Source organism: Rattus norvegicus, chromosome 11 (genome assembly GCF_036323735.1).
Source record: "Rattus norvegicus strain BN/NHsdMcwi chromosome 11, GRCr8, whole genome shotgun sequence".
Classification (NCBI taxonomy): Eukaryota; Metazoa; Chordata; class Mammalia; order Rodentia; family Muridae; genus Rattus; species Rattus norvegicus.
The window spans coordinates 12,647,228-12,791,406 of NC_086029.1; positions in this window are offsets into that span (position 1 = coordinate 12,647,228).

The following is a 144,179-nucleotide window of genomic DNA, read 5'->3' on the forward strand; positions in this document are numbered from 1 at the left end:
AATGGAATCAAAATTTCTAGGCGAATTCAGTGAGTTCCCAATGGGACATGCTTGTATGAGTTTGCTCTTGACTATCGAGCAACATTTTAAGGAACGGAATCCAAGTAACATGGTGAATTGAGTAGGTTCCCAGTAGGATTCGTATGTAATAAGCTTGTTATTCAAGATAGAGCAACGTTTTAACGAACTGAAACACTGTTTCTTTGTGAATTCAGTTAGTTCCTAGTAGCCTGCTCTTGTAATATGTGTACTTTTAAAGATTTATAAAAATTTGGGGAGCCGAATCTGAGTAACATGGTGAATTCGGTTAGTTCCCAATAGGCCGCAGTAGTAATAAGTGGACTGTTCGGGATATAGAAAAATTTTCACGAATGGAATCAAAATTTCTAGGCGAATTCAGTGAGTTCCCAATGGGACATGCTTGTATGAGTTTGCTTTTCAATACCGAGCAACATTTTAAGGAACGGAATCCAAATAACATGGTGAATTGAGTAGGTTCCCAATAGGATTCGCATGTAATAAGCTTGTTATTCAAGATAGAGCAACGTTTTAACGAACTGAAACACTGTTTCTTTGTGAATTCAGTTTGTTCCTAGTAGCCTGCTCTTGTAATATGTGTACTTCTAAAGATTTATAAAAATTTGGTGAGCCGAATCTGAGTAACAGGGTGAATTCGGTGAGTTCCCAATAGGCCGCAGTAGTAATAAGTGGACTGTTCGGGATATAGAAAAATTTTCACGAATGGCATCAAAATTTCTAGGCGAATTCAGTGAGTTCCCAATGGGACATGCTTGTATGAGTTTGCTTTTCAATATCGAGCAACATTTTAAGGAACGGAATCCAAATAACATGGTGAATTGAGTAGGTTCCCAATAGGATTCGCATGTAATAAGCTTGTTATTCAAGATAGAGCAACGTTTTAACGAACTGAAACACTGTTTCTTTGTGAATTCAGTTAGTTCCTAGTAGCCTGCTCTTGTAATATGTGTACTTTTAAAGATTTATAAAAATTTGGTGAGCCGAATCTGAGTAACATGGTGAATTCGGTTAGTTCCCAATAGGCCGCAGTCGTTATAAGTGGACTGTTCGCGATATAGAAAAATTTTCACGAATGGAATCAAAATTTCTAGGCGAATTCAGTGAGTTCCCAATGGGACATGCTTGTATGAGTTTGCTTTTCAATATCGAGCAACATTTTAAGGAACGGAATCCAAGTATCATGGTGAATTGAGTAGGTTCAAAATAGGATTCGCATGTAATAAGCTTGTTATTCAAGATAGAGCAACGTTTTAACGAACTGAAACACTGTTTCTTTGTGAATTCAGTTTGTTCCTAGTAGCCTGCTCTTGTAATATGTGTACTTCTAAAGATTTATAAAAATTTGGTGAGCCGAATCTGAGTAACATGGTGAATTCTTTTAGTTCCCAATAGGCCGCAGTAGTAATAAGTGGACTGTTCGGGATATAGAAAAATTTTCACGAATGGAATCAAAATTTCTAGTCGAATTCAGTGAGTTCCCATGGGACATGCTTGTATGAGTTTGCTTTTCAATATCGAGCAACATTTTAATGAAGGGAATCCAAGTATCATGGTGAATTGAGTAGGTTCCCAATAGGATTCGCATGTAATAAGCTTGTTATTCAAGATAGAGCAACGTTTTAACGAACTGAAACACTGTTTCTTTGTGAATTCAGTTAGTTCCTAGTAGTCTGCTCTTGTAATATGTGTACTTTTAAAGATTTATAAAAATTTGGTGAGCCGAATCTGAGTAACATGGTGAATTCGGTTTGTTCCCAATAGGCCGCAGTAGTAATAAGTGGACTGTTCGGGATATAGAAAAATTTTCACGAATGGAATCAAAATTTCTAGGCGAATTCAGTTAGTTCCCAATGGGACATGCTTGTATGAGTTTGCTTTTCAATATCGAGCAACATTTTAAGGAACGGAATCCAAATAACATGGTGAATTGAGTAGGTTCCCAATAGGATTCGCATGTAATAAGCTTGTTATTCAAGATAGAGCAACGTTTTAACGAACTGAAACACTGTTTCTTTGTGAATTCAGTTAGTTCCTAGTAGCCTGCTCTTGTAATATGTGTACTTTTAAAGATTTATAAAAATTTGGTGAGCCGAATCTGAGTAACATGGTGAATTCGGTTAGTTCCCAATAGGCCGCAGTAGTTATAAGTGGACTGTTCGCGATATAGAAAAATTTTCACGAATGGAATCAAAATTTCTAGGCGAATTCAGTGAGTTCCCAATGGGACATGCTTGTATGAGTTTGATTTTCAATATCGAGCAACATTTTAAGGAACGGAATCCAAGTATCATGGTGAATTGAGTAGGTTCAAAATAGGATTCGCATGTAATAAGCTTGTTATTCAAGATAGAGCAACGTTTTAACGAACTGAAACACTGTTTCTTTGTGAATTCAGTTTGTTGCTAGTAGCCTGCTCTTGTAATATGTGTACTTCTAAAGATTTATAAAAATTTGGTGAGCCGAATCTGAGTAACATGGTGAATTCGGTTAGTTCCCAATAGGCCGCAGTAGTAATAAGTGGACTGTTCGGGATATAGAAAAATTTTCACGAATGGAATCAAAATTTCTAGTCGAATTCAGTGAGTTCCCAATGGGACATGCTTGTATGAGTTTGCTCTTCACTATCGAGCAACATTTTAAGGAACGGAATCCAAGTAACATGGTGAATTGAGTAGGTTTCCAGTAGGATTCGCATGTAGTAAGCTTGTTATTCAAGATAGAGCAACGTTTTAACGAACTGAAACACTGTTTCTTTGTGAATTCAGTTAGTTCCTAGTAGCCTGCTCTTGTAATATGTGTACTTTTAAAGATTTATAAAAATTTGGTGAGCCGAATCTGAGTAACAGGGTGAATTCGGTTAGTTCCCAATAGGCCGCAGTAGTAATAAGTGGACTGTTCGGGATATAGAAAAATTTTCAAGAATGGAATCAAAATTTCTAGGCGAATTCAGTGAGTTCCCAATGGGACATGCTTGTATGAGTTTGCTCTTCACTATCGAGCAACATTTTAAGGAACGGAATCCAAGTAACATGGTGAATTGAGTAGTTTCCCAGTAGGATTCGCATGTAATAAGCTTGTTATTCAAGATAGAGCAACGATTTAACGAACTGAAACACTGTTTCATTGTGAATTCAGTTAGTTCCTAGTAGCCTGCTCTTGTAATATGTGTACTTTTAAAGATTTATAAAAATTTGGTGAGCCGAATCTTAGTAACATGGTGAATTCGGTTAGTTCCCAATAGGCCGCAGTAGTAATAAGTGGACTGTTCGGGATATAGAAAAATTTTCACGAATGGAATCAAAATTTCTAGGCGAATTCAGTGAGTTCCCAATGGGACATGCTTGTATGAGTTTGCTTTTCAATATCGAGCAACATTTTCAGGAACAGAATCCAAGTATCATGGTGAATTGAGTAGGTGCAAAATAGGATTCGCATGTAATAAGCTTGTTATTCAAGATAGAGCAACGTTTTAACGAACTGAAACACTGTTTCTTTGTGAATTCAGTTAGTTCCTAGTAGCCTGCTCTTGTAATATGTGTACTATTAAAGATTTATAAAAATTTGGTGAGCCGAATCTGAGTAACATGGTGAATTCGGTTAGTTCCCAATAGGCCGCAGTAGTAATAAGTGGACTGTTCGGGATATAGAAAAATTTTCACGAATGGAATCAAAATTTCTAGGCGAATTCAGTGAGTTCCCAATGGGACATGCTTGTATGAGTTTGCTCTTGACTATCGAGCAACATTTTAAGGAACGGAATCCAAGTAACATGGTGAATTGAGTAGGTTCCCAGTAGGATTCGTATGTAATAAGCTTGTTATTCAAGATAGAGCAACGTTTTAACGAACTGAAACACTGTTTCTTTGTGAATTCAGTTAGTTCCTAGTAGCCTGCTCTTGTAATATGTGTACTTTTAAAGATTTATAAAAATTTGGTGAGCCGAATCTGAGTAACATGGTGAATTCGGTTAGTTCCCAATAGGCCGCAGTAGTAATAAGTGGACTGTTCGGGATATAGAAAAATTTTCACGAATGGAATCAAAATTTCTAGGCGAATTCAGTGAGTTCCCAATGGGACATGCTTGTATGAGTTTGCTTTTCAATACCGACCAACATTTTAAGGAACGGAATCCAAATAACATGGTGAATTGAGTAGGTTCCCAATAGGATTCGCATGTAATAAGCTTGTTATTCAAGATAGAGCAACGTTTTAACGAACTGAAACACTGTTTCTTTGTGAATTCAGTTTGTTCCTAGTAGCCTGCTCTTCTAATATGTGTACTTCTAAAGATTTATAAAAATTTGGTGAGCCGAATCTGAGTAACATGGTGAATTCGGTTAGTTCCCAATAGGCCGCATGAGTAATAAGTGGACTGTTCGGGATATAGAAAAATTTTCAAGAATGGAATCAAAATTTCTAGGCGAATTCAGTGAGTTCCCAATGGGACATGCTTGTATGAGTTTGCTCTTCACTATCGAGCAACATTTTAAGGAACGGAATCCAAGTAACATGGTGAATTGAGTAGTTTCCCAGTAGGATTCGCATGTAATAAGCTTGTTATTCAAGATAGAGCAACGATTTAACGAACTGAAACACTGTTTCTTTGTGAATTCAGTTAGTTCCTAGTAGCCTGCTCTTGTAATATGTGTACTTTTAAAGATTTATAAAAATTTGGTGAGCCGAATCTTAGTAACATGGTGAATTCGGTTAGTTCCCAATAGGCCGCAGTAGTAATAAGTGGACTGTTCGGGATATAGAAAAATTTTCACGAATGGAATCAAAATTTCTAGGCGAATTCAGTGAGTTCCCAATGGGACATGCTTGTATGAGTTTGCTCTTGACTATCGAGCAACATTTTAAGGAACGGAATCCAAGTAACATGGTGAATTGAGTAGGTTCCCAGTAGGATTCGTATGTAATAAGCTTGTTATTCAAGATAGAGCAACGTTTTAACGAACTGAAACACTGTTTCTTTGTGAATTCAGTTAGTTCCTAGTAGCCTGCTCTTGTAATATGTGTACTTTTAAAGATTTATAAAAATTTGGGGAGCCGAATCTGAGTAACATGGTGAATTCGGTTAGTTCCCAATAGGCCGCAGTAGTAATGAGTGGACTGTTCGGGATATAGAAAAATTTTCACGAATGGAATCAAAATTTCTAGGCGAATTCAGTGAGTTCCCAATGGGACATGCTTGTATGAGTTTGCTTTTCAATACCGAGCAACATTTTAAGGAACGGAATCCAAATAACATGGTGAATTGAGTAGGTTCCCAATAGGATTCGCATGTAATAAGCTTGTTATTCAAGATAGAGCAACGTTTTAACGAACTGAAACACTGTTTCTTTGTGAATTCAGTTTGTTCCTAGTAGCCTGCTCTTGTAATATGTGTACTTCTAAAGATTTATAAAAATTTGGTGAGCCGAATCTGAGTAACATGGTGAATTCGGTTAGTTCCCAATAGGCCGCAGTAGTAATAAGTGGACTGTTCGGGATATAGAAAAATTTTCACGAATGGAATCAAAATTTCTAGGCGAATTCAGTAGGTTCCCAATGGGACATGCTTGTATGAGTTTGCTCTTGACTATCGAGCAACATTTTAAGGAACGGAATCCAAGTAACATGGTGAATTGAGTAGGTTCCCAGTAGGATTCGTATGTAATAAGCTTGTTATTCAAGATAGAGCAACGTTTTAACGAACTGAAACACTGTTTCTTTGTGAATTCAGTTAGTTCCTAGTAGCCTGCTCTTGTAATATGTGTACTTTTAAAGATTTATAAAAATTTGGTGAGCCGAATCTGAGTAACATGGTGAATTCGGTTAGTTCCCAATAGGCCGCAGTAGTAATAAGTGGACTGTTCGGGATATAGAAAAATTTTCACGAATGGAATCAAAATTTCTAGGCGAATTCAGTGAGTTCCCAATGGGACATGCTTGTATGAGTTTGCTTTTCAATACCGAGCAACATTTTAAGGAACGGAATCCAAATAACATGGTGAATTGAGTAGGTTCCCAATAGGATTCGCATGTAATAAGCTTGTTATTCAAGATAGAGCAACGTTTTAACGAACTGAAACACTGTTTCTTTGTGAATTCAGTTTGTTCCTAGTAGCCTGCTCTTCTAATTTGTGTACTTCTAAAGATTTATAAAAATTTGGTGAGCCGAATCCTAGTAACAGGGTGAATTCGGTTAGTTCCCAATAGGCCGCAGTAGTAATAAGTGGACTGTTCGGGATATAGAAAAATTTTCAAGAATGGAATCAAAATTTCTAGGCGAATTCAGTGAGTTCCCAATGGGACATGCTTGTATGAGTTTGCTCTTCACTATCGAGCAACATTTTAAGGAACGGAATCCAAGTAACATGGTGAATTGAGTAGTTTCCCAGTAGGATTCGCATGTAATAAGCTTGTTATTCAAGATAGAGCAACGATTTAACGAACTGAAACACTGTTTCTTTGTGAATTCAGTTTGTTCCTAGTAGCCTGCTCTTGTAATATGTGTACTTTTAAAGATTTATAAAAATTTGGTGAGCCGAATCTGAGTAACATGGTGAATTCGGTTAGTTCCCAATAGGCCGCAGTAGTAATAAGTGGACTGTTCGGGATATAGAAAAATTTTCACGAATGGAATCAAAATTTCTAGGCGAATTCAGTGAGTTCCCAATGGGACATGCTTGTATGAGTTTGCTCTTGACTATCGAGCAACATTTTAAGGAACGGAATCCAAGTAACATGGTGAATTGAGTAGGTTCCCAGTAGGATTCGTATGTAATAAGCTTGTTATTCAAGATAGAGCAACGTTTTAACGAACTGAAACACTGTTTCTTTGTGAATTCAGTTAGTTCCTAGTAGCCTGCTCTTGTAATATGTGTACTTTTAAAGATTTATAAAAATTTGGTGAGCCGAATCTGAGTAACATGGTGAATTCGGTTAGTTCCCAATAGGCCGCAGTAGTAATAAGTGGACTGTTCGGGATATAGAAAAATTTTCACGAATGGAATCAAAATTTCTAGGCGAATTCAGTGAGTTCCCAATGGGACATGCTTGTATGAGTTTGCTTTTCAATATCGAGCAACATTTTAAGGAACGGAATCCAAATAACATGGTGAATTGAGTAGGTTCCCAATAGGATTCGCATGTAATAAGCTTGTTATTCAAGATAGAGCAACGTTTTAACGAACTGAAACACTGTTTCTTTGTGAATTCAGTTTGTTCCTAGTAGCCTGCTCTTGTAATATGTGTACTTCTAAAGATTTATAAAAATTTGGTGAGCCGGATCTGAGTAACATGGTGAATTCGGTTAGTTCCCAATAGGCCGCAGTAGTAATAAGTGGACTGTTCGGGATATAGAAAAATTTTCACGAATGGAATCAAAATTTCTAGGCGAATTCAGTGAGTTCCCAATGGGACATGCTTGTATGAGTTTGCTTTTCAATACCGACCAACATTTTAAGGAACGGAATCCAAGTAACATGGTGAATTGAGTAGGTTCCCAGTAGGATTCGTATGTAATAAGCTTGTTATTCAAGATAGAGCAACGTTTTAACGAACTGAAACACTGTTTCTTTGTGAATTCAGTTAGTTCCTAGTAGCCTGCTCTTGTAATATGTGTAGTTTTAAAGATTTATAAAAATTTGGTGAGCCGAATCTGAGTAACATGGTGAATTCGGTTAGTTCCCAATAGGCCGCAGTAGTAATAAGTGGACTGTTCGGGATATAGAAAAATTTTCACGAATGGAATCAAAATTTCTAGGCGAACTCAGTGAGTTCCCAATGGGACATGCTTGTATGAGTTTGCTTTTCAATATCGAGCAACATTTTAAGGAACGGATCCAAATAACATGGTGAATTGAGTAGGTTCCCAATAGGATTCGCATGTAATAAGCTTGTTATTCAAGATAGAGCAACGTTTTAACGAACTGAAACACTGTTTCTTTGTGAATTCAGTTTATTCCTAGTAGCCTGCTCTTGTAATATGTGTACTTCTAAAGATTTATAAAAATTTGGTGAGCCGAATCTGAGTAACATGGTGAACTCGTTAAGTTCCCAATAGGCCGCAGTAGTAATAAGTGGACTGTTCGGGATATAGAAAAATTTTCACGAATGGAATCAAAATTTCTAGGCGAATTCAGTGAGTTCCCAATGAGACATGCTTGTATGAGTTTGCTCTTCACTATCGAGCAACATTTTAAGGAACGGAATCCAAGTAACATGGTGAATTGAGTAGTTTCCCAGTAGGATTCGCATGTAATAAGCTTGTTATTCAAGATAGAGCAACGATTTAACGAACTGAAACACTGTTTCTTTGTGAATTCAGTTAGTTCCTAGTAGCCTGCTCTTGTAATATGTGTACTTTTAAAGATTTATAAAAATTTGGTGAGCCGAATCTTAGTAACATGGTGAATTCGGTTAGTTCCCAATAGGCCGCAGTAGTAATAAGTGGACTGATCGGGATATAGAAAAATTTTCACGAATGGAATCAAAATTTCTAGGCGAATTCAGTGAGTTCCCAATGGGACATGCTTGTATGAGTTTGCTCTTGACTATCGAGCAACATTTTAAGGAACGGAATCCAAGTAACATGGTGAATTGAGTAGGTTCCCAGTAGGATTCGTATGTAATAAGCTTGTTATTCAAGATAGAGCAACGTTTTAACGAACTGAAACACTGTTTCTTTGTGAATTCAGTTAGTTCCTAGTAGCCTGCTTTTGTAATATGTGTACTTTTAAAGATTTATAAAAATTTGGTGAGCCGAATCTGAGTAACATGGTGAATTCGGTTAGTTCCCAATAGGCCGCAGTAGTAATAAGTGGACTGTTCGGGATATAGAAAAATTTTCACGAATGGAATCAAAATTTCTAGGCGAATTCAGTGAGTTCCCAATGGGACATGCTTGTATGAGTTTGCTTTTCAATATCGAGCAACATTTTAAGGAACGGAATCCAAATAACATGGTGAATTGAGTAGGTACCCAATAGGATTCGCATGTAATAAGCTTGTTATTCAAGATAGAGCAACGTTTTAACGAACTGAAACACTGTTTCTTTGTGAATTCAGTTTGTTCCTAGTAGCCTGCTCTTGTAATATGTGTACTTTTAAAGATTTATAAAAATTTGGTGAGCCGAATCTGAGTAACAGGGTGAAGTCGGTTTGTTCCCAATAGGCCGCAGTAGTAATAAGTGGACTGTTCGGTATATAGAAAAATTTTCACGAATGGAATCAAAATTTCTAGGCGAATTCAGTGAGTTCCCAATGGGACATGCTTGTATGAGTTTGCTCTTCACTATCGAGCAACATTTTAAGGAACGGAATCCAAGTAACATGGTGAATTGAGTAGTTTCCCAGTAGGATTCACATGTAATAAGCTTGTTATTCAAGATAGAGCAACGATTTAACGAACTGAAACACTGTTTCTTTGTGAATTCAGTTAGTTCCTAGTAGCCTGCTCTTGTAATATGTGTACTTTTAAAGATTAATAAAAATTTGGTGAGCCGAATCTTAGTAACATGGTGAATTCGGTTAGTTCCCAATAGGCCGCAGTAGTAATAAGTGGACTGATCGGGATATAGAAAAATTTTCACGAATGGAATCAAAATTTCTAGGCGAATTCAGTGAGTTCCCAATGGGACATGCTTGTATGAGTTTGCTCTTGACTATCGAGCAACATTTTAAGGAACGGAATCCAAGTAACATGGTGAATTGAGTAGGTTCCCAGTAGGATTCGTATGTAATAAGCTTGTTATTCAAGATAGAGCAACGTTTTAACGAACTGAAACACTGTTTCTTTGTGAATTCAGTTAGTTCCTAGTAGCCTGCTCTTGTAATATGTGTACTTTTAAAGATTTATAAAAATTTGGTGAGCCGAATCTGAGTAACATGGTGAATTCGGTTAGTTCCCAATAGGCCGCAGTAGTAATAAGTGGACTGTTCGGGATATAGAAAAATTTTGACGAATGGAATCAAAATTTCTAGGCGAATTCAGTGAGTTCCCAATGGGACATGCTTGTATGAGTTTGCTTTTCAATATCGAGCAACATTTTAAGGAAGGGAATCCAAGTATCCTGGTGAATTGAGTAGGTTCCCAATAGGATTCGCATGTAATAACCTGGTTATTCAAGATAGAGCAACGTTTTAACGAACTGAAACACTGTTTCTTTGTGAATTCAGTTAGTTCCTAGTAGCCTGCTCTTGTAATATGTGTACTTTTAAAGATTTATAAAAATTTGGTGAGCCGAATCTGAGTAACATGGTGAATTCGGTTTGTTCCCAATAGGCCGCAGTAGTAATAAGTGGACTGTTCGGGATATAGAAAAATTTTCACGAATGGAATCAAAATTTCTAGGCTAATTCAGTGAGTTCCCAATGGGACATGCTTGTATGAGTTTGCTCTTCACTATCGAGCAACATTTTAAGGAACGGAATCCAAGTAACATGGTGAATTGAGTAGTTTCCCAGTACGATTCGCATGTAATAAGCTTGTTATTCAAGATAGAGCAACGATTTAACGAACTGAAACACTGTTTCTTTGTGAATTCAGTTAGTTCCTAGTAGCCTGCTCTTGTAATATGTGTACTTTTAAAGATTCATAAAAATTTGGTGAGCCGAATCTAAGTAACATGGTGAATTCGGTTAGTTCCCAATAGGCCGCAGTAGTAATAAGTGGACTGTTCGGGATATAGAAAAATTTTCACGAATGGAATCAAAATTTCTAGGCGAATTCAGTGAGTTCCCAATGGGACATGCTTGTATGAGTTTGCTTTTCAATATCGAGCAACATTTTAAGGAAGGGAATCCAAGTATCATGGTGAATTGAGTAGGTTCCCAATAGGATTCGCATGTAATAAGCTGGTTATTCAAGATAGAGCAACATTTTAACGAACTGAAACACTGTTTCTTTGTGAATTCAGTTAGTTCCTAGTAGCCTGCTCTTGTAATATGTGTACTTTTAAAGATTTATAAAAATTTGGTGAGCCGAATCTGAGTAACATGGTGAATTCGGTTTGTTCCCAATAGGCCGCAGTAGTAATAAGTGGACTGTTCGGGATATAGAAAAATTTTCACGAATGGAATCAAAATTTCTAGGCGAATTCAGTGAGTTCCCAATGGGACATGCTTGTATGAGTATGCTTTTCAATATCGAGCAACATTTTAAGGAACGGAATCCAAATAACATGGTGAATTGAGTAGGTTCCCAATAGGATTCGCATGTAATAAGCTTGTTATTCAAGATAGAGCAACGTTTTAACGAACTGAAACACTGTTTCTTTGTGAATTCAGTTAGTTCCTAGTAGCCTGCTCTTGTAATATGTGTACTTTTAAAGATTTATAAAAATTTGGTGAGCCGAATCTGAGTAACATGGTGAATTCGGTTAGTTCCCAATAGGCCGCAGTAGTTATAAGTGGACTGTTCGCGATATAGAAAAATTTTCACGAATGGAATCAAAATTTCTAGGCGAATTCAGTGAGTTCCCAATGGGACATGCTTGTATGAGTTTGCTTTTCAATATCGAGCAACATTTTAAGGAACGGAATCCAAGTATCATGGTGAATTGAGTAGGTTCAAAATAGGATTCGCATGTAATAAGCTTGTTATTCAAGATAGAGCAACGTTTTAACGAACTGAAACACTGTTTCTTTGTGAATTCAGTTTGTTCCTAGTAGCCTGCTCTTGTAATATGTGTACTTCTAAAGATTTATAAAAATTTGGTGAGCCGAATCTGAGTAACATGGTGAATTCGGTTAGTTCCCAATAGGCCGCAGTAGTAATAAGTGGACTGTTCGGGATATAGAAAAATTTTCACGAATGGAATCAAAATTTCTAGGCGAATTCAGTGAGTTCCCAATGGGACATGCTTGTATGAGTTTGCTTTTCAATATCGAGCAACATTTTAATGAAGGGAATCCAAGTATCATGGTGAATTGAGTAGGTTCCCAATAGGATTCGCATGTAATAAGCTTGTTATTCAAGATAGAGCAACGTTTTAACGAACCGAAACACTGTTTCTTTGTGAATTCAGTTAGTTCCTAGTAGTCTGCTCTTGTAATATGTGTACTTTTAAAGATTTATAAAAATTTGGTGAGCCGAATCTGAGTAACATGGCGAATTCGGTTTGTTCCCAATAGGCCGCAGTAGTAATAAGTGGACTGTTCGGGATATAGAAAAATTTTCACGAATGGAATCAAAATTTCTAGGCGAATTCAGTTAGTTCCCAATGGGACATGCTTGTATGAGTTTGCTTTTCAATATCGAGCAACATTTTAAGGAACGGAATCCAAATAACATGGTGAATTGAGTAGGTTCCCAATAGGATTCGCATGTAATAAGCTTGTTATTCAAGATAGAGCAACGTTTTAACGAACTGAAACACTGTTTCTTTGTGAATTCAGTTAGTTCCTAGTAGCCTGCTCTTGTAATATGTGTACTTTTAAAGATTTATAAAAATTTGGTGAGCCGAATCTGAGTAACATGGTGAATTCGGTTAGCTCCCAATAGGCCGCAGTAGTTATAAGTGGACTGTTCGCGATATAGAAAAATTTTCACGAATGGAATCAAAATTTCTAGGCGAATTCAGTGAGTTCCCAATGGGACATGCTTGTATGAGTTTGCTCTTCACTATCGAGTAACATTTAAGGAACGGAATCCAAGTATCATGGTGAATTGAGTAGTTTCCCAGTAGGATTCGCATGTAATAAGCTTGTTATTCAAGATAGAGCAACGATTTAACGAACTGAAACACTGTTTCTTTGTGAATTCAGTTAGTTCCTAGTAGCCTGCTCTTGTAATATGTGTACTTTTAATGATTTATAAAAATTTGGTGAGCCGAATCTTAGTAACATGGTGAATTCGGTTAGTTCCCAATAGGCCGCAGTAGTAATAAGTGGACTGTTTGGGATATAGAAAAATTTTCACGAATGGAATCAAAATTTCTAGGCGAATTCAGTGAGTTCCCAATAGGACATGCTTGTATGAGTTTGCTTTTCAATATCGAGCAACATTTTAAGGAAGGGAATCCAAGTATCATGGTGAATTGAGTAGGTTCCCAATAGGATTCGTATGTAATAAGCTGGTTATTCAAGATAGAGCAACGTTTTAACGAACTGAAACACTGTTTCTTTGTGAATTCAGTTAGTTCCTAGTAGCCTGCTCTTGTAATATGTGTACTTTTAAAGATTTATAAAAATTTGGTGAGCCGAATCTGAGTAACATGGTGAATTCGGTTTGTTCCCGATAGGCCGCAGTAGTAATAAGTGGACTGTTCGGGATATAGAAAAATTTTCACGAATGGAATCAAAATTTCTAGGCGAATTCAGTGAGTTCCCAATGGGACATGCTTGTATGAGTTTGCTTTTCAATATCGAGCAACATTTTAAGGAACGGAATCCAAATAACATGGTGAATTGAGTAGGTTCCCAATAGGATTCGCATGTAATAAGCTTGTTATTCAAGATAGAGCAACGTTTTAACGAACTGAAACACTGTTTCTTTGTGAATTCAGTTAGTTCCTAGTAGCCTGCTCTTGTAATATGTGTACTTTTAAAGATTTATAAAAATTTGGTGAGCCGAATCTGAGTAACATGGTGAATTCGGTTAGTTCCCAATAGGCCGCAGTCGTTATAAGTGGACTGTTCGCGATATAGAAAAATTTTCACGAATGGAATCAAAATTTCTAGGCGAATTCAGTGAGTTCCCAATGGGACATGCTTGTATGAGTTTGCTTTTCAATATCGAGCAACATTTTAAGGAACGGAATCCAAGTATCATGGTGAATAGAGTAGGTTCAAAATAGGATTCGCATGTAATAAGCTTGTTATTCAAGATAGAGCAACGTTTTAACGAACTGAAACACTGTTTCTTTGTGAATTCAGTTTGTTCCTAGTAGCCTGTTCTTGTAATATGTGTACTTTTAAAGATTTATAAAAATTTGGTGAGCCGAATCTGAGTAACATGGTGAATTCGGTTAGTTCCCAATAGGCCGCAGTAGTAATAAGTGGACTGATCGGGATATAGAAAAATTTTCACGAATGGAATCAAAATTTCTAGGCGAATTCAGTGAGTTCCCAATGGGACATGCTTGTATGAGTTTGCTCTTGACTATCGAGCAACATTTTAAGGAACGGAATCCAAGTAACATGGTGAATTGAGTAGGTTCCCAGTAGGATTCGTATGTAATAAGCTTGTTATTCAAGATAGAGCAACGTTTTAACGAACTGAAACACTGTTTCTTTGTGAATTCAGTTAGTTCCTAGTAGCCTGCTCTTGTAATATGTGTACTTTTAAAGATTTATAAAAATTTGGTGAGCCGAATCTGAGTAACATGGTGAATTCGGTTAGTTCCCAATAGGCCGCAGTAGTAATAAGTGGACTGTTCGGGATATAGAAAAATTTTCACGAATGGAATCAAAATTTCTAGGCGAATTCAGTGAGTTCCCAATGGGACATGCTTGTTTGAGTTTGCTTTTCAATATCGAGCAACATTTTAAGGAACGGAATCCAAATAACATGGTGAATTGAGTAGGTTCAAAATAGGATTCGCATGTAATAAGCTTGTTATTCAAGATAGAGCAACGTTTTAACGAACTGAAACACTGTTTCTTTGTGAATTCAGTTTGTTCCTAGTAGCCTGCTCTTGTAATATGTGTACTTCTAAGGATTTATAAAAATTTGGTGAGCCGAATCTGAGTAACAGGGTGAATTCGGTTAGTTCCCAATAGGCCGCAGTAGTAATAAGTGGACTGTTCGGGATATAGAAAAATTTTCACGAATGGAATCAAAATTTCTAGGCGAATTCAGTGAGTTCCCAATGGGACATGCTTGTATGAGTTTGCTCTTCACTATCGAGCAACATTTTAAGGAACGGAATCCAAGTAACATGGTGAATTGAGTAGTTTCCCAGTACGATTCGCATGTAATAAGCTTGTTATTCAAGATAGAGCAACGATTTAACGAACTGAAACACTGTTTCTTTGTGAATTCAGTTAGTTCCTAGTAGCCTGCTCTTGTAATATGTGTACTTTTAAAGATTTATAAAAATTTGGTGAGCCGAATCTTAGTAACATGGTGAATTCGGTTAGTTCCCAATAGGCCGCAGTAGTAATAAGTGGACTGTTCGGGATATAGAAAAATTTTCACGAATGGAATCAAAATTTCTAGGCGAATTCAGTGAGTTCCCAATGGGACATGCTTGTATGAGTTTGCTTTTCAATATCGAGCAACATTTTAAGGAAGGGAATCCAAGTATCATGGTGAATTGAGTAGGTTCCCAATAGGATTCGCATGTAATAAGCTGGTTATTCAAGATAGAGCAACGTTTTAACGAACTGAAACACTGTTTCTTTGTGAATTCAGTTAGTTCCTAGTAGCCTGCTCTTGTAATATGTGTACTTTTAAAGATTTATAAAAATTTGGTGAGCCGATCTGAGTAACATGGTGAATTCGGTTTGTTCCCAATAGGCCGCAGTAGTAATAAGTGGACTGTTCGGGATATAGAAAAATTTTCACGAATGGAATCAAAATTTCTAGGCGAATTCAGTGAGTTCCCAATGGGACATGCTTGTATGAGTTTGCTTTTCAATATCGAGCAACATTTTAAGGAACGGAATCCAAATAACATGGTGAATTGAGTAGGTTCCCAATAGGATTCGCATGTAATAAGCTTGTTATTCAAGATAGAGCAACGTTTTAACGAACTGAAACTCTGTTTCTTTGTGAATTCAGTTAGTTCCTAGTAGCCTGCTCTTGTAATATGTGTACTTTTAAAGATTTATAAAAATTTGGTGAGCCGAATCTGAGTAACATGGTGAATTCGGTAGTTCCCAATAGGCCGCAGTAGTTATAAGTGGACTGTTCGCGATATAGAAAAATTTTCACGAATGGAATCAAAATTTCTAGGCGAATTCAGTGAGTTCCCAATGGGACATGCTTGTATGAGTTTGCTTTTCAATATCGAGCAACATTTTAAGGAACGGAATCCAAGTATCATGGTGAATTGAGTAGGTTCAAAATAGGATTCGCATGTAATAAGCATGTTATTCAAGATAGAGCAACGTTTTAACGAACTGAAACACTGTTTCTTTGTGAATTCAGTTTGTTCCTAGTAGCCTGCTCTTGTAATATGTGTACTTCTAAAGATTTATAAAAATTTGGTGAGCCGAATCTGAGTAACATGGTGAATTCGGTTAGTTCCCAATAGGCCGCAGTAGTAATAAGTGGACTGTTCGGGATATAGAAAAATTTTCACGAATGGAATCAAAATTTCTAGGCGAATTCAGTGAGTTCCCAATGGGACATGCTTGTATGAGTTTGCTTTTCAATATCGAGCAACATTTTAAGGAAGGGAATCCAAGTATCATGGTGAATTGAGTAGGTTCCCAATAGGATTCGCATGTAATAAGCTGGTTACTCAAGATAGAGCAACGTTTTAACGAACTGAAACACTGTTTCTTTGTGAATTCAGTTAGTTCCTAGTAGTCTGCTCTTGTAATATGTGTACTTTTAAAGATTTATAAAAATTTGGTGAGCCGAATCTGAGTAACATGGTGAATTCGGTTTGTTCCCAATAGGCCGCAGTAGTAATAAGTGGACTGTTCGGGATATAGAAAAATTTTCACGAATGGAATCAAAATTTCTAGGCGAATTCAGTTAGTTCCCAATGGGACATGCTTGTATGAGTTTGCTTTTCAATATCGAGCAACATTTTAAGGAACGGAATCCAAATAACATGGTGAATTGAGTAGGTTCCCAATAGGATTCGCATGTAATAAGCTTGTTATTCAAGATAGAGCAACGTTTTAACGAACTGAAACACTGTTTCTTTGTGAATTCAGTTAGTTCCTAGTAGCCTGCTCTTGTAATATGTGTACTTTTAAAGATTTATAAAAATTTGGTGAGCCGAATCTGAGTAACATGGTGAATTCGGTTTGTTCCCAATAGGCCGCAGTAGTTATAAGTGGACTGTTCGCGATATAGAAAAATTTTCACGAATGGAATCAAAATTTCTAGGCGAATTCAGTGAGTTCCCAATGGGACATGCTTGTATGAATTTGCTCTTCACTATCGAGTAACATTTTAAGGAACGGAATCCAAGTAACATGGTGAATTGAGTAGTTTCCCAGTAGGATTCGCATGTAATAAGCTTGTTATTCAAGATAGAGCAACGATTTAACGAACTGAAACACTGTTTCTTTGTGAATTCAGTTAGTTCCTAGTAGCCTGCTCTTGTAATATGTGTACTTTTAATGATTTATAAAAATTTGGTGAGCCGAATCTGAGTAACATGGTGAATTCGGTTAGTTCCCAATAGGCCGCAGTAGTAATAAGTGGACTGTTTGGGATATAGAAAAATTTTCACGAATGGAATCAAAATTTCTAGGCGAATTCAGTGAGTTCCCAATAGGACATGCTTGTATGAGTTTGCTTTTCAATATCGAGCAACATTTTAAGGAAGGGAATCCAAGTATCATGGTGAATTGAGTAGGTTCCCAATAGGATTCGCATGTAATAAGCTGGTTATTCAAGATAGAGCAACGTTTTAACGAACTGAAACACTGTTTCTTTGTGAATTCAGTTAGTTCCTAGTAGCCTGCTCTTGTAATATGTGTACTTTTAAAGATTTATAAAAATTTGGTGAGCCGAATCTGAGTAACATGGTGAATTCGGTTTGTTCCCGATAGGCCGCAGTAGTAATAAGTGGACTGTTCGGGATATAGAAAAATTTTCACGAATGGAATCAAAATTTCTAGGCGAATTCAGTGAGTTCCCAATGGGACATGCTTGTATGAGTTTGCTCTTGACTATCGAGCAACATTTTAAGGAACGGAATCCAAGTAACATGGTGAATTGAGTAGGTTCCCAGTAGGATTCGTATGTAATAAGCTTGTTATTCAAGATAGAGCAACGTTTTAACGAACTGAAACACTGTTTCTTTGTGAATTCAGTTAGTTCCTAGTAGCCTGCTCTTGTAATATGTGTACTTTTAAAGATTTATAAAAATTTGGTGAGCCGAATCTGAGTAACATGGTGAATTCGGTTAGTTCCCAATAGGCCGCAGTAGTAATAAGTGGACTGTTCGGGATATAGAAAAATTTTCACGAATGGAATCAAAATTTCTAGGCGAATTCAGTGAGTTCCCAATGGGACATGCTTGTATGAGTTTGCTTTTCAATATCGAGCAACATTTTAAGGAACGGAATCCAAATAACATGGTGAATTGAGTAGGTTCCCAATAGGATTCGCATGTAATAAGCTTGTTATTCAAGATAGAGCAACGTTTTAACGAACTGAAACACTGTTTCTTTGTGAATTCAGTTTGTTCCTAGTAGCCTGCTCTTGTAATATGTGTACTTCTAAAGATTTATAAAAATTTGGTGAGCCGAATCTGAGTAACATGGTGAATTCGGTTAGTTCCCAATAGGCCGCAGTAGTAATAAGTGGACTGTTCGGGATATAGAAAAATTTTCAAGAATGGAATCAAAATTTCTAGGCGAATTCAGTGAGTTCCCAATGGGACATGCTTGTATGAGTTTGCTCTTCACTATCGAGCAACATTTTAAGGAACGGAATCCAAGTAACATGGTGAATTGAGTAGTTTCCCAGTAGGATTCGCATGTAATAAGCTTGTTATTCAAGATAGAGCAACGATTTAACGAACTGAAACACTGTTTCTTTGTGAATTCAGTTTGTTCCTAGTAGCCTGCTCTTGTAATATGTGTACTTCTAAAGATTTATAAAAATTTGGTGAGCCGAATCTGAGTAACATGGTGAATTCGGTTAGTTCCCAATAGGCCGCAGTAGTAATAAGTGGACTGTTCGGGATATAGAAAAATTTTCACGAATGGAATCAAAATTTCTAGGCGAATTCAGTGAGTTCCCAATGGGACATGCTTGTATGAGTTTGCTTTTCAATATCGAGCAACATTTTAAGGAACGGAATCCAAATAACATGGTGAATTGAGTAGGTTCCCAATAGGATTCGCATGTAATAAGCTTGTTATTCAAGATAGAGCAACGTTTTAACGAACTGAAACACTGTTTCTTTGTGAATTCAGTTTGTTCCTAGTAGCCTGCTCTTGTAATATGTGTACTTCTAAAGATTTATAAAAATTTGGTGAGCCGAATCTGAGTAACATGGTGAATTCGGTTAGTTCCCAATAGGCCGCAGTAGTAATAAGTGGACTGTTCGGGATATAGAAAAATTTTCAAGAATGGAATCAAAATTTCTAGGCGAATTCAGTGAGTTCCCAATGGGACATGCTTGTATGAGTTTGCTCTTCACTATCGAGCAACATTTTAAGGAACGGAATCCAAGTAACATGGTGAATTGAGTAGTTTCCCAGTAGGATTCGCATGTAATAAGCTTGTTATTCAAGATAGAGCAACGATTTAACGAACTGAAACACTGTTTCTTTGTGAATTCAGTTTGTTCCTAGTAGCCTGCTCTTGTAATATGTGTACTTCTAAAGATTTATAAAAATTTGGTGAGCCGAATCTGAGTAACATGGTGAATTCGGTTAGTTCCCAATAGGCCGCAGTAGTAATAAGTGGACTGTTCGGGATATAGAAAAATTTTCACGAATGGAATCAAAATTTCTAGGCGAATTCAGTGAGTTCCCAATGGGAAATGCTTGTATGAGTTTGCTTTTCAATATCGAGCAACATTTTAATGAAGGGAATCCAAGTATCATGGTGAATTGAGTAGGTTCCCAATAGGATTCGCATGTAATAAGCTTGTTATTCAAGATAGAGCAACGTTTTAACGAACTGAAACACTGTTTCTTTGTGAATTCAGTTAGTTCCTAGTAGTCTGCTCTTGTAATATGTGTACTTTTAAAGATTTATAAAAATTTGTTGAGCCGAATCTGAGTAACATTGTGAATTCGGTTTGTTCCCATTAGGCCGCAGTAGTAATAAGTGGACTGTTCGGGATATAGAAAAATTTTCACGAATGGAATCAAAATTTCTAGGCGAATTCAGTTAGTTCCCAATGGGACATGCTTGTATGAGTTTGCTTTTCAATATCGAGCAACATTTTAAGGAACGGAATCCAAATAACATGGTGAATTGAGTAAGTTCCCAATAGGATTCGCATGTAATAAGCTTGTTATTCAAGATAGAGCAACGTTTTAACGAACTGAAACACTGTTTCTTTGTGAATTCAGTTAGTTCCTAGTAGCCTGCTCTTGTAATATGTGTACTTTTAAAGATTTATAAAAATTTGGTGAGCCGAATCTGAGTAACATGGTGAATTCGGTTAGTTCCCAATAGGCCGCAGTAGTTATAAGTGGACTGTTCGCGATATAGAAAAATTTTCACGAATGGAATCAAAATTTCTAGGCGAATTCAGTGAGTTCCCAATAGGACATGCTTGTATGAGTTTGCTTTTCAATATCGAGCAACATTTTCAGGAACGGAATCCAAGTATCATGGTGAATTGAGTAGGTTCAAAATAGGATTCGCATGTAATAAGCTTGTTATTCAAGATAGAGCAACGTTTTAACGAACTGAAACATTGTTTCTTTGTGAATTCAGTTTGTTCCTAGTAGCCTGCTCTTATAATATGTGTACTTGTAAAGATTTATAAAAATTTGGTGAGCCGAATCTTAGTAACATGGTGAATTCGGTTAGTTCCCAATAGGCCGCAGTAGTAATAAGTGGACTGTTCGGGATGTAGAAAAATTTTCACGAATGGAATCAAAATTTCTAGGCGAATTCAGTGAGTTCCCAATGGGACATGCTTGTATGAGTTTGCTTTTCAATATCGAGCAACATTTTAATGAAGGGAATCCAAGTATCATGGTGAATTGAGTAGGTTCCCAATAGGATTCGCATGTAATAAGCTTGTTATTCAAGATAGAGCAACGTTTTAACGAACTGAAACACTGTTTCTTTGTGAATTCAGTTAGTTCCTAGTAGTCTGCTCTTGTAATATGTGTACTTTTAAAGATTTATAAAAATTTGGTGAGCCGAATCTGAGTAACATGGTGAATTCGGTTAGTTCCCAATAGGCCCCAGTAGTAATATGTGGACTGTTCGGGATATAGAAAAATTTTCACGAATGGAGTCAAAATTTCTAGGCGAATTCAGTGAGTTCCCAATGGGACATGCTTGTATGAGTTTGCTTTTCAATATCGAGCAACATTTTAAGGAACGGAATCCAAATAACATGGTGAATTGAGTAGGTTCCCTATAGGATTTGCATGTAATAAGCTTGTTATTCAAGATAGAGCAACGTTTTAACGAACTGAAACACTGTTTCTTTGTGAATTCAGTTTGTTCCTAGTAGCCTGATCTTGTAATATGTGTACTTCTAAAGATTTATAAAAATTTGGTGAGCCGAATCTGAGTAACAGGGTGAATTCGGTTAGTTCCCAATAGGCCGCAGTAGTAATAAGTGGACTGTTCGGGATATAGAAAAATTTTCACGAATGGAATCAAAATTTCTAGGCGAATTCAGTGAGTTCCCAATGGGACATGCTTGTATGAGTTTTCTCTTCACTATCGAGCAACATTTTAAGGAACGGAATCCAAGTAACATGGTGAATTGAGTAGTTTCCCAGTAGGATTCGCATGTAATAAGCTTGTTATTCAAGATAGAGCAACGATTTAACGAACTGAAACACTGTTTCTTTGTGAATTCAGTTAGTTCCTAGTAGCCTGCTCTTGTAATATGTGTAGTTTTAAAGATTTATAAAAATTTGGTGAGCCGAATCTTAGTAACATGGAAAATTCGGTTAGTTCCCAATAGGCCGCAGTAGTAATAAGTGGACTGTTCGGGATATAGAAAAATTTTCACGAATGGAATCAAAATTTCTAGGCGAATTCAGTGAGTTCCCAATGGGACATGCTTGTATGAGTTTGCTTTTCAATATCTAGCAACATTTTAAGGAAAGAAATCCAAGTATCATGGTGAATTGAGTAGGTTCCCAATAGGATTCGCATGTAATAAGCAGGTTATTCAAGATAGAGCAACGTTTTAACGAACTGAAACACTGTTTCTTTGTGAATTCAGTTAGTTCCTAGTAGCCTGCTCTTGTAATATGTGTACTTTTAAAGATTTATAAAAATTTGGTGAGCCGAATCTGAGTAACATGGTGAATTCGGTTTGTTCCCAATAGGCCGCAGTAGTAATAAGTGGACTGTTCGGGATATAGAAAAATTTTCACGAATGGAATCAAAATTTCTAGGCGAATTCAGTGAGTTCCCAATGGGACATGCTTGTATGAGTTTGCTTTTCAATATCGAGCAACATATTAAGGAACGGAATCCAAATAACATGGTGAATTGAGTAGGTTCCCAATAGGATTCGCATGTAATAAGCTTGTTATTCAAGATAGAGCAACGTTTTAACGAACTGAAACACTGTTTCTTTGTGAATTCAGTTAGTTCCTAGTAGCCTGCTCTTGTAATATGTGTACTTTTAAAGATTTATAAAAATTTGGTGAGCCGAATCTGAGTAACATGGTGAATTCGGTTAGTTCCCAATAGGCCGCAGTCGTTATAAGTGGACTGTTCGCGATATAGAAAAATTTTCACGAATGGAATCAAAATTTCTAGGCGAATTCAGTGAGTTCCCAATGGGACATGCTTGTATGAGTTTGCTTTTCAATATCGAGCAACATTTTAAGGAACGGAATCCAAGTATCATGGTGAATTGAGTAGGTTCAAAATAGGATTCGCATGTAATAAGCTTGTTATTCAAGATAGAGCAACGTTTTAACGAACTGAAACACTGTTTCTTTGTGAATTCAGTTAGTTCCTAGTAGCCTGCTCTTGTAATATGTGTACTTCTAAAGATTTATAAAAATTTGGTGAGCCGAATCTGAGTAACATGGTGAATTCGGTTAGTTCCCAATAGGCCGCAGTAGTAATAAGTGGACTGTTCGGGATATAGAAAAATTTTCACGAATGGAATCAAAATTTCTAGGCGAATTCAGTGAGTTCCCAATGGGACATGCTTGTATGAGTTTGCTTTTCAATATCGAGCAACATTTTAATGAAGGGAATCCAAGTATCATGGTGAATTGAGTAGGTTCCCAATAGGATTCGCATGTAATAAGCTTGTTATTCAAGATAGAGCAACGTTTTAACGAACTGAAACACTGTTTCTTTGTGAATTCAGTTAGTTCCTAGTAGTCTGCTCTTGTAATATGTGTACTTTTAAAGATTTATAAAAATTTGGTGAGCCGAATCTGAGTAACATGGTGAATTCGGTTTGTTCCCAATAGGCCGCAGTAGTAATAAGTGGACTGTTCGGGATATAGAAAAATTTTCACGAATGGAATCAAAATTTCTAGGCGAATTCAGTTAGTTCCCAATGGGACATGCTTGTATGAGTTTGCTTTTCAATATCGAGCAACATTTTAAGGAACGGAATCCAAATAACATGGTGAATTGAGTAGGTTCCCAATAGGATTCGCATGTAATAAGCTTGTTATTCAAGATAGAGCAACGTTTTAACGAACTGAAACACTGTTTCTTTGTGAATTCAGTTAGTTCCTAGTAGCCTGCTCTTGTAATATGTGTACTTTTAAAGATTTATAAAAATTTGGTGAGCCGAATCTGAGTAACATGGTGAATTCGGTTAGTTCCCAATAGGCCGCAGTAGTTATAAGTGGACTGTTCGCGATATAGAAAAATTTTCACGAATGGAATCAAAATTTCTAGGCGAATTCAGTGAGTTCCCAATGGGACATGCTTGTATGAGTTTGCTTTTCAATATCGAGCAACATTTTAAGGAACGGAATCCAAGTATCATGGTGAATTGAGTAGGTTCAAAATAGGATTCGCATGTAATAAGCTTGTTATTCAAGATAGAGCAACGTTTTAACGAACTGAAACACTGTTTCTTTGTGAATTCAGTTTGTTGCTAGTAGCCTGCTCTTGTAATATGTGTACTTCTAAAGATTTATAAAAATTTGGTGAGCCGAATCTGAGTAACATGGTGAATTCGGTTAGTTCCCAATAGGCCGCAGTAGTAATAAGTGGACTGTTCGGGATATAGAAAAATTTTCACGAATGGAATCAAAATTTCTAGGCGAATTCAGTGAGTTCCCAATGGGACATGCTTCTATGAGTTTGCTCTTCACTATCGAGCAACATTTTAATGAAGGGAATCCAAGTAACATGGTGAATTGAGTAGGTTCCCAATAGGATTCGCATGTAATAAGCTTGTTATTCAAGATAGAGCAACGTTTTAACGAACTGAAACACTGTTTCTTTGTGAATTCAGTTAGTTCCTAGTAGTCTGCTCTTGTAATATGTGTACTTTTAAAGATTTATAAAAATTTGGTGAGCCGAATCTGAGTAACATGGTGAATTCGGTTAGTTCCCAATAGGCCGCAGTAGTAATATGTGGACTGTTCGGATATAGAAAAATTTTCACGAATGGAATCAAAATTTCTAGGCGAATTCAGTGAGTTCCCAATGGGACATGCTTGTATGAGTTTGCTTTTCAATATCGAGCAACATTTTAAGGAACGGAATCCAAATAACATGGTGAATTGAGTAGGTTCCCTATAGGATTCGCATGTAATAAGCTTGTTATTCAAGATAGAGCAACGTTTTAACGAACTGAAACACTGTTTCTTTGTGAATTCAGTTTGTTCCTAGTAGCCTGCTCTTGTAATATGTGTACTTCTAAAGATTTATAAAAATTTGGTGAGCCGAATCTGAGTAACAGGGTGAATTCGGTTAGTTCCCAATAGGCCGCAGTAGTAATAAGTGGACTGTTCGGGATATAGAAAAATTTTCACGAATGGAATCAAAATTTCTAGGCGAATTCAGTGAGTTCCCAATGGGACATGCTTGTATGAGTTTGCTCTTGACTATCGAGCAACATTTTAAGGAACGGAATCCAAGTAACATGGTGAATTGAGTAGGTTCCCAGTAGGATTCGTATGTAATAAGCTTGTTATTCAAGATAGAGCAACGTTTTAACGAACTGAAACACTGTTTCTTTGTGAATTCAGTTAGTTCCTAGTAGCCTGCTCTTGTAATATGTGTACTTTTAAAGATTTATAAAAATTTGGTGAGCCGAATCTGAGTAACATGGTGAATTCGGTTAGTTCCCAATAGGCCGCAGTAGTAATAAGTGGACTGTTCGGGATATAGAAAAATTTTCACGAATGGAATCAAAATTTCTAGGCGAATTCAGTGAGTTCCCAATGGGACATGCTTGTATGAGTTTGCTTTTCAATATCGAGCAACATTTTAAGGAACGGAATCCAAATAACATGGTGAATTGAGTAGGTTCCCAGTAGGATTCGCATGTAATAAGCTTGTTATTCAAGATAGAGCAACGTTTTAACGAACTGAAACACTGTTTCTTTGTGAATTCAGTTTGTTCCTAGTAGCCTGCTCTTGTAATATGTGTACTTCTAAAGATTTATAAAAATTTGGTGAGCCGAATCTGAGTAACATGGTGAATTCGGTTAGTTCCCAATAGGCCGCAGTAGTAATAAGTGGACTGTTCGGGATATAGAAAAATTTTCACGAATGGAATCAAAATTTCTAGGCGAATTCAGTGAGTTCCCAATGGGACATGCTTGTATGAGTTTGCTCTTGACTATCGAGCAACATTTTAAGGAACGGAATCCAAGTAACATGGTGAATTGAGTAGGTTCCCAGTAGGATTCGTATGTAATAAGCTTGTTATTCAAGATAGAGCAACGTTTTAACGAACTGAAACACTGTTTCTTTGTGAATTCAGTTAGTTCCTAGTAGCCTGCTCTTGTAATATGTGTACTTTTAAAGATTTATAAAAATTTGGTGAGCCGAATCTGAGTAACATGGTGAATTCGGTTAGTTCCCAATAGGCCGCAGTAGTAATAAGTGGACTGTTCGGGAATAGAAAAATTTTCACGAATGGAATCAAAATTTCTAGGCGAATTCAGTGAGTTCCCAATGGGACATGCTTGTATGAGTTTGCTTTTCAATATCGAGCAACATTTTAAGGAACGGAATCCAAATAACGTGGTGAATTGAGTAGGTACCCAATAGGATTCGCATGTAATAAGCTTGTTATTCAAGATAGAGCAACGTTTTAACGAACTGAAACACTGTTTCTTTGTGAATTCAGTTTGTTCCTAGTAGCCTGCTCTTGTAATATGTGTACTTCTAAAGATTTATAAAAATTTGGTGAGCCGAATCTGAGTAACATGGTGAATTCGGTTAGTTCCCAATAGGCCGCAGTAGTAATAAGTGGACTGTTCGGGATATAGAAAAATTTTCACGAATGGAATCAAAATTTCTAGGCGAATTCAGTGAGTTCCCAATGGGACATGCTTGTATGAGTTTGCTCTTCACTATCGAGCAACATTTTAAGGAACGGAATCCAAGTAACATGGTGAATTGAGTAGGTTCCCAGTAGGATTCGTATGTAATAAGCTTGTTATTCAAGATAGAGCAACGTTTTAACGAACTGAAACACTGTTTCTTTGTGAATTCAGTTAGTTCCTAGTAGCCTGCTCTTGTAATATGTGTACTTTTAAAGATTTATAAAAATTTGGTGAGCCGAATCTGAGTAACATGGTGAATTCGGTTAGTTCCCAATAGGCCGCAGTAGTAATAAGTGGACTGTTCGGGAATAGAAAAATTTTCACGAATGGAATCAAAATTTCTAGGCGAATTCAGTGAGTTCCCAATGGGACATGCTTGTATGAGTTTGCTTTTCAATATCGAGCAACATTTTAAGGAACGGAATCCAAATAACATGGTGAATTGAGTAGGTACCCAATAGGATTCGCATGTAATAAGCTTGTTATTCAAGATAGAGCAACGTTTTAACGAACTGAAACACTGTTTCTTTGTGAATTCAGTTTGTTCCTAGTAGCCTGCTCTTGTAATATGTGTACTTTTAAAGATTTATAAAAATTTGTTGAGCCGAATCTGAGTAACAGGGTGAATTCGGTTTGTTCCCAATAGGCCGCAGAAGTAATAAGTGGACTGTTCGGTATATAGAAAAATTTTCACGAATGGAATCAAAATTTCTAGGCGAATTCAGTGAGTTCCCAATGGGACATGCTTGTATGAGTTTGCTCTTCACTATCGAGCAACATTTTAAGGAACGGAATCCAAGTAACATGGTGAATTGAGTAGTTTCCCAGTAGGATTCGTATGTAATAAGCTTGTTATTCAAGATAGAGCAACGTTTTAACGAACTGAAACACTGTTTCTTTGTGAATTCAGTTAGTTCCTAGTAGCCTGCTCTTGTAATATGTGTACTTTTAAAGATTTATAAAAATTTCGTGAGCCGAATCTTAGTAACATGGTGAATTCGGTTAGTTCCCAATAGGCCGCAGTAGTAATAAGTGGACTGTTCGGGATATAGAAAAATTTTCACGAATGGAATCAAAATTTCTAGGCGAATTCAGTGAGTTCCCAATGGGACATGCTTGTATGAGTTTGCTCTTGACTATCGAGCAACATTTTAAGGAACGGAATCCAAGTAACATGGTGAATTGAGTAGGTTCCCAGTAGGATTCGTATGTAATAAGCTTGTTATTCAAGATAGAGCAACGTTTTAACGAACTGAAACACTGTTTCTTTGTGAATTCAGTTAGTTCCTAGTAGCCTGCTCTTGTAATATGTGTACTTTTAAAGATTTATAAAAATTTGGTGAGCCGAATCTGAGTAACATGGTGAATTCGGTTAGTTCCCAATAGGCCGCAGTAGTAATAAGTGGACTGTTCGGGATATAGAAAAATTTTCACGAATGGAATCAAAATTTCTAGGCGAATTCAGTGAGTTCCCAATGGGACATGCTTGTATGAGTTTGCTTTTCAATATCGAGCAACATTTTAAGGAACGGAATCCAAATAACATGGTGAATTGAGTAGGTTCCCAGTAGGATTCGCATGTAATAAGCTTGTTATTCAAGATAGAGCAACGTTTTAACGAACTGAAACACTGTTTCTTTGTGAATTCAGTTTGTTCCTAGTAGCCTGCTCTTGTAATATGTGTACTTCTAAAGATTTATAAAAATTTGGTGAGCCGAATCTGAGTAACATGGTGAATTCGGTTAGTTCCCAATAGGCCGCAGTAGTAATAAGTGGACTGTTCGGGATATAGAAAAATTTTCACGAATGGAATCAAAATTTCTAGGCGAATTCAGTGAGTTCCCAATGGGACATGCTTGTATGAGTTTGCTCTTGACTATCGAGCAACATTTTAAGGAACGGAATCCAAGTAACATGGTGAATTGAGTAGGTTCCCAGTAGGATTCGTATGTAATAAGCTTGTTATTCAAGATAGAGCAACGTTTTAACGAACTGAAACACTGTTTCTTTGTGAATTCAGTTAGTTCCTAGTAGCCTGCTCTTGTAATATGTGTACTTTTAAAGATTTATAAAAATTTGGTGAGCCGAATCTGAGTAACATGGTGAATTCGGTTAGTTCCCAATAGGCCGCAGTAGTAATAAGTGGACTGTTCGGGAATAGAAAAATTTTCACGAATGGAATCAAAATTTCTAGGCGAATTCAGTGAGTTCCCAATGGGACATGCTTGTATGAGTTTGCTTTTCAATATCGAGCAACATTTTAAGGAACGGAATCCAAATAACGTGGTGAATTGAGTAGGTACCCAATAGGATTCGCATGTAATAAGCTTGTTATTCAAGATAGAGCAACGTTTTAACGAACTGAAACACTGTTTCTTTGTGAATTCAGTTTGTTCCTAGTAGCCTGCTCTTGTAATATGTGTACTTCTAAAGATTTATAAAAATTTGTTGAGCCGAATCTGAGTAACATGGTGAATTCGGTTAGTTCCCAATAGGCCGCAGTAGTAATAAGTGGACTGTTCGGGATATAGAAAAATTTTCACGAATGGAATCAAAATTGCTAGGCGAATTCAGTGAGTTCCCAATGGGACATGCTTGTATGAGTTTGCTCTTGACTATCGAGCAACATTTTAAGGAACGGAATCCAAGTAACATGGTGAATTGAGTAGGTTCCCAGTAGGATTCGTATGTAATAAGCTTGTTATTCAAGATAGAGCAACGTTTTAACGAACTGAAACACTGTTTCTTTGTGAATTCAGTTAGTTCCTAGTAGCCTGCTCTTGTAATATGTGTACTTTTAAAGATTTATAAAAATTTGGTGAGCCGAATCTGAGTAACATGGTGAATTCGGTTAGTTCCCAATAGGCCGCAGTAGTAATAAGTGGACTGTTCGGGATATAGAAAAATTTTCACGAATGGAATCAAAATTTCTAGGCGAATTCAGTGAGTTCCCAATGGGACATGCTTGTATGAGTTTGCTTTTCAATACCGAGCAACATTTTAAGGCACGGAATCCAAATAACATGGTGAATTGAGTAGGTTCCCAATAGGATTCGCATGTAATAAGCTTGTTATTCAAGATAGAGCAACGTTTTAACGAACTGAAACACTGTTTCTTTGTGAATTCAGTTTGTTCCTAGTAGCCTGCTCTTCTAATATGTGTACTTCTAAAGATTTATAAAAATTTGGTGAGCCGAATCTGAGTAACAGGGTGAATTCGGTTAGTTCCCAATAGGCCGCAGTAGTAATAAGTGGACTGTTCGGGATATAGAAAAATTTTCAAGAATGGAATCAAAATTTCTAGGCGAATTCAGTGAGTTCCCAATGGGACATGCTTGTATGAGTTTGCTCTTCACTATCGAGCAACATTTTAAGGAACGGAATCCAAGTAACATGGTGAATTGAGTAGTTTCCCAGTAGGATTCGCATGTAATAAGCTTGTTATTCAAGATAGAGCAACGATTTAACGAAATGAAACACTGTTTCTTTGTGAATTCAGTTAGTTCCTAGTAGCCTGCTCTTGTAATATGTGTACTTTTAAAGATTTATAAAAATTTGGTGAGCCGAATCTTAGTAACATGGTGAATTCGGTTAGTTCCCAATAGGCCGCAGTAGTAATAAGTGGACTGTTCGGGATATAGAAAAATTTTCACGAATGGAATCAAAATTTCTAGGCGAATTCAGTGAGTTCCCAATGGGACATGCTTGTATGAGTTTGCTCTTGACTATCGAGCAACATTTTAAGGAACGGAATCCAAGTAACATGTTGAATTGGGTAGGTTCCCAGTAGGATTCGTATGTAATAAGCTTGTTATTCAAGATAGAGCAACGTTTTAACGAACTGAAACACTGTTTCTTTGTGAATTCAGTTAGTTCCTAGTAGCCTGCTCTTGTAATATGTGTACTTTTGAAGATTTATAAAAATTTGGGGAGCCGAATCTGAGTAACATGGTGAATTCGGTTAGTTCCCAATAGGCCGCAGTAGTAATAAGTGGACTGTTCGGGATATAGAAAAATTTTCACGAATGGAATCAAAATTTCTAGGCGAATTCAGTGAGTTCCCAATGGGACATGCTTGTATGAGTTTGCTTTTCAATATCGAGCAACATTTTAAGGAACGGAATCCAAATAACATGGTGAATTGAGTAGGTTCCCAATAGGATTCGCATGTAATAAGCTTGTTATTCAAGATAGAGCAACGTTTTAACGAACTGAAACACTGTTTCTTTGTGAATTCAGTTTGTTCCTAGTAGCCTGCTCTTGTAATATGTGTACTTCTAAAGATTTATAAAAATTTGGTGAGCCGAATCTGAGTAACATGGTGAATTCGGTTAGTTCCCAATAGGCCGCAGTAGTAATAAGTGGACTGTTCGGGATATAGAAAAATTTTCACGAATGGAATCAAAATTTCTAGGCGAATTCAGTGAGTTCCCAATGGGACATGCTTGTATGAGTTTGCTTTTCAATACCGAGCAACATTTTAAGGAACGGAATCCAAGTAACATGGTGAATTGAGTAGGTTCCCAGTAGGATTCGTATGTAATAAGCTTGTTATTCAAGATAGAGCAACGTTTTAACGAACTGAAACACTGTTTCTTTGTGAATTCAGTTAGTTCCTAGTAGCCTGCTCTTGTAATATGTGTACTTTTAAAGATTTATAAAAATTTGGTGAGCCGAATCTTAGTAACATGGTGAATTCGGTTAGTTCCCAATAGGCCGCAGTAGTAATAAGTGGACTGTTCGGGATATAGAAAAATTTTCACGAATGGAATCAAAATTTCTAGGCGAATTCAGTGAGTTCCCAATGGGACATGCTTGTATGAGTTTGCTCTTGACTATCGAGCAACATTTTAAGGAACGGAATCCAAGTAACATGGTGAATTGAGTAGGTTCCCAGTAGGATTCGTATGTAATAAGCTTGTTATTCAAGATAGAGCAACGTTTTAACGAACTGAAACACTGTTTCTTTGTGAATTCAGTTAGTTCCTAGTAGCCTGCTCTTGTAATATGTGTACTTTTAAAGATTTATAAAAATTTGGTGAGCCGAATCTGAGTAACATGGTGAATTCGGTTAGTTCCCAATAGGCCGCAGTAGTAATAAGTGGACTGTTCGGGATATAGAAAAATTTTCACGAATGGAATCAAAATTTCTAGGCGAATTCAGTGAGTTCCCAATGGGACATGCTTGTATGAGTTTGCTTTTCAATATCGAGCAACATTTTAAGGAACGGAATCCAAATAACATGGTGAATTGAGTAGGTTCCCAGTAGGATTCGCATGTAATAAGCTTGTTATTCAAGATAGAGCAACGTTTTAACGAACTGAAACACTGTTTCTTTGTGAATTCAGTTTGTTCCTAGTAGCCTGCTCTTGTAATATGTGTACTTCTAAAGATTTATAAAAATTTGGTGAGCCGAATCTGAGTAACATGGTGAATTCGGTTAGTTCCCAATAGGCCGCAGTAGTAATAAGTGGACTGTTCGGGATATAGAAAAATTTTCACGAATGGAATCAAAATTTCTAGGCGAATTCAGTGAGTTCCCAATGGGACATGCTTGTATGAGTCTGCTTTTCAATATAGAGCAACATTTTGTGGAACGGAATCTAAGTATCATGGTGAATTCAGTAGGTTCCCAATAGGATTCGCATGTAATAAGCTTGTTATTCAAGATAGAGCAACGTTTTAACGAACTGAAACACTGTTTCTCTGTGAATTCAGTTAGTTCCTAGTAGCCTGCTCTTGTAATATGTGTACTTTTAAAGATTTATAAAAATTTGGTGAGCCGAATCTGAGTAACATGGTGAATTCGTTTAGTTCCCAATAGGCCGCAGTAGTAATAAGTGGACTGTTCGGGATATAGAAAAATTTTCACGAATGGAATCAAAATTTCTAGGCGAACTCAGTGAGTTCCCAATGGGACATGCTTGTATGAGTTTGCTTTTCAATATCGAGCAACATTTTAAGGAACGGAATCCAAATAACGTGGTGAATTGAGTAGGTACCCAATAGGATTCGCATGTAATAAGCTTGTTATTCAAGATAGAGCAACGTTTTAACGAACTGAAACACTGTTTCTTTGTGAATTCAGTTTGTTCCTAGTAGCCTGCTCTTTTAATATGTGTACTTCTAAAGATTTATAAAAATTTGGTGAGCCGAATCTGAGTAACATGGTGAATTCGGTTAGTTCCCAATAGGCCGCAGTAGTAATAAGTGGACTGTTCGGGATATAGAAAAATTTTCACGAATGGAATCAATATTTCTAGGCGAATTCAGTGAGTTCCCAATGGGACATGCTTGTATGAGTTTGCTTTTCAATATCGAGCAACATTTTAAGGAACGGAATCCAAATAACATGGTGAATTGAGTAGGTTCCCAATAGGATTCGCATGTAATAAGCTTGTTATTCAAGATAGAGCAACGTTTTAACGAACTGAAACACTGTTTCTTTGTGAATTCAGTTAGTTCCTAGTAGCCTGCTCTTGTAATATGTGTACTTTTAAAGATTTATAAAAATTTGGTGAGCCGAATCTTAGTAACATGGTGAATTCGGTTAGTTCCCAATAGGCCGCAGTAGTAATAAGTGGACTGTTCGGGATATAGAAAAATTTTCACGAATGGAATCAAAATTTCTAGGCGAATTCAGTGAGTTCCCAATGGGACATGCTTGTATGAGTTTGCTCTTGACTATCGAGCAACATTTTAAGGAACGGAATCAAAGTAACATGGTGAATTGAGTAGGTTCCCAGTAGGATTCGTATGTAATAAGCTTGTTATTCAAGATAGAGCAACGTTTTAACGAACTGAAACACTGTTTCTTTGTGAATTCAGTTAGTTCCTAGTAGCCTGCTCTTGTAATATGTGTACTTTTAAAGATTTATAAAAATTTGGTGAGCCGAATCTGAGTAACATGGTGAATTCGGTTAGTTCCCAATAGGCCGCAGTAGTAATAAGTGGACTGTTCGGGATATAGAAAAATTTTCACGAATGGAATCAAAATTTCTAGGCGAATTCAGTGAGTTCCCAATGGGACAGGCTTGTATGAGTTTGCTTTTCAATATCGAGCAACATTTTAAGGAACGGAATCCAAATAACATGGTGAATTGAGTAGGTTCCCAGTAGGATTCGCATGTAATAAGCTTGTTATTCAAGATAGAGCAACGTTTTAACGAACTGAAACACTGTTTCTTTGTGAATTCAGTTTGTTCCTAGTAGCCTGCTCTTGTAATATGTGTACTTCTAAAGATTTATAAAAATTTGGTGAGCCGAATCTGAGTAACATGGTGAATTCGGTTAGTTCCCAATAGGCCGCAGTAGTAATAAGTGGACTGTTCGGGATATAGAAAAATTTTCACGAATGGAATCAAAATTTCTAGGCGAATTCAGTGAGTTCCCAATGGGACATGCTTGTATGAGTCTGCTTTTCAATATAGAGCAACATTTTGTGGAACGGAATCTAAGTATCATGGTGAATTCAGTAGGTTCCCAATAGGATTCGCATGTAATAAGCTTGTTATTCAAGATAGAGCAACGTTTTAACGAACTGAAACACTGTTTCTCTGTGAATTCAGTTAGTTCCTAGTAGCCTGCTCTTGTAATATGTGTACTTTTAAAGATTTATAAAAATTTGGTGAGCCGAATCTGAGTAACATGGTGAATTCGTTTAGTTCCCAATAGGCCGCAGTAGTAATAAGTGGACTGTTCGGGATATAGAAAAATTTTCACGAATGGAATCAAAATTTCTAGGCGAACTCAGTGAGTTCCCAATGGGACATGCTTGTATGAGTTTGCTTTTCAATATCGAGCAACATTTTAAGGAACGGAATCCAAATAACGTGGTGAATTGAGTAGGTACCCAATAGGATTCGCATGTAATAAGCTTGTTATTCAAGATAGAGCAACGTTTTAACGAACTGAAACACTGTTTCTTTGTGAATTCAGTTTGTTCCTAGTAGCCTGCTCTTTTAATATGTGTACTTCTAAAGATTTATAAAAATTTGGTGAGCCGAATCTGAGTAACATGGTGAATTCGGTTAGTTCCCAATAGGCCGCAGTAGTAATAAGTGGACTGTTCGGGATATAGAAAAATTTTCACGAATGGAATCAATATTTCTAGGCGAATTCAGTGAGTTCCCAATGGGACATGCTTGTATGAGTTTGCTCTTCACTATCGAGCAACATTTTAAGGAACGGAATCCAAGTAACATGGTGAATTGAGTAGGTTCCCAGTAGGATTCGTATGTAATAAGCTTGTTATTCAAGATGAGCAACGTTTTAACGAACTGAAACACTGTTTCTTTGTGAATTCAGTTAGTTCCTAGTAGCCTGCTCTTGTAATATGTGTACTTTTAAAGATTTATAAAAATTTGGTGAGCCGAATCTGAGTAACATGGTGAATTCGGTTAGTTCCCAATAGGCCGCAGTAGTAATAAGTGGACTGTTCGGGAATAGAAAAATTTTCACGAATGGAATCAAAATTTCTAGGCGAATTCAGTGAGTTCCCAATGGGACATGCTTGTATGAGTTTGCTTTTCAATATCGAGCAACATTTTAAGGAACGGAATCCAAATAACATGGTGAATTGAGTAGGTACCCAATAGGATTCGCATGTAATAAGCTTGTTATTCAAGATAGAGCAACGTTTTAACGAACTGAAACACTGTTTCTTTGTGAATTCAGTTTGTTCCTAGTAGCCTGCTCTTGTAATATGTGTACTTTTAAAGATTTATAAAAATTTGGTGAGCCGAATCTGAGTAACAGGGTGAATTCGGTTTGTTCCCAATAGGCCGCAGTAGTAATAAGTGGACTGTTCGGTATATAAAAAAATTTTCACGAATGGAATCAAAATTTCTAGGCGAATTCAGTGAGTTCCCAATGGGACATGCTTGTATGAGTTTGCTCTTCACTATCGAGCAACATTTCAAGGAACGGAATCCAAGTAACATGGTGAATTGATTAGTTTCCCAGTAGGATTCGCATGTAATAAGCTTGTTATTCAAGATAGAGCAACGATTTAACGAACTGAAACACTGTTTCTTTGTGAATTCAGTTAGTTCCTAGTAGCCTGCTCTTGTAATATGTGTACTTTTAAAGATTTATAAAAATTTGGTGAGCCGAATCTTAGTAACATGGTGAATTCGGTTAGTTCCCAATAGGCCGCAGTAGTAATAAGTGGACTGATCGGGATATAGAAAAATTTTCACGAATGGAATCAAAATTTCTAGGCGAATTCAGTGAGTTTCCAATGGGACATGCTTGTATGAGTTTGCTCTTGACTATCGAGCAACATTTTAAGGAACGGAATCCAAGTAACATGGTGAATTGAGTAGGTTCCCAGTAGGATTCGTATGTAATAAGCTTGTTATTCAAGATAGAGCAACGTTTTAACGAACTGAAACACTGTTTCTTTGTGAATTCAGTTAGTTCCTAGTAGCCTGCTCTTGTAATATGTGTACTTTTAAAGATTTATAAAAATTTGGTGAGCCGAATCTGAGTAACATGGTGAATTCGGTTAGTTCCCAATAGGCCGCAGTAGTAATAAGTGGACTGTTCGGGATATAGAAAAATTTTCACGAATGGAATCAAAATTTCTAGGCGAATTCAGTGAGTTCCCAATGGGACATGCTTGTATGAGTCTGCTTTTCAATATAGAGCAACATTTTGTGGAACGGAATCTAAGTATCATGGTGAATTCAGTAGGTTCCCAATAGGATTCGCATGTAATAAGCTTGTTATTCAAGATAGAGCAACGTTTTAACGAACTGAAACACTGTTTCTCTGTGAATTCAGTTAGTTCCTAGTAGCCTGCTCTTGTAATATGTGTACTTTTAAAGATTTATAAAAATTTGGTGAGCCGAATCTGAGTAACATGGTGAATTCGTTTAGTTCCCAATAGGCCGCAGTAGTAATAAGTGGACTGTTCGGGATATAGAAAAATTTTCACGAATGGAATCAAAATTTCTAGGCGAACTCAGTGAGTTCCCAATGGGACATGCTTGTATGAGTTTGCTTTTCAATATCGAGCAACATTTTAAGGAACGGAATCCAAATAACGTGGTGAATTGAGTAGGTACCCAATAGGATTCGCATGTAATAAGCTTGTTATTCAAGATAGAGCAACGTTTTAACGAACTGAAACACTGTTTCTTTGTGAATTCAGTTTGTTCCTAGTAGCCTGCTCTTTTAATATGTGTACTTCTAAAGATTTATAAAAATTTGGTGAGCCGAATCTGAGTAACATGGTGAATTCGGTTAGTTCCCAATAGGCCGCAGTAGTAATAAGTGGACTGTTCGGGATATAGAAAAATTTTCACGAATGGAATCAAAATTTCTAGGCGAATTCAGTGAGTTCCCAATGGGACATGCTTGTATGAGTTTGCTCTTCACTATCGAGCAACATTTTAAGGAACGGAATCCAAGTAACATGGTGAATTGAGTAGGTTCCCAGTAGGATTCGTATGTAATAAGCTTGTTATTCAAGATGAGCAACGTTTTAACGAACTGAAACACTGTTTCTTTGTGAATTCAGTTAGTTCCTAGTAGCCTGCTCTTGTAATATGTGTACTTTTAAAGATTTATAAAAATTTGGTGAGCCGAATCTGAGTAACATGGTGAATTCGGTTAGTTCCCAATAGGCCGCAGTAGTAATAAGTGGACTGTTCGGGAATAGAAAAATTTTCACGAATGGAATCAAAATTTCTAGGCGAATTCAGTGAGTTCCCAGTGGGACATGCTTGTATGAGTTTGCTTTTCAATATCGAGCAACATTTTAAGGAACGGAATCCAAATAACATGGTGAATTGAGTAGGTACCCAATAGGATTCGCATGTAATAAGCTTGTTATTCAAGATAGAGCAACGTTTTAACGAACTGAAACACTGTTTCTTTGTGAATTCAGTTTGTTCCTAGTAGCCTGCTCTTGTAATATGTGTACTTTTAAAGATTTATAAAAATTTGGTGAGCCGAATCTGAGTAACAGGGTGAATTCGGTTTGTTCCCAATAGGCCGCAGTAGTAATAAGTGGACTGTTCGGTATATAAAAAAATTTTCACGAATGGAATCAAAATTTCTAGGCGAATTCAGTGAGTTCCCAATGGGACATGCTTGTATGAGTTTGCTCTTCACTATCGAGCAACATTTTAAGGAACGGAATCCAAGTAACATGGTGAATTGAGTAGTTTCCCAGTAGGATTCGCATGTAATAAGCTTGTTATTCAAGATAGAGCAACGATTTAACGAACTGAAACACTGTTTCTTTGTGAATTCAGTTAGTTCCTAGTAGCCTGCTCTTGTAATATGTGTACTTTTAAAGATTTATAAAAATTTGGTGAGCCGAATCTTAGTAACATGGTGAATTCGGTTAGTTCCCAATAGGCCGCAGTAGTAATAAGTGGACTGATCGGGATATAGAAAAATTTTCACGAATGGAATCAAAATTTCTAGGCGAATTCAGTGAGTTCCCAATGGGACATGCTTGTATGAGTTTGCTTTTCAATATCGAGCAACATTTTAAGGAACGGAATCCAAGTAACATGGTGAATTGAGTAGGTTCCCAGTAGGATTCGTATGTTTTAAGCTTGTTATTCAAGATAGAGCAACGTTTTAACGAACTGAAACACTGTTTCTTTGTGAATTCAGTTTGTTCCTAGTAGCCTGCTCTTGTAATATGTGTACTTCTAAGGATTTATAAAAATTTGGTGAGCCGAATCTGAGTAACAGGGTGAATTCGGTTAGTTCCCAATAGGCCGCAGTAGTAATAAGTGGACTGTTCGGGATATAGAAAAATTTTCACGAATGGAATCAAAATTTCTAGGCGAATTCAGTGAGTTCCCAATGGGACATGCTTGTATGAGTTTGCTTTTCAATATCGAGCAACATTTTAAGGAACGGAATCCAAATAACATGGTGAATTGAGTAGGTTCCCAATAGGATTCGCATGTAATAAGCTTGTTATTCAAGATAGAGCAACGTTTTAACGAACTGAAACACTGTTTCTTTGTGAATTCAGTTAGTTCCTAGTAGCCTGCTCTTGTAATATGTGTACTTTTGAAGATTTATAAAAATTTGGGGAGCCGAATCTGAGTAACATGGTGAATTCGGTTAGTTCCCAATAGGCCGCAGTAGTAATAAGTGGACTGTTCGGGATATAGAAAAATTTTCACGAATGGAATCAAAATTTCTAGGCGAATTCAGTGAGTTCCCAATGGGACATGCTTGTATGAGTTTGCTTTTCAATATCGAGCAACATTTTAAGGAACGGAATCCAAATAACATGGTGAATTGAGTAGGTTCCCAATAGGATTCGCATGTAATAAGCTTGTTATTCAAGATAGAGCAACGTTTTAACGAACTGAAACACTGTTTCTTTGTGAATTCAGTTTGTTCCTAGTAGCCTGCTCTTGTAATATGTGTACTTCTAAAGATTTATAAAAATTTGGTGAGCCGAATCTGAGTAACATGGTGAATTCGGTTAGTTCCCAATAGGCCGCAGTAGTAATAAGTGGACTGTTCGGGATATAGAAAAATTTTCACGAATGGAATCAAAATTTCTAGGCGAATTCAGTGAGTTCCCAATGGGACATGCTTGTATGAGTTTGCTTTTCAATACCGAGCAACATTTTAAGGAACGGAATCCAAGTAACATGGTGAATTGAGTAGGTTCCCAGTAGGATTCGTATGTAATAAGCTTGTTATTCAAGATAGAGCAACGTTTTAACGAACTGAAACACTGTTTCTTTGTGAATTCAGTTAGTTCCTAGTAGCCTGCTCTTGTAATATGTGTACTTTTAAAGATTTATAAAAATTTGGTGAGCCGAATCTTAGTAACATGGTGAATTCGGTTAGTTCCCAATAGGCCGCAGTAGTAATAAGTGGACTGTTCGGGATATAGAAAAATTTTCACGAATGGAATCAAAATTTCTAGGCGAATTCAGTGAGTTCCCAATGGGACATGCTTGTATGAGTTTGCTCTTGACTATCGAGCAACATTTTAAGGAACGGAATCCAAGTAACATGGTGAATTGAGTAGGTTCCCAGTAGGATTCGTATGTAATAAGCTTGTTATTCAAGATAGAGCAACGTTTTAACGAACTGAAACACTGTTTCTTTGTGAATTCAGTTAGTTCCTAGTAGCCTGCTCTTGTAATATGTGTACTTTTAAAGATTTATAAAAATTTGGTGAGCCGAATCTGAGTAACATGGTGAATTCGGTTAGTTCCCAATAGGCCGCAGTAGTAATAAGTGGACTGTTCGGGATATAGAAAAATTTTCACGAATGGAATCAAAATTTCTAGGCGAATTCAGTGAGTTCCCAATGGGACATGCTTGTATGAGTTTGCTTTTCAATATCGAGCAACATTTTAAGGAACGGAATCCAAATAACATGGTGAATTGAGTAGGTTCCTAGTAGGATTCGCATGTAATAAGCTTGTTATTCAAGATAGAGCAACGTTTTAACGAACTGAAACACTGTTTCTTTGTGAATTCAGTTTGTTCCTAGTAGCCTGCTCTTGTAATATGTGTACTTCTAAAGATTTATAAAAATTTGGTGAGCCGAATCTGAGTAACATGGTGAATTCGGTTAGTTCCCAATAGGCCGCAGTAGTAATAAGTGGACTGTTCGGGATATAGAAAAATTTTCACGAATGGAATCAAAATTTCTAGGCGAATTCAGTGAGTTCCCAATGGGACATGCTTGTATGAGTCTGCTTTTCAATATAGAGCAACATTTTGTGGAACGGAATCTAAGTATCATGGTGAATTCAGTAGGTTCCCAATAGGATTCGCATGTAATAAGCTTGTTATTCAAGATAGAGCAACGTTTTAACGAACTGAAACACTGTTTCTCTGTGAATTCAGTTAGTTCCTAGTAGCCTGCTCTTGTAATATGTGTACTTTTAAAGATTTATAAAAATTTGGTGAGCCGAATCTGAGTAACATGGTGAATTCGTTTAGTTCCCAATAGGCCGCAGTAGTAATAAGTGGACTGTTCGGGATATAGAAAAATTTTCACGAATGGAATCAAAATTTCTAGGCGAACTCAGTGAGTTCCCAATGGGACATGCTTGTATGAGTTTGCTTTTCAATATCGAGCAACATTTTAAGGAACGGAATCCAAATAACGTGGTGAATTGAGTAGGTACCCAATAGGATTCGCATGTAATAAGCTTGTTATTCAAGATAGAGCAACGTTTTAACGAACTGAAACACTGTTTCTTTGTGAATTCAGTTTGTTCCTAGTAGCCTGCTCTTTTAATATGTGTACTTCTAAAGATTTATAAAAATTTGGTGAGCCGAATCTGAGTAACATGGTGAATTCGGTTAGTTCCCAATAGGCCGCAGTAGTAATAAGTGGACTGTTCGGGATATAGAAAAATTTTCACGAATGGAATCAATATTTCTAGGCGAATTCAGTGAGTTCCCAATGGGACATGCTTGTATGAGTTTGCTCTTCACTATCGAGCAACATTTTAAGGAACGGAATCCAAGTAACATGGTGAATTGAGTAGGTTCCCAGTAGGATTCGTATGTAATAAGCTTGTTATTCAAGATGAGCAACGTTTTAACGAACTGAAACACTGTTTCTTTGTGAATTCAGTTAGTTCCTAGTAGCCTGCTCTTGTAATATGTGTACTTTTAAAGATTTATAAAAATTTGGTGAGCCGAATCTGAGTAACATGGTGAATTCGGTTAGTTCCCAATAGGCCGCAGTAGTAATAAGTGGACTGTTCGGGAATAGAAAAATTTTCACGAATGGAATCAAAATTTCTAGGCGAATTCAGTGAGTTCCCAATGGGACATGCTTGTATGAGTTTGCTTTTCAATATCGAGCAACATTTTAAGGAACGGAATCCAAATAACATGGTGAATTGAGTAGGTACCCAATAGGATTCGCATGTAATAAGCTTGTTATTCAAGATAGAGCAACGTTTTAACGAACTGAAACACTGTTTCTTTGTGAATTCAGTTTGTTCCTAGTAGCCTGCTCTTGTAATATGTGTACTTTTAAAGATTTATAAAAATTTGGTGAGCCGAATCTGAGTAACAGGGTGAATTCGGTTTGTTCCCAATAGGCCGCAGTAGTAATAAGTGGACTGTTCGGTATATAAAAAAATTTTCACGAATGGAATCAAAATTTCTAGGCGAATTCAGTGAGTTCCCAATGGGACATGCTTGTATGAGTTTGCTCTTCACTATCGAGCAACATTTTAAGGAACGGAATCCAAGTAACATGGTGAATTGATTAGTTTCCCAGTAGGATTCGCATGTAATAAGCTTGTTATTCAAGATAGAGCAACGATTTAACGAACTGAAACACTGTTTCTTTGTGAATTCAGTTAGTTCCTAGTAGCCTGCTCTTGTAATATGTGTACTTTTAAAGATTTATAAAAATTTGGTGAGCCGAATCTTAGTAACATGGTGAATTCGGTTAGTTCCCAATAGGCCGCAGTAGTAATAAGTGGACTGATCGGGATATAGAAAAATTTTCACGAATGGAATCAAAATTTCTAGGCGAATTCAGTGAGTTCCCAATGGGACATGCTTGTATGAGTTTGCTCTTGACTATCGAGCAACATTTTAAGGAACGGAATCCAAGTAACATGGTGAATTGAGTAGGTTCCCAGTAGGATTCGTATGTAATAAGCTTGTTATTCAAGATAGAGCAACGTTTTAACGAACTGAAACACTGTTTCTTTGTGAATTCAGTTAGTTCCTAGTAGCCTGCTCTTGTAATATGTGTACTTTTAAAGATTTATAAAAATTTGGTGAGCCGAATCTGAGTAACATGGTGAATTCGGTTAGTTCCCAATAGGCCGCAGTAGTAATAAGTGGACTGTTCGGGATATAGAAAAATTTTCACGAATGGAATCAAAATTTCTAGGCGAATTCAGTGAGTTCCCAATGGGACATGCTTGTATGAGTCTGCTTTTCAATATAGAGCAACATTTTGTGGAACGGAATCTAAGTATCATGGTGAATTCAGTAGGTTCCCAATAGGATTCGCATGTAATAAGCTTGTTATTCAAGATAGAGCAACGTTTTAACGAACTGAAACACTGTTTCTCTGTGAATTCAGTTAGTTCCTAGTAGCCTGCTCTTGTAATATGTGTACTTTTAAAGATTTATAAAAATTTGGTGAGCCGAATCTGAGTAACATGGTGAATTCGTTTAGTTCCCAATAGGCCGCAGTAGTAATAAGTGGACTGTTCGGGATATAGAAAAATTTTCACGAATGGAATCAAAATTTCTAGGCGAACTCAGTGAGTTCCCAATGGGACATGCTTGTATGAGTTTGCTTTTCAATATCGAGCAACATTTTAAGGAACGGAATCCAAATAACGTGGTGAATTGAGTAGGTACCCAATAGGATTCGCATGTAATAAGCTTGTTATTCAAGATAGAGCAACGTTTTAACGAACTGAAACACTGTTTCTTTGTGAATTCAGTTTGTTCCTAGTAGCCTGCTCTTTTAATATGTGTACTTCTAAAGATTTATAAAAATTTGGTGAGCCGAATCTGAGTAACATGGTGAATTCGGTTAGTTCCCAATAGGCCGCAGTAGTAATAAGTGGACTGTTCGGGATATAGAAAAATTTTCACGAATGGAATCAATATTTCTAGGCGAATTCAGTGAGTTCCCAATGGGACATGCTTGTATGAGTTTGCTCTTCACTATCGAGCAACATTTTAAGGAACGGAATCCAAGTAACATGGTGAATTGAGTAGGTTCCCAGTAGGATTCGTATGTAATAAGCTTGTTATTCAAGATGAGCAACGTTTTAACGAACTGAAACACTGTTTCTTTGTGAATTCAGTTAGTTCCTAGTAGCCTGCTCTTGTAATATGTGTACTTTTAAAGATTTATAAAAATTTGGTGAGCCGAATCTGAGTAACATGGTGAATTCGGTTAGTTCCCAATAGGCCGCAGTAGTAATAAGTGGACTGTTCGGGAATAGAAAAATTTTCACGAATGGAATCAAAATTTCTAGGCGAATTCAGTGAGTTCCCAATGGGACATGCTTGTATGAGTTTGCTTTTCAATATCGAGCAACATTTTAAGGAACGGAATCCAAATAACATGGTGAATTGAGTAGGTACCCAATAGGATTCGCATGTAATAAGCTTGTTATTCAAGATAGAGCAACGTTTTAACGAACTGAAACACTGTTTCTTTGTGAATTCAGTTTGTTCCTAGTAGCCTGCTCTTGTAATATGTGTACTTTTAAAGATTTATAAAAATTTGGTGAGCCGAATCTGAGTAACAGGGTGAATTCGGTTTGTTCCCAATAGGCCGCAGTAGTAATAAGTGGACTGTTCGGTATATAAAAAAATTTTCACGAATGGAATCAAAATTTCTAGGCGAATTCAGTGAGTTCCCAATGGGACATGCTTGTATGAGTTTGCTCTTCACTATCGAGCAACATTTTAAGGAACGGAATCCAAGTAACATGGTGAATTGAGTAGTTTCCCAGTAGGATTCGCATGTAATAAGCTTGTTATTCAAGATAGAGCAACGATTTAACGAACTGAAACACTGTTTCTTTGTGAATTCAGTTAGTTCCTAGTAGCCTGCTCTTGTAATATGTGTACTTTTAAAGATTTATAAAAATTTGGTGAGCCGAATCTTAGTAACATGGTGAATTCGGTTAGTTCCCAATAGGCCGCAGTAGTAATAAGTGGACTGATCGGGATATAGAAAAATTTTCACGAATGGAATCAAAATTTCTAGGCGAATTCAGTGAGTTCCCAATGGGACATGCTTGTATGAGTTTGCTCTTGACTATCGAGCAACATTTTAAGGAACGGAATCCAAGTAACATGGTGAATTGAGTAGGTTCCCAGTAGGATTCGTATGTTTTAAGCTTGTTATTCAAGATAGAGCAACGTTTTAACGAACTGAAACACTGTTTCTTTGTGAATTCAGTTTGTTCCTAGTAGCCTGCTCTTGTAATATGTGTACTTCTAAGGATTTATAAAAATTTGGTGAGCCGAATCTGAGTAACAGGGTGAATTCGGTTAGTTCCCAATAGGCCGCAGTAGTAATAAGTGGACTGTTCGGGATATAGAAAAATTTTCACGAATGGAATCAAAATTTCTAGGCGAATTCAGTGAGTTCCCAATGGGACATGCTTGTATGAGTTTGCTTTTCAATATCGAGCAACATTTTAAGGAACGGAATCCAAATAACATGGTGAATTGAGTAGGTTCCCAATAGGATTCGCATGTAATAAGCTTGTTATTCAAGATAGAGCAACGTTTTAACGAACTGAAACACTGTTTCTTTGTAAATTCAGTTAGTTCCTAGTAGCCTGCTCTTGTAATATGTGTACTTTTAAAGATTTATAAAAATTTGGTGAGCCGAATCTGAGTAACATGGTGAATTCGGTTAGTTCCCAGTAGGCCGCAGTAGTTATAAGTGGACTGTTCGGGATATAGAAAAATTTTCACGAATGGAATCAAAATTTCTAGGCGAATTCAGTGAGTTCCCAATGGGACATGCTTGTATGAGTTTGCTTTTCAATATCGAGCAACATTTTAAGGAACGGAATCCAAATAACATGGTGAATTGAGTAGGTTCCCAATAGGATTCGCATGTAATAAGCTTGTTATTCAAGATAGAGCAACGTTTTAACGAACTGAAACACTGTTTCTTTGTGAATTCAGTTTGTTCCTAGTAGCCTGCTCTTGTAATATGTGTACTTCTAAAGATTTATAAAAATTTGGTGAGCCGAATCTGAGTAACATGGTGAATTCGGTTAGTTCCCAATAGGCCGCAGTAGTAATAAGTGGACTGTTCGGGATATAGAAAAATTTTCACGAATGGAATCAAAATTTCTAGGCGAATTCAGTGAGTTCCCAATGGGACATGCTTGTATGAGTTTGCTTTTCAATACCGAGCAACATTTTAAGGAACGGAATCCAAGTAACATGGTGAATTGAGTAGGTTCCCAGTAGGATTCGTATGTAATAAGCTTGTTATTCAAGATAGAGCAACGTTTTAACGAACTGAAACACTGTTTCTTTGTGAATTCAGTTAGTTCCTAGTAGCCTGCTCTTGTAATATGTGTACTTTTAAAGATTTATAAAAATTTGGTGAGCCGAATCTTAGTAACATGGTGAATTCGGTTAGTTCCCAATAGGCCGCAGTAGTAATAAGTGGACTGTTCGGGATATAGAAAAATTTTCACGAATGGAATCAAAATTTCTAGGCGAATTCAGTGAGTTCCCAATGGGACATGCTTGTATGAGTTTGCTCTTGACTATCGAGCAACATTTTAAGGAACGGAATCCAAGTAACATGGTGAATTGAGTAGGTTCCCAGTAGGATTCGTATGTAATAAGCTTGTTATTCAAGATAGAGCAACGTTTTAACGAACTGAAACACTGTTTCTTTGTGAATTCAGTTAGTTCCTAGTAGCCTGCTCTTGTAATATGTGTACTTTTAAAGATTTATAAAAATTTGGTGAGCCGAATCTGAGTAACATGGTGAATTCGGTTAGTTCCCAATAGGCCGCAGTAGTAATAAGTGGACTGTTCGGGATATAGAAAAATTTTCACGAATGGAATCAAAATTTCTAGGCGAATTCAGTGAGTTCCCAATGGGACATGCTTGTATGAGTTTGCTTTTCAATATCGAGCAACATTTTAAGGAACGGAATCCAAATAACATGGTGAATTGAGTAGGTTCCCAGTAGGATTCGCATGTAATAAGCTTGTTATTCAAGATAGAGCAACGTTTTAACGAACTGAAACACTGTTTCTTTGTGAATTCAGTTAGTTCCTAGTAGCCTGCTCTTGTAATATGTGTACTTTTAAAGATTTATAAAAATTTGGTGAGCCGAATCTTAGTAACATGGTGAATTCGGTTAGTTCCCAATAGGCCGCAGTAGTAATAAGTGGACTGTTCGGGATATAGAAAAATTTTCACGAATGGAATCAAAATTTCTAGGCGAATTCAGTGAGTTCCCAATGGGACATGCTTGTATGAGTCTGCTTTTCAATATAGAGCAACATTTTGTGGAACGGAATCTAAGTATCATGGTGAATTCAGTAGGTTCCCAATAGGATTCGCATGTAATAAGCTTGTTATTCAAGATAGAGCAACGTTTTAACGAACTGAAACACTGTTTCTCTGTGAATTCAGTTAGTTCCTAGTAGCCTGCTCTTGTAATATGTGTACTTTTAAAGATTTATAAAAATTTGGTGAGCCGAATCTGAGTAACATGGTGAATTCGTTTAGTTCCCAATAGGCCGCAGTAGTAATAAGTGGACTGTTCGGGATATAGAAAAATTTTCACGAATGGAATCAAAATTTCTAGGCGAACTCAGTGAGTTCCCAATGGGACATGCTTGTATGAGTTTGCTTTTCAATATCGAGCAACATTTTAAGGAACGGAATCCAAATAACGTGGTGAATTGAGTAGGTACCCAATAGGATTCGCATGTAATAAGCTTGTTATTCAAGATAGAGCAACGTTTTAACGAACTGAAACACTGTTTCTTTGTGAATTCAGTTTGTTCCTAGTAGCCTGCTCTTTTAATATGTGTACTTCTAAAGATTTATAAAAATTTGGTGAGCCGAATCTGAGTAACATGGTGAATTCGGTTAGTTCCCAATAGGCCGCAGTAGTAATAAGTGGACTGTTCGGGATATAGAAAAATTTTCACGAATGGAATCAATATTTCTAGGCGAATTCAGTGAGTTCCCAATGGGACATGCTTGTATGAGTTTGCTCTTCACTATCGAGCAACATTTTAAGGAACGGAATCCAAGTAACATGGTGAATTGAGTAGGTTCCCAGTAGGATTCGTATGTAATAAGCTTGTTATTCAAGATGAGCAACGTTTTAACGAACTGAAACACTGTTTCTTTGTGAATTCAGTTAGTTCCTAGTAGCCTGCTCTTGTAATATGTGTACTTTTAAAGATTTATAAAAATTTGGTGAGCCGAATCTGAGTAACATGGTGAATTCGGTTAGTTCCCAATAGGCCGCAGTAGTAATAAGTGGACTGTTCGGGAATAGAAAAATTTTCACGAATGGAATCAAAATTTCTAGGCGAATTCAGTGAGTTCCCAATGGGACATGCTTGTATGAGTTTGCTTTTCAATATCGAGCAACATTTTAAGGAACGGAATCCAAATAACATGGTGAATTGAGTAGGTACCCAATAGGATTCGCATGTAATAAGCTTGTTATTCAAGATAGAGCAACGTTTTAACGAACTGAAACACTGTTTCTTTGTGAATTCAGTTTGTTCCTAGTAGCCTGCTCTTGTAATATGTGTACTTTTAAAGATTTATAAAAATTTGGTGAGCCGAATCTGAGTAACAGGGTGAATTCGGTTTGTTCCCAATAGGCCGCAGTAGTAATAAGTGGACTGTTCGGTATATAAAAAAATTTTCACGAATGGAATCAAAATTTCTAGGCGAATTCAGTGAGTTCCCAATGGGACATGCTTGTATGAGTTTGCTCTTCACTATCGAGCAACATTTTAAGGAACGGAATCCAAGTAACATGGTGAATTGATTAGTTTCCCAGTAGGATTCGCATGTAATAAGCTTGTTATTCAAGATAGAGCAACGATTTAACGAACTGAAACACTGTTTCTTTGTGAATTCAGTTAGTTCCTAGTAGCCTGCTCTTGTAATATGTGTACTTTTAAAGATTTATAAAAATTTGGTGAGCCGAATCTTAGTAACATGGTGAATTCGGTTAGTTCCCAATAGGCCGCAGTAGTAATAAGTGGACTGATCGGGATATAGAAAAATTTTCACGAATGGAATCAAAATTTCTAGGCGAATTCAGTGAGTTCCCAATGGGACATGCTTGTATGAGTTTGCTCTTGACTATCGAGCAACATTTTAAGGAACGGAATCCAAGTAACATGGTGAATTGAGTAGGTTCCCAGTAGGATTCGTATGTAATAAGCTTGTTATTCAAGATAGAGCAACGTTTTAACGAACTGAAACACTGTTTCTTTGTGAATTCAGTTAGTTCCTAGTAGCCTGCTCTTGTAATATGTGTACTTTTAAAGATTTATAAAAATTTGGTGAGCCGAATCTGAGTAACATGGTGAATTCGGTTAGTTCCCAATAGGCCGCAGTAGTAATAAGTGGACTGTTCGGGATATAGAAAAATTTTCACGAATGGAATCAAAATTTCTAGGCGAATTCAGTGAGTTCCCAATGGGACATGCTTGTATGAGTCTGCTTTTCAATATAGAGCAACATTTTGTGGAACGGAATCTAAGTATCATGGTGAATTCAGTAGGTTCCCAATAGGATTCGCATGTAATAAGCTTGTTATTCAAGATAGAGCAACGTTTTAACGAACTGAAACACTGTTTCTCTGTGAATTCAGTTAGTTCCTAGTAGCCTGCTCTTGTAATATGTGTACTTTTAAAGATTTATAAAAATTTGGTGAGCCGAATCTGAGTAACATGGTGAATTCGTTTAGTTCCCAATAGGCCGCAGTAGTAATAAGTGGACTGTTCGGGATATAGAAAAATTTTCACGAATGGAATCAAAATTTCTAGGCGAACTCAGTGAGTTCCCAATGGGACATGCTTGTATGAGTTTGCTTTTCAATATCGAGCAACATTTTAAGGAACGGAATCCAAATAACGTGGTGAATTGAGTAGGTACCCAATAGGATTCGCATGTAATAAGCTTGTTATTCAAGATAGAGCAACGTTTTAACGAACTGAAACACTGTTTCTTTGTGAATTCAGTTTGTTCCTAGTAGCCTGCTCTTTTAATATGTGTACTTCTAAAGATTTATAAAAATTTGGTGAGCCGAATCTGAGTAACATGGTGAATTCGGTTAGTTCCCAATAGGCCGCAGTAGTAATAAGTGGACTGTTCGGGATATAGAAAAATTTTCACGAATGGAATCAATATTTCTAGGCGAATTCAGTGAGTTCCCAATGGGACATGCTTGTATGAGTTTGCTCTTCACTATCGAGCAACATTTTAAGGAACGGAATCCAAGTAACATGGTGAATTGAGTAGGTTCCCAGTAGGATTCGTATGTAATAAGCTTGTTATTCAAGATGAGCAACGTTTTAACGAACTGAAACACTGTTTCTTTGTGAATTCAGTTAGTTCCTAGTAGCCTGCTCTTGTAATATGTGTACTTTTAAAGATTTATAAAAATTTGGTGAGCCGAATCTGAGTAACATGGTGAATTCGGTTAGTTCCCAATAGGCCGCAGTAGTAATAAGTGGACTGTTCGGGAATAGAAAAATTTTCACGAATGGAATCAAAATTTCTAGGCGAATTCAGTGAGTTCCCAATGGGACATGCTTGTATGAGTTTGCTTTTCAATATCGAGCAACATTTTAAGGAACGGAATCCAAATAACATGGTGAATTGAGTAGGTACCCAATAGGATTCGCATGTAATAAGCTTGTTATTCAAGATAGAGCAACGTTTTAACGAACTGAAACACTGTTTCTTTGTGAATTCAGTTTGTTCCTAGTAGCCTGCTCTTGTAATATGTGTACTTTTAAAGATTTATAAAAATTTGGTGAGCCGAATCTGAGTAACAGGGTGAATTCGGTTTGTTCCCAATAGGCCGCAGTAGTAATAAGTGGACTGTTCGGTATATAAAAAAATTTTCACGAATGGAATCAAAATTTCTAGGCGAATTCAGTGAGTTCCCAATGGGACATGCTTGTATGAGTTTGCTCTTCACTATCGAGCAACATTTTAAGGAACGGAATCCAAGTAACATGGTGAATTGAGTAGTTTCCCAGTAGGATTCGCATGTAATAAGCTTGTTATTCAAGATAGAGCAACGATTTAACGAACTGAAACACTGTTTCTTTGTGAATTCAGTTAGTTCCTAGTAGCCTGCTCTTGTAATATGTGTACTTTTAAAGATTTATAAAAATTTGGTGAGCCGAATCTTAGTAACATGGTGAATTCGGTTAGTTCCCAATAGGCCGCAGTAGTAATAAGTGGACTGATCGGGATATAGAAAAATTTTCACGAATGGAATCAAAATTTCTAGGCGAATTCAGTGAGTTCCCAATGGGACATGCTTGTATGAGTTTGCTCTTGACTATCGAGCAACATTTTAAGGAACGGAATCCAAGTAACATGGTGAATTGAGTAGGTTCCCAGTAGGATTCGTATGTTTTAAGCTTGTTATTCAAGATAGAGCAACGTTTTAACGAACTGAAACACTGTTTCTTTGTGAATTCAGTTTGTTCCTAGTAGCCTGCTCTTGTAATATGTGTACTTCTAAGGATTTATAAAAATTTGGTGAGCCGAATCTGAGTAACAGGGTGAATTCGGTTAGTTCCCAATAGGCCGCAGTAGTAATAAGTGGACTGTTCGGGATATAGAAAAATTTTCACGAATGGAATCAAAATTTCTAGGCGAATTCAGTGAGTTCCCATTGGGACATGCTTGTATGAGTTTGCTTTTCAATATCGAGCAACATTTTAAGGAACGGAATCCAAATAACATGGTGAATTGAGTAGGTTCCCAATAGGATTCGCATGTAATAAGCTTGTTATTCAAGATAGAGCAACGTTTTAACGAACTGAAACACTGTTTCTTTGTAAATTCAGTTAGTTCCTAGTAGCCTGCTCTTGTAATATGTGTACTTTTAAAGATTTATAAAAATTTGGTGAGCCGAATCTGAGTAACATGGTGAATTCGGTTAGTTCCCAGTAGGCCGCAGTAGTTATAAGTGGACTGTTCGGGATATAGAAAAATTTTCACGAATGGAATCAAAATTTCTAGGCGAATTCAGTGAGTTCCCAATGGGACATGCTTGTATGAGTTTGCTTTTCAATATCGAGCAACATTTTAAGGAACGGAATCCAAATAACATGGTGAATTGAGTAGGTTCCCAATAGGATTCGCATGTAATAAGCTTGTTATTCAAGATAGAGCAACGTTTTAACGAACTGAAACACTGTTTCTTTGTGAATTCAGTTTGTTCCTAGTAGCCTGCTCTTGTAATATGTGTACTTCTAAAGATTTATAAAAATTTGGTGAGCCGAATCTGAGTAACATGGTGAATTCGGTTAGTTCCCAATAGGCCGCAGTAGTAATAAGTGGACTGTTCGGGATATAGAAAAATTTTCACGAATGGAATCAAAATTTCTAGGCGAATTCAGTGAGTTCCCAATGGGACATGCTTGTATGAGTTTGCTTTTCAATACCGAGCAACATTTTAAGGAACGGAATCCAAGTAACATGGTGAATTGAGTAGGTTCCCAGTAGGATTCGTATGTAATAAGCTTGTTATTCAAGATAGAGCAACGTTTTAACGAACTGAAACACTGTTTCTTTGTGAATTCAGTTAGTTCCTAGTAGCCTGCTCTTGTAATATGTGTACTTTTAAAGATTTATAAAAATTTGGTGAGCCGAATCTTAGTAACATGGTGAATTCGGTTAGTTCCCAATAGGCCGCAGTAGTAATAAGTGGACTGTTCGGGATATAGAAAAATTTTCACGAATGGAATCAAAATTTCTAGGCGAATTCAGTGAGTTCCCAATGGGACATGCTTGTATGAGTTTGCTCTTGACTATCGAGCAACATTTTAAGGAACGGAATCCAAGTAACATGGTGAATTGAGTAGGTTCCCAGTAGGATTCGTATGTAATAAGCTTGTTATTCAAGATAGAGCAACGTTTTAACGAACTGAAACACTGTTTCTTTGTGAATTCAGTTAGTTCCTAGTAGCCTGCTCTTGTAATATGTGTACTTTTAAAGATTTATAAAAATTTGGTGAGCCGAATCTGAGTAACATGGTGAATTCGGTTAGTTCCCAATAGGCCGCAGTAGTAATAAGTGGACTGTTCGGGATATAGAAAAATTTTCACGAATGGAATCAAAATTTCTAGGCGAATTCAGTGAGTTCCCAATGGGACATGCTTGTATGAGTTTGCTTTTCAATATCGAGCAACATTTTAAGGAACGGAATCCAAATAACATGGTGAATTGAGTAGGTTCCCAGTAGGATTCGCATGTAATAAGCTTGTTATTCAAGATAGAGCAACGTTTTAACGAACTGAAACACTGTTTCTTTGTGAATTCAGTTTGTTCCTAGTAGCCTGCTCTTGTAATATGTGTACTTCTAAAGATTTATAAAAATTTGGTGAGCCGAATCTGAGTAACATGGTGAATTCGGTTAGTTCCCAATAGGCCGCAGTAGTAATAAGTGGACTGTTCGGGATATAGAAAAATTTTCACGAATGGAATCAAAATTTCTAGGCGAATTCAGTGAGTTCCCAATGGGACATGCTTGTATGAGTTTGCTCTTGACTATCGAGCAACATTTTAAGGAACGGAATCCAAGTAACATGGTGAATTGAGTAGGTTCCCAGTAGGATTCGTATGTAATAAGCTTGTTATTCAAGATAGAGCAACGTTTTAACGAACTGAAACACTGTTTCTTTGTGAATTCAGTTAGTTCCTAGTAGCCTGCTCTTGTAATATGTGTACTTTTAAAGATTTATAAAAATTTGGTGAGCCGAATCTGAGTAACATGGTGAATTCGTTTAGTTCCCAATAGGCCGCAGTAGTAATAAGTGGACTGTTCGGGATATAGAAAAATTTTCACGAATGGAATCAAAATTTCTAGGCGAATTCAGTGAGTTCCCAATGGGACATGCTTGTATGAGTCTGCTTTTCAATATAGAGCAACATTTTGTGGAACGGAATCTAAGTATCATGGTGAATTCAGTAGGTTCCCAATAGGATTCGCATGTAATAAGCTTGTTATTCAAGATAGAGCAACGTTTTAACGAACTGAAACACTGTTTCTCTGTGAATTCAGTTAGTTCCTAGTAGCCTGCTCTTGTAATATGTGTACTTTTAAAGATTTATAAAAATTTGGTGAGCCGAATCTGAGTAACATGGTGAATTCGTTTAGTTCCCAATAGGCCGCAGTAGTAATAAGTGGACTGTTCGGGATATAGAAAAATTTTCACGAATGGAATCAAAATTTCTAGGCGAACTCAGTGAGTTCCCAATGGGACATGCTTGTATGAGTTTGCTTTTCAATATCGAGCAACATTTTAAGGAACGGAATCCAAATAACGTGGTGAATTGAGTAGGTACCCAATAGGATTCGCATGTAATAAGCTTGTTATTCAAGATAGAGCAACGTTTTAACGAACTGAAACACTGTTTCTTTGTGAATTCAGTTTGTTCCTAGTAGCCTGCTCTTTTAATATGTGTACTTCTAAAGATTTATAAAAATTTGGTGAGCCGAATCTGAGTAACATGGTGAATTCGGTTAGTTCCCAATAGGCCGCAGTAGTAATAAGTGGACTGTTCGGGATATAGAAAAATTTTCACGAATGGAATCAATATTTCTAGGCGAATTCAGTGAGTTCCCAATGGGACATGCTTGTATGAGTTTGCTCTTCACTATCGAGCAACATTTTAAGGAACGGAATCCAAGTAACATGGTGAATTGAGTAGGTTCCCAGTAGGATTCGTATGTAATAAGCTTGTTATTCAAGATGAGCAACGTTTTAACGAACTGAAACACTGTTTCTTTGTGAATTCAGTTAGTTCCTAGTAGCCTGCTCTTGTAATATGTGTACTTTTAAAGATTTATAAAAATTTGGTGAGCCGAATCTGAGTAACATGGTGAATTCGGTTAGTTCCCAATAGGCCGCAGTAGTAATAAGTGGACTGTTCGGGAATAGAAAAATTTTCACGAATGGAATCAAAATTTCTAGGCGAATTCAGTGAGTTCCCAATGGGACATGCTTGTATGAGTTTGCTTTTCAATATCGAGCAACATTTTAAGGAACGGAATCCAAATAACATGGTGAATTGAGTAGGTACCCAATAGGATTCGCATGTAATAAGCTTGTTATTCAAGATAGAGCAACGTTTTAACGAACTGAAACACTGTTTCTTTGTGAATTCAGTTTGTTCCTAGTAGCCTGCTCTTGTAATATGTGTACTTTTAAAGATTTATAAAAATTTGGTGAGCCGAATCTGAGTAACAGGGTGAATTCGGTTTGTTCCCAATAGGCCGCAGTAGTAATAAGTGGACTGTTCGGTATATAAAAAAATTTTCACGAATGGAATCAAAATTTCTAGGCGAATTCAGTGAGTTCCCAATGGGACATGCTTGTATGAGTTTGCTCTTCACTATCGAGCAACATTTTAAGGAACGGAATCCAAGTAACATGGTGAATTGAGTAGTTTCCCAGTAGGATTCGCATGTAATAAGCTTGTTATTCAAGATAGAGCAACGATTTAACGAACTGAAACACTGTTTCTTTGTGAATTCAGTTAGTTCCTAGTAGCCTGCTCTTGTAATATGTGTACTTTTAAAGATTTATAAAAATTTGGTGAGCCGAATCTTAGTAACATGGTGAATTCGGTTAGTTCCCAATAGGCCGCAGTAGTAATAAGTGGACTGATCGGGATATAGAAAAATTTTCACGAATGGAATCAAAATTTCTAGGCGAATTCAGTGAGTTCCCAATGGGACATGCTTGTATGAGTTTGCTCTTGACTATCGAGCAACATTTTAAGGAACGGAATCCAAGTAACATGGTGAATTGAGTAGGTTCCCAGTAGGATTCGTATGTTTTAAGCTTGTTATTCAAGATAGAGCAACGTTTTAACGAACTGAAACACTGTTTCTTTGTGAATTCAGTTTGTTCCTAGTAGCCTGCTCTTGTAATATGTGTACTTCTAAGGATTTATAAAAATTTGGTGAGCCGAATCTGAGTAACAGGGTGAATTCGGTTAGTTCCCAATAGGCCGCAGTAGTAATAAGTGGACTGTTCGGGATATAGAAAAATTTTCACGAATGGAATCAAAATTTCTAGGCGAATTCAGTGAGTTCCCAATGGGACATGCTTGTATGAGTTTGCTTTTCAATATCGAGCAACATTTTAAGGAACGGAATCCAAATAACATGGTGAATTGAGTAGGTTCCCAATAGGATTCGCATGTAATAAGCTTGTTATTCAAGATAGAGCAACGTTTTAACGAACTGAAACACTGTTTCTTTGTAAATTCAGTTAGTTCCTAGTAGCCTGCTCTTGTAATATGTGTACTTTTAAAGATTTATAAAAATTTGGTGAGCCGAATCTGAGTAACATGGTGAATTCGGTTAGTTCCCAGTAGGCCGCAGTAGTTATAAGTGGACTGTTCGGGATATAGAAAAATTTTCACGAATGGAATCAAAATTTCTAGGCGAATTCAGTGAGTTCCCAATGGGACATGCTTGTATGAGTTTGCTTTTCAATATCGAGCAACATTTTAAGGAACGGAATCCAAATAACATGGTGAATTGAGTAGGTTCCCAATAGGATTCGCATGTAATAAGCTTGTTATTCAAGATAGAGCAACGTTTTAACGAACTGAAACACTGTTTCTTTGTGAATTCAGTTTGTTCCTAGTAGCCTGCTCTTGTAATATGTGTACTTCTAAAGATTTATAAAAATTTGGTGAGCCGAATCTGAGTAACATGGTGAATTCGGTTAGTTCCCAATAGGCCGCAGTAGTAATAAGTGGACTGTTCGGGATATAGAAAAATTTTCACGAATGGAATCAAAATTTCTAGGCGAATTCAGTGAGTTCCCAATGGGACATGCTTGTATGAGTTTGCTTTTCAATACCGAGCAACATTTTAAGGAACGGAATCCAAGTAACATGGTGAATTGAGTAGGTTCCCAGTAGGATTCGTATGTAATAAGCTTGTTATTCAAGATAGAGCAACGTTTTAACGAACTGAAACACTGTTTCTTTGTGAATTCAGTTAGTTCCTAGTAGCCTGCTCTTGTAATATGTGTACTTTTAAAGATTTATAAAAATTTGGTGAGCCGAATCTTAGTAACATGGTGAATTCGGTTAGTTCCCAATAGGCCGCAGTAGTAATAAGTGGACTGTTCGGGATATAGAAAAATTTTCACGAATGGAATCAAAATTTCTAGGCGAATTCAGTGAGTTCCCAATGGGACATGCTTGTATGAGTTTGCTCTTGACTATCGAGCAACATTTTAAGGAACGGAATCCAAGTAACATGGTGAATTGAGTAGGTTCCCAGTAGGATTCGTATGTAATAAGCTTGTTATTCAAGATAGAGCAACGTTTTAACGAACTGAAACACTGTTTCTTTGTGAATTCAGTTAGTTCCTAGTAGCCTGCTCTTGTAATATGTGTACTTTTAAAGATTTATAAAAATTTGGTGAGCCGAATCTGAGTAACATGGTGAATTCGGTTAGTTCCCAATAGGCCGCAGTAGTAATAAGTGGACTGTTCGGGATATAGAAAAATTTTCACGAATGGAATCAAAATTTCTAGGCGAATTCAGTGAGTTCCCAATGGGACATGCTTGTATGAGTTTGCTTTTCAATATCGAGCAACATTTTATGGAACGGAATCCAAATAACATGGTGAATTGAGTAGGTTCCCAGTAGGATTCGCATGTAATAAGCTTGTTATTCAAGATAGAGCAACGTTTTAACGAACTGAAACACTGTTTCTTTGTGAATTCAGTTTGTTCCTAGTAGCCTGCTCTTGTAATATGTGTACTTCTAAAGATTTATAAAAATTTGGTGAGCCGAATCTGAGTAACATGGTGAATTCGGTTAGTTCCCAATAGGCCGCAGTAGTAATAAGTGGACTGTTCGGGATATAGAAAAATTTTCACGAATGGAATCAAAATTTCTAGGCGAATTCAGTGAGTTCCCAATGGGACATGCTTGTATGAGTTTGCTCTTGACTATCGAGCAACATTTTAAGGAACGGAATCCAAGTAACATGGTGAATTGAGTAGGTTCCCAGTAGGATTCGTATGTAATAAGCTTGTTATTCAAGATAGAGCAACGTTTTAACGAACTGAAACACTGTTTCTTTGTGAATTCAGTTAGTTCCTAGTAGCCTGCTCTTGTAATATGTGTACTTTTAAAGATTTATAAAAATTTGGTGAGCCGAATCTGAGTAACATGGTGAATTCGTTTAGTTCCCAATAGGCCGCAGTAGTAATAAGTGGACTGTTCGGGATATAGAAAAATTTTCACGAATGGAATCAAAATTTCTAGGCGAACTCAGTGAGTTCCCAATGGGACATGCTTGTATGAGTTTGCTTTTCAATATCGAGCAACATTTTAAGGAACGGAATCCAAATAACGTGGTGAATTGAGTAGGTACCCAATAGGATTCGCATGTAATAAGCTTGTTATTCAAGATAGAGCAACGTTTTAACGAACTGAAACACTGTTTCTTTGTGAATTCAGTTTGTTCCTAGTAGCCTGCTCTTTTAATATGTGTACTTCTAAAGATTTATAAAAATTTGGTGAGCCGAATCTGAGTAACATGGTGAATTCGGTTAGTTCCCAATAGGCCGCAGTAGTAATAAGTGGACTGTTCGGGATATAGAAAAATTTTCACGAATGGAATCAATATTTCTAGGCGAATTCAGTGAGTTCCCAATGGGACATGCTTGTATGAGTTTGCTCTTCACTATCGAGCAACATTTTAAGGAACGGAATCCAAGTAACATGGTGAATTGAGTAGGTTCCCAGTAGGATTCGTATGTAATAAGCTTGTTATTCAAGATAGAGCAACGTTTTAACGAACTGAAACACTGTTTCTTTGTGAATTCAGTTAGTTCCTAGTAGCCTGCTCTTGTAATATGTGTACTTTTAAAGATTTATAAAAATTTGGTGAGCCGAATCTGAGTAACATGGTGAATTCGGTTAGTTCCCAATAGGCCGCAGTAGTAATAAGTGGACTGTTCGGGAATAGAAAAATTTTCACGAATGGAATCAAAATTTCTAGGCGAATTCAGTGAGTTCCCAATGGGACATGCTTGTATGAGTTTGCTTTTCAATATCGAGCAACATTTTAAGGAACGGAATCCAAATAACATGGTGAATTGAGTAGGTACCCAATAGGATTCGCATGTAATAAGCTTGTTATTCAAGATAGAGCAACGTTTTAACGAACTGAAACACTGTTTCTTTGTGAATTCAGTTTGTTCCTAGTAGCCTGCTCTTGTAATATGTGTACTTTTAAAGATTTATAAAAATTTGGTGAGCCGAATCTGAGTAACAGGGTGAATTCGGTTTGTTCCCAATAGGCCGCAGTAGTAATAAGTGGACTGTTCGGTATATAAAAAAATTTTCACGAATGGAATCAAAATTTCTAGGCGAATTCAGTGAGTTCCCAATGGGACATGCTTGTATGAGTTTGCTCTTCACTATCGAGCAACATTTTAAGGAACGGAATCCAAGTAACATGGTGAATTGAGTAGTTTCCCAGTAGGATTCGCATGTAATAAGCTTGTTATTCAAGATAGAGCAACGATTTAACGAACTGAAACACTGTTTCTTTGTGAATTCAGTTAGTTCCTAGTAGCCTGCTCTTGTAATATGTGTACTTTTAAAGATTTATAAAAATTTGGTGAGCCGAATCTTAGTAACATGGTGAATTCGGTTAGTTCCCAATAGGCCGCAGTAGTAATAAGTGGACTGATCGGGATATAGAAAAATTTTCACGAATGGAATCAAAATTTCTAGGCGAATTCAGTGAGTTCCCAATGGGACATGCTTGTATGAGTTTGCTCTTGACTATCGAGCAACATTTTAAGGAACGGAATCCAAGTAACATGGTGAATTGAGTAGGTTCCCAGTAGGATTCGTATGTAATAAGCTTGTTATTCAAGATAGAGCAACGTTTTAACGAACTGAAACACTGTTTCTTTGTGAATTCAGTTAGTTCCTAGTAGCCTGCTCTTGTAATATGTGTACTTTTAAAGATTTATAAAAATTTGGTGAGCCGAATCTGAGTAACATGGTGAATTCGTTTAGTTCCCAATAGGCCGCAGTAGTAATAAGTGGACTGTTCGGGATATAGAAAAATTTTCACGAATGGAATCAAAATTTCTAGGCGAACTCAGTGAGTTCCCAATGGGACATGCTTGTATGAGTTTGCTTTTCAATATCGAGCAACATTTTAAGGAACGGAATCGAAATAACATGGTGAATTGAGTAGGTTCCCAATAGGATTCGCATGTAATAAGCTTGTTATTCAAGATAGAGCAACGTTTTAACGAACTGAAACACTGTTTCTTTGTGAATTCAGTTTATTCCTAGTAGCCTGCTCTTGTAATATGTGTACTTCTAAAGATTTATAAAAATTTGGTGAGCCGAATCTGAGTAACATGGTGAATTCGGTTAGTTCCCAATAGGCCGCAGTAGTAATAAGTGGACTGTTCGGGATATAGAAAAATTTTCACGAATGGAATCAAAATTTCTAGGCGAATTCAGTGAGTTCCCAATGGGACATGCTTGTATGAGTTTGCTCTTGACTATCGAGCAACATTTTAAGGAACGGAATCCAAGTAACATGGTGAATTGAGTAGGTTCCCAGTAGGATTCGTATGTAATAAGCTTGTTATTCAAGATAGAGCAACGTTTTAACGAACTGAAACACTGTTTCTTTGTGAATTCAGTTAGTTCCTAGTAGCCTGCTCTTGTAATATGTGTACTTTTAAAGATTTATAAAAATTTGGTGAGCCGAATCTGAGTAACATGGTGAATTCGGTTAGTTCCCAATAGGCCGCAGTAGTAATAAGTGGACTGTTCGGGAATAGAAAAATTTTCACGAATGGAATCAAAATTTCTAGGCGAATTCAGTGAGTTCCCAATGGGACATGCTTGTATGAGTTTGCTTTTCAATATCGAGCAACATTTTAAGGAACGGAATCCAAATAACATGGTGAAATGAGTAGGTACCCAATAGGATTCGCATGTAATAAGCTTGTTATTCAAGATAGAGCAACGTTTTAACGAACTGAAACACTGTTTCTTTGTGAATTCAGTTTGTTCCTAGTAGCCTGCTCTTGTAATATGTGTACTTTTAAAGATTTATAAAAATTTGGTGAGCCGAATCTGAGTAACAGGGTGAATTCGGTTTGTTCCCAATAGGCCGCAGTAGTAATAAGTGGACTGTTCGGTATATAGAAAAATTTTCACGAATGGAATCAAAATTTCTAGGCGAATTCAGTGAGTTCCCAATGAGACATGCTTGTATGAGTTTGCTCTTCACTATCGAGCAACATTTTAAGGAACGGAATCCAAGTAACATGGTGAATTGAGTAGTTTCCCAGTAGGATTCGCATGTAATAAGCTTGTTATTCAAGATAGAGCAACGATTTAACGAACTGAAACACTGTTTCTTTGTGAATTCAGTTAGTTCCTAGTAGCCTGCTCTTGTAATATGTGTACTTTTAAAGATTTATAAAAATTTGGTGAGCCGAATCTTAGTAACATGGTGAATTCGGTTAGTTCCCAATAGGCCGCAGTAGTAATAAGTGGACTGTTCGGGATATAGAAAAATTTTCACGAATGGAATCAAAATTTCTAGGCGAATTCAGTGAGTTCCCAATGGGACATGCTTGTATGAGTTTGCTCTTGACTATCGAGCAACATTTTAAGGAACGGAATCCAAGTAACATGGTGAATTGTGTAGGTTCCCAGTAGGATTCGTATGTAATAAGCTTGTTATTCAAGATAGAGCAACGTTTTAACGAACTGAAACACTGTTTCTTTGTGAATTCAGTTAGTTCCTAGTAGCCTGCTCTTGTAATATGTGTACTTTTAAAGATTTATAAAAATTTGGTGAGCCGAATCTGAGTAACATGGTGAATTCGGTTAGTTCCCAATAGGCCGCAGTAGTAATAAGTGGACTGTTCGGGATATAGAAAAATTTTCACGAATGGAATCAAAATTTCTAGGCGAATTCAGTGAGTTCCCAATGGGACATGCTTGTATGAGTTTGCTTTTCAATATCGAGCAACATTTTAAGGAACGGAATCCAAATAACATGGTGAATTGAGTAGGTTCAAAATAGGATTCGCATGTAATAAGCTTGTTATTCAAGATAGAGCAACGTTTTAACGAACTGAAACACTGTTTCTTTGTGAATTCAGTTTGTTCCTAGTAGCCTGCTCTTGTAATATGTGTACTTCTAAGGATTTATAAAAATTTTGTGAGCCGAATCTGAGTAACATGGTGAATTCGGTTAGTTCCCAATAGGCCGCAGTAGTAATAAGTGGACTGTTCGGGATATAGAAAAATTTTCACGAATGGAATCAAAATTTCTAGGCGAATTCAGTGAGTTCCCAATGGGACATGCTTGTATGAGTTTGCTCTTGACTATCGAGCAACATTTTAAGGAACGGAATCCAAGTAACATGGTGAATTGAGTAGGTTCCCAGTAGGATTCGTATGTAATAAGCTTGTTATTCAAGATAGAGCAACGTTTTAACGAACTGAAACACTGTTTCTTTGTGAATTCAGTTAGTTCCTAGTAGCCTGCTCTTGTAATATGTGTACTTTTAAAGATTTATAAAAATTTGGTGAGCCGAATCTGAGTAACATGGTGAATTCGGTTAGTTCCCAATAGGCCGCAGTAGTAATAAGTGGACTGTTCGGGAATAGAAAAATTTTCACGAATGGAATCAAAATTTCTAGGCGAATTCAGTGAGTTCCCAATGGGACATGCTTGTATGAGTTTGCTTTTCAATATCGAGCAACATTTTAAGGAACGGAATCCAAATAACATGGTGAATTGAGTAGGTACCCAATAGGATTCGCATGTAATAAGCTTGTTATTCAAGATAGAGCAACGTTTTAACGAACTGAAACACTGTTTCTTTGTGAATTCAGTTTGTTCCTAGTAGCCTGCTCTTGTAATATGTGTACTTTTAAAGATTTATAAAAATTTGGTGAGCCGAATCTGAGTAACAGGGTGAATTCGGTTTGTTCCCAATAGGCCGCAGTAGTAATAAGTGGACTGTTCGGTATATAGAAAAATTTTCACGAATGGAATCAAAATTTCTAGGCGAATTCAGTGAGTTCCCAATGAGACATGCTTGTATGAGTTTGCTCTTCACTATCGAGCAACATTTTAAGGAACGGAATCCAAGTAACATGGTGAATTGAGTAGTTTCCCAGTAGGATTCGCATGTAATAAGCTTGTTATTCAAGATAGAGCAACGATTTAACGAACTGAAACACTGTTTCTTTGTGAATTCAGTTAGTTCCTAGTAGTCTGCTCTTGTAATATGTGTACTTTTAAAGATTTATAAAAATTTGGTGAGCCGAATCTGAGTAACATGGTGAATTCGGTTTGTTCCCAATAGGCCGCAGTAGTAATAAGTGGACTGTTCGGGATATAGAAAAATTTTCACGAATGGAATCAAAATTTCTAGGCGAATTCAGATAGTTCCCAATGGGACATGCTTGTATGAGTTTGCTTTTCAATATCGAGCAACATTTTAAGGAACGGAATCCAAATAACATGGTGAATTGAGTAGGTTCCCAATAGGATTCGCATGTAATAAGCTTGTTATTCAAGATAGAGCAACGTTTTAACGAACTGAAACACTGTTTCTTTGTGAATTCAGTTAGTTCCTAGTAGCCTGCTCTTGTAATATGTGTACTTTTAAAGATTTATAAAAATTTGGTGAGCCGAATCTGAGTAACAGGGTGAATTCGGTTAGTTCCCAATAGGCCGCAGTAGTTATAAGTGGACTGTTCGCGATATAGAAAAATTTTCACGAATGGAATCAAAATTTCTAGGCGAATTCAGTGAGTTCCCAATGGGACATGCTTGTATGAGTTTGCTCTTCACTATCGAGTAACATTTTAAGGAACGGAATCCAAGAAACATGGTGAATTGAGTAGTTTCCCAGTAGGATTCGCATGTAATAAGCTTGTTATTCAAGATAGAGCAACGATTTAACGAACTGAAACACTGTTTCTTTGTGAATTCAGTTAGTTCCTAGTAGCCTGCTCTTGTAATATGTGTACTTTTAATGATTTATAAAAATTTGGTGAGCCGAATCTTAGTAACATGGTGAATTCGGTTAGTTCCCAATAGGCCGCAGTAGTAATAAGTGGACTGTTCGGGATATAGAAAAATTTTCACGAATGGAATCAAAATTTCTAGGCGAATTCAGTGAGTTCCCAATGGGACATGCTTGTATGAGTTTGCTTTTCAATATCGAGCAACATTTTAAGGAAGGGAATCCAAGTATCATGGTGAATTGAGTAGGTTCCCAATAGGATTCGCATGTAATAAGCTGGTTATTCAAGATAGAGCAACGTTTTAACGAACTGAAACACTGTTTCTTTGTGAATTCAGTTTGTTCCTAGTAGCCTGCTCTTGTAATATGTGTACTTCTAAGGATTTATAAAAATTTTGTGAGCCGAATCTGAGTAACATGGTGAATTCGGTTAGTTCCCAATAGGCCGCAGTAGTAATAAGTGGACTGTTCGGGATATAGAAAAATTTTCACGAATGGAATCAAAATTTCTAGGCGAATTCAGTGAGTTCCCAATGGGACATGCTTGTATGAGTTTGCTTTTCAATATCGAGCAACATTTTAAGGAAGGGAATCCAAGTATCATGGTGAATTGAGTAGGTTCCCAATAGGATTCGCATGTAATAAGCTGGTTATTCAAGATAGAGCAACGTTTTAACGAACTGAAACACTGTTTCTTTGTGAATTCAGTTAGTTCCTAGTAGCCTGCTCTTGTAATATGTGTACTTTTAAAGATTTATAAAAATTTGGTGAGCCGAATCTGAGTAACATGGTGAATTCGGTTTGTTCCCGATAGGCCGCAGTAGTAATAAGTGGACTGTTCGGGATATAGAAAAATTTTCACGAATGGAATCAAAATTTCTAGGCGAATTCAGTGAGTTCCCAATGGGACATGCTTGTATGAGTTTGCTTTTCAATATCGAGCAACATTTTAAGGAACGGAATCCAAATAACATGGTGAATTGAGTAGGTTCCCAATAGGATTCGCATGTAATAAGCTTGTTATTCAAGATAGAGCAACGTTTTAACGAACTGAAACACTGTTTCTTTGTGAATTCAGTTAGTTCCTAGTAGCCTGCTCTTGTAATATGTGTACTTTTAAAGATTTATAAAAATTTGGTGAGCCGAATCTGAGTAACATGGTGAATTCGGTTAGTTCCCAATAGGCCGCAGTAGTTATAAGTGGACTGTTCGCGATATAGAAAAATTTTCACGAATGGAATCAAAATTTCTAGGCGAATTCAGTGAGTTCCCAATGGGACATGCTTGTATGAGTTTGCTTTTCAATATCGAGCAACATTTTAAGGAACGGAATCCAAGTACCATGGTGAATTGAGTAGGTTCAAAATAGGATTCGCATGTAATAAGCTTGTTATTCAAGATAGAGCAACGTTTTAACGAACTGAAACACTGTTTCTTTGTGAATTCAGTTTGTTCCTAGTAGCCTGCTCTTGTAATATGTGTACTTCTAAAGATTTATAAAAATTTGGTGAGCCGAATCGGAGTAACATGGTGAATTCGGTTAGTTCCCAATAGGCCGCAGTAGTAATAAGTGGACTGTTCGGGATATAGAAAAATTTTCACGAATGGAATCAAAATTTCTAGGCGAATTCAGTGAGTTCCCAATGAGACATGCTTGTATGAGTTTGCTCTTCACTATCGAGCAACATTTTAAGGAACGGAATCCAAGTAACATGGTGAATTGAGTAGTTTCCCAGTAGGATTCGCATGTAATAAGCTTGTTATTCAAGATAGAGCAACGATTTAACGAACTGAAACACTGTTTCTTTGTGAATTCAGTTAGTTCCTAGTAGCCTGCTCTTGTAATATGTGTACTTTTAAAGATTTATAAAAATTTGGTGAGCCGAATCTTAGTAACATGGTGAATTCGGTTAGTTCCCAATAGGCCGCAGTAGTAATAAGTGGACTGATCGGGATATAGAAAAATTTTCACGAATGGAATCACAATTTCTAGGCGAATTCAGTGAGTTCCCAATGGGACATGCTTGTATGAGTTTGCTCTTGACTATCGAGCAACATTTTAAGGAACGGAATCCAAGTAACATGGTGAATTGTGTAGGTTCCCAGTAGGATTCGTATGTAATAAGCTTGTTATTCAAGATAGAGCAACGTTTTAACGAACTGAAACACTGTTTCTTTGTGAATTCAGTTAGTTCCTAGTAGCCTGCTCTTGTAATATGTGTACTTTTAAAGATTTATAAAAATTTGGTGAGCCGAATCTGAGTAACATGGTGAATTCGGTTAGTTCCCAATAGGCCGCAGTAGTAATAAGTGGACTGTTCGGGATATAGAAAAATTTTCACGAATGGAATCAAAATTTCTAGGCGAATTCAGTGAGTTCCCAATGGGACATGCTTGTATGAGTTTGCTTTTCAATATCGAGCAACATTTTAAGGAACGGAATCCAAATAACATGGTGAATTGAGTAGGTTCAAAATAGGATTCGCATGTAATAAGCTTGTTATTCAAGATAGAGCAACGTTTTAACGAACTGAAACACTGTTTCTTTGTGAATTCAGTTTGTTCCTAGTAGCCTGCTCTTGTAATATGTGTACTTCTAAGGATTTATAAAAATTTGGTGAGCCGAATCTGAGTAACAGGGTGAATTCGGTTAGTTCCCAATAGGCCGCAGTAGTAATAAGTGGACTGTTCGGGATATAGAAAAATTTTCACGAATGGAATCAAAATTTCTAGGCGAATTCAGTGAGTTCCCAATGGGACATGCTTGTATGAGTTTGCTCTTCACTATCGAGCAACATTTTAAGGAACGGAATCCAAGTAACATGGTGAATTGAGTAGTTTCCCAGTACGATTCGCATGTAATAAGCTTGTTATTCAAGATAGAGCAACGATTTAACGAACTGAAACACTGTGTCTTTGTGAATTCAGTTAGTTCCTAGTAGCCTGCTCTTGTAATATGTGTACTTTTAAAGATTTATAAAAATTTGGTGAGCCGAATCTTAGTAACATGGTGAATTCGGTTAGTTCCCAATAGGCCGCAGTAGTAATAAGTGGACTGTTCGGGATATAGAAAAATTTTCACGAATGGAATCAAAATTTCTAGGCGAATTCAGTGAGTTCCCAATGGGACATGCTTGTATGAGTTTGCTTTTCAATATCGAGCAACATTTTAAGGAAGGGAATCCAAGTATCATGGTGAATTGAGTAGGTTCCCAATAGGATTCGCATGTAATAAGCTGGTTATTCAAGATAGAGGAACGTTTTAACGAACTGAAACACTGTTTCTTTGTGAATTCAGTTAGTTCCTAGTAGCCTGCTCTTGTAATATGTGTACTTTTAAAGATTTATAAAAATTTGGTGAGCCGAATCTGAGTAACATGGTGAATTCGGTTTGTTCCCAATAGGCCGCAGTAGTAATAAGTGGACTGTTCGGGATATAGAAAAATTTTCACGAATGGAATCAAAATTTCTAGGCGAATTCAGTGAGTTCCCAATGGGACATGCTTGTATGAGTTTGCTTTTCAATATCGAGCAACATTTTAAGGAACGGAATCCAAATAACATGGTGAATTGAGTAGGTTCCCAATAGGATTCGCATGTAATAAGCTTGTTATTCAAGATAGAGCAACGTTTTAACGAACTGAAACACTGTTTCTTTGTGAATTCAGTTAGTTCCTAGTAGCCTGCTCTTGTAATATGTGTACTTTTAAAGATTTATAAAAATTTGGTGAGCCGAATCTGAGTAACATGGTGAATTCGGTTAGTTCCCAATAGGCCGCAGTAGTTATAAGTGGACTGTTCACGATATAGAAAAATTTTCACGAATGGAATCAAAATTTCTAGGCGAATTCAGTGAGTTCCCAATGGGACATGCTTGTATGAGTTTGCTTTTCAATATCGAGCAACATTTTAAGGAACGGAATCCAAGTATCATGGTGAATTGAGTAGGTTCAAAATAGGATTCGCATGTAATAAGCTTGTTATTCAAGATAGAGCAACGTTTTAACGAACTGAAACACTGTTTCTTTGTGAATTCAGTTTGTTCCTAGTAGCCTGCTCTTGTAATATGTGTACTTCTAAATATTTATAAAAATTTGGTGAGCCGAATCTGAGTAACATGGTGAATTCGGTTAGTTCCCAATAGGCCGCAGTAGTAATAAGTGGACAGTTCGGGATATAGAAAAATTTTCACGAATGGAATCAAAATTTCTAGGCGAATTCAGTGAGTTCCCAATGGGACATGCTTGTATGAGTTTGCTTATCAATATCGAGCAACATTTTAATGAAGGGAATCCAAGTATCATGGTGAATTGAGTAGGTTCCCAATAGGATTCGCATGTAATAAGCTTGTTATTCAAGATAGAGCAACGTTTTAACGAACTGAAACACTGTTTCTTTGTGAATTCAGTTAGTTCCTAGTAGTCTGCTCTTGTAATATGTGTACTTTTAAAGATTTATAAAAATTTGGTGAGCCGAATCTGAGTAACATGGTGAATTCGGTTTGTTCCCAATAGGCCGCAGTAGTAATAAGTGGACTGTTCGGGATATAGAAAAATTTTCACGAATGGAATCAAAATTTCTAGGCGAATTCAGATAGTTCCCAATGGGACATGCTTGTATGAGTTTGCTTTTCAATATCGAGCAACATTTTAAGGAACGGAATCCAAATAACATGGTGAATTGAGTAGGTTCCCAATAGGATTCGCATGTAATAAGCTTGTTATTCAAGATAGAGCAACGTTTTAACGAACTGAAACACTGTTTCTTTGTGAATTCAGTTAGTTCCTAGTAGCCTGCTCTTGTAATATGTGTACTTTTAAAGATTTATAAAAATTTGGTGAGCCGAATCTGAGTAACAGGGTGAATTCGGTTAGTTCCCAATAGGCCGCAGTAGTTATAAGTGGACTGTTCGCGATATAGAAAAATTTTCACGAATGGAATCAAAATTTCTAGGCGAATTCAGTGAGTTCCCAATGGGACATGCTTGTATGAGTTTGCTCTTCACTATCGAGTAACATTTTAAGGAACGGAATCCAAGTAACATGGTGAATTGAGTAGTTTCCCAGTAGGATTCGCATGTAATAAGCTTGTTATTCAAGATAGAGCAACGATTTAACGAACTGAAACACTGTTTCTTTGTGAATTCAGTTAGTTCCTAGTAGCCTGCTCTTGTAATATGTGTACTTTTAATGATTTATAAAAATTTGGTGAGCCGAATCTTAGTAACATGGTGAATTCGGTTAGTTCCCAATAGGCCGCAGTAGTAATAAGTGGACTGTTCGGGATATAGAAAAATTTTCACGAATGGAATCAAAATTTCTAGGCGAATTCAGTGAGTTCCCAATGGGACATGCTTGTATGAGTTTGCTTTTCAATATCGAGCAACATTTTAAGGAAGGGAATCCAAGTATCATGGTGAATTGAGTAGGTTCCCAATAGGATTCGCATGTAATAAGCTGGTTATTCAAGATAGAGCAACGTTTTAACGAACTGAAACACTGTTTCTTTGTGAATTCAGTTAGTTCCTAGTAGCCTGCTCTTGTAATATGTGTACTTTTAAAGATTTATAAAAATTTGGTGAGCCGAATCTGAGTAACATGGTGAATTCGGTTTGTTCCCGATAGGCCGCAGTAGTAATAAGTGGACTGTTCGGGATATAGAAAAATTTTCACGAATGGAATCAAAATTTCTAGGCGAATTCAGTGAGTTCCCAATGGGACATGCTTGTATGAGTTTGCTTTTCAATATCGAGCAACATTTTAAGGAACGGAATCCAAATAACATGGTGAATTGAGTAGGTTCCCAATAGGATTCGCATGTAATAAGCTTGTTATTCAAGATAGAGCAACGTTTTAACGAACTGAAACACTGTTTCTTTGTGAATTCAGTTAGTTCCTAGTAGCCTGCTCTTGTAATATGTGTACTTTTAAAGATTTATAAAAATTTGGTGAGCCGAATCTGAGTAACATGGTGAATTCGGTTAGTTCCCAATAGGCCGCAGTAGTTATAAGTGGACTGTTCGCGATATAGAAAAATTTTCACGAATGGAATCAAAATTTCTAGGCGAATTCAGTGAGTTCCCAATGGGACATGCTTGTATGAGTTTGCTTTTCAATATCGAGCAACATTTTAAGGAACGGAATCCAAGTACCATGGTGAATTGAGTAGGTTCAAAATAGGATTCGCATGTAATAAGCTTGTTATTCAAGATAGAGCAACGTTTTAACGAACTGAAACACTGTTTCTTTGTGAATTCAGTTTGTTCCTAGTAGCCTGCTCTTGTAATATGTGTACTTCTAAAGATTTATAAAAATTTGGTGAGCCGAATCTGAGTAACATGGTGAATTCGGTTAGTTCCCAATAGGCCGCAGTAGTAATAAGTGGACTGTTCGGGATATAGAAAAATTTTCACGAATGGAATCAAAATTTCTAGGCGAATTCAGTGAGTTCCCAATGGGACATGCTTGTATGAGTTTGCTCTTGACTATCGAGCAACATTTTAAGGAACGGAATCCAAGTAACATGGTGAATTGAGTAGGTTCCCAGTAGGATCGTATGTAATAAGCTTGTTATTCAAGATAGAGCAACGTTTTAACGAACTGAAACACTGTTTCTTTGTGAATTCAGTTAGTTCCTAGTAGCCTGCTCTTGTAATATGTGTACTTTTAAAGATTTATAAAAATTTGGTGAGCCGAATCTGAGTAACATGGTGAATTCGGTTAGTTCCCAATAGGCCGCAGTAGTAATAAGTGGACTGTTCGGGATATAGAAAAATTTTCACGAATGGAATCAAAATTTCTAGGCGAATTCAGTGAGTTCCCAATGGGACATGCTTGTATGAGTTTGCTTTTCAATATCGAGCAACATTTTAAGGAACGGAATCCAAATAACATGGTGAATTGAGTAGGTTCCCAATAGGATTCGCATGTAATAAGCTTGTTATTCAAGATAGAGCAACGTTTTAACGAACTGAAACACTGTTTCTTTGTGAATTCAGTTTGTTCCTAGTAGCCTGCTCTTGTAATATGTGTACTTCTAAAGATTTATAAAAATTTGGTGAGCCGAATCTGAGTAACATGGTGAATTCGGTTAGTTCCCAATAGGCCGCAGTAGTAATAAGTGGACAGTTCGGGATATAGAAAAATTTTCACGAATGGAATCAAAATTTCTAGGCGAATTCAGTGAGTTCCCAATGGGACATGCTTGTATGAGTTTGCTTTTCAATATCGAGCAACATTTTAATGAAGGGAATCCAAGTATCATGGTGAATTGAGTAGGTTCCCAATAGGATTCGCATGTAATAAGCTTGTTATTCAAGATAGAGCAACGTTTTAACGAACTGAAACACTGTTTCTTTGTGAATTCAGTTAGTTCCTAGTAGTCTGCTCTTGTAATATGTGTACTTTTAAAGATTTATAAAAATTTGGTGAGCCGAATCTGAGTAACATGGTGAATTCGGTTTGTTCCCAATAGGCCGCAGTAGTAATAAGTGGACTGTTCGGGATATAGAAAAATTTTCACGAATGGAATCAAAATTTCTAGGCGAATTCAGATAGTTCCCAATGGGACATGCTTGTATGAGTTTGCTTTTCAATATCGAGCAACATTTTAAGGAACGGAATCCAAATAACATGGTGAATTGAGTAGGTTCCCAATAGGATTCGCATGTAATAAGCTTGTTATTCAAGATAGAGCAACGTTTTAACGAACTGAAACACTGTTTCTTTGTGAATTCAGTTAGTTCCTAGTAGCCTGCTCTTGTAATATGTGTACTTTTAAAGATTTATAAAAATTTGGTGAGCCGAATCTGAGTAACAGGGTGAATTCGGTTAGTTCCCAATAGGCCGCAGTAGTTATAAGTGGACTGTTCGCGATATAGAAAAATTTTCACGAATGGAATCAAAATTTCTAGGCGAATTCAGTGAGTTCCCAATGGGACATGCTTGTATGAGTTTGCTCTTCACTATCGAGTAACATTTTAAGGAACGGAATCCAAGTAACATGGTGAATTGAGTAGTTTCCCAGTAGGATTCGCATGTAATAAGCTTGTTATTCAAGATAGAGCAACGATTTAACGAACTGAAACACTGTTTCTTTGTGAATTCAGTTAGTTCCTAGTAGCCTGCTCTTGTAATATGTGTACTTTTAATGATTTATAAAAATTTGGTGAGCCGAATCTTAGTAACATGGTGAATTCGGTTAGTTCCCAATAGGCCGCAGTAGTAATAAGTGGACTGTTCGGGATATAGAAAAATTTTCACGAATGGAATCAAAATTTCTAGGCGAATTCAGTGAGTTCCCAATGGGACATGCTTGTATGAGTTTGCTTTTCAATATCGAGCAACATTTTAAGGAAGGGAATCCAAGTATCATGGTGAATTGAGTAGGTTCCCAATAGGATTCGCATGTAATAAGCTGGTTATTCAAGATAGAGCAACGTTTTAACGAACTGAAACACTGTTTCTTTGTGAATTCAGTTAGTTCCTAGTAGCCTGCTCTTGTAATATGTGTACTTTTAAAGATTTATAAAAATTTGGTGAGCCGAATCTGAGTAACATGGTGAATTCGGTTTGTTCCCGATAGGCCGCAGTAGTAATAAGTGGACTGTTCGGGATATAGAAAAATTTTCACGAATGGAATCAAAATTTCTAGGCGAATTCAGTGAGTTCCCAATGGGACATGCTTGTATGAGTTTGCTTTTCAATATCGAGCAACATTTTAAGGAACGGAATCCAAATAACATGGTGAATTGAGTAGGTTCCCAATAGGATTCGCATGTAATAAGCTTGTTATTCAAGATAGAGCAACGTTTTAACGAACTGAAACACTGTTTCTTTGTGAATTCAGTTAGTTCCTAGTAGCCTGCTCTTGTAATATGTGTACTTTTAAAGATTTATAAAAATTTGGTGAGCCGAATCTGAGTAACATGGTGAATTCGGTTAGTTCCCAATAGGCCGCAGTAGTTATAAGTGGACTGTTCGCGATATAGAAAAATTTTCACGAATGGAATCAAAATTTCTAGGCGAATTCAGTGAGTTCCCAATGGGACATGCTTGTATGAGTTTGCTTTTCAATATCGAGCAACATTTTAAGGAACGGAATCCAAGTACCATGGTGAATTGAGTAGGTTCAAAATAGGATTCGCATGTAATAAGCTTGTTATTCAAGATAGAGCAACGTTTTAACGAACTGAAACACTGTTTCTTTGTGAATTCAGTTTGTTCCTAGTAGCCTGCTCTTGTAATATGTGTACTTCTAAAGATTTATAAAAATTTGGTGAGCCGAATCTGAGTAACATGGTGAATTCGTTTAGTTCCCAATAGGCCGCAGTAGTAATAAGTGGACTGTTCGGGATATAGAAAAATTTTCACGAATGGAATCAAAATTTCTAGGCGAATTCAGTGAGTTCCCAATGGGACATGCTTGTATGAGTTTGCTCTTGACTATCGAGCAACATTTTAAGGAACGGAATCCAAGTAACATGGTGAATTGAGTAGGTTCCCAGTAGGATCGTATGTAATAAGCTTGTTATTCAAGATAGAGCAACGTTTTAACGAACTGAAACACTGTTTCTTTGTGAATTCAGTTAGTTCCTAGTAGCCTGCTCTTGTAATATGTGTACTTTTAAAGATTTATAAAAATTTGGTGAGCCGAATCTGAGTAACATGGTGAATTCGGTTAGTTCCCAATAGGCCGCAGTAGTAATAAGTGGACTGTTCGGGATATAGAAAAATTTTCACGAATGGAATCAAAATTTCTAGGCGAATTCAGTGAGTTCCCAATGGGACATGCTTGTATGAGTTTGCTTTTCAATATCGAGCAACATTTTAAGGAACGGAATCCAAATAACATGGTGAATTGAGTAGGTTCCCAATAGGATTCGCATGTAATAAGCTTGTTATTCAAGATAGAGCAACGTTTTAACGAACTGAAACACTGTTTCTTTGTGAATTCAGTTTGTTCCTAGTAGCCTGCTCTTGTAATATGTGTACTTCTAAAGATTTATAAAAATTTGGTGAGCCGAATCTGAGTAACATGGTGAATTCGGTTAGTTCCCAATAGGCCGCAGTAGTAATAAGTGGACTGTTCGGGATATAGAAAAATTTTCAAGAATGGAATCAAAATTTCTAGGCGAATTCAGTGAGTTCCCAATGGGACATGCTTGTATGAGTTTGCTCTTCACTATCGAGCAACATTTTAAGGAAGGGAATCCAAGTAACATGGTGAATTGAGTAGTTTCCCAGTAGGATTCGCATGTAATAAGCTTGTTATTCAAGATAGAGCAACGATTTAACGAACTGAAACACTGTTTCTTTGTGAATTCAGTTAGTTCCTAGTAGCCTGCTCTTGTAATATGTGTACTTTTAAAGATTTACAAAAATTTGGTGAGCCGAATCTGAGTAACATGGTGAATTCGGTAGTTCCCAATACGCCTCAGTAGTAATAAGTGGACTGTTCGGGATATAGAAAAATTTTCACGAATGGAATCTAAATTTCTAGGCGAATTCAGTGAGTTCCCAATGGGACATGCTTGTATGAGTTTGCTTTTCAATATCGAGCAACATTTTAAGGAACGGAATCCAAATAACATGGTGAATTGAGTAGGTTCCCAATAGGATTCGCATGTAATAAGCTTGTTATTCAAGATAGAGCAAAGTTTTAACGAACTGAAACACTGTTTCTTTGTGAATTCAGTTAGTTCCTAGTAGCCTGCTCTTGTAATATGTGTACTTTTAAAGATTTATAAAAATTTGGTGAGCCGAATCTGAGTAACATGGTGAATTCGGTTAGTTCCCAATAGGCCGCAGTAGTAATAAGTGGACTGTTCGGGATATTAAAAATTTTCACGAATGGAATCAAAATTTCTAGGCGAATTCAGTGAGTTCCCAATGGGACATGCTTGTATGAGTTTGCTTTTCAATACCGAGCAACATTTTAAGGAACGTAATCCAAGTATCATGGTGAATTGAGTAGGTTCCCAATAGGATTCGCATGTAATAAGCTTGTTATTCAAGATAGAGCAACGATTTAACGAACTGAAACACTGTTTCTTTGTGAATTCAGTTAGTTCCTAGTAGCCTGCTCTTGTAATATGTGTACTTTTAAAGATTTATAAAAATTTGGTGAGCCGAATCTGAGTAACATGGTGAATTCGGTTTGTTCCCAATAGGCCGCAGTAGTAATAAATGGACTGTTCGGGATATAGAAAAATTTTCACGAATGGAATCAAAATTTCTAGGCGAATTCAGTGAGTTCCCAATGGGACATGCTTGTATGAGTTTGCTTTTCAATATCGAGCAACATTTTAATAAACGGAATCCAAATAACATGGTGAATTGAGTAGGTTCCCAATAGGATTCGCATGTAATAAGCATGTTATTCAAGATAGAGCAACGTTTTAACGAACTGAAACACTGTTTCTTTGTGAATTCAGTTTGTTCCTAGTAGCCTGCTCTTGTAATATGTGTACTTCTAAGGATTTATAAAAATTTGGTGAGCCGAATCTGAGTAACAGGGTGAATTCGGTTAGTTCCCAATAGGCCGCAGTAGTAATAAGTGGACTGTTCGGGATATAGAAAAATTTTCACGAATGGAATCAAAATTTCTAGGCGAATTCAGTGAGTTCCCAATGGGACATGCTTGTATGAGTTTGCTCTTCACTATCGAGCAACATTTTAAGGAACGAAATCCAAGTAACATGGTGAATTTAGTAGTTTCCCAGTACGATTCGCATGTAATAAGCTTGTTATTCAAGATAGAGCAACGATTTAACGAACTGAAACACTGTTTCTTTGTGAATTCAGTTAGTTCCTAGTAGCCTGCTCTTGTAATATGTGTACTTTTAAAGATTTATAAAAATTTGGTGAGCCGAATCTTAGTAACATGGTGAATTCGGTTAGTTCCCAATAGGCCGCAGTAGTAATAAGAGGACTGTTCGGGATATAGAAAAATTTTCACGAATGGAATCAAAATTTCTAGGCGAATTCAGTGAGTTCCCAATGGGACATGCTTGTATGAGTTTGCTTTTCAATATCGAGCAACATTTTAAGGAAGGGAATCCAAGTATCATGGTGAATTGAGTAGGTTCCCAATAGGATTCGCATGTAATAAGCTGGTTATTCAAGATAGAGCAACGTTTTAACGAACTGAAACACTGTTTCTTTGTGAATTCAGTTAGTTCCTAGTAGCCTGCTCTTGTAATATGTGTACTTTTAAAGATTTATAAAAATTTGGTGAGCCGAATCTGAGTAACATGGTGAATTCGGTTTGTTCCCGATAGGCCGCAGTAGTAATAAGTGGACTGTTCGGGATATAGAAAAATTTTCACGAATGGAATCAAAATTTCTAGGCGAATTCAGTGAGTTCCCAATGGGACATGCTTGTATGAGTTTGCTTTTCAATATCAAGCAACATTTTAAGGAACGGAATCCAAATAACATGGTGAATTGAGTAGGTTCCCAATAGGATTCGCATGTAATAAGCTTGTTATTCAAGATAGAGCAACGTTTTAACGAACTGAAACACTGTTTCTTTGTGAATTCAGTTAGTTCCTAGTAGCCTGCTCTTGTAATATGTGTACTTTTAAAGATTTATAAAAATTTGGTGAGCCGAATCTGAGTAACATGGTGAATTCGGTTAGTTCCCAATAGGCCGCAGTAGTTATAAGTGGACTGTTCACGATATAGAAAAATTTTCACGAATGGAATCAAAATTTCTAGGCGAATTCAGTGAGTTCCCAATGGGACATGCTTGTATGAGTTTGCTTTTCATTATCGAGCAACATTTTAAGGAACGGAATCCAAGTATCATGGTGAATTGAGTAGGTTCAAAATAGGATTCGCATGTAATAAGCTTGTTATTCAAAATAGAGCAACGTTTTAACGAACTGAAACACTGTTTCTTTGTGAATTCAGTTTGTTCCTAGTAGCCTGCTCTTGTAATATGTGTACTTCTAAGGATTTATAAAAATTTGGTGAGCCGAATCTGAGTAACAGGGTGAATTCGGTTAGTTCCCAATAGGCCGCAGTAGTAATAAGTGGACTGTTCGGGATATAGAAAAATTTTCACGAATGGAATCAAAATTTCTAGGCGAATTCAGTGAGTTCCCAATGGGACATGCTTGTATGAGTTTGCTCTTCACTATCGAGCAACATTTTAAGGAACGGAATCCAAGTAACATGGTGAATTGAGTAGTTTCCCAGTACGATTCGCATGTAATAAGCTTGTTATTCAAGATAGAGCAACGATTTAACGAACTGAAACACTGTTTCTTTGTGAATTCAGTTAGTTCCTAGTAGCCTGCTCTTGTAATATGTGTACTTTTAAAGATTTATAAAAATTTGGTGAGCCGAATCTTAGTAACATGGTGAATTCGGTTAGTTCCCAATAGGCCGCAGTAGTAATAAGTGGACTGTTCGGGATATAGAAAAATTTTCACGAATGGAATCAAAATTTCTAGGCGAATTCAGTGAGTTCCCAATGGGACATGCTTGTATGAGTTTGCTTTTCAATATCGAGCAACATTTTAAGGAAGGGAATCCAAGTATCATGGTGAATTGAGTAGGTTCCCAATAGGATTCGCATGTAATAAGCTTGTTATTCAAGATAGAGCAACGTTTTAACGAACTGAAACACTGTTTCTTTGTGAATTCAGTTAGTTCCTAGTAGTCTGCTCTTGTAATATGTGTACTTTTAAAGATTTATAAAAATTTGGTGAGCCGAATCTGAGTAACATGGTGAATTCGGTTTGTTCCCAATAGGCCGCAGTAGTAATAAGTGGACTGTTCGGGATATAGAAAAATTTTCACGAATGGAATCAAAATTTCTAGGCGAATTCAGTGAGTTCCCAATGGGACATGCTTGTATGAGTTTGCTTTTCAATATCGAGCAACATTTTAAGGAACGGAATCCAAATAACATGGTGAATTGAGTAGGTTCCCAATAGGATTCGCATGTAATAAGCTTGTTATTCAAGATAGAGCAACGTTTTAACGAACTGAAACACTGTTTCTTTGTGAATTCAGTTAGTTCCTAGTAGCCTGCTCTTGTAATATGTGTACTTTTAAAGATTTATAAAAATTTGGTGAGCCGAATCTTAGTAACATGGTGAATTCAGTTAGTTCCCAATAGGCCGCAGTAGTAATAAGTGGACTGTTCGGGATATAGAAAAATTTTCACGAATGGAATCAAAATTTCTAGGCGAATTCAGTGAGTTCCCAATAGGACATGCTTGTATGAGTTTGCTTTTCAATATCGAGCAACATTTTAAGGAAGGGAATCCAAGTATCATGGTGAATTGAGTAGGTTCCCAATAGGATTCGCATGTAATAAGCTGGTTATTCAAGATAGAGCAACGTTTTAACGAACTGAAACACTGTTTCTTTGTGAATTCAGTTAGTTCCTAGTAGCCTGCTCTTGTAATATGTGTACTTTTAAAGATTTATAAAAATTTGGTGAGCCGAATCTGAGTAACATGGTGAATTCGGTTTGTTCCCGATAGGCCGCAGTAGTAATAAGTGGACTGTTCGGGATATAGAAAAATTTTCACGAATGGAATCAAAATTTCTAGGCGAATTCAGTGAGTTCCCAATGGGACATGCTTGTATGAGTTTGCTTTTCAATATCGAGCAACATTTTAAGGAAAGGAATCCAAATAACATGGTGAATTGAGTAGGTTCCCAATAGGATTCGCATGTAATAAGCTTGTTATTCAAGATAGAGCAACGTTTTAACGAACTGAAACACTGTTTCTTTGTGAATTCAGTTAGTTCCTAGTAGCCTGCTCTTGTAATATGTGTACTTTTAAAGATTTATAAAAATTTGGTGAGCCGAATCTGAGTAACATGGTGAATTCGGTTAGTTCCCAATAGGCCGCAGTAGTTATAAGTGGACTGTTCGCGATATAGAAAAATTTTCACGAATGGAATCAAAATTTCTAGGCGAATTCAGTGAGTTCCCAATGGGACATGCTTGTATGAGTTTGCTTTTCAATATCGAGCAACATTTTAAGGAACGGAATCCAAGTATCATGGTGAATTGAGTAGGTTCAAAATAGGATTCGCATGTAATAAGCTTGTTATTCAAGATAGAGCAACGTTTTAACGAACTGAAACACTGTTTCTTTGTGAATTCAGTTTGTTCCTAGTAGCCTGCTCTTGTAATATGTGTACTTCTAAAGATTTATAAAAATTTGGTGAGCCGAATCTGAGTAACATGGTGAATTCGGTTAGTTCCCAATAGGCCGCAGTAGTAATGAGTGGACAGTTCGGGATATAGAAAAATTTTCACGAATGGAATCAAAATTTCTAGGCGAATTCAGTGAGTTCCCAATGGGACATGCTTGTATGAGTTTGCTTTTCAATATCGAGCAACATTTTAATGAAGGGAATCCAAGTATCATGGTGAATTGAGTAGGTTCCCAATAGGATTCGCATGTAATAAGCTTGTTATTCAAGATAGAGCAACGTTTTAACGAACTGAAACACTGTTTCTTTGTGAATTCAGTTAGTTCCTAGTAGTCTGCTCTTGTAATATGTGTACTTTTAAAGATTTATAAAAATTTGGTGAGCCGAATCTGAGTAACATGGTGAATTCGGTTTGTTCCCAATAGGCCGCAGTAGTAATAAGTGGACTGTTCGGGATATAGAAAAATTTTCACGAATGGAATCAAAATTTCTAGGCGAATTCAGATAGTTCCCAATGGGACATGCTTGTATGAGTTTGCTTTTCAATATCGAGCAACATTTTAAGGAACGGAATCCAAATAACATGGTGAATTGAGTAGGTTCCCAATAGGATTCGCATGTAATAAGCTTGTTATTCAAGATAGAGCAACGTTTTAACGAACTGAAACACTGTTTCTTTGTGAATTCAGTTAGTTCCTAGTAGCCTGCTCTTGTAATATGTGTACTTTTAAAGATTTATAAAAATTTGGTGAGCCGAATCTGAGTAACATGGTGAATTCGGTTAGTTCCCAATAGGCCGCAGTAGTTATAAGTGGACTGTTCGCGATATAGAAAAATTTTCACGAATGGAATCAAAATTTCTTGGCGAATTCAGTGAGTTCCCAATGGGACATGCTTGTATGAGTTTGCTCTTCACTATCGAGTAACATTTTAAGGAACGGAATCCAAGTAACATGGTGAATTGAGTAGTTTCCCAGTAGGATTCGCATGTAATAAGCTTGTTATTCAAGATAGAGCAACGATTTAACGAACTGAAACACTGTTTCTTTGTGAATTCAGTTAGTTCCTAGTAGCCTGCTCTTGTAATATGTGTACTTTTAATGATTTATGAAAATTTGGTGAGCCGAATCTTAGTAACATGGTGAATTCGGTTAGTTCCCAATAGGCCGCAGTAGTAATAAGTGGACTGTTCGGGATATAGAAAAATTTTCACGAATGGAATCAAAATTTCTAGGCGAATTCAGTGAGTTCCCAATAGGACATGCTTGTATGAGTTTGCTTTTCAATATCGAGCAACATTTTAAGGAAGGGAATCCAAGTATCATGGTGAATTGAGTAGGTTCCCAATAGGATTCGCATGTAATAAGCTGGTTATTCAAGATAGAGCAACGTTTTAACGAACTGAAACACTGTTTCTTTGTGAATTCAGTTAGTTCCTAGTAGCCTGCTCTTGTAATATGTGTACTTTTAAAGATTTATAAAAATTTGGTGAGCCGAATCTGAGTAACATGGTGAATTCGGTTTGTTCCCGATAGGCCGCAGTAGTAATAAGTGGACTGTTCGGGATATAGAAAAATTTTCACGAATGGAATCAAAATTTCTAGGCGAATTCAGTGAGTTCCCAATGGGACATGCTTGTATGAGTTTGCTTTTCAATATCGAGCAACATTTTAAGGAACGGAATCCAAATAACATGGTGAATTGAGTAGGTTCCCAATAGGATTCGCATGTAATAAGCTTGTTATTCAAGATAGAGCAACGTTTTAACGAACTGAAACACTGTTTCTTTGTGAATTCAGTTAGTTCCTAGTAGCCTTCTCTTGTGATATGTGTACTTTTAAAGATTTATAAAAATTTGGTGAGCCGAATCTGAGTAACATGGTGAATTCGGTTAGTTCCCAATAGGCCGCAGTAGTTATAAGTGGACTGTTCGCGATATAGAAAAATTTTCACGAATGGAATCAAAATTTCTAGGCGAATTCAGTGAGTTCCCAATGGGACATGCTTGTATGAGTTTGCTTTTCAATATCGAGCAACATTTTAAGGAACGGAATCCAAGTATCATGGTGAATTGAGTAGGTTCAAAATAGGATTCGCATGTAATAAGCTTGTTATTCAAGATAGAGCAACGTTTTAACGAACTGAAACACTGTTTCTTTGTGAATTCAGTTTGTTCCTAGTAGCCTGCTCTTGTAATATGTGTACTTCTAAAGATTTATAAAAATTTGGTGAGCCGAATCTGAGTAACATGGTGAATTCGGTTAGTTCCCAAGAGGCCGCAGTAGTAATAAGTGGACAGTTCGGGATATAGAAAAATTTTCACGAATGGAATCAAAATTTCTAGGCGAATTCAGTGAGTTCCCAATGGGACATGCTTGTATGAGTTTGCTTTTCAATATCGAGCAACATTTTAATGAAGGGAATCCAAGTATCATGGTGAATTGTGTAGGTTCCCAATAGGATTCGCATGTAATAAGCTTGTTATTCAAGATAGAGCAACGTTTTAACGAACTGAAACACTGTTTCTTTGTGAATTCAGTTAGTTCCTAGTAGTCTGCTCTTGTAATATGTGTACTTTTAAAGATTTATAAAAATTTGGTGAGCCGAATCTGAGTAACATGGTGAATTCGGTTTGTTCCCAATAGGCCGCAGTAGTAATAAGTGGACTGTTCGGGATATAGAAAAATTTTCACGAATGGAATCAAAATTTCTAGGCGAATTCAGATAGTTCCCAATGGGACATGCTTGTATGAGTTTTCTTTTCAATATCGAGCAACATTTTAAGGAACGGAATCCAAATAACATGGTGAATTGAGTAGGTTCCCAATAGGATTCGCATGTAATAAGCTTGTTATTCAAGATAGAGCAACGTTTTAACGAACTGAAACACTGTTTCTTTGTGAATTCAGTTAGTTCCTAGTAGCCTGCTCTTGTAATATGTGTACTTTTAAAGATTTATAAAAATTTGGTGAGCCGAATCTGAGTAACATGGTGAATTCGGTTAGTTCCCAATAGGCCGCAGTAGTTATAAGTGGACTGTTCGCGATATAGAAAAATTTTCACGAATGGAATCAAAATTTCTAGGCGAATTCAGTGAGTTCCCAATGGGACATGCTTGTATGAGTTTGCTCTTCACTATCGAGTAACATTTTAAGGAACGGAATCCAAGTAACATGGTGAATTGAGTAGTTTCCCAGTAGGATTCGCATGTAATAAGCTTGTTATTCAAGATAGAGCAACGATTTAACGAACTGAAACACTGTTTCTTTGTGAATTCAGTTAGTTCCTAGTAGCCTGCTCTTGTAATATGTGTACTTTTAATGATTTATAAAAATTTGGTGAGCCGAATCTTAGTAACATGGTGAATTCGGTTAGTTCCCAATAGGCCGCAGTAGTAATAAGTGGACTGTTCGGGATATAGAAAAATTTTCACGAATGAAATCAAAATTTCTAGGCGAATTCAGTGAGTTCCCAATAGGACATGCTTGTATGAGTTTGCTTTTCAATATCGAGCAACATTTTAAGGAAGGGAATCCAAGTATCATGGTGAATTGAGCAGGTTCCCAATAGGATTCGCATGTAATAAGCTGGTTATTCAAGATAGAGCAACGTTTTAACTAACTGAAACACTGTTTCTTTGTGAATTCAGTTAGTTCCTAGTAGCCTGCTCTTGTAATATGTGTACTTTTAAAGATTTATAAAAATTTGGTGAGCCGAATCTGAGTAACATGGTGAATTCGGTTTGTTCCCGATAGGCCGCAGTAGTAATAAGTGGACTGTTCGGGATATAGAAAAATTTTCACGAATGGAATCAAAATTTCTAGGCGAATTCAGTGAGTTCCCAATGGGACATGCTTGTATGAGTTTGCTTTTCAATATCGAGCAACATTTTAAGGAACGGAATCCAAATAACATGGTGAATTGAGTAGGTTCCCAATAGGATTCGCATGTAATAAGCTTGTTATTCAAGATAGAGCAACGTTTTAACGAACTGAAACACTGTTTCTTTGTGAATTCAGTTAGTTCCTAGTAGCCTGCTCTTGTAATATGTGTACTTTTAAAGATTTATAAAAATTTGGTGAGCCGAATCTGAGTAACATGGTGAATTCGGTTAGTTCCCAATAGGCCGCAGTAGTTATAAGTGGACTGTTCGCGATATAGAAAAATTTTCACGAATGGAATCAAAATTTCTAGGCGAATTCAGTGAGTTCCCAATGGACATGCTTGTATGAGTTTGCTTTTCAATATCGAGCAACATTTTAAGGAACGGAATCCAAGTATCATGGTGAATTGAGTAGGTTCAAAATAGGATTCGCATGTAATAAGCTTGTTATTCAAGATAGAGCAACGTTTTAACGAACTGAAACACTGTTTCTTTGTGAATTCAGTTTGTTCCTAGTAGCCTGCTCTTGTAATATGTGTACTTCTAAAGATTTATAAAAATTTGGTGAGCCGAATCTGAGTAACATGGTGAATTCGGTTAGTTCCCAATAGGCCGCAGTAGTAATAAGTGGACTGTTCGGGATATAGAAAAATTTTCACGAATGGAATCAAAATTTCTAGGCGAATTCAGTGAGTTCCCAATGGGACATGCTTGTATGAGTTTGCTTTTCAATATCGAGCAACATTTTAATGAAGGGAATCCAAGTATCATGGTGAATTGAGTAGGTTCCCAATAGGATTCGCATGTAATAAGCTTGTTATTCAAGATAGAGCAACGTTTTAACGAACTGAAACACTGTTTCTTTGTGAATTCAGTTAGTTCCTAGTAGTCTGCACTTGTAATATGTGTACTTTTAAAGATTTATAAAAATTTGGTGAGCCGAATCTGAGTAACATCGTGAATTCGGTTTGACCCAATAGGCCGCAATAGTAATAAGTGGACTGTTCGGGATATAGAAAAATTTTCACGAATGGAATCAAAATGTCTAGGCGAATTCAGTTAGTTCCCAATGGGACATGCTTGTATGAGTTTGCTTTTCAATATCGAGCAACATTTTAAGGAACGGAATCCAAATAACATGGTGAATTGAGTAGGTTCCCAATAGGATTCGCATGTAATAAGCTTGTTATTCAAGATAGAGCAACGTTTTAACGAACTGAAACACTGTTTCTTTGTGAATTCAGTTAGTTCCTAGTAGCCTGCTCTTGTAATATGTGTACTTTTAAAGATTTATAAAAATTTGGTGAGCCGAATCTGAGTAACATGGTGAATTCGGTTAGTTCCCAATAGGCCGCAGTAGTTATAAGTGGACTGTTCGCGATATAGAAAAATTTTCACGAATGGAATCAAAATTTCTAGGCGAATTCAGTGAGTTCCCAATGGGACATGCTTGTATGAGTTTGCTTTTCAATATCGAGCAACATTTTAAGGAACGGAATCCAAGTACCATGGTGAATTGAGTAGGTTCAAAATAGGATTCGCATGTAATAAGCTTGTTATTCAAGATAGAGCAACGTTTTAACGAACTGAAACACTGTTTCTTTGTGAATTCAGTTTGTTCCTAGTAGCCTGCTCTTGTAATATGTGTACTTCTAAAGATTTATAAAAATTTGGTGAGCCGAATCTGAGTAACATGGTGAATTCGGTTAGTTCCCAATAGGCCGCAGTAGTAATAAGTGGACTGTTCGGGATATAGAAAAATTTTCACGAATGGAATCAAAATTTCTTGGCGAATTCAGTGAGTTCCCAATGGGACATGCTTGTATGAGTTTGCTCTTGACTATCGAGCAACATTTTAAGGAACGGAATCCAAGTAACATGGTGAATTGAATAGGTTCCCAGTAGGATCGTATGTAATAAGTTGTTATTCAAGATAGAGCAACGTTTTAACGAACTGAAACACTGTTTCTTTGTGAATTCAGTTAGTTCCTAGTAGCCTGCTCTTGTAATATGTGTACTTTTAAAGATTTATAAAAATTTGGTGAGCCGAATCTGAGTAACATGGTGAATTCGGTTAGTTCCCAATAGGCCGCAGTAGTAATAAGTGGACTGTTCGGGATATAGAAAAATTTTCACGAATGGAATCAAAATTTCTAGGCGAATTCAGTGAGTTCCCAATGGGACATGCTTGTATGAGTTTGCTTTTCAATATCGAGCAACATTTTAAGGAACGGAATCCAAATAACATGGTGAATTGAGTAGGTTCCCAATAGGATTCGCATGTAATAAGCTTGTTATTCAAGATAGAGCAAAGTTTTAACGAACTGAAACACTGTTTCTTTGTGAATTCAGTTTGTTCCTAGTAGCCTGCTCTTGTAATATGTGTACTTCTAAAGATTTATAAAAATTTGGTGAGCCGAATCTGAGTAACATGGTGAATTCGGTTAGTTCCCAATAGGCCGCAGTAGTAATAAGTGGACTGTTTGGGATATAGAAAAATTTTCAAGAATGGAATCAAAATTTCTAGGCGAATTCAGTGAGTTCCCAATGGGACATGCTTGTATGAGTTTGCTCTTCACTATCGAGCAACATTTTAAGGAAGGGAATCCAAGTAACATGGTGAATTGAGTAGTTTCCCAGTAGGATTCGCATGTAATAAGCTTGTTATTCAAGATAGAGCAACGATTTAACGAACTGAAACACTGTTTCTTTGTGAATTCAGTTAGTTCCTAGTAGCCTGCTCTTGTAATATGTGTACTTTTAAAGATTTACAAAAATTTGGTGAGCCGAATCTGAGTAACATGGTGAATTCGGTAGTTCCCAATACGCCGCAGTAGTAATAAGTGGACTGTTCGGGATATAGAAAAATTTTCACGAATGGAATCAAAATTTCTAGGCGAATTCAGTGAGTTCCCAATGGGACATGCTTGTATGAGTTTGCTTTTCAATATCGAGCAACATTTTAAGGAACGGAATCCAAATAACATGGTGAATTGAGTAGGTTCCCAATAGGATTCGCATGTAATAAGCTTGTTATTCAAGATAGAGCAACGTTTTAACGAACTGAAACACTGTTTCTTTGTGAATTCAGTTAGTTCCTAGTAGCCTGCTCTTGTAATATGTGTACTTTTAAAGATTTATAAAAATTTGGTGAGCCGAATCTGAGTAACATGGTGAATTCGGTTAGTTCCCAATAGGCCGCAGTAGTAATAAGTGGACTGTTCGGGATATTAAAAATTTTCACGAATGGAATCAAAATTTCTAGGCGAATTCAGTGAGTTCCCAATGGGACATGCTTGTATGAGTTTGCTTTTCAATACCGAGCAACATTTTAAGGAACGTAATCCAAGTATCATGGTGAATTGAGTAGGTTCCCAATAGGATTCGCATGTAATAAGCTTGTTATTCAAGATAGAGCAACGATTTAACGAACTGAAACACTGTTTCTTTGTGAATTCAGTTAGTTCCTAGTAGCCTGCTCTTGTAATATGTGTACTTTTAAAGATTTATAAAAATTTGGTGAGCCGAATCTGAGTAACATGGTGAATTCGGTTTGTTCCCAATAGGCCGCAGTAGTAATAAGTGGACTGTTCGGGATATAGAAAAATTTTCACGAATGGAATCAAAATTTCTAGGCGAATTCAGTGAGTTCCCAATGGGACATGCTTGTATGAGTTTGCTTTTCAATATCGAGCAACATTTTAATAAACGGAATCCAAATAACATGGTGAATTTAGTAGGTTCCCAATAGGATTCGCATGTAATAAGCTTGTTATTCAAGATAGAGCAACGTTTTAACGAACTGAAACACTGTTTCTTTGTGAATTCAGTTTGTTCCTAGTAGCCTGCTCTTGTAATATGTGTACTTCTAAGGATTTATAAAAATTTGGTGAGCCGAATCTGAGTAACAGGGTGAATTCGGTTAGTTCCCAATAGGCCGCAGTAGTAATAAGTGGACTGTTCGGGATATAGAAAAATTTTCACGAATGGAATCAAAATTTCTAGGCGAATTCAGTGAGTTCCCAATGGGACATGCTTGTATGAGTTTGCTCTTCACTATCGAGCAACATTTTAAGGAACGGAATCCAAGTAACATGGTGAATTGAGTAGTTTCCCAGTAGGATTCGCATGTAATAAGCTTGTTATTCAAGATAGAGCAACGATTTAACGAACTGAAACACTGTTTCTTTGTGAATTCAGTTAGTTCCTAGTAGCCTGCTCTTGTAATATGTGTACTTTTAAAGATTTATAAAAATTTGGTGAGCCGAATCTTAGTAACATGGTGAATTCGGTTAGTTCCCAATAGGCCGCAGTAGTAATAAGTGGACTGTTCGGGATATAGAAAAATTTTCACGAATGGAATCAAAATTTCTAGGCGAATTCAGTGAGTTCCCAATGGGACATGCTTGTATGAGTTTGCTTTTCAATATCGAGCAACATTTTAAGGAAGGGAATCCAAGTATCATGGTGAATTGAGTAGGTTCCCAATAGGATTCGCATGTAATAAGCTGGTTATTCAAGATAGAGCAACGTTTTAACGAACTGAAACACTGTTTCTTTGTGAATTCAGTTAGTTCCTAGTAGCCTGCTCTTGTAATATGTGTACTTTTAAAGATTTATAAAAATTTGGTGAGCCGAATCTGAGTAACATGGTGAATTCGGTTTGTTCCCGATAGGCCGCAGTAGTAATAAGTGGACTGTTCGGGATATAGAAAAATTTTCACGAATGGAATCAAAATTTCTAGGCGAATTCAGTGAGTTCCCAATGGGACATGCTTGTATGAGTTTGCTTTTCAATATCGAGCAACATTTTAAGGAACGGAATCCAAATAACATGGTGAATTGAGTAGGTTCCCAATAGGATTCGCATGTAATAAGCTTGTTATTCAAGATAGAGCAACGTTTTAACGAACTGAAACACTGTTTCTTTGTGAATTCAGTTAGTTCCTAGTAGCCTGCTCTTGTAATATGTGTACTTTTAAAGATTTATAAAAATTTGGTGAGCCGAATCTGAGTAACATGGTGAATTCGGTTAGTTCCCAATAGGCCGCAGTAGTTATAAGTGGACTGTTCGCGATATAGAAAAATTTTCACGAATGGAATCAAAATTTCTAGGCGAATTCAGTGAGTTCCCAATGGGACATGCTTGTATGAGTTTGCTTTTCAATATCGAGCAACATTTTAAGGAACGGAATCCAAGTATCATGGTGAATTGAGTAGGTTCAAAATAGGATTCGCATGTAATAAGCTTGTTATTCAAAATAGAGCAACGTTTTAACGAACTGAAACACTGTTTCTTTGTGAATTCAGTTTGTTCCTAGTAGCCTGCTCTTGTAATATGTGTACTTCTAAGGATTTATAAAAATTTGGTGAGCCGAATCTGAGTAACAGGGTGAATTCGGTTAGTTCCCAATAGGCCGCAGTAGTAATAAGTGGACTGTTCGGGATATAGAAAAATTTTCACGAATGGAATCAAAATTTCTAGGCGAATTCAGTGAGTTCCCAATGGGACATGCTTGTATGAGTTTGCTCTTCACTATCGATCAACATTTTAAGGAACGGAATCCAAGTAACATGGTGAATTGAGTAGTTTCCCAGTACGATTTGCATGTAATAAGCTTGTTATTCAAGATAGAGCAACGATTTAACGAACTGAAACACTGTTTCTTTGTGAATTCAGTTAGTTCCTAGTAGCCTGCTCTTGTAATATGTGTACTTTTAAAGATTTATAAAAATTTGGTGAGCCGAATCTGAGTAACATGGTGAATTCGGTTTGTTCCCGATAGGCCGCAGTAGTAATAAGTGGACTGTTCGGGATATAGAAAAATTTTCACGAATGGAATCAAAATTTCTAGGCGAATTCAGTGAGTTCCCAATGGGACATGCTTGTATGAGTTTGCTTTTCAATATCGAGCAACATTTTAAGGAACGGAATCCAAATAACATGGTGAATTGAGTAGGTTCCCAATAGGATTCGCATGTAATAAGCTTGTTATTCAAGATAGAGCAACGTTTTAACGAACTGAAACACTGTTTCTTTGTGAATTCAGTTAGTTCCTAGTAGCCTGCTCTTGTAATATGTGTACTTTTAAAGATTTATAAAAATTTGGTGAGCCGAATCTGAGTAACATGGTGAATTCGGTTAGTTCCCAATAGGCCGCAGTAGTTATAAGTGGACTGTTCGCGATATAGAAAAATTTTCACTAATGGAATCAAAATTTCTAGGCGAATTCAGTGAGTTCCCAATGGGACATGCTTGTATGAGTTTGCTTTTCAATATCGAGCAACATTTTAAGGAACGGAATCCAAGTATCATGGTGAATTGAGTAGGTTCAAAATAGGATTCGCATGTAATAAGCTTGTTATTCAAAATAGAGCAACGTTTTAACGAACTGAAACACTGTTTCTTTGTGAATTCAGTTTGTTCCTAGTAGCCTGCTCTTGTAATATGTGTACTTCTAAGGATTTATAAAAATTTGGTGAGCCGAATCTGAGTAACAGGGTGAATTCGGTTAGTTCCCAATAGGCCGCAGTAGTAATAAGTGGACTGTTCGGGATATAGAAAAATTTTCACGAATGGAATCAAAATTTCTAGGCGAATTCAGTGAGTTCCCAATGGGACATGCTTGTATGAGTTTGCTCTTCACTATCGATCAACATTTTAAGGAACGGAATCCAAGTAACATGGTGAATTGAGTAGTTTCCCAGTACGATTCGCATGTAATAAGCTTGTTATTCAAGATAGAGCAACGATTTAACGAACTGAAACACTGTTTCTTTGTGAATTCAGTTAGTTCCTAGTAGCCTGCTCTTGTAATATGTGTACTTTTAAAGATTTATAAAAATTTGGTGAGCCGAATCTTAGTAACATGGTGAATTCGGTTAGTTCCCAATAGGCCGCAGTAGTAATAAGTGGACTGTTCGGGATATAGAAAAATTTTCACGAATGGAATCAAAATTTCTAGGCGAATTCAGTGAGTTCCCAATGGGACATGCTTGTATGAGTTTGCTTTTCAATATCGAGCAACATTTTAAGGAAGGGAATCCAAGTATCATGGTGAATTGAGTAGGTTCCCAATAGGATTCGCATGTAATAAGCTGGTTATTCAAGATAGAGCAACGTTTTAACGAACTGAAACACTGTTTCTTTGTGAATTCAGTTAGTTCCTAGTAGCCTGCTCTTGTAATATGTGTACTTTTAAAGATTTATAAAAATTTGGTGAGCCGAATCTGAGTAACATGGTGAATTCGGTTTGTTCCCAATAGGCCGCAGTAGTAATAAGTGGACTGTTCGGGATATAGAAAAATTTTCACGAATGGAATCAAAATTTCTAGGCGAATTCAGTGAGTTCCCAATGGGACATGCTTGTATGAGTTTGCTTTTCAATATCGAGCAACATTTTAAGGAACGGAATCCAAATAACATGGTGAATTGAGTAGGTTCCCAATAGGATTCGCATGTAATAAGCTTGTTATTCAAGATAGAGCAACGTTTTAACGAACTGAAACACTGTTTCTTTGTGAATTCAGTTAGTTCCTAGTAGCCTGCTCTTGTAATATGTGTACTTTTAAAGATTTATAAAAATTTGGTGAGCCGAATCTGAGTAACATGGTGAATTCGGTTAGTTCCCAATAGGCCGCAGTAGTTATAAGTGGACTGTTCGCGATATAGAAAAATTTTCACGAATGGAATCAAAATTTCTAGGCGAATTCAGTGAGTTCCCAATGGGACATGCTTGTATGAGTTTGCTTTTCAATATCGAGCAACATTTTAAGGAACGGAATCCAAGTATCATGGTGAATTGAGTAGGTTCAAAATAGGATTCGCATGTAATAAGCTTGTTATTCAAGATAGAGCAACGTTTTAACGAACTGAAACACTGTTTCTTTGTGAATTCAGTTTGTTCCTAGTAGCCTGCTCTTGTAATATGTGTACTTCTAAAGATTTATAAAAATTTGGTGAGCCGAATCTGAGTAACATGGTGAATTCGGTTAGTTCCCAATAGGCCGCAGTAGTAATAAGTGGACAGTTCGGGATATAGAAAAATTTTCACGAATGGAATCAAAATTTCTAGGCGAATTCAGTGAGTTCCCAATGGGACATGCTTGTATGAGTTTGCTTTTCAATATCGAGCAACATTTTAATGAAGGGAATCCAAGTATCATGGTGAATTGAGTAGGTTCACAATAGGATTCGCATGTAATAAGCTTGTTATTCAAGATAGAGCAACGTTTTAACGAACTGAAACACTGTTTCTTTGTGAATTCAGTTAGTTCCTAGTAGTCTGCTCTTGTAATATGTGTACTTTTAAAGATTTATAAAAATTTGGTGAGCCGAATCTGAGTAACATGGTGAATTCGGTTTGTTCCCAATAGGCCGCAGTAGTAATAAGTGGACTGTTCGGGATATAGAAAAATTTTCACGAATGGAATCAAAATTTCTAGGCGAATTCAGATAGTTCCCAATGGGACATGCTTGTATGAGTTTGCTTTTCAATATCGAGCAACATTTTAAGGAACGGAATCCAAATAACATGGTGAATTGAGTAGGTTCCCAATAGGATTCGCATGTAATAAGCTTGTTATTCAAGATAGAGCAACGTTTTAACGAACTGAAACACTGTTTCTTTGTGAATTCAGTTAGTTCCTAGTAGCCTGCTCTTGTAATATGTGTACTTTTAAAGATTTATAAAAATTTGGTGAGCCGAATCTGAGTAACATGGTGAATTCGGTTAGTTCCCAATAGGCCGCAGTAGTTATAAGTGGACTGTTCGCGATATAGAAAAATTTTCACGAATGGAATCAAAATTTCTAGGCGAATTCAGTGAGTTCCCAATGGGACATGCTTGTATGAGTTTGCTTTTCAATATCGAGCAACATTTTAAGGAACGGAATCCAAGTATCATGGTGAATTGAGTAGGTTCAAAATAGGATTCGCATGTAATAAGCTTGTTATTCAAGATAGAGCAACGTTTTAACGAACTGAAACACTGTTTCTTTGTGAATTCAGTTTGTTCCTAGTAGCCTGCTCTTGTAATATGTGTACTTCTAAAGATTTATAAAAATTTGGTGAGCCGAATCTGAGTAACATGGTGAATTCGGTTAGTTCCCAATAGGCCGCAGTAGTAATGAGTGGACAGTTCGGGATATAGAAAAATTTTCACGAATGGAATCAAAATTTCTAGGCGAATTCAGTGAGTTCCCAATGGGACATGCTTGTATGAGTTTGCTTTTCAATATCGAGCAACATTTTAATGAAGGGAATCCAAGTATCATGGTGAATTGAGTAGGTTCCCAATAGGATTCGCATGTAATAAGCTTGTTATTCAAGATAGAGCAACGTTTTAACGAACTGAAACACTGTTTCTTTGTGAATTCAGTTAGTTCCTAGTAGTCTGCTCTTGTAATATGTGTACTTTTAAAGATTTATAAAAATTTGGTGAGCCGAATCTGAGTAACATGGTGAATTCGGTTTGTTCCCAATAGGCCGCAGTAGTAATAAGTGGACTGTTCGGGATATAGAAAAATTTTCACGAATGGAATCAAAATTTCTAGGCGAATTCAGATAGTTCCCAATGGGACATGCTTGTATGAGTTTGCTTTTCAATATCGAGCAACATTTTAAGGAACGGAATCCAAATAACATGGTGAATTGAGTAGGTTCCCAATAGGATTCGCATGTAATAAGCTTGTTATTCAAGATAGAGCAACGTTTTAACGAACTGAAACACTGTTTCTTTGTGAATTCAGTTAGTTCCTAGTAGCCTGCTCTTGTAATATGTGTACTTTTAAAGATTTATAAAAATTTGGTGAGCCGAATCTGAGTAACATGGTTTATTCGGTTAGTTCCCAATAGGCCGCAGTAGTTATAAGTGGACTGTTCGCGATATAGAAAAATTTTCACGAATGGAATCAAAATTTCTAGGCGAATTCAGTGAGTTCCCAATGGGACATGCTTGTATGAGTTTGCTCTTCACTATCGAGTAACATTTTAAGGAACGGAATCCAAGTAACATGGTGAATTGAGTAGTTTCCCAGTAGGATTCGCATGTAATAAGCTTGTTATTCAAGATAGAGCAACGATTTAACGAACTGAAACACTGTTTCTTTGTGAATTCAGTTAGTTCCTAGTAGCCTGCTCTTGTAATATGTGTACTTTTAATGATTTATAAAAATTTGGTGAGCCGAATCTTAGTAACATGGTGAATTCGGTTAGTTCCCAATAGGCCGCAGTAGTAATAAGTGGACTGTTCGGGATATAGAAAAATTTTCACGAATGGAATCAAAATTTCTAGGCGAATTCAGTGAGTTCCCAATAGGACATGCTTGTATGAGTTTGCTTTTCAATATCGAGCAACATTTTAAGGAAGGGAATCCAAGTATCATGGTGAATTGAGTAGGTTCCCAATAGGATTCGCATGTAATAAGCTGGTTATTCAAGATAGAGCAACGTTTTAACGAACTGAAACACTGTTTCTTTGTGAATTCAGTTAGTTCCTAGTAGCCTGCTCTTGTAATATGTGTACTTTTAAAGATTTATAAAAATTTGGTGAGCCGAATCTGAGTAACATGGTGAATTCGGTTTGTTCCCGATAGGCCGCAGTAGTAATAAGTGGACTGTTCGGGATATAGAAAAATTTTCACGAATGGAATCAAAATTTCTAGGCGAATTCAGTGAGTTCCCAATGGGACATGCTTGTATGAGTTTGCTTTTCAATATCGAGCAACATTTTAAGGAAAGGAATCCAAATAACATGGTGAATTGAGTAGGTTCCCAATAGGATTCGCATGTAATAAGCTTGTTATTCAAGATAGAGCAACGTTTTAACGAACTGAAACACTGTTTCTTTGTGAATTCAGTTAGTTCCTAGTAGCCTGCTCTTGTAATATGTGTACTTTTAAAGATTTATAAAAATTTGGTGAGCCGAATCTGAGTAACATGGTGAATTCGGTTAGTTCCCAATAGGCCGCAGTAGTTATAAGTGGACTGTTCGCGATATAGAAAAATTTTCACGAATGGAATCAAAATTTCTAGGCGAATTCAGATAGTTCCCAATGGGACATGCTTGTATGAGTTTGCTTTTCAATATCGAGCAACATTTTAAGGAACGGAATCCAAATAACATGGTGAATTGAGTAGGTTCCCAATAGGATTCGCATGTAATAAGCTTGTTATTCAAGATAGAGCAACGTTTTAACGAACTGAAACACTGTTTCTTTGTGAATTCAGTTAGTTCCTAGTAGCCTGCTCTTGTAATATGTGTACTTTTAAAGATTTATAAAAATTTGGTGAGCCGAATCTGAGTAACATGGTGAATTTGGTTAGTTCCCAATAGGCCGCAGTAGTTATAAGTGGACTGTTCGGGATATAGAAAAATTTTCACGAATGGAATCAAAATTTCTAGGCGAATTCAGTGAGTTCCCAATGGGACATGCTTGTATGAGTTTGCTCTTCACTATCGAGTAACATTTTAAGGAACGGAATCCAAGTAACATGGTGAATTGAGTAGTTTCCCAGTAGGATTCGCATGTAATAAGCTTGTTATTCAAGATAGAGCAACGATTTAACGAACTGAAACACTGTTTCTTTGTGAATTCAGTTAGTTCCTAGTAGCCTGCTCTTGTAATATGTGTACTTTTAATGATTTATAAAAATTTGGTGAGCCGAATCTTAGTAACATGGTGAATTCGGTTAGTTCCCAATAGGCCGCAGTAGTAATAAGTGGACTGTTCGGGATATAGAAAAATTTTCACGAATGGAATCAAAATTTCTAGGCGAATTCAGTGAGTTCCCAATAGGACATGCTTGTATGAGTTTGCTTTTCAATATCGAGCAACATTTTAAGGAAGGGAATCCAAGTATCATGGTGAATTGAGTAGGTTCCCAATAGGATTCGCATGTAATAAGCTGGTTATTCAAGATAGAGCAACGTTTTAACGAACTGAAACACTGTTTCTTTGTGAATTCAGTTAGTTCCTAGTAGCCTGCTCTTGTAATATGTGTACTTTTAAAGATTTATAAAAATTTGGTGAGCCGAATCTGAGTAACATGGTGAATTCGGTTTGTTCCCGATAGGCCGCAGTAGTAATAAGTGGACTGTTCGGGATATAGAAAAATTTTCACGAATGGAATCAAAATTTCTAGGCGAATTCAGTTAGTTCCCAATGGGACATGCTTGTATGAGTTTGCTTTTCAATATCGAGCAACATTTTAAGGAACGGAATCCAAATAACATGGTGAATTGAGTAGGTTCCCAATAGGATTCGCATGTAATAAGCTTGTTATTCAAGATAGAGCAACGTTTTAACGAACTGAAACACTGTTTCTTTGTGAATTCAGTTAGTTCCTAGTAGCCTGCTCTTGTAATATGTGTACTTTTAAAGATTTATAAAAATTTGGTGAGCCGAATCTGAGTAACATGGTGAATTCGGTTAGTTCCCAATAGGCCGCAGTAGTTATAAGTGGACTGTTCGCGATATAGAAAAATTTTCACGAATGGAATCAAAATTTCTAGGCGAATTCAGTGAGTTCCCAATGGGACATGCTTGTATGAGTTTGCTTTTCAATATCGAGCAACATTTTAAGGAACGGAATCCAAGTATCATGGTGAATTGAGTAGGTTCAAAATAGGATTCGCATGTAATAAGCTTGTTATTCAAGATAGAGCAACGTTTTAACGAACTGAAACACTGTTTCTTTGTGAATTCAGTTTGTTCCTAGTAGCCTGCTCTTGTAATATGTGTACTTCTAAAGATTTATAAAAATTTGGTGAGCCGAATCTGAGTAACATGGTGAATTCGGTTAGTTCCCAATAGGCCGCAGTAGTAATAAGTGGACTGTTCGGGATATAGAAAAATTTTCACGAATGGAATCAAAATTTCTAGGCGAATTCAGTGAGTTCCCAATGGGACATGCTTGTATGAGTTTGCTTTTCAATATCGAGCAACATTTTAATGAAGGGAATCCAAGTATCATGGTGAATTGAGTAGGTTCCCAATAGGATTCGCATGTAATAAGCTTGTTATTCAAGATAGAGCAACGTTTTAACGAACTGAAACACTGTTTCTTTGTGAATTCAGTTAGTTCCTAGTAGTCTGCACTTGTAATATGTGTACTTTTAAAGATTTATAAAAATTTGGTGAGCCGAATCTGAGTAACATCGTGAATTCGGTTTGTTCCCAATAGGCCGCAGTAGTAATAAGTGGACTGTTCGGGATATAGAAAAATTTTCACGAATGGAATCAAAATGTCTAGGCGAATTCAGTTAGTTCCCAATGGGACATGCTTGTATGAGTTTGCTTTTCAATATCGAGCAACATTTTAAGGAACGGAATCCAAATAACATGGTGAATTGAGTAGGTTCCCAATAGGATTCGCATGTAATAAGCTTGTTATTCAAGATAGAGCAACGTTTTAACGAACTGAAACACTGTTTCTTTGTGAATTCAGTTAGTTCCTAGTAGCCTGCTCTTGTAATATGTGTACTTTTAAAGATTTATAAAAATTTGGTGAGCCGAATCTGAGTAACATGGTGAATTCGGTTAGTTCCCAATAGGCCGCAGTAGTTATAAGTGGACTGTTCGCGATATAGAAAAATTTTCACGAATGGAATCAAAATTTCTAGGCGAATTCAGTGAGTTCCCAATGGGACATGCTTGTATGAGTTTGCTTTTCAATATCGAGCAACATTTTAAGGAACGGAATCCAAGTACCATGGTGAATTGAGTAGGTTCAAAATAGGATTCGCATGTAATAAGCTTGTTATTCAAGATAGAGCAACGTTTTAACGAACTGAAACACTGTTCCTTTGTGAATTCAGTTTGTTCCTAGTAGCCTGCTCTTGTAATATGTGTACTTCTAAAGATTTATAAAAATTTGGTGAGCCGAATCTGAGTAACATGGTGAATTCGGTTAGTTCCCAATAGGCCGCAGTAGTAATAAGTGGACTGTTCGGGATATAGAAAAATTTTCACGAATGGAATCAAAATTTCTAGGCGAATTCAGTGAGTTCCCAATGGGACATGCTTGTATGAGTTTGCTCTTGACTATCGAGCAACATTTTAAGGAACGGAATCCAAGTAACATGGTGAATTGAGTAGGTTCCCAGTAGGATCGTATGTAATAAGCTTGTTATTCAAGATAGAGCAACGTTTTAACGAACTGAAACACTGTTTCTTTGTGAATTCAGTTAGTTCCTAGTAGCCTGCTCTTGTAATATGTGTACTTTTAAAGATTTATAAAAATTTGGTGAGCCGAACTGAGTAACATTGTGAATTCGGTTAGTTCCCAATAGGCCGCAGTAGTAATAAGTGGACTGTTCGGGATATAGAAAAATTTTCACGAATGGAATCAAAATTTCTAGGCGAATTCAGTGAGTTCCCAATGGGACATGCTTGTATGAGTTTGCTTTTCAATATCGAGCAACATTTTAAGGAACGGAATCCAAATAACATGGTGAATTGAGTAGGTTCCCAATAGGATTCGCATGTAATAAGCTTGTTATTCAAGATAGAGCAACGTTTTAACGAACTGAAACACTGTTTCTTTGTGAATTCAGTTTGTTCCTAGTAGCCTGCTCTTGTAATATGTGTACTTCTAAAGATTTATAAAAATTTGGTGAGCCGAATCTGAGTAACATGGTGAATTCGGTTAGTTCCCAATAGGCCGCAGTAGTAATAAGTGGACTGTTCGGGATATAGAAAAATTTTCAAGAATGGAATCAAAATTTCTAGGCGAATTCAGTGAGTTCCCAATGGGACATGCTTGTATGAGTTTGCTCTTCACTATCGAGCAACATTTTAAGGAACGGAATCCAAGTAACATGGTGAATTGAGTAGTTTCCCAGTAGGATTCGCATGTAATAAGCTTGTTATTCAAGATAGAGCAACGATTTAACGAACTGAAACACTGTTTCTTTGTGAATTCAGTTAGTTCCTAGTAGCCTGCTCTTGTAATATGTGTACTTTTAAAGATTTATAAAAATTTGGTGAGCCGAATCTGAGTAACATGGTGAATTCGGTAGTTCCCAATACGCCGCAGTAGTAATAAGTGGACTGTTCGGGATATAGAAAAATTTTCACGAATGGAATCAAAATTTCTAGGCGAATTCAGTGAGTTCCCAATGGGACATGCTTGTATGAGTTTGCTTTTCAATATGGAGCAACATTTTAAGGAACGGAATCCAAATAACATGGTGAATTGAGTAGGTTCCCAATAGGATTCGCATGTAATAAGCTTGTTATTCAAGATAGAGCAACGTTTTAACGAACTGAAACACTGTTTCTTTGTGAATTCAGTTAGTTCCTAGTAGCCTGCTCTTGTAATATGTGTACTTTTAAAGATTTATAAAAATTTGGTGAGCCGAATCTGAGTAACATGGTGAATTCGGTTAGTTCCCAATAGGCCGCAGTAGTAATAAGTGGACTGTTCGGGATATTAAAAATTTTCACGAATGGAATCAAAATTTCTAGGCGAATTCAGTGAGTTCCCAATGGGACATGCTTGTATGAGTTTGCTTTTCAATACCGAGCAACATTTTAAGGAACGTAATCCAAGTATCATGGTGAATTGAGTAGGTTCCCAATAGGATTCGCATGTAATAAGCTTGTTATTCAAGATAGAGCAACGTTTTAACGAACTGAACCACTGTTTCTTTGTGAATTCAGTTAGTTCCTAGTAGCCTGCTCTTGTAATATGTGTACTTTTAAAGATTTATAAAAATTTGGTGAGCCGAATCTGAGTAACATGGTGAATTCGGTTTGTTCCCAATAGGCCGCAGTAGTAATAAGTGGACTGTTCGGGATATAGAAAAATTTTCACGAATGGAATCAAAATTTCTAGGCGAATTCAGTGAGTTCCCAATGGGACATGCTTGTATGAGTTTGCTTTTCAATATCGAGCAACATTTTAATAAACGGAATCCAAATAACATGGTGAATTGAGTAGGTTCCCAATAGGATTCGCATGTAATAAGCTTGTTATTCAAGATAGAGCAACGTTTTAACGAACTGAAACACTGTTTCTTTGTGAATTCATTTTGTTCCTAGTAGCCTGCTCTTGTAATATGTGTACTTCTAAGGATTTATAAAAATTTGGTGAGCCGAATCTGAGTAACAGGGTGAATTCGGTTAGTTCCCAATAGGCCGCAGTAGTAATAAGTGGACTGTTCGGGATATAGAAAAATTTTCACGAATGGAATCAAAATTTCTAGGCGAATTCAGTGAGTTCCCAATGGGACATGCTTGTATGAGTTTGCTCTTCACTATCGAGCAACATTTTAAGGAACGGAATCCAAGTAACATGGTGAATTGAGTAGTTTCCCAGTACGATTCGCATGTAATAAGCTTGTTATTCAAGATAGAGCAACGATTTAACGAACTGAAACACTGTTTCTTTGTGAATTCAGTTAGTTCCTAGTAGCCTGCTCTTGTAATATGTGTACTTTTAAAGATTTATAAAAATTTGGTGAGCCGAATCTGAGTAACATGGTGAATTCGGTTTGTTCCCGATAGGCCGCAGTAGTAATAAGTGGACTGTTCGGGATATAGAAAAATTTTCACGAATGGAATCAAAATTTCTAGGCGAATTCAGTGAGTTCCCAATAGGACATGCTTGTATGAGTTTGCTTTTCAATATCGAGCAACATTTTAAGGAAGGGAATCCAAGTATCATGGTGAATTGAGTAGGTTCCCAATAGGATTCGCATGTAATAAGCTGGTTATTCAAGATAGAGCAACGTTTTAACGAACTGAAACACTGTTTCTTTGTGAATTCAGTTAGTTCCTAGTAGCCTGCTCTTGTAATATGTGTACTTTTAAAGATTTATAAAAATTTGGTGAGCCGAATCTGAGTAACATGGTGAATTCGGTTTGTTCCCGATAGGCCGCAGTAGTAATAAGTGGACTGTTCGGGATATAGAAAAATTTTCACGAATGGAATCAAAATTTCTAGGCGAATTCAGTGAGTTCCCAATGGGACATGGTTGTATGAGTTTGCTTTTCAATATCGAGCAACATTTTAAGGAACGGAATCCAAATAACATGGTGAATTGAGTAGGTTCCCAATAGGATTCGCATGTAATAAGCTTGTTATTCAAGATAGAGCAACGTTTTAACGAACTGAAACACTGTTTCTTTGTGAATTCAGTTAGTTCCTAGTAGCCTGCTCTTGTAATATGTGTACTTTTAAAGATTTATAAAAATTTGGTGAGCCGAATCTGAGTAACATGGTGAATTCGGTTAGTTCCCAATAGGCCGCAGTAGTTATAAGTGGACTGTTCGCGATATAGAAAAATTTTCACGAATGGAATCAAAATTTCTAGGCGAATTCAGTGAGTTCCCAATGGGACATGCTTGTATGAGTTTGCTTTTCAATATCGAGCAACATTTTAAGGAACGGAATCCAAGTATCATGGTGAATTGAGTAGGTTCAAAATAGGATTCGCATGTAATAAGCTTGTTATTCAAGATAGAGCAACGTTTTAACGAACTGAAACACTGTTTCTTTGTGAATTCAGTTTGTTCCTAGTAGCCTGCTCTTGTAATATGTGTACTTCTAAAGATTTATAAAAATTTGGTGAGCCGAATCTGAGTAACATGGTGAATTCGGTTAGTTCCCAATAGGCCGCAGTAGTAATAAGTGGACTGTTCGGGATATAGAAAAATTTTCACGAATGGAATCAAAATTTCTAGGCGAATTCAGTGAGTTCCCAATGGGACATGCTTGTATGAGTTTGCTTTTCAATATCGAGCAACATTTTAATGAAGGGAATCCAAGTATCATGGTGAATTGAGTAGGTTCCCAATAGGATTCGCATGTAATAAGCTTGTTATTCAAGATAGAGCAACGTTTTAACGAACTGAAACACTGTTTCTTTGTGAATTCAGTTAGTTCCTAGTAGTCTGCACTTGTAATATGTGTACTTTTAAAGATTTATAAAAATTTGGTGAGCCGAATCTGAGTAACATCGTGAATTCGGTTTGTTCCCAATAGGCCGCAGTAGTAATAAGTGGACTGTTCGGGATATAGAAAAATTTTCACGAATGGAATCAAAATGTCTAGGCGAATTCAGTTAGTTCCCAATGGGACATGCTTGTATGAGTTTGCTTTTCAATATCGAGCAACATTTTAAGGAACGGAATCCAAATAACATGGTGAATTGAGTAGGTTCCCAATAGGATTCGCATGTAATAAGCTTGTTATTCAAGATAGAGCAACGTTTTAACGAACTGAAACACTGTTTCTTTGTGAATTCAGTTAGTTCCTAGTAGCCTGCTCTTGTAATATGTGTACTTTTAAAGATTTATAAAAATTTGGTGAGCCGAATCTGAGTAACATGGTGAATTCGGTTAGTTCCCAATAGGCCGCAGTAGTAATAAGTGGACTGTTCGGGATATAGAAAAATTTTCACGAATGGAATCAAAATTTCTAGGCGAATTCAGTGAGTTCCCAATAGGACATGCTTGTATGAGTTTGCTTTTCAATATCGAGCAACATTTTAAGGAAGGGAATCCAAGTATCATGGTGAATTGAGTAGGTTCCCAATAGGATTCGCATGTAGTAAGCTTGTTATTCAAGATAGAGCAACGTTTTAACGAACTGAAACACTGTTTCTTTGTGAATTCAGTTAGTTCCTAGTAGCCTGCTCTTGTAATATGTGTACTTTTAAAGATTTATAAAAATTTGGTGAGCCGAATCTGAGTAACATGGTGAATTCGGTTTGTTCCCGATAGGCCGCAGTAGTAATAAGTGGACTGTTCGGGATATAGAAAAATTTTCACGAATGGAATCAAAATTTCTAGGCGAATTCAGTGAGTTCCCAATGGGACATGCTTGTATGAGTTTGCTTTTCAATATCGAGCAACATTTTAAGGAACGGAATCCAAATAACATGGTGAATTGAGTAGGTTCCCAATAGGATTCGCATGTAATAAGCTTGTTATTCAAGATAGAGCAACGTTTTAACGAACTGAAACACTGTTTCTTTGTGAATTCAGTTAGTTCCTAGTAGCCTGCTCTTGTAATATGTGTACTTTTAAAGATTTATAAAAATTTGGTGAGCCGAATCTGAGTAACATGGTGAATTCGGTTAGTTCCCAATAGGCCGCAGTAGTTATAAGTGGACCTTTCGCGATATAGAAAAATTTTCACGAATGGAATCAAAATTTCTAGGCGAATTCAGTGAGTTCCCAATGGGACATGCTTGTATGAGTTTGCTCTTCACTATCGAGTAACATTTTAAGGAACGGAATCCAAGTAACATGGTGAATTGAGTAGTTTCCCAGTAGGATTCGCATGTAATAAGCTTGTTATTCAAGATAGAGCAACGATTTAACGAACTGAAACACTGTTTCTTTGTGAATTCAGTTAGTTCCTAGTAGCCTGCTCTTGTAATATGTGTACTTTTAAAGATTTATAAAAATTTGGTGAGCCGAATCTTAGTAACATGGTGAATTCGGTTAGTTCCCAATAGGCCGCAGTAGTAATAAGTGGACTGTTCGGAATATAGAAAAATTTTCACGAATGGAATCAAAATTTCTAGGCGAATTCAGTGAGTTCCCAATAGGACATGCTTGTATGAGTTTGCTTTTCAATATCGAGCAACATTTTAAGGAAGGGAATCCAAGTATCATGGTGAATTGAGTAGGTTCCCAATAGGATTCGCATGTAGTAAGCTTGTTATTCAAGATAGAGCAACGTTTTAACGAACTGAAACACTGTTTCTTTGTGAATTCAGTTAGTTCCTAGTAGCCTGCTCTTGTAATATGTGTACTTTTAAAGATTTATAAAAATTTGGTGAGCCGAATCTGAGTAACATGGTGAATTCGGTTTGTTCCCGATAGGCCGCAGTAGTAATAAGTGGACTGTTCGGGATATAGAAAAATTTTCACGAATGGAATCAAAATTTCTAGGCGAATTCAGTGAGTTCCCAATGGGACATGCTTGTATGAGTTTGCTTTTCAATATCGAGCAACATTTTAAGGAACGGAATCCAAATAACATGGTGAATTGAGTAGGTTCCCAATAGGATTCGCATGTAATAAGCTTGTTATTCAAGATAGAGCAACGTTTTAACGAACTGAAACACTGTTTCTTTGTGAATTCAGTTAGTTCCTAGTAGCCTGCTCTTGTAATATGTGTACTTTTAAAGATTTATAAAAATTTGGTGAGCCGAATCTGAGTAACATGGTGAATTCGGTTAGTTCCCAATAGGCCGCAGTAGTTATAAGTGGACTGTTCGCGATATAGAAAAATTTTCACGAATGGAATCAAAATTTCTAGGCGAATTCAGTGAGTTCCCAATGGGACATGCTTGTATGAGTTTGCTCTTCACTATCGAGTAACATTTTAAGGAACGGAATCCAAGTAACATGGTGAATTGAGTAGTTTCCCAGTAGGATTCGCATGTAATAAGCTTGTTATTCAAGATAGAGCAACGATTTAACGAACTGAAACACTGTTTCTTTGTGAATTCAGTTAGTTCCTAGTAGCCTGCTCTTGTAATATGTGTACTTTTAATGATTTATAAAAATTTGGTGAGCCGAATCTTAGTAACATGGTGAATTCGGTTAGTTCCCAATAGGCCGCAGTAGTAATAAGTGGACTGTTCGGAATATAGAAAAATTTTCACGAATGGAATCAAAATTTCTAGGCGAATTCAGTGAGTTCCCAATAGGACATGCTTGTATGAGTTTGCTTTTCAATATCGAGCAACATTTTAAGGAAGGGAATCCAAGTATCATGGTGAATTGAGTAGGTTCCCAATAGGATTCGCATGTAATAAGCTTGTTATTCAAGATAGAGCAACGTTTTAACGAACTGAAACACTGTTTCTTTGTGAATTCAGTTAGTTCCTAGTAGCCTGCTCTTGTAATATGTGTACTTTTAAAGATTTATAAAAATTTGGTGAGCCGAATCTGAGTAACATGGTGAATTCGGTTTGTTCCCGATAGGCCGCAGTAGTAATAAGTGGACTGTTCGGGATATAGAAAAATTTTCACGAATGGAATCAAAATTTCTAGGCGAATTCAGTGAGTTCCCAATGGGACATGCTTGTATGAGTTTGCTTTTCAATATCGAGCAACATTTTAAGGAACGGAATCCAAATAACATGGTGAATTGAGTAGGTTCCCAATAGGATTCGCATGTAATAAGCTTGTTATTCAAGATAGAGCAACGTTGTAACGAACTGAAACACTGTTTCTTTGTGAATTCAGTTAGTTCCTAGTAGCCTGCTCTTGTAATATGTGTACTTTTAAAGATTTATAAAAATTTGGTGAGCCGAATCTGAGTAACATGGTGAATTCGGTTAGTTCCCAATAGGCCGCAGTAGTTATAAGTGGACTGTTCGGGATATAGAAAAATTTTCACGAATGGAATCAAAATTTCTAGGCGAATTCAGTGAGTTCCCAATGGGACATGCTTGTATGAGTTTGCTCTTCACTATCGAGTAACATTTTAAGGAACGGAATCCAAGTAACATGGTGAATTGAGTAGTTTCCCAGTAGGATTCGCATGTAATAAGCTTGTTATTCAAGATAGAGCAACGATTTAACGAACTGAAACACTGTTTCTTTGTGAATTCAGTTAGTTCCTAGTAGCCTGCTCTTGTAATATGTGTACTTTTAATGATTTATAAAAATTTGGTGAGCCGAATCTTAGTAACTTGGTGAATTCGGTTAGTTCCCAATAGGCCGCAGTAGTAATAAGTGGACTGTTCGGGATATAGAAAAATTTTCACGAATGGAATCAAAATTTCTAGGCGAATTCAGTGAGTTCCCAATAGGACATGCTTGTATGAGTTTGCTTTTCAATATCGAGCAACATTTTAAGGAAGGGAATCCAAGTATCATGGTGAATTGAGTAGGTTCCCAATAGGATTCGCATGTAATAAGCTTGTTATTCAAGATAGAGCAACGTTTTAACGAACTGAAACACTGTTTCTTTGTGAATTCAGTTAGTTCCTAGTAGCCTGCTCTTGTAATATGTGTACTTTTAAAGATTTATAAAAATTTGGTGAGCCGAATCTGAGTAACATGGTGAATTCAGTTTGTTCCCGATAGGCCGCAGTAGTAATAAGTGGACTGTTCGGGATATAGAAAAATTTTCACGAATGGAATCAAAATTTCTAGGCGAATTCAGTGAGTTCCCAATGGGACATGCTTGTATGAGTTTGCTTTTCAATATCGAGCAACATTTTAAGGAACGGAATCCAAATAACATGGTGAATTGAGTAGGTTCCCAATAGGATTCGCATGTAATAAGCTTGTTATTCAAGATAGAGCAACGTTTTAACGAACTGAAACACTGTTTCTTTGTGAATTCAGTTAGTTCCTAGTAGCCTGCTCTTGTAATATGTGTACTTTTAAAGATTTATAAAAATTTGGTGAGCCGAATCTGAGTAACATGGTGAATTCGGTTAGTTCCCAATAGGCCGCAGTAGTAATAAGTGGACTGTTCGGGATATAGAAAAATTTTCAAGAATGGAATCAAAATTTCTAGGCGAATTCAGTGAGTTCCCAATGGGACATGCTTGTATGAGTTTGCTCTTCACTATCGAGCAACATTTTAAGGAACGGAATCCAAGTAACATGGTGAATTGAGTAGTTTCCCAGTAGGATTCGCATGTAATAAGCTTGTTATTCAAGATAGAGCAACGATTTAACGAACTGAAACACTGTTTCTTTGTGAATTCAGTTAGTTCCTAGTAGCCTGCTCTTGTAATATGTGTACTTTTAAAGATTTATAAAAATTTGGTGAGCCGAATCTGAGTAACATGGTGAATTCGGTAGTTCCCAATACGCCGCAGTAGTAATAAGTGGACTGTTCGGGATATAGAAAAATTTTCACGAATGGAATCAAAATTTCTAGGCGAATTCAGTGAGTTCCCAATGGGACATGCTTGTATGAGTTTGCTTTTCAATATGGAGCAACATTTTAAGGAACGGAATCCAAATAACATGGTGAATTGAGTAGGTTCCCAATAGGATTCGCATGTAATAAGCTTGTTATTCAAGATAGAGCAACGTTTTAACGAACTGAAACACTGTTTCTTTGTGAATTCAGTTAGTTCCTAGTAGCCTGCTCTTGTAATATGTGTACTTTTAAAGATTTATAAAAATTTGGTGAGCCGAATCTGAGTAACATGGTGAATTCGGTTAGTTCCCAATAGGCCGCAGTAGTAATAAGTGGACTGTTCGGGATATTAAAAATTTTCACGAATGGAATCAAAATTTCTAGGCGAATTCAGTGAGTTACCAATGGGACATGCTTGTATGAGTTTGCTTTTCAATACCGAGCAACATTTTAAGGAACGTAATCCAAGTATCATGGTGAATTGAGTAGGTTCCCAATAGGATTCGCATGTAATAAGCTTGTTATTCAAGATAGAGCAACGTTTTAACGAACTGAACCACTGTTTCTTTGTGAATTCAGTTAGTTCCTAGTAGCCTGCTCTTGTAATATGTGTACTTTTAAAGATTTATAAAAATTTGGTGAGCCGAATCTGAGTAACATGGTGAATTCGGTTTGTTCCCAATAGGCCGCAGTAGTAATAAGTGGACTGTTCGGGATATAGAAAAATTTTCACGAATGGAATCAAAATTTCTAGGCGAATTCAGTGAGTTCCCAATGGGACATGCTTGTATGAGTTTGCTTTTCAATATCGAGCAACATTTTAATAAACGGAATCCAAATAACATGGTGAATTGAGTAGGTTCCCAATAGGATTCGCATGTAATAAGCTTGTTATTCAAGATAGAGCAACGTTTTAACGAACTGAAACACTGTTTCTTTGTGAATTCATTTTGTTCCTAGTAGCCTGCTCTTGTAATATGTGTACTTCTAAGGATTTATAAAAATTTGGTGAGCCGAATCTGAGTAACAGGGTGAATTCGGTTAGTTCCCAATAGGCCGCAGTAGTAATAAGTGGACTGTTCGGGATATAGAAAAATTTTCACGAATGGAATCAAAATTTCTAGGCGAATTCAGTGAGTTCCCAATGGGACATGCTTGTATGAGTTTGCTCTTCACTATCGAGCAACATTTTAAGGAACGGAATCCAAGTAACATGGTGAATTGAGTAGTTTCCCAGTACGATTCGCATGTAATAAGCTTGTTATTCAAGATAGAGCAACGATTTAACGAACTGAAACACTGTTTCTTTGTGAATTCAGTTAGTTCCTAGTAGCCTGCTCTTGTAATATGTGTACTTTTAAAGATTTATAAAAATTTGGTGAGCCGAATCTGAGTAACATGGTGAATTCGGTTTGTTCCCGATAGGCCGCAGTAGTAATAAGTGGACTGTTCGGGATATAGAAAAATTTTCACGAATGGAATCAAAATTTCTAGGCGAATTCAGTGAGTTCCCAATAGGACATGCTTGTATGAGTTTGCTTTTCAATATCGAGCAACATTTTAAGGAAGGGAATCCAAGTATCATGGTGAATTGAGTAGGTTCCCAATAGGATTCGCATGTAATAAGCTGGTTATTCAAGATAGAGCAACGTTTTAACGAACTGAAACACTGTTTCTTTGTGAATTCAGTTAGTTCCTAGTAGCCTGCTCTTGTAATATGTGTACTTTTAAAGATTTATAAAAATTTGGTGAGCCGAATCTGAGTAACATGGTGAATTCGGTTTGTTCCCGATAGGCCGCAGTAGTAATAAGTGGACTGTTCGGGATATAGAAAAATTTTCACGAATGGAATCAAAATTTCTAGGCGAATTCAGTGAGTTCCCAATGGGACATGGTTGTATGAGTTTGCTTTTCAATATCGAGCAACATTTTAAGGAACGGAATCCAAATAACATGGTGAATTGAGTAGGTTCCCAATAGGATTCGCATGTAATAAGCTTGTTATTCAAGATAGAGCAACGTTTTAACGAACTGAAACACTGTTTCTTTGTGAATTCAGTTAGTTCCTAGTAGCCTGCTCTTGTAATATGTGTACTTTTAAAGATTTATAAAAATTTGGTGAGCCGAATCTGAGTAACATGGTGAATTCGGTTAGTTCCCAATAGGCCGCAGTAGTTATAAGTGGACTGTTCGCGATATAGAAAAATTTTCACGAATGGAATCAAAATTTCTAGGCGAATTCAGTGAGTTCCCAATGGGACATGCTTGTATGAGTTTGCTTTTCAATATCGAGCAACATTTTAAGGAACGGAATCCAAGTATCATGGTGAATTGAGTAGGTTCAAAATAGGATTCGCATGTAATAAGCTTGTTATTCAAGATAGAGCAACGTTTTAACGAACTGAAACACTGTTTCTTTGTGAATTCAGTTTGTTCCTAGTAGCCTGCTCTTGTAATATGTGTACTTCTAAAGATTTATAAAAATTTGGTGAGCCGAATCTGAGTAACATGGTGAATTCGGTTAGTTCCCAATAGGCCGCAGTAGTAATAAGTGGACTGTTCGGGATATAGAAAAATTTTCACGAATGGAATCAAAATTTCTAGGCGAATTCAGTGAGTTCCCAATGGGACATGCTTGTATGAGTTTGCTTTTCAATATCGAGCAACATTTTAATGAAGGGAATCCAAGTATCATGGTGAATTGAGTAGGTTCCCAATAGGATTCGCATGTAATAAGCTTGTTATTCAAGATAGAGCAACGTTTTAACGAACTGAAACACTGTTTCTTTGTGAATTCAGTTAGTTCCTAGTAGTCTGCACTTGTAATATGTGTACTTTTAAAGATTTATAAAAATTTGGTGAGCCGAATCTGAGTAACATCGTGAATTCGGTTTGTTCCCAATAGGCCGCAGTAGTAATAAGTGGACTGTTCGGGATATAGAAAAATTTTCACGAATGGAATCAAAATGTCTAGGCGAATTCAGTTAGTTCCCAATGGGACATGCTTGTATGAGTTTGCTTTTCAATATCGAGCAACATTTTAAGGAACGGAATCCAAATAACATGGTGAATTGAGTAGGTTCCCAATAGGATTCGCATGTAATAAGCTTGTTATTCAAGATAGAGCAACGTTTTAACGAACTGAAACACTGTTTCTTTGTGAATTCAGTTAGTTCCTAGTAGCCTGCTCTTGTAATATGTGTACTTTTAAAGATTTATAAAAATTTGGTGAGCCGAATCTGAGTAACATGGTGAATTCGGTTAGTTCCCAATAGGCCGCAGTAGTAATAAGTGGACTGTTCGGGATATAGAAAAATTTTCACGAATGGAATCAAAATTTCTAGGCGAATTCAGTGAGTTCCCAATAGGACATGCTTGTATGAGTTTGCTTTTCAATATCGAGCAACATTTTAAGGAAGGGAATCCAAGTATCATGGTGAATTGAGTAGGTTCCCAATAGGATTCGCATGTAGTAAGCTTGTTATTCAAGATAGAGCAACGTTTTAACGAACTGAAACACTGTTTCTTTGTGAATTCAGTTAGTTCCTAGTAGCCTGCTCTTGTAATATGTGTACTTTTAAAGATTTATAAAAATTTGGTGAGCCGAATCTGAGTAACATGGTGAATTCGGTTTGTTCCCGATAGGCCGCAGTAGTAATAAGTGGACTGTTCGGGATATAGAAAAATTTTCACGAATGGAATCAAAATTTCTAGGCGAATTCAGTGAGTTCCCAATGGGACATGCTTGTATGAGTTTGCTTTTCAATATCGAGCAACATTTTAAGGAACGGAATCCAAATAACATGGTGAATTGAGTAGGTTCCCAATAGGATTCGCATGTAATAAGCTTGTTATTCAAGATAGAGCAACGTTTTAACGAACTGAAACACTGTTTCTTTGTGAATTCAGTTAGTTCCTAGTAGCCTGCTCTTGTAATATGTGTACTTTTAAAGATTTATAAAAATTTGGTGAGCCGAATCTGAGTAACATGGTGAATTCGGTTAGTTCCCAATAGGCCGCAGTAGTTATAAGTGGACTGTTCGCGATATAGAAAAATTTTCACGAATGGAATCAAAATTTCTAGGCGAATTCAGTGAGTTCCCAATGGGACATGCTTGTATGAGTTTGCTCTTCACTATCGAGTAACATTTTAAGGAACGGAATCCAAGTAACATGGTGAATTGAGTAGTTTCCCAGTAGGATTCGCATGTAATAAGCTTGTTATTCAAGATAGAGCAACGATTTAACGAACTGAAACACTGTTTCTTTGTGAATTCAGTTAGTTCCTAGTAGCCTGCTCTTGTAATATGTGTACTTTTAATGATTTATAAAAATTTGGTGAGCCGAATCTTAGTAACATGGTGAATTCGGTTAGTTCCCAATAGGCCGCAGTAGTAATAAGTGGACTGTTCGGAATATGGAAAAATTTTCACGAATGGAATCAAAATTTCTAGGCGAATTCAGTGAGTTCCCAATAGGACATGCTTGTATGAGTTTGCTTTTCAATATCGAGCAACATTTTAAGGAAGGGAATCCAAGTATCATGGTGAATTGAGTAGGTTCCCAATAGGATTCGCATGTAATAAGCTTGTTATTCAAGATAGAGCAACGTTTTAACGAACTGAAACACTGTTTCTTTGTGAATTCAGTTAGTTCCTAGTAGCCTGCTCTTGTAATATGTGTACTTTTAAAGATTTATAAAAATTTGGTGAGCCGAATCTGAGTAACATGGTGAATTCGGTTTGTTCCCGATAGGCCGCAGTAGTAATAAGTGGACTGTTCGGGATATAGAAAAATTTTCACGAATGGAATCAAAATTTCTAGGCGAATTCAGTGAGTTCCCAATGGGACATGCTTGTATGAGTTTGCTTTTCAATATCGAGCAACATTTTAAGGAACGGAATCCAAATAACATGGTGAATTGAGTAGGTTCCCAATAGGATTCGCATGTAATAAGCTTGTTATTCAAGATAGAGCAACGTTTTAACGAACTGAAACACTGTTTCTTTGTGAATTCAGTTAGTTCCTAGTAGCCTGCTCTTGTAATATGTGTACTTTTAAAGATTTATAAAAATTTGGTGAGCCGAATCTGAGTAACATGGTGAATTCGGTTAGTTCCCAATAGGCCGCAGTAGTTATAAGTGGACTGTTCGGGATATAGAAAAATTTTCACGAATGGAATCAAAATTTCTAGGCGAATTCAGTGAGTTCCCTTGGGACATGCTTGTATGAGTTTGCTCTTCACTATCGAGTAACATTTTAAGGAACGGAATCCAAGTAACATGGTGAATTGAGTAGTTTCCCAGTAGGATTCGCATGTAATAAGCTTGTTATTCAAGATAGAGCAACGATTTAACGAACTGAAACACTGTTTCTTTGTGAATTCAGTTAGTTCCTAGTAGCCTGCTCTTGTAATATGTGTACTTTTAATGATTTATAAAAATTTGGTGAGCCGAATCTTAGTAACTTGGTGAATTCGGTTAGTTCCCAATAGGCCGCAGTAGTAATAAGTGGACTGTTCGGGATATAGAAAAATTTTCACGAATGGAATCAAAATTTCTAGGCGAATTCAGTGAGTTCCCAATAGGACATGCTTGTATGAGTTTGCTTTTCAATATCGAGCAACATTTTAAGGAAGGGAATCCAAGTATCATGGTGAATTGAGTAGGTTCCCAATAGGATTCGCATGTAATAAGCTTGTTATTCAAGATAGAGCAACGTTTTAACGAACTGAAACACTGTTTCTTTGTAAATTCAGTTAGTTCCTAGTAGCCTGCTCTTGTAATATGTGTACTTTTAAAGATTTATAAAAATTTGGTGAGCCGAATCTGAGTAACATGGTGAATTCGGTTTGTTCCCGATAGGCCGCAGTAGTAATAAGTGGACTGTTCGGGATATAGAAAAATTTTCACGAATGGAATCAAAATTTCTAGGCGAATTCAGTGAGTTCCCAATGGGACATGCTTGTATGAGTTTGCTTTTCAATATCGAGCAACATTTTAAGGAACGGAATCCAAATAACATGGTGAATTGAGTAGGTTCCCAATAGGATTCGCATGTAATAAGCTTGTTATTCAAGATAGAGCAACGTTTTAACGAACTGAAACACTGTTTCTTTGTGAATTCAGTTAGTTCCTAGTAGCCTGCTCTTGTAATATGTGTACTTTTAAAGATTTATAAAAATTTGGTGAGCCGAATCTGAGTAACATGGTGAATTCGGTTAGTTCCCAATAGGCCGCAGTAGTTATAAGTGGACTGTTCGCGATATAGAAAAATTTTCACGAATGGAATCAAAATTTCTAGGCGAATTCAGTGAGTTCCCAATGGGACATGCTTGTATGAGTTTGCTTTTCAATATCGAGCAACATTTTAAGGAACGGAATCCAAGTATCATGGTGAATTGAGTAGGTTCAAAATAGGATTCGCATGTAATAAGCTTGTTATTCAAGATAGAGCAACGTTTTAACGAACTGAAACACTGTTTCTTTGTGAATTCAGTTTGTTCCTAGTAGCCTGCTCTTGTAATATGTGTACTTCTAAAGATTTATAAAAATTTGGTGAGCCGAATCTGAGTAACATGGTGAATTCGGTTAGTTCCCAATAGGCCGCAGTAGTAATAAATGGACTGTTCGGGATATAGAAAAATTTTCACGAATGGAATCAAAATTTCTAGGCGAATTCAGTGAGTTCCCAATGGGACATGCTTGTATGAGTTTGCTTTTCAATATCGAGCAACATTTTAATGAAGGGAATCCAAGTATCATGGTGAATTGAGTAGGTTCCCAATAGGATTCGCATGTAATAAGCTTGTTATTCAAGATAGAGCAACGTTTTAACGAACTGAAACACTGTTTCTTTGTGAATTCAGTTAGTTCCTAGTAGTCTGCACTTGTAATATGTGTACTTTTAAAGATTTATAAAAATTTGGTGAGCCGAATCTGAGTAACATCGTGAATTCGGTTTGTTCCCAATAGGCCGCAGTAGTAATAAGTGGACTGTTCGGGATATAGAAAAATTTTCACGAATGGAATCAAAATGTCTAGGCGAATTCAGTTAGTTCCCAATGGGACATGCTTGTATGAGTTTGCTTTTCAATATCGAGCAACATTTTAAGGAACGGAATCCAAATAACATGGTGAATTGGGTAGGTTCCCAATAGGATTCGCATGTAATAAGCTTGTTATTCAAGATAGAGCAACGTTTTAACGAACTGAAACACTGTTTCTTTGTGACATCAGTTAGTTCCTAGTAGCCTGCTCTTGTAATATGTGTACTTTTAAAGATTTATAAAAATTTGGTGAGCCGAATCTGAGTAACATGGTGAATTCGGTTAGTTCCCAATAGGCCGCAGTAGTTATAAGTGGACTGTTCGCGATATAGAAAAATTTTCACGAATGGAATCAAAATTTCTAGGCGAATTCAGTGAGTTCCCAATGGGACATGCTTGTATGAGTTTGCTTTTCAATATCGAGCAACATTTTAAGGAACGGAATCCAAGTATCATGGTGAATTGAGTAGGTTCAAAATAGGATTCGCATGTAATAAGCTTGTTATTCAAAATAGAGCAACGTTTTAACGAACTGAAACACTGTTTCTTTGTGAATTCAGTTTGTTCCTAGTAGCCTGCTCTTGTAATATGTGTACTTCTAAAGATTTATAAAAATTTGGTGAGCCGAATCTGAGTAACATGGTGAATTCGGTTAGTTCCCAATAGGCCGCAGTAGTAATAAGTGGACTGTTCGGGATATAGAAAAATTTTCACGAATGGAATCAAAATTTCTAGGCGAATTCAGTGAGTTCCCAATGGGACATGCTTGTATGAGTTTGCTTTTCAATATCGAGCAACATTTTAATGAAGGGAATCCAAGTATCATGGTGAATTGAGTAGGTTCCCAATAGGATTCGCATGTAATAAGCTTGTTATTCAAGATAGAGCAACGTTTTAACGAACTGAAACACTGTTTCTTTGTGAATTCAGTTAGTTCCTAGTAGTCTGCTCTTGTAATATGTGTACTTTTAAAGATTTATAAAAATTTGGTGAGCCGAATCTGAGTAACATGGTGAATTCGGTTTGTTCCCAATAGGCCGCAGTAGTAATAAGTGGACTGTTCGGGATATAGAAAAATTTTCACGAATGGAATCAAAATTTCTAGGCGAATTCAGTTAGTTCCCAATGGGACATGCTTGTATGAGTTTGCTTTTCAATATCGAGCAACATTTTAAGGAACGGAATCCAAATAACATGGTGAATTGAGTAGGTTCCCAATAGGATTCGCATGTAATAAGCTTGTTATTCAAGATAGAGCAACGTTTTAACGAACTGAAACACTGTTTCTTTGTGAATTCAGTTAGTTCCTAGTAGCCTGCTCTTGTAATATGTGTACTTTTAAAGATTTATAAAAATTTGGTGAGCCGAATCTGAGTAACATGGTGAATTCGGTTAGTTCCCAATAGGCCGCAGTAGTTATAAGTGGACTGTTCGCGATATAGAAAAATTTTCACGAATGGAATCAAAATTTCTAGGCGAATTCAGTGAGTTCCCAATGGGACATGCTTGTATGAGTTTGCTCTTCACTATCGAGTAACATTTTAAGGAACGGAATCCAAGTAACATGGTGAATTGAGTAGTTTCCCAGTAGGATTCGCATGTAATAAGCTTGTTATTCAAGATAGAGCAACGATTTAACGAACTGAAACACTGTTTCTTTGTGAATTCAGTTAGTTCCTAGTAGCCTGCTCTTGTAATATGTGTACTTTTAATGATTTATAAAAATTTGGTGAGCCGAATCTTAGTAACATGGTGAATTCGGTTAGTTCCCAATAGGCCGCAGTAGTAATAAGTGGACTGTTCGGGATATAGAAAAATTTTCACGAATGGAATCAAAATTTCTAGGCGAATTCAGTGAGTTCCCAATGGGACATGCTTGTATGAGTTTGCTTTTCAATATCGAGCAACATTTTAATGAAGGGAATCCAAGTATCATGGTGAATTGAGTAGGTTCCCAATAGGATTCGCATGTAATAAGCTTGTTATTCAAGATAGAGCAACGTTTTAACGAACTGAAACACTGTTTCTTTGTGAATTCAGTTAGTTCCTAGTAGTCTGCACTTGTAATATGTGTACTTTTAAAGATTTATAAAAATTTGGTGAGCCGAATCTGAGTAACATCGTGAATTCGGTTTGTTCCCAATAGGCCGCAGTAGTAATAAGTGGACAGTTCGGGATATAGAAAAATTTTCACGAATGGAATCAAAATGTCTAGGCGAATTCAGTTAGTTCCCAATGGGACATGCTTGTATGAGTTTGCTTTTCAATATCGAGCAACATTTTAAGGAACGGAATCCAAATAACATGGTGAATTGGGTAGGTTCCCAATAGGATTCGCATGTAATAAGCTTGTTATTCAAGATAGAGCAACGTTTTAACGAACTGAAACACTGTTTCTTTGTGAATTCAGTTAGTTCCTAGTAGCCTGCTCTTGTAATATGTGTACTTTTAAAGATTTATAAAAATTTGGTGAGCCGAATCTGAGTAACATGGTGAATTCGGTTAGTTCCCAATAGGCCGCAGTAGTTATAAGTGGACTGTTCGCGATATAGAAAAATTTTCACGAATGGAATCAAAATTTCTAGGCGAATTCAGTGAGTTCCCAATGGGACATGCTTGTATGAGTTTGCTTTTCAATATCGAGCAACATTTTAAGGAACGGAATCCAAGTACCATGGTGAATTGAGTAGGTTCAAAATAGGATTCGCATGTAATAAGCTTGTTATTCAAGATAGAGCAACGTTTTAACGAACTGAAACACTGTTTCTTTGTGAATTCAGTTTGTTCCTAGTAGCCTGCTCTTGTAATATGTGTACTTCTAAAGATTTATAAATTTGGTGAGCCGAATCTGAGTAACATGGTGAATTCGGTTAGTTCCGAATAGGCCGCAGTAGTAATAAGTGGACTGTTCGGGATATAGAAAAATTTTCACGAATGGAATCAAAATTTCTAGGCGAATTCAGTGAGTTCCCAATGGGACATGCTTGTATGAGTTTGCTCTTGACTATCGAGCAACATTTTAAGGAACGGAATCCAAGTAACATGGTGAATTGAGTAGGTTCCCAGTAGGATTCGTATGTAATAAGCTTGTTATTCAAGATAGAGCAACGTTTTAACGAACTGAAACACTGTTTCTTTGTGAATTCAGTTAGTTCCTAGTAGCCTGCTCTTGTAATATGTGTACTTTTAAAGATTTATAAAAATTTGGTGAGCCGAATCTGAGTAACATGGTGAATTCGGTTAGTTCCCAATAGGCCGCAGTAGTAATAAGTGGACTGTTCGGGATATAGAAAAATTTTCACGAATGGAATCAAAATTTCTAGGCGAATTCAGTGAGTTCCCAATGGGACATGCTTGTATGAGTTTGCTTTTCAATATCGAGCAACATTTTAAGGAACGGAATCCAAATAACATGGTGAATTGAGTAGGTTCCCAATAGGATTCGCATGTAATAAGCTTGTTATTCAAGATAGAGCAACGTTTTAACGAACTGAAACACTGTTTCTTTGTGAATTCAGTTTGTTCCTAGTAGCCTGCTCTTGTAATATGTGTACTTCTAAAGATTTATAAAAATTTGGTGAGCCGAATCTGAGTAACATAGTGAATTCGGTTAGTTCCCAATAGGCCGCAGTAGTAATAAGTGGACTGTTCGGGATATAGAAAAATTTTCAAGAATGGAATCAAAATTTCTAGGCGAATTCAGTGAGTTCCCAATGGGACATGCTTGTATGAGTTTGCTCTTGACTATCGAGCAACATTTTAAGGAACGGAATCCAAGTAACATGGTGAATTGAGTAGTTTCCCAATAGGATTCGCATGTAATAAGCTTGTTATTCAAGATAGAGCAACGTTTTAACGAACTGAAACACTGTTTCTTTGTGAATTCAGTTAGTTCCTAGTAGCCTGCTCTTGTAATATGTGTACTTTTAAAGATTTATAAAAATTTGGTGAGCCGAATCTGAGTAACATGGTGAATTCGGTTAGTTCCCAATAGGCCGCAGTAGTTATAAGTGGACTGTTCGCGATATAGAAAAATTTTCACGAATGGAATCAAAATTTCTAGGCGAATTCAGTGAGTTCCCAATGGGACATGCTTGTATGAGTTTGCTTTTCAATATCGAGCAACATTTTAAGGAACGGAATCCAAGTATCATGGTGAATTGAGTAGGTTCAAAATAGGATTCGCATGTAATAAGCTTGTTATTCAAGATAGAGCAACGTTTTAACGAACTGAAACACTGTTTCTTTGTGAATTCAGTTTGTTCCTAGTAGCCTGCTCTTGTAATATGTGTACTTTTAAAGATTTATAAAAATTTGGTGATCGAATCTGAGTAACATGGTGAATTCGGTTAGTTCCCAATAGGCCGCAGTAGTAATAAGTGGACTGTTCGGGATATAGAAAAATTTTCACGAATGGAATCAAAATTTCTAGGCGAATTCAGTGAGTTCCCAATGGGACATGCTTGTATGAGTTTGCTTTTCAATATCGAGCAACATTTTAATGAAGGGAATCCAAGTATCATGGTGAATTGAGTAGGTTCCCAATAGGATTCGCATGTAATAAGCTTGTTATTCAAGATAGAGCAACGTTTTAACGAACTGAAACACTGTTTCTTTGTGAATTCAGTTAGTTCCTAGTAGTCTGCACTTGTAATATGTGTACTTTTAAAGATTTATAAAAATTTGGTGAGCCGAATCTGAGTAACATCGTGAATTCGGTTTGTTCCCAATAGGCCGCAGTAGTAATAAGTGGACAGTTCGGGATATAGAAAAATTTTCACGAATGGAATCAAAATGTCTAGGCGAATTCAGTTAGTTCCCAATGGGACATGCTTGTATGAGTTTGCTTTTCAATATCGAGCAACATTTTAAGGAACGGAATCCAAATAACATGGTGAATTGGGTAGGTTCCCAATAGGATTCGCATGTAATAAGCTTGTTATTCAAGATAGAGCAACGTTTTAACGAACTGAAACACTGTTTCTTTGTGAATTCAGTTAGTTCCTAGTAGCCTGCTCTTGTAATATGTGTACTTTTAAAGATTTATAAAAATTTGGTGAGCCGAATCTGAGTAACATGGTGAATTCGGTTAGTTCCCAATAGGCCGCAGTAGTTATAAGTGGACTGTTCGCGATATAGAAAAATTTTCACGAATGGAATCAAAATTTCTAGGCGAATTCAGTGAGTTCCCAATGGGACATGCTTGTATGAGTTTGCTTTTCAATATCGAGCAACATTTTAAGGAACGGAATCCAAGTTCCATGGTGAATTGAGTAGGTTCAAAATAGGATTCGCATGTAATAAGCTTGTTATTCAAGATAGAGCAACGTTTTAACGAACTGAAACACTGTTTCTTTGTGAATTCAGTTTGTTCCTAGTAGCCTGCTCTTGTAATATGTGTACTTCTAAAGATTTATAAATTTGGTGAGCCGAATCTGAGTAACATGGTGAATTCGGTTAGTTCCGAATAGGCCGCAGTAGTAATAAGTGGACTGTTCGGGATATAGAAAAATTTTCACGAATGGAATCAAAATTTCTAGGCGAATTCAGTGAGTTCCCAATGGGACATGCTTGTATGAGTTTGCTCTTGACTATCGAGCAACATTTTAAGGAACGGAATCCAAGTAACATGGTGAATTGAGTAGGTTCCCAGTAGGATTCGTATGTAATAAGCTTGTTATTCAAGATAGAGCAACGTTTTAACGAACTGAAACACTGTTTCTTTGTGAATTCAGTTAGTTCCTAGTAGCCTGCTCTTGTAATATGTGTACTTTTAAAGATTTATAAAAATTTGGTGAGCCGAATCTGAGTAACATGGTGAATTCGGTTAGTTCCCAATAGGCCGCAGTAGTAATAAGTGGACTGTTCGGGATATAGAAAAATTTTCACGAATGGAATCAAAATTTCTAGGCGAATTCAGTGAGTTCCCAATGGGACATGCTTGTATGAGTTTGCTTTTCAATATCGAGCAACATTTTAAGGAACGGAATCCAAATAACATGGTGAATTGAGTAGGTTCCCAATAGGATTCGCATGTAATAAGCTTGTTATTCAAGATAGAGCAACGTTTTAACGAACTGAAACACTGTTTCTTTGTGAATTCAGTTTGTTCCTAGTAGCCTGCTCTTGTAATATGTGTACTTCTAAAGATTTATAAAAATTTGGTGAGCCGAATCTGAGTAACATAGTGAATTCGGTTAGTTCCCAATAGGCCGCAGTAGTAATAAGTGGACTGTTCGGGATATAGAAAAATTTTCAAGAATGGAATCAAAATTTCTAGGCGAATTCAGTGAGTTCCCAATGGGACATGCTTGTATGAGTTTGCTCTTGACTATCGAGCAACATTTTAAGGAACGGAATCCAAGTAACATGGTGAATTGAGTAGTTTCCCAATAGGATTCGCATGTAATAAGCTTGTTATTCAAGATAGAGCAACGTTTTAACGAACTGAAACACTGTTTCTTTGTGAATTCAGTTAGTTCCTAGTAGTCTGCACTTGTAATATGTGTACTTTTAAAGATTTATAAAAATTTGGTGAGCCGAATCTGAGTAACATCGTGAATTCGGTTTGTTCCCAATAGGCCGCAGTAGTAATAAGTGGACTGTTCGGGATATAGAAAAATTTTCACGAATGGAATCAAAATTTCTAGGCGAATTCAGTGAGTTCCCAATGGGACATGCTTGTATGAGTTTGCTTTTCAATATCGAGCAACATTTTAAGGAACGGAATCCAAATAACATGGTGAATTGAGTAGGTTCCCAATAGGATTCGCATGTAATAAGCTTGTTATTCAAGATAGAGCAACGTTTTAACGAACTGAAACACTGTTTCTTTGTGAATTCAGTTTGTTCCTAGTAGCCTGCTCTTGTAATATGTGTACTTCTAAAGATTTATAAAAATTTGGTGAGCCGAATCTGAGTAACATAGTGAATTCGGTTAGTTCCCAATAGGCCGCAGTAGTAATAAGTGGACTGTTCGGGATATAGAAAAATTTTCAAGAATGGAATCAAAATTTCTAGGCGAATTCAGTGAGTTCCCAATGGGACATGCTTGTATGAGTTTGCTCTTGACTATCGAGCAACATTTTAAGGAACGGAATCCAAGTAACATGGTGAATTGAGTAGTTTCCCAGTAGGATTCGCATGTAATAAGCTTGTTATTCAAGATAGAGCAACGATTTAACGAACTGAAACACTGTTTCTTTGTGAATTCAGTTAGTTCCTAGTAGCCTGCCCTTGTAATATGTTTACTTTTAAAGATTTACAAAAATTTGGTGAGCCGAATCTGAGTAACATGGTGAATTCGGTTAGTTCCCAATAGGCCGCAGTAGTAATAAGTGGACTGTTCGGGATATAGAAAAATTTTCACGAATGGAATCAAAATTTCTAGGCGAATTCAGTGAGTTCCCAATGGGACATGCTTGTATGAGTTTGCTTTTCAATATCGAGCAACATTTTAAGGAACGGAATCCAAATAACATGGTGAATTGAGTAGGTTCCCAATAGGATTCGCATGTAATAAGCTTGTTATTCAAGATAGAGCAACGTTTTAACGAACTGAAACACTGTTTCTTTGTGAATTCAGTTAGTTCCTAGTAGCCTGCTCTTGTAATATGTGTACTTTTAAAGATTTATAAAAATTTTGTGAGCCGAATCTGAGTAACATGGTGAATTCGGTTAGTTCCCAATAGGCCGCAGTAGTAATAAGTGGACTGTTCGGGATATAGAAAAATTTTCACGAATGGAATCAAAATTTCTAGGCGAATTCAGTGAGTTCCCAATGGTACATGCTTGTATGAGTTTGCTTTTCAATATCGAGCAACATTTTAAGGAACGTAATCCAAGTATCATGGTGAATTGAGTAGGTTCCCAATAGGATTCGCATGTAATAAGCTTGTTATTCAAGATAGAGCAACGTTTTAACGAACTGAAACATTGTTTCTTTGTGAATTCAGTTAGTTCCTAGTAGCCTGCTCTTGTAATATGTGTACTTTTAAAGATTTATAAAAATTTGGTGAGCCGAATCTGAGTAACATGGTGAATTCGGTTTGTTCCCAATAGGCCGCAGTAGTAATAAGTGGACTGTTCGGGATATAGAAAAATTTTCACGAATGGAATCAAAATTTCTAGGCGAATTCAGTGAGTTCCCAATGGGACATGCTTGTATGAGTTTGCTTTTCAATATCGAGCAACATTTTAATAAACGGAATCCAAATAACATGGTGAATTGAGTAGGTTCCCAATAGGATTCGCATGTAATAAGCTTGTTATTCAAGATAGAGCAACGTTTTAACGAACTGAAACACTGTTTCTTTGTGAATTCAGTTTGTTCCTAGTAGCCTGCTCTTGTAATATGTGTACTTTTAAAGATTTATAAAAATTTGGTGAGCCGAATCTGAGTAACATCGTGAATTCGGTTTGTTCCCAATAGGCCGCAGTAGTAATAAGTGGACTGTTCGGGATATAGAAAAATTTTCACGAATGGAATCAAAATGTCTAGGCGAATTCAGTTAGTTCCCAATGGGACATGCTTGTATGAGTTTGCTTTTCAATATCGAGCAACATTTTAAGGAACGGAATCCAAATAACATGGTGAATTGAGTAGGTTCCCAATAGGATTCGCATGTAATAAGCTTGTTATTCAAGATAGAGCAACGTTTTAACGAACTGAAACACTGTTTCTTTGTGAATTCAGTTAGTTCCTAGTAGCCTGCTCTTGTAATATGTGTACTTTTAAAGATTTATAAAAATTTGGTGAGCCGAATCTGAGTAACATGGTGAATTCGGTTAGTTCCCAATAGCCCGCAGTAGTTATAAGTGGACTGTTCGCGATATAGAAAAATTTTCACGACTGGAATCAAAATTTCTAGGCGAATTCAGTGAGTTCCCAATGGGACATGCTTGTATGAGTTTGCTTTTCAATATCGAGCAACATTTTAAGGAACGGAATCCAAGTACCATGGTGAATTGAGTAGGTTCAAAATAGGATTCGCATGTAATAAGCTTGTTATTCAAGATAGAGCAACGTTTTAACCAACTGAAACACTGTTTCTTTGTGAATTCAGTTTGTTCCTAGTAGCCTGCTCTTGTAATATGTGTACTTCTAAAGATTTATAAAAATTTGGTGAGCCGAATCTGAGTAACATGGTGAATTCGGTTAGTTCCCAATAGGCCGCAGTAGTAATAAGTGGACTGTTCGGGATATAGAAAAATTTTCACGAATGGAATCAAAATTTCTAGGCGAATTCAGTGAGTTCCCAATGGGACATGCTTGTATGAGTTTGCTCTTGACTATCGAGCAACATTTTAAGGAACGGAATCCAAGTAACATGGTGAATTGAGTAGGTTCCCAGTAGGATTCGTATGTAATAAGCTTGTTATTCAAGATAGAGCAACGTTTTAACGAACTGAAACACTGTTTCTTTGTGAATTCAGTTAGTTCCTAGTAGCCTGCTCTTGTAATATGTGTACTTTTAAAGATTTATAAAAATTTGGTGAGCCGAATCTGAGTAACATGGTGAATTCGGTTAGTTCCCAATAGGCCGCAGTAGTAATAAGTGGACTGTTCGGGATATAGAAAAATTTTCACGAATGGAATCAAAATTTCTAGGCGAATTCAGTGAGTTCCCAATGGGACATGCTTGTATGAGTTTGCTTTTCAATATCGAGCAACATTTTAAGGAACGGAATCCAAATAACATGGTGAATTGAGTAGGTTCCCAATAGGATTCGCATGTAATAAGCTTGTTATTCAAGATAGAGCAACGTTTTAACGAACTGAAACACTGTTTCTTTGTGAATTCAGTTTGTTCCTAGTAGCCTGCTCTTGTAATATGTGTACTTCTAAAGATTTATAAAAATTTGGTGAGCCGAATCTGAGTAACATGGTGAATTCGGTTAGTTCCCAATAGGCCGCAGTAGTAATAAGTGGACTGTTCGGGATATAGAAAAATTTTCAAGAATGGAATCAAAATTTCTAGGCGAATTCAGTGAGTTCCCAATGGGACATGCTTGTATGAGTTTGCTCTTCACTATCGAGCAACATTTTAAGGAACGGAATCCAAGTAACATGGTGAATTGAGTAGTTTCCCAGTAGGATTCGCATGTAATAAGCTTGTTATTCAAGATAGAGCAACGATTTAACAAACTGAAACACTGTTTCTTTGTGAATTCAGTTAGTTCCTAGTAGCCTGCTCTTGTAATATGTTTACTTTTAAAGATTTACAAAAATTTGGTGAGCCGAATCTGAGTAACATGGTGAATTCGGTTAGTTCCCAATAGGCCGCAGTAGTAATAAGTGGACTGTTCGGGATATAGAAAAATTTTCACGAATGGAATCAAAATTTCTAGGCGAATTCAGTGAGTTCCCAATGGGACATGCTTGTATGAGTTTGCTTTTCAATATCGAGCAACATTTTAAGGAACGGAATCCAAATAACATGGTGAATTGAGTAGGTTCCCAATAGGATTCGCATGTAATAAGCTTGTTATTCAAGATAGAGCAACGTTTTAACGAACTGAAACACTGTTTCTTTGTGAATTCAGTTAGTTCCTAGTAGCCTGCTCTTGTAATATGTGTACTTTTAAAGATTTATAAAAATTTGGTGAGCCGAATCTGAGTAACATGGTGAATTCGGTTAGTTCCCAATAGGCCGCAGTAGTAATAAGTGGACTGTTCGGGATATAGAAAAATTTTCACGAATGGAATCAAAATTTCTAGGCGAATTCAGTGAGTTCCCAATGGGACATGCTTGTATGAGTTTGCTTTTCAATATCGAGCAACATTTTAAGGAACGTAATCCAAGTATCATGGTGAATTGAGTAGGTTCCCAATAGGATTCGCATGTAATAAGCTTGTTATTCAAGATAGAGCAACGTTTTAACGAACTGAAACATTGTTTCTTTGTGAATTCAGTTAGTGCCTAGTAGCCTGCTCTTGTAATATGTGTACTTTTAAAGATTTATAAAAATTTGGTGAGCCGAATCTGAGTAACATGGTAAATTCGGTTTGTTCCCAATAGGCCGCAGTAGTAATAAGTGGACTGTTCGGGATATATAAAAATTTTCACGAATGGAATCAAAATTTCTAGGCGAATTCAGTGAGTTCCCAATGGGACATGCTTGTATGAGTTTGCTTTTCAATATCGAGCACCATTTTAATAAACGGAATCCAAATAACATGGTGAATTGAGTAGGTTCCCAATAGGATTCGCATGTAATAAGCTTGTTATTCAAGATAGAGCAACGTTTAACGAACTGAAACACTGTTTCTTTGTGAATTCAGTTTGTTCCTAGTAGCCTGCTCTTGTAATATGTGTACTTCTAAAGATTTATAAAAATTTGGTGAGCCGAATCTGAGTAACATCGTGAATTCGGTTTGTTCCCAATCGCCGCAGTAGTAATAAGTGGACTGTTCGGGATATAGAAAAATTTTCACGAATGGAATCAAAATGTCTAGGCGAATTCAGTTAGTTCCCAATGGGACATGCTTGTATGAGTTTGCTTTTCAATATCGAGCAACATTTTAAGGAACGGAATCCAAATAACATGGTGAATTGAGTAGGTTCCCAATAGGATTCGCATGTAATAAGCTTGTTATTCAAGATAGAGCAACGTTTTAACGAACTGAAACACTGTTTCTTTGTGAATTCAGTTAGTTCCTAGTAGCCTGCTCTTGTAATATGTGTACTTTTAAAGATTTATAAAAATTTGGTGAGCCGAATCTGAGTAACATGGTGAATTCGGTTAGTTCCCAATAGGCCGCAGTAGTTATAAGTGGACTGTTCGCGATATAGAAAAATTTTCACGAATGGAATCAAAATTTCTAGGCGAATTCAGTGAGTTCCCAATGGGACATGCTTGTATGAGTTTGCTTTTCAATATCGAGCAACATTTTAAGGAACGGAATCCAAGTACCATGGTGAATTGAGTAGGTTCAAAATAGGATTCGCATGTAATAAGCTTGTTATTCAAGATAGAGCAACGTTTTAACCAACTGAAACACTGTTTCTTTGTGAATTCAGTTTGTTCCTAGTAGCCTGCTCTTGTAATATGTGTACTTCTAAAGATTTATAAAAATTTGGTGAGCCGAATCTGAGTAACATGGTGAATTCGGTTAGTTCCCAATAGGCCGCAGTAGCAATAAGTGGACTGTTCGGGATATAGAAAAATTTTCACGAATGGAATCAAAATTTCTAGGCGAATTCAGTGAGTTCCCAATGGGACATGCTTGTATGAGTTTGCTCTTGACTATCGAGCAACATTTTAAGGAACGGAATCCAAGTAACATGGTGAATTGAGTAGGTTCCCAGTAGGATTCGTATGTAATAAGCTTGTTATTCAAGATAGAGCAACGTTTTAACGAACTGAAACACTGTTTCTTTGTGAATTCAGTTAGTTCCTAGTAGCCTGCTCTTGTAATATGTGTACTTTTAAAGATTTATAAAAATTTGGTGAGCCGAATCTGAGTAACATGGTGAATTCGGTTAGTTCCCAATAGGCCGCAGTAGTAATAAGTGGACTGTTCGGGATATAGAAAAATTTTCACGAATGGAATCAAAATTTCTAGGCGAATTCAGTGAGTTCCCAATGGGACATGCTTGTATGAGTTTGCTTTTCAATATCGAGCAACATTTTAAGGAACGGAATCCAAATAACATGGTGAATTGAGTAGGTTCCCAATAGGATTCGCATGTAATAAGCTTGTTATTCAAGATAGAGCAACGTTTTAACGAACTGAAACACTGTTTCTTTGTGAATTCAGTTTGTTCCTAGTAGCCTGCTCTTGTAATATGTGTACTTCTAAAGATTTATAAAAATTTGGTGAGCCGAATCTGAGTAACATGGTGAATTCGGTTAGTTCCCAATAGGCCGCAGTAGTAATAAGTGGACTGTTCGGGATATAGAAAAATTTTCAAGAATGGAATCAAAATTTCTAGGCGAATTCAGTGAGTTCCCAATGGGACATGCTTGTATGAGTTTGCTCTTCACTATCGAGCAACATTTTAAGGAACGGAATCCAAGTAACATGGTGAATTGAGTAGTTTCCCAGTAGGATTCGCATGTAATAAGCTTGTTATTCAAGATAGAGCAACGATTTAACGAACTGAAACACTGTTTCTTTGTGAATTCAGTTAGTTCCTAGTAGCCTGCTCTTGTAATATGTGTACTTTTAAAGATTTACAAAAATTTGGTGAGCCGAATCTGAGTAACATGGTGAATTCGGTTAGTTCCCAATAGGCCGCAGTAGTAATAAGTGGACTGTTCGGGATATAGAAAAATTTTCACGAATGGAATCAAAATTTCTAGGCGAATTCAGTGAGTTCCCAATGGGACATGCTTGTATGAGTTTGCTTTTCAATATCGAGCAACATTTTAAGGAACGGAATCCAAATAACATGGTGAATTGAGTAGGTTCCCAATAGGATTCGCATGTAATAAGCTTGTTATTCAAGATAGAGCAACGTTTTAACGAACTGAAACACTGTTTCTTTGTGAATTCAGTTAGTTCCTAGTAGCCTGCTCTTGTAATATGTGTACTTTTAAAGATTTATAAAAATTTGGTGAGCCGAATCTGAGTAACATGGTGAATACGGTTAGTTCCCAATAGGCCGCAGTAGTAATAAGTGGACTGTTCGGGATATAGAAAAATTTTCACGAATGGAATCAAAATTTCTAGGCGAATTCAGTGAGTTCCCAATGGGACATGCTTGTATGAGTTTGCTTTTCAATATCGAGCAACATTTTAAGGAACGTAATCCAAGTATCATGGTGAATTGAGTAGGTTCCCAATAGGATTCGCATGTAATAAGCTTGTTATTCAAGATAGAGCAACGTTTTAACGAACTGAAACACTGTTTCTTTGTGAATTCAGTTAGTTCCTAGTAGCCTGCTCTTGTAATATGTGTACTTTTAAAGATTTATAAAAATTTGGTGAGCCGAATCTGAGTAACATGGTGAATTCGGTTTGTTCCCAATAGGCCGCAGTAGTAATAAGTGGACTGTTCGGGATATAGAAAAATTTTCACTAATGGATTCAAAATTTCTAGGCGAATTCAGTGAGTTCCCAATGGGACATGCTTGTATGAGTTTGCTCTTCACGATCGAGCAACATTTTAAGGAACGGAATCCAAGTAACATGGTGAATTGAGTAGGTTCCCAGTAGGATTCGCATGTAATAAGCTTGTTATTCAAGATAGAGCAACGTTTTAACGAACTGAAACACTGTTTCTTTGTGAATTCAGTTAGTTCCTAGTAGCCTGCTCTTGTAATATGTGTACTTTAAAAGATTTATAAAAATTTGGTGAGCCGAATCTGAGTAACATGGTGAATTCGGTTAGTTCCCAATAGGCCGCAGTAGTAATAAGTGGACTGTTCGGGATATAGAAAAATTTTCACGAATGGAATCAAAATTTCTAGGCGAATTCAGTGAGTTCCCAATGGGACATGCTTGTATGAGTTTGCTTTTCAATATCGAGCAACATTTTAAGGAACGGAATCCAAGTATCATGGTGAATTGTGTAGGTTCCCAATAGGATTCGCATGTAATAAGCTTGTTATTCAAGATAGAGCAACGTTTTAACGAACTGAAACACTGTTTCTTTGTGAATTCAGTTTGTTCCTAGTAGCCTGCTCTTGTAATATGTGTACTTCTAAAGATTTATAAAAATTTGGTGAGCCGAATCTGAGTAACATGGTGAATTCGGTTAGTTCCCAATAGGCCGCAGTAGTAATAAGTGGACTGTTCGGGATATAGAAAAATTTTCACGAATGGAATCAAAATTTCTAGGCGAATTCAGTGAGTTCCCAATGGGACATGCTTGTATGAGTTTGCTCTTCACTATCGAGCAACATGTTAAGGAATGGAATCCAAGTAACATGGTGAATTGAGTAGTTTCCCAGTAGGATTCGCATGTAATAAGCTTGTTATTCAAGATAGAGCAACGATTTAACGAACTGAAACACTGTGTCTTTGTGAATTCAGTTTGTTCCTAGTAGCCTGCTCTTGTAATATGTGTACTTTTAAAGATTTATAAAAATTTGGTGAGCCGAATCTTAGTAACATGGTGAATTCGGTTAGTTCCCAATAGGCCGCAGTAGTAATAAGTGGACTGTTCGGGATATAGAAAAATTTTCACGAATGGAATCAAAATTTCTAGGCGAATTCAGTGAGTTCCCAATGGGACATGCTTGTATGAGTTTGCTTTTCAATATCGAGCAACATTTTAAGGAACGGAATCCAAGTATCATGGTGAATTGAGTAGGTTCAAAATAGGATTCGCATGTAATAAGCTTGTTATTCAAGATAGAGCAACGTTTTAACGAACTGAAACAGTGTTTCTTTGTGAATTCAGTTAGTTCCTAGTAGCCTGCTCTTGTAATATGTGTACTTCTAAAGATTTATAAAAATTTGGTGAGCCGAATCTGAGTAACATGGTGAATTCGGTTAGTTCCCAATAGGCCGCAGTAGTAATAAGTGGACTGTTCGGGATATAGAAAAATTTTCACGAATGGAATCAAAATTTCTAGGCGAATTCAGTGAGTTCCCAATGGGACATGCTTGTATGAGTTTGCTCTTCACTATCGAGCAACATTTTAAGGAACGGAATCCAAGTAACATGGTGAATTGAGTAGGTTCCAGGTAGGATTCACATGTAATAAGCTTGTTATTCAAGATAGAGCAACGTTTTAACGAACTGAAACACTGTTTGTTTGTGAATTCAGTTAGTTCCTAGTAGCCTGCTCTTGTAATATGTGTACTTTTAAAGATTTATAAAAATTTGGTGAGCCGAACTGAGTAACATGGTGAATTCGGTTAGTTCCCAATAGGCCGCAGTAGTAATAAGTGGACTGTTCGGGATATAGAAAAATTTTCAAGAATGGAATCAAAATTTCTAGGCGAATTCAGTGAGTTCCCAATGGGACATGCTTGTATGAGTTTGCTTTTCAATATCGAGGAACATTTTAAGGAACGGAATCCAAATAACATGGTGAATTGAGTAGGTTCCCTATAGGATTCGCATGTAATAAGCTTGTTATTCAAGATAGAGCAACGTTTTAACGAACTGAAACACTGTCTCTTTGTGAATTCAGTTAGTTCCTAGTAGCCTGCTCTTGTAATATGTGTACTTTTAAAGATTTATAAAAATTTGGTGAGCCGAATCTGAGTAACATGGTGAATTCGGGTAGTTCCCAATAGGCCGCAGTAGTTATAAGTGGACTGTTCGCGATTTAGAAAAATTTTCACGAATGGAATCAAAATTTCTAGGCGAATTCAGTGAGTTCCCAATGGGACATGCTTGTATGAGTTTGCTTTTCAATATCGAGCAACATTTTAAGGAACAGAATCCAAGTATCATGGTGAATTGAGTAGGTTCAAAATAGCATTCGCATGTAATAAGCTTGTTATTCAAGATAGAGCAACGTTTTAACGAACTGAAACACTGTTTCTTTGTGAATTCAGTTTGTTCCTAGTAGCCTGCTCTTGTAATATGTGTACTTCTAAAGATTTATAAAAATTTGGTGAGCCGAATCTGAGTAACATGGTGAATTCGGTTAGTTCCCAATAGGCCGCAGTAGTAATAAGTGGACTGTTCGGGATATAGAAAAATTTTCACGAATGGAATCAAAATTTCTAGGCGAATTCAGTGAGTTCCCAATGGGACATGCTTGTATGAGTTTGCTCTTCACTATCGAGCAACATTTTAAGGAAGGGAATCCAAGTAACATGGTGAATTGAGTAGGTTCCCAGTAGGATTCGCATGTAATAAGCTTGTTATTCAAGACAGAGCAAAGTTTTAACCAACTGAAACACTGTTTCTTTGTGAATTCAGTTAGTTCCTAGTAGCCTGCTCTTGTAATATGTGTACTTTTAAAGATTTATAAAAATTTGGTGAGCCGAATCTGAGTAACATGGTGAATTCGGTTAGTTCCGAATAGTCCGCATTAGTAATAAGTGGACTGTTCGGGATATAGAAAAATTTTCACGAATGGAATCAAAATTTCTAGGGGAATTCAGTGAGTTCCTAATGGGACATGCTTGTATGAGTTTGCTTTTCAATATCGAGCAACATTTTAAGGAACGGAATCCAAATAACATGGTGAATTGAGTAGGTTCCCAATAGGATTCGCATGTAATAAGCTTGTTATTCAAGATAGAGCAACGTTTTAACGAACTGAAACACTGTTTCTTTGTGAATTCAGTTAGTTCCTAGTAGCCTGCTCTTGTAATAGGTGTACTTTTAAAGATTTATAAAAATTTGGTGAGCCGAATCTGAGTAACATGGTGAATTCGGTTAGTTCCCAATAGGCCGCAGTAGTAATGAGTGGACTGTTCGGGATATAGAAAAATTTTCACGAATGGAGTCAAAATTTCTAGGCGAATTCAGTGAGTTCCCAATGGGACATGCTTGTATGAGTTTGCTTTTCAATATCGAGCAACATTTTAAGGAACGGAATCCAAATAACATGGTGAATTGAGTAGGTTCCCTATAGGATTCGCATGTAATAAGCTTGTTATTCAAGATAGAGCAACGTTGTAACGAACTGAAACACTGTTTCTTTGTGAATTCAGTTAGTTCCTAGTAGCCTGCTCTTGTAATATGTGTACTATTAAAGATTTATAAAAATTTGGTGAGCCGAATCTGAGTAACATGGTGAATTCGGTTAGTTCCCAATAGGCCGCAGTAGTAATAAGTGGACTGTTCGGGATATAGAAAAATTTTCACGAATGGAATCAAAATTTCTAGGCGAATTCAGTGAGTTCCCAATGGGACATGCTTGTATGAGTTTGCTCTTCACTATCGAGCAACATTTTAAGGAACGGAATCCAAGTCACATGGTGAATTGTGTAGGTTCCCAGTAGGATTCACATGTAATAAGCTTGTTATTCAAGATAGAGCAACGTTTTAACGAACTGAAACACTGTTTCTTTGTGAATTCAGTTAGTTCCTAGTAGCCTGCTCTTGTAATATGTGTACTTCTAAAGATTTATAAAAATTTGGTGAGCCGAATCTGAGTAACATGGTGAATTCGGTTAGTTCCCAATAGGCCGCAGTAGTAATAAGTGGACTGTTCGGAATATAGAAAAATTTTCACGAATGGAATCAAAATTTCTAGGCGAATTCAGTGAGTTCCCAATGGGACATGCTTGTATGAGTTTGCTTTTCAATATCGAGCAACATTTTAAGGAACGGAATCCAAATAACATGGTGAATTGAGTAGGTTCCCAATAGGATTCGCATGTAATAAGCTTGTTATTCAAGATAGAGCAACGTTGTAACGAATTGAAACACTGTTTCTTTGTGAATTCAGTTAGTTCCTAGTAGCCTGCTCTTGTAATATGTGTACTATTAAAGATTTATAAAAATTTGGTTAGCGGAATCTGAGTAACATGGTGAATTCGGTTAGTTCCCAATAGGCCGCAGTAGTAATAAGTGGACTGTTCGGGATATAGAAAAATTTTCACGAATGGAATCAAAATTTCTAGGCGAATTCAGTGAGTTCCCAATGGGACATGCTTGTATGAGTTTGCTCTTCACTATCGAGCAACATTTTAAGGAACGGAATCCAAGTAACATGGTGAATTGTGTAGGTTCCCAGTAGGATTCGCATGTAATAAGCTTGTTATTCAAGATAGAGCAACGTTTTAACGAACTGAAACACTGTTTCTTTGTGAATTCAGTTAGTTCCTAGTAGCCTGCTCTTGTAATATGTGTACTTTTAAAGATTTATAAAAATTTGGTGAGCCGAATCTGAGTAACATGGTGAACTCGGTTAGTTCCCAATAGGCCGCAGTAGTAATAAGAGGACTGTTCGGGATATAGAAAAATTTTCACGAATGGAATCAAAATTTCTAGGCGAATTCAGTGAGTTCCCAATGGGACATGCTTGTATGAGTTTGCTTTTCAATATCGAGCAACATTTTAAGGAACGGAATCCAAATAACATGGTGAATTGAGTAGGTTCCCAATAGGATTCGCATGTAATAAGCTTGTTATTCAAGATAGAGCAACGTTTTAACGAACTGAAACACTGTTTCTTTGTGAATTCAGTTAGTTCCTAGTAGCCTGCTCTTGTAATATGTGTACTCTTAAAGATTTATAAAAATTTGGTGAGCCGAATCTGAGTAACATGGTGAATTCGGTTTGTTCCCAATAGGCCGCAGTAGTAATAAGTGGACTGTTCGGGATATAGAAAAATTTTCACGAATGGAATCAAAATTTCTAGGCGAATTCAGTGAGTTCCCAATGGGACATGCTTGTATGAGTTTGCTTTTCATTATCGTGCAACATTTTCAGGAACGGAATCCATGTATCATGGTGAATTGAGTAGGTGCAAAATAGGATTCGCATGTAATAAGCTTGTTATTCAAGATAGAGCAACGTTTTAACGAACTGAAACACTGTTTCTTTGTGAATTCAGTTAGTTCCTAGTAGCCTGCTCTTGTAATATATGTACTTTTAAAGATTTATAAAAATTTGGCGAGCCGAATCTGAGTAAGATGGTGAATTCGGTTAGTTCCCAATAGGCCGCAGTAGTAATAAGTGGACTGTTCGGTATATAGAAAAATTTTCACGAATGGAATCAAAATTTCTAGGCGAATTCAGTGAGTTCCCAATGGGACATGCTTGTATGAGTTTGCTTTTCAATATCGAGCAACATTTTAAGGAACGGAATCCAAGTAACATGGTGAATTGAGTAGGTTCCCAGTAGGATTCGCATGTAATAAGCTTGTTATTCAAGATAGAGCAACGTTTTAACGAACTGAAACACTGTTTCTTTGTGAATTCAGTTAGTTCCTAGTAGCCTGCTCTTGTAATATGTGTACTATTAAAGATTTATAAAAATTTGGTGAGCCGAATCTGAGTAACATGGTGAATTCGGTTAGTTCCCAATAGGCCGCAGTAGTAATAAGTGGACTGTTCGGGATATAGAAAAATTTTCACGAATGGAATCAAAATTTCTAGGCGAATTCAGTGAGTTCCCAATGGGACATGCTTGTATGAGTTTGCTTTTCAATATCGAGCAACATTTTAAGGAACGGAATCCAAGTATCATGGTGAATTGAGTAGGTTCAAAATATGATTCGCATGTAATAAGCTTGTTATTCAAGATAGAGCAACATTTTAACGAACTGAAACACTGTTTCTTTGTGAATTCAGTTTGCTCCTAGTAGCCTGTTCTTGTAATATGTGTACTTCTAAAGATTTATAAAAATTTGGTGAGCCTAATCTGAGTAACATGGTGAATTCGGTTAGTTCCCAGTAGGCCGCAGTAGTAATAAGTGGACTGTTCGGGATATAGAAAAATTTTCACGAATGGAATCAAAATTTCTAGGCGAATTCAGTGAGTTCCCAATGGGACATGCTTGTATGAGTTTGCTCTTCACTATCGAGCAACATTTTAAGGAACGGAATCCAAGTAACATGGTGAATTGAGTAGGTTCCCAGTAGGATTCGCATGTAATAAGCTTGTTATTCAAGATAGAGCAACGTTTTAACGAACTGAAACACTGTTTCTTTGTGAATTCAGTTAGTTCCTAGTAGCCTGCTCTTGTAATATGTGTACTTTTAAAGATTTATAAAAATTTGGTGAGCCGAATCTGAGTAACATGGTGAATTCGGTTAGTTCCCAATAGGCCGCAGTAGTAATAAGTGGACTGTTCGGGATATAGAAAAATTTTCACGAATGGAATCAAAATTTCTAGGCGAATTCAGTGAGTTCCCAATGGGACATGCTTGTATGAGTTTGCTTTTCAATATCGAGCAACATTTTAAGGAACGGAATCCAAGTATCATGGTGAATTGAGTAGGTTCCCAATAGGATTCGCATGTAATAAGCTTGTTATTCAAGATAGAGCAACCTTTTAACGAACTGAAACACTATTTCTTTGTGAATTCAGTTAGTTCTAGTAGCCTGCTCTTGTAATATGTGTACTTCTAAAGATTTATAAAAATTTGGTGAGCCGAATCTGAGTAACATGGTGAATTCGGTTAGTTCCCAATAGGCCGCAGTAGTAATAAGTGGACTGTTCGGGATATAGAAAAATTTTCACGAATGGAATCAAAATTTCTAGGCGAATTCAGTGAGTTCCCAATGGGACATGCTTGTATGAGTTTGCTCTTCACTATCGAGCAACATTTTAAGGAACAGAATCCAAGTAACATGGTGAATTGAGTAGGTTCCCAGTAGGATTCGCATGTAATAAGCTTGTTATTCAAGATAGAGCAACGTTTTAACGAACTGAAACACTGTTTCTTTGTGAATTCAGTTAGTTCCTAGTAGCCTGCTCTTGTAATATGTGTACTTTTAAAGATTTATAAAAATTTGGTGAGCCGAATCTTAGTAACATGGTGAATTCGGTTAGTTCCCAATAGGCCGCAGTAGTAATAAGTGGACTGTTCGGGATATAGAAAAATTTTCACGAATTGAATCAAAATTTCTAGGCGAATTCAGTGAGTTCCCAATGGGACATGCTTGTATGAGTTTGCTTTTCAATATCGAGCAACATTTTAAGGAACGGAATCCAAATAACATGGTGAATTGAGTAGGTTCCCAATAGGATTCGCATGTAATAAGCTTGTTATTCAAGATAGAGCAACGTTTTAACGAACTGAAACACTGTTTCTTTGTGAATTCAGTTAGTTCCTAGTAGCCTGCTCTTGTAATATGTGTACTTTTAAAGATTTATAAAAATTTGGTGAGCCGAACTGAGTAACATTGTGAATTCGGTTAGTTCGCAATAGGCCGCAGTAGTAATAAGTGGACTGTTCGGGATATAGAAAAATTTTCACGAATGGAATCAAAATTTCTAGGCGAATTCAGTGAGTTCCCAGTGGGACATGCTTGTATGAGAATGCTTTTCATTATCGAGCAACATTTTAAGGAACGGAATCCAAGTATCATGGTGAATTGAGTAGGTTCCCAATAGGATTCGCATGTAATAAGCTTGTTATTCAAGATAGAGCAACGTTTTAACGAACTGAAACACTGTTTCTTTGTGAATTCAGTTAGTTCCTAGTAGCCTGCTCTTGTATTATGTGTACTTTTAAAGATTTATAAAAATTTGCTGAGCCGAATCTGAGTAACATGGTGAATTCGGTTAGTTCCCAATAGGCCGCAGTTGTAATAAGTGGACTGTTCGGGATATAGAAAAATTTTCACGAATGGAATCAAAATTTCTAGGCGAATTCAGTGAGTTCCCAATGGGACATGCTTGTATGAGTTTGCTATTCAATATCGAGCAACATTTTAAGGAACGGAATCCAAGTATCATGGTGAATTGAGTAGGTTCCCAATAGGATTCGCATCTAATAAGCTTGTTATTCAAGATAGAGCAACCTTTTAACGAACTGAAACACTGTTTCTTTGTGAATTCAGTTGGTTCCTAGTAGCCTGCTCTTGTAATATGTGTACTTTTAAAGATTTATAAAAATTTGGTGAGCCGAATCTGAGTAACATGGTGAATTCGGTTTGTTCCCAATAGGCCGCAGTAGTAATAAGTGGACTGTTCGGGATATAGAAAAATTTTCACGAATGGAATCAAAATTTCTAGGCGAATTCAGTGAGTTCCCAATGGGACATGCTTGTATGAGTTTGCTCTTCACTATCGAGCAACATTTTAAGGAACGGAATCCAAGTAACATGGTGAATTGAGTAGGTTCCCAGTAGGATTCGCATGTAATAAGCTTGTTATTCAAGATAGAACAACGTTTTAACGAACTGAAACACTGTTTCTTTGTGAATTCAGTTAGTTCCTAGTTGCCTGCTCTTGTAATATGTGTACTTTTAAAGATTTATAAAAATTTGGTGAGCCGAATCTGAGTAACATGGTGAATTCGGTTTGTTCCCAATAGGCCGCAGTAGTAATAAGTGGACTGTTCGGGATATAGAAAAATTTTCACGAATGGAATCAAAATTTCTAGGCGAATTCAGTGAGTTCCCAATGGGACATGCTTGTATGAGTTTGCTTTTCATTATCGAGCAACATTTTCAGGAACGGAATCCATGTATCATGGTGAATTGAGTAGGTGCAAAATAGGATTCGCATGTAATAAGCTTGTTATTCAAGATAGAGCAACGTTTTAACGAACTGAAACACTGTTTCTTTGTGAATTCAGTTAGTTCCTAGTAGCCTGCTCTTGTAATATATGTACTTTTAAAGATTTATAAAAATTTGGCGAGCCGAATCTGAGTAAGATGGTGAATTCGGTTAGTTCCCAATAGGCCGCAGTAGTAATAAGTGGACTGTTCGGTATATAGAAAAATTTTCACGAATGGAATCAAAATTTCTAGGCGAATTCAGTGAGTTCCCAATGGGACATGCTTGTATGAGTTTGCTTTTCAATATCGAGCAACATTTTAAGGAACGGAATCCAAGTAACATGGTGAATTGAGTAGGTTCCCAGTAGGATTCGCATGTAATAAGCTTGTTATTCAAGATAGAGCAACGTTTTAACGAACTGAAACACTGTTTCTTTGTGAATTCAGTTAGTTCCTAGAAGCCTGCTCTTGTAATATGTGTACTATTAAAGATTTATAAAAATTTGGTGAGCCGAATCTGAGTAACATGGTGAATTCGGTTAGTTCCCAATAGGCCGCAGTAGTAATAAGTGGACTGTTCGGGATATAGAAAAATTTTCACGAATGGAATCAAAATTTCTAGGCGAATTCAGTGAGTTCCCAATGGGACATGCTTGTATGAGTTTGCTATTCAATATCGAGCAACATTTTAAGGAACGGAATCCAAGTATCATGGTGAATTGAGTAGGTTCAAAATATGATTCGCATGTAATAAGCTTGTTATTCAAGATAGAGCAACGTTTTAACGAACTGAAACACTGTTTCTTTGTGAATTCAGTTAGTTCCTAGTAGCCTGCTCTTGTAATATGTGTACTTTTAAAGATTTATAAAAATTTGGTGAGCCGAATCTTAGTAACATGGTGAATTCGGTTAGTTCCCAATAGGCCGCAGTAGTAATAAGTGGACTGTTCGGGATATAGAAAAATTTTCACGAATTGAATCAAAATTTCTAGGCGAATTCAGTGAGTTCCCAATGGGACATGCTTGTATGAGTTTGCTTTTCAATATCGAGCAACATTTTAAGGAACGGAATCCAAATAACATGGTGAATTGAGTAGGTTCCCAATAGGATTCGCATGTAATAAGCTTGTTATTCAAGATAGAGCAACGTTTTAACGAACTGAAACACTGTTTCTTTGTGAATTCAGTTAGTTCCTAGTAGCCTGCTCTTGTAATATGTGTACTTTTAAAGATTTATAAAAATTTGGTGAGCCGAACTGAGTAACATTGTGAATTCGGTTAGTTCGCAATAGGCCGCAGTAGTAATAAGTGGACTGTTCGGGATATAGAAAAATTTTCACGAATGGAATCAAAATTTCTAGGCGAATTCAGTGAGTTCCCAGTGGGACATGCTTGTATGAGAATGCTTTTCATTATCGAGCAACATTTTAAGGAACGGAATCCAAGTATCATGGTGAATTGAGTAGGTTCCCAATAGGATTCGCATGTAATAAGCTTGTTATTCAAGATAGAGCAACGTTTTAACGAACTGAAACACTGTTTCTTTGTGAATTCAGTTAGTTCCTAGTAGACTGCTCTTGTATTATGTGTACTTTTAAAGATTTATAAAAATTTGCTGAGCCGAATCTGAGTAACATGGTGAATTCGGTTAGTTCCCAATAGGCCGCAGTTGTAATAAGTGGACTGTTCGGGATATAGAAAAATTTTCACGAATGGAATCAAAATTTCTAGGCGAATTCAGTGAGTTCCCAATGGGACATGCTTGTATGAGTTTGCTATTCAATATCGAGCAACATTTTAAGGAACGGAATCCAAGTATCATGGTGAATTGAGTAGGTTCCCAATAGGATTCGCATCTAATAAGCTTGTTATTCAAGATAGAGCAACCTTTTAACGAACTGAAACACTGTTTCTTTGTGAATTCAGTTGGTTCCTAGTAGCCTGCTCTTGTAATATGTGTACTTTTAAAGATTTATAAAAATTTGGTGAGCCGAATCTGAGTAACATGGTGAATTCGGTTAGTTCCCAATAGGCCGCAGTAGTAATGAGTGGACTGTTCGGGATATAGAAAAATTTTCACGAATGGAATCAAAATTTCTAGGCGAATTCAGTAAGTTCCCAATGGGACATGCTTGTATGAGTTTGCTTTTCAATATCGAGCAACATTTTAAGGAACGGAATCCAAGTAACATGGTGAATTGAGTAGGTTCCCAATAGGATTCGCATGTAATAAGCTTGTTATTCAAGATAGAGCAACGTTTTAACGAACTGAAACACTGTTTCTTTGTGAATTCAGTTAGTTCCTAGTAGCCTGCTCTTGTAATATGTGTACTTTTAAAGATTTATAAAAATTTGGTGAGCCGAATCTGAGTAACATGGTGAATTCGGTTTGTTCCCAATAGGCCGCAGTAGTAATAAGTGGACTGTTCGGGATATAGAAAAATTTTCACGAATGGAATCAAAATTTCTAGGCGAATTCAGTGAGTTCCCAATGGGACATGCTTGTATGAGTTTGCTCTTCACTATCGAGCAACATTTTAAGGAACGGAATCCAAGTAACATGGTGAATTGAGTAGGTTCCCAGTAGGATTCGCATGTAATAAGCTTGTTATTCAAGATAGAGCAACGTTTTAACGAACTGAAACACTGTTTCTTTGTGAATTCAGTTAGTTCCTAGTTGCCTGCTCTTGTAATATGTGTACTTTTAAAGATTTATAAAAATTTGGTGAGCCGAATCTGAGTAACATGGTGAATTCGGTTTGTTCCCAATAGGCCGCAGTAGTAATAAGTGGACTGTTCGGGATATAGAAAAATTTTCACGAATGGAATCAAAATTTCTAGGCGAATTCAGTGAGTTCCCAATGGGACATGCTTGTATGAGTTTGCTTTTCATTATCGAGCAACATTTTCAGGAACGGAATCCATGTATCATGGTGAATTGAGTAGGTGCAAAATAGGATTCGCATGTAATAAGCTTGTTATTCAAGATAGAGCAACGTTTTAACGAACTGAAACACTGTTTCTTTGTGAATTCAGTTAGTTCCTAGTAGCCTGCTCTTGTAATATATGTACTTTTAAAGATTTATAAAAATTTGGCGAGCCGAATCTGAGTAAGATGGTGAATTCGGTTAGTTCCCAATAGGCCGCAGTAGTAATAAGTGGACTGTTCGGTATATAGAAAAATTTTCACGAATGGAATCAAAATTTCTAGGCGAATTCAGTGAGTTCCCAATGGGACATGCTTGTATGAGTTTGCTTTTCAATATCGAGCAACATTTTAAGGAACGGAATCCAAGTAACATGGTGAATTGAGTAGGTTCCCAGTAGGATTCGCATGTAATAAGCTTGTTATTCAAGATAGAGCAACGTTTTAACGAACTGAAACACTGTTTCTTTGTGAATTCAGTTAGTTCCTAGAAGCCTGCTCTTGTAATATGTGTACTATTAAAGATTTATAAAAATTTGGTGAGCCGAATCTGAGTAACATGGTGAATTCGGTTAGTTCCCAATAGGCCGCAGTAGTAATAAGTGGACTGTTCGGGATATAGAAAAATTTTCACGAATGGAATCAAAATTTCTAGGCGAATTCAGTGAGTTCCCAATGGGACATGCTTGTATGAGTTTGCTATTCAATATCGAGCAACATTTTAAGGAACGGAATCCAAGTATCATGGTGAATTGAGTAGGTTCAAAATATGATTCGCATGTAATAAGCTTGTTATTCAAGATAGAGCAACATTTTAACGAACTGAAACACTGTTTCTTTGTGAATTCAGTTTGCTCCTAGTAGCCTGCTCTTGTAATATGTGTACTTCTAAATATTTATAAAAATTTGGTGAGCCTAATCTGAGTAACATGGTGAATTCGGTTAGTTCCCAGTAGGCCGCAGTAGTAATAAGTGGACTGTTCGGGATATAGAAAAATTTTCACGAATGGAATCAAAATTTCTAGGCGAATTCAGTGAGTTCCCAATGGGACATGCTTGTATGAGTTTGCTCTTCACTATCGAGCAACATTTTAAGGAACGGAATCCAAGTAACATGGTGAATTGAGTAGGTTCCCAGTAGGATTCGCATGTAATAAGCTTGTTATTCAAGATAGAGCAACGTTTTAACGAACTGAAACACTGTTTCTTTGTGAATTCAGTTAGTTACTAGTAGCCTGCTCTTGTAATATGTGTACTTTTAAAGATTTATAAAAATTTGGTGAGCCGAATCTGAGTAACATGGTGAATTCGGTTAGTTCCCAATAGGCCGCAGTAGTAATAAGTGGACTGTTCGGGATATAGAAAAATTTTCATGAATGGAATCAAAATTTCTAGGCGAATTCAGTGAGTTCCCAATGGGACATGCTTGTATGAGGTTGCTATTCAATATCGAGCAACATTTTAAGGAACGGAATCCAAATAACATGGTGAATTGAGTAGGTTCCCAATAGGATTCGCATGTAATAAGCTTGTTATTCAAGATAGAGCAACGTTTTAACGAACTGAAACACTGTTTCTTTGTGAATTCAGTTAGTTCCTAGCAGCCTGCTCTTGTAATATGTGTACTTTTAAAGATTCATAAAAATTTGGTGAGCCGAATCTGAGTAACATGGTGAATTCGGTTAGTTCCCAATAGGCCGCAGTAGTTATAAGTGGACTGTTCGCGATATAGAAAAATTTTCACGAATGGAATCAAAATTTCTAGGCGAATTCAGTGAGTTCCCAATGGGACATGCTTGTATGAGTTTGCTTTTCAATATCGAGCAACATTTTAAGGAACGGAATCCAAGTATCATGGTGAATTGAGTAGGTTCAAAATAGGATTCGCATGTAATAAGCTTGTTATTCAAGATAGAGCAACGTTTTAACGAACTGAAACACTGTTTCTTTGTGAATTCAGTTAGTTCCTAGTAGCCTGCTCTTGTAATATGTGTACTTTTAAAGATTTATAAAAATTTGGTGAGCCGAATCTTAGTAACATGGTGAATTCGGTTAGTTCCCAATAGGCCGCAGTAGTAATAAGTGGACTGTTCGGGATATAGAAAAATTTTCACGAATTGAATCAAAATTTCTAGGCGAATTCAGTGAGTTCCCAATGGGACATGCTTGTATGAGTTTGCTTTTCAATATCGAGCAACATTTTAAGGAACGGAATCCAAATAACATGGTGAATTGAGTAGGTTCCCAATAGGATTCGCATGTAATAAGCTTGTTATTCAAGATAGAGCAACGTTTTAACGAACTGAAACACTGTTTCTTTGTGAATTCAGTTAGTTCCTAGTAGCCTGCTCTTGTAATATGTGTACTTTTAAAGATTTATAAAAATTTGGTGAGCCGAACTGAGTAACATTGTGAATTCGGTTAGTTCGCAATAGGCCGCAGTAGTAATAAGTGGACTGTTCGGGATATAGAAAAATTTTCACGAATGGAATCAAAATTTCTAGGCGAATTCAGTGAGTTCCCAATGGGACATGCTTGTATGAGTTTGCTTTTCAATATCGAGCAACATTTTAAGGAACGGAATCCAAGTATCATGGTGAATTGAGTAGGTTCCCAATAGGATTCGCATGTAATAAGCTTGTTATTCAAGATAGAGCAACGTTTTAACGAACTGAAACACTGTTTCTTTGTGAATTCAGTTAGTTCCTAGTAGCCTGCTCTTGTATTATGTGTACTTTTAAAGATTTATAAAAATTTGCTGAGCCGAATCTGAGTAACATGGTGAATTCGGTTAGTTCCCAATAGGCCGCAGTTGTAATAAGTGGACTGTTCGGGATATAGAAAAATTTTCACGAATGGAATCAAAATTTCTAGGCGAATTCAGTGAGTTCCCAATGGGACATGCTTGTATGAGTTTGCTATTCAATATCGAGCAACATTTTAAGGAACGGAATCCAAGTATCATGGTGAATTGAGTAGGTTCCCAATAGGATTCGCATCTAATAAGCTTGTTATTCAAGATAGAGCAACGTTTTAACGAACTGAAACACTGTTTCTTTGTGAATTCAGTTAGTTCCTAGTAGCCTGCTCTTGTAATATGTGTACTTTTAAAGATTTATAAAAATTTGGTGAGCCGAATCTGAGTAACATGGTGAATTCGGTTAGTTCCCAATAGGCCGCAGTAGTAATGAGTGGACTGTTCGGGATATAGAAAAATTTTCACGAATGGAATCAAAATTTCTAGGCGAATTCAGTGAGTTCCCAATGGGACATGCTTGTATGAGTTTGCTTTTCAATATCGAGCAACATTTTAAGGAACGGAATCCAAGTAACATGGTGAATTGAGTAGGTTCCCAATAGGATTCGCATGTAATAAGCTTGTTATTCAAGATAGAGCAACGTTTTAACGAACTGAAACACTGTTTCTTTGTGAATTCCGTTTGTTCCTAGTAGCCTGCTCTTGTAATATGTGTACTTTTAAAGATTTATAAAAATTTGGTGAGCCGAATCTGAGTAACATGGTGAATTCGGTTTGTTCCCAATAGGCCGCAGTAGTAATAAGTGGACTGTTCGGGATATAGAAAAATTTTCACGAATGGAATCAAAATTTCTAGGCGAATTCAGTGAGTTCCCAATGGGACATGCTTGTATGAGTTTGCTCTTCACTATCGAGCAACATTTTAAGGAACGGAATCCAAGTAACATGGTGAATTGAGTAGGTTCCCAGTAGGATTCGCATGTAATAAGCTTGTTATTCAAGATAGAGCAACGTTTTAACGAACTGAAACACTGTTTCTTTGTGAATTCAGTTAGTTCCTAGTAGCCTGCTCTTGTAATATGTGTACTTCTAAAGATTTATAAAAATTTGGTGAGCCGAATCTGAGTAACATGGTGAACTCGGTTAGTTCCCAATAGGCCGCAGTAGTAATAAGAGGACTGTTCGGGATATAGAAAAATTTTCACGAATGGAATCAAAATTTCTAGGCGAATTCAGTGAGTTCCCAATGGGACATGCTTGTATGAGTTTGCTTTTCAATATCGAGCAACATTTTAAGGAACGGAATCCAAATAACATGGTGAATTGAGTAGGTTCCCAATAGGATTCGCATGTAATAAGCTTGTTATTCAAGATAGAGCAACGTTTTAACGAACTGAAACACTGTTTCTTTGTGAATTCAGTTAGTTCCTAGTAGCCTGCTCTTGTAATATGTGTACTCTTAAAGATTTATAAAAATTTGGTGAGCCGAATCTGAGTAACATGGTGAATTCGGTTTGTTCCCAATAGGCCGTAGTAGTAATAAGTGGACTGTTCGGGATATAGAAAAATTTTCACGAATGGAATCAAAATTTCTAGGCGAATTCAGTGAGTTCCCAATGGGACATGCTTGTATGAGTTTGCATTTCATTATCGAGCAACATTTTCAGGAACGGAATCCAAGTATCATGGTGAATTGAGTAGGTGCAAAATAGGATTCGCATGTAATAAGCTTGTTATTCAAGATAGAGCAACGTTTTAACGAACTGAAACACTGTTTCTTTGTGAATTCAGTTAGTTCCTAGTAGCCTGCTCTTGTAATATATGTACTTTTAAAGATTTATAAAAATTTGGCGAGCCGAATCTGAGTAAGATGGTGAATTCGGTTAGTTCCCAATAGGCCGCAGTAGTAATAAGTGGACTGTTCGGGATATAGAAAAATTTTCACGAATGGAATCAAAATTTCTAGGCGAATTCAGTGAGTTCCCAATGGGACATGCTTGTATGAGTTTGCTTTTCAATATCGAGCAACATTTTAAGGAACGGAATCCAAGTAACATGGTGAATTGAGTAGGTTCCCAGTAGGATTCGCATGTAATAAGCTTGTTATTCAAGATAGAGCAACGTTTTAACGAACTGAAACACTGTTTCTTTGTGAATTCAGTTAGTTCCTAGAAGCCTGCTCTTGTAATATGTGTACTATTAAAGATTTATAAAAATTTGGTGAGCCGAATCTGAGTAACATGGTGAATTCGGTTAGTTCCCAATAGGCCGCAGTAGTAATAAGTGGACTGTTCGGGATATAGAAAAATTTTCACGAATGGAATCAAAATTTCTAGGCGAATTCAGTGAGTTCCCAATGGGACATGCTTGTATGAGTTTGCTATTCAATATCGAGCAACATTTTAAGGAACGGAATCCAAGTATCATGGTGAATTGAGTAGGTTCAAAATATGATTCGCATGTAATAAGCTTGTTATTCAAGATAGAGCAACATTTTAACGAACTGAAACACTGTTTCTTTGTGAATTCAGTTTGCTCCTAGTAGCCTGCTCTTGTAATATGTGTACTTCTAAATATTTATAAAAATTTGGTGAGCCTAATCTGAGTAACATGGTGAATTCGGTTAGTTCCCAGTAGGCCGCAGTAGTAATAAGTGGACTGTTCGGGATATAGAAAAATTTTCACGAATGGAATCAAAATTTCTAGGCGAATTCAGTGAGTTCCCAATGGGACATGCTTGTATGAGTTTGCTCTTCACTATCGAGCAACATTTTAAGGAACGGAATCCAAGTAACATGGTGAATTGAGTAGGTTCCCAGTAGGATTCGCATGTAATAAGCTTGTTATTCAAGATAGAGCAACGTTTTAACGAACTGAAACACTGTTTCTTTGTGAATTCAGTTAGTTACTAGTAGCCTGCTCTTGTAATATGTGTACTTTTAAAGATTTATAAAAATTTGGTGAGCCGAATCTGAGTAACATGGTGAATTCGGTTAGTTCCCAATAGGCCGCAGTAGTAATAAGTGGACTGTTCGGGATATAGAAAAATTTTCATGAATGGAATCAAAATTTCTAGGCGAATTCAGTGAGTTCCCAATGGGACATGCTTGTATGAGGTTGCTATTCAATATCGAGCAACATTTTAAGGAACGGAATCCAAATAACATGGTGAATTGAGTAGGTTCCCAATAGGATTCGCATGTAATAAGCTTGTTATTCAAGATAGAGCAACGTTTTAACGAACTGAAACACTGTTTCTTTGTGAATTCAGTTAGTTCCTAGCAGCCTGCTCTTGTAATATGTGTACTTTTAAAGATTCATAAAAATTTGGTGAGCCGAATCTGAGTAACATGGTGAATT